The sequence below is a fragment of the Aulonocara sp. 'chitande type north' Nkhata Bay genome, linkage group LG3, assembly GCF_057382095.1.
Source record: "Aulonocara sp. 'chitande type north' Nkhata Bay isolate Kocher_YH1m ecotype deep benthic linkage group LG3, A_spYH_male_GT1.1, whole genome shotgun sequence".
Classification (NCBI taxonomy): domain Eukaryota; kingdom Metazoa; phylum Chordata; class Actinopteri; order Cichliformes; family Cichlidae; genus Aulonocara; species Aulonocara sp. 'chitande type north' Nkhata Bay.
Window position 1 is genome coordinate 11,447,148 of NC_141346.1, and position 132,009 is coordinate 11,579,156.

The window sequence follows — 132,009 nt, forward strand, 5'->3', positions numbered from 1 at the left end:
TCTGTCATGACTGATGAAGTTACTGGTTAATAAAGTTTCCAGTAAAGTGTTTAATCGCAGCCACAGATTGACGGTAAATATCCAGTTTTTCTTTAGTGCATCTGTAATAAATATGTGCAAGTTTCAGTGCTTCGTTTAAACTGTATGATACTTATACTGACCCAGGGTCAGTGTAAAATACAATCCTAGCTGTGTGAACAAAGCCTGGCTCCTTTAATCCTGCATGACAAACCTCAGGATGCAGGTTATTATTACTCTTTCCTGCTGGCACACCTGTCACACCTGAGAGTCAGCTAGAAACTTACAGTGACGTGGACATCATGCAAAGACTGCCAGACTCTGTAATACTGCAAATGATCAGTGACTCAGGTTAACAAAAAAGAAAGTAAGAGGAAATTTAATTCTATAAAACGTGAAAAATTCCACACACATGTAACTCACCACTGTGTGAAGATCACAGGGGAGAAATCGTTTCTCTGAGTCAGAGATGAGTGTCAGTAACACAGAAGTTGTCATGGTCCCCGCACCTCTCCAGCTGACAGCAGTCAGGCGCTTTGTTTTGTTTATTCTCCTCTCTCGCCTCTGCTCTCCCTTTCTCTCTCGTCCTCTCCCACTCTCTCTTTCTCCTGCCGGGGCGGAGCTCAGTATGGGCTCCTGCTCCTGGCCCACGCACCTGGAGATGATCAGCACACCTGCCGCTGATTATGAGAATTGGAGTCCTACTTAAGATGGCGAGTCTGCTCTACTCGTCGCTGGATCGTTGAGCCATCAGCGTCAGTCGTCCTGCACTCTGCAAAGTTTGTTCGTGTCTGAACCAGGAGACTAACTGTTTCTCTGTCTGTGTATAGATTTCCCCTGGACCTGTTTTCCCTGTGCACGGTGACTGAGCGTGAGCAAGAGTGATGGAGGAAAGAAGAGGAGCTGTGTGTGGTTGCGAGGGCTGTATGGAAATCTCCCCTCCCTGGACTCCTGCCCCTTTCACTCCCGGACCCTGGAACCCTTTTTCCCAGACACCGTTGTGTGTGTGTGTGTGTGTGTGTGTGTGTGTGTGTGTGTCACCGTGGAGAACACTGTAAATAAATTCACTTTTGATTTGAAGAAACTTGTGGTCTGCGCCTGAGTCCGCTCCACTAATCGTGACAGAAGTAAAACTCAGTGTCATGCAGTGACTTTTACACAACCAGATCAGATGAACCAGCTCACACTAAAACATTTTGCTGCACTCTTCACACTTATTTCTTTTCTTTCTGCTTTCTGAGATAAAAGCTCTTTATTAGTAACTTTTACAGCTTCTGGCAGGTTTATGTCTGAACTTTGGAGTGAAACACACCCTTAGTTACAGGAAATAACACCACTGTCTGTAACTAAGTGAATCCACCTTAACACCACCTGTGTGTGTGTGACTGCATTACACTCCCACTGCTGGGAACCTGAACAAGAACCAGAACAAAGTCTAAAATAGAAGCTGACAAACAGCTGCACCACCGAGTGACACTTTATTTTGTAAACTTCACAACAGGTTTCATGTTGTGACCTGTGGAGGTGAAAAGACACAAAACCTGTTTTACAGCTTTTGAGCTGCAGGCAGGATTGAAACACACCTTAGTTAAAAGTCAAACAGCAACATTTTCTCCTCCCCTCACGTCACTCAAATGTGACAAACCAGGAAACAGGAAGTTCTTCGTCCTCAGTAAAGAGAGACGCACAGACGATCAGACTGAGCTCAGACCAAACTAGCAGCTTCCTCTGAGTGAGTCCAGCTACAGGAGAGAAAAGTGGAAAACTCCAACACTGCTGCTTCAAGCTGCTGACGCTCCACACACTGAATGTGAGTTTGAGCAAAAACACGACTCAAAGCAAGTTTCAGTGAAGGTGGTAGAGGAGGGAGGGGAGCCAGGACTGACTGTACTTCCTGTCTGCTGTTTTCAGCTTCACTCACAGACTCAATGGCTTCCAGATCAGAGGAGGATCTCTGCTGTCCGGTCTGTCAGGAGGTCTTCAGAGATCCTGTTATTCTGTCATGTAGCCACAGCTTCTGTAAAGACTGTCTGAAGAGATGGTGGAGAGAGAGACCAACACACGAGTGTCCAGTTTGTAAGGAAATATCAGTGTATGATCCACCTTTAAATCTGGCTTTAAAGAACCTGTGTGAGTCGTTCTTACAGGAGAGAGATCAGAGAGCTTCAGAGGCTCTCTGCAGTCTGCACTCTGAGAAACTCAAACTCTTCTGTCTGGACCATCAGCAGCCAGTGTGTCACATCTGCAGAGACTCAGAAAAACACACCAATCACAGATTCAGACCCATCGATGAAGCTGCACAACAACACAAGAAGGAACTTCAGGAAACTCTGGAGCCCTTAAAGAAGAAGTTAAAGGTTTGTGAAGAAGTTCAAGTGAAGTTTGATCAAACAGCAGAACACATTAAGGTCCAGGCCCGACACACAGAGAGGCAGATTAAGGAGCAGTTTAAGAAGCTTCAGCAGTTTCTAGCAGAGGAAGAGGAGGCCAGGCTGGCTGCACTGAGGGAGGAAGAGGAGCAGAAGAGTGGGATGATGAAGGAGAAGATGGAGGCTCTGAGCAGAGAGATAGCAGCTCTTTCAGACACAGTCAGAGCCACAGAGGAGGAGCTGAGAGCTGAAGACGTCTCATTCCTGCACAACTACAAGGCTGCAGTGGAAAGAGTCCAGCGCTGCCCCCTGCTGGATGATCCACAGCTGCCCTCAGGAGCTCTGATAGACCAGGCCAAACACCTGGGCAACCTGACCTTCAACATCTGGAACAACATGAAGGACATGGTCTCCTACACTCCTCTCATTCTGGACCCAAACACTGCTCATCCAAACCTCATCCTGTCTGAAGATCTGACCAGTGTGAGACCAGGAGGAGAGAAGCAGCAGCTTCCTGATAATCCAGAGAGGTTTGATTGGTTCTGCTCTGTCCTGGGCTCTGAGGGCTTTAACTCAGGGACTCACAGCTGGGATGTTGATGTTGGAGACAGTACATGGTGGTTACTGGGTGTGTTAGCAGAGTCTGTGCAGAGGAAGGGACGCATCCTGTCTGGATTATGGAGAATACGGTTCTATCAAGGTAAATACTACACAGGCTCACCATCAGCTCCTCTCACTGCTCTCTCAGTACAGAAGAAGCTCCAGAGGATCAGAGTGAATCTGGACTGGAACAGAGGAAAGCTGTCGTTCTCTGATCCTGATACTAACACACACATACACACCTTCACACACACTTTCACTCACAGGATGTTTCCATACATATGGACTGTTGGTAAAGTGAAGGTGTGTCCGTTGAAGGTGTCAGTGTCAGTGCAGCAGATGAGTTGAGGATGATGATGTTTCTAATGTTGTTTCCTGTCAGTGAGTTGAAGCTGTTAAACTGCAGCTGTCCTCCTGCTGCCTCGTTGTTCCAAAGCTCTTTGTTTCTCTTTTAGTTTCACTCTTTCTTTCTGTTTCTGCTGTCCACCTTTTCACATGGAAAATCATTTCACTGTTTCTCACTGAATGACTCCCCAAACTAGATTTGAAATTCTATCAAGTTTCTAATCATTACAAGTGATTCATGTTTCTATTTGATGTGTAAATGGAGATGATTTAGTTTGCTGGGATATGGACTGACATGTGTTGAATGGGAGGAGCAGTTTGTTGTTGTCTTCTTGTCTGTTTATGACAACAATAAATATGTTGTTGAAACAATGATTCATGTTTAACTCCATATATGAAATGTTTCTGATCTTTGAATTCTGTTTGATTAAAGACTTTCTTCGTGACACAAATGAGATTTCAGTGTATTAATAGAACTAAATAAGCTCAGAGTTGAAAGGCTGGAGTATTATGTACGTGCTTCACTGTCAGGATCTTCAGGGGGATTCAAAGGGAAACATCAAACTGCTGTAATGAGATAAACTAGTTGGGCTGAACACACTTATCTGTAGTTTGTCTCCATCCAGGATCATCAGAATATAATGAACATGTGTGAAGAGCCACAAAATGCTGCTGCCCTCTCAGCATGATGAGCTCCAGCCTTTGTTAGCAGGACAACAGGAAACATGAGACAACTTTCAGAGACAGTAACCAACTGTGGCCACAAGATGGCAGCAGCTGATCTGAGATCCTTTATTGGACAGAAGGACTCTGCTCTGTGACGTCATCAGAGAGACGGCCTTCACTCTGATAGATCTGCGATGATGAAAGCTGATAAACACATTGTTATTGATCCATGAAATCACCTCTGTCCTCTCAAGTGTAGCTGTTTACAGAGCTGAAGAAGTCCTTCATCATCAAAACAGACAAACATGTATTTCCTGTATTAAGTGACGTCATCCTCACTCTGACCTCTTACATACATTCTGTTCAGTTTTCCTGCTGTAAGAAATAAACTGTGTGAAAATAGAAATGCAGGGAAACATCCATTAAGTGAACAAAGTCCAAAGAAATAAACTTGGACTGTTTTTTGAAGCCTAAATAAAATGTAAATAAACTTTATAGATACATTTGAAACCAGCTACTCTGTGACTTTACACACTCACACAGTAACAGAGCTGATTCCTGATTGGAGCAGCACAGAGTTAGACTTCTTTTCTGGCTGTGGATTGGTTCGTCAGGATTTCCTCCTTTACAGGTTTAAAAACAATCTCTGTTTTTACATTTTTTGACCTCCTTCTTGTGTCTAAAGGTGAAGCAGCACCAGCCTCCTCTGATCCTCATGTTGTAGCTCTGTGTGTCCAGCAGGGGGCAGAACACCTCCAAACTGTGCCAGCAGCTCTCACTGTGAGCTCAGACGTTTGTGGACACTCAGTTTGTTTGAACATAGTAAATAATCAGAGCTTCTCACACTGTTTATGGGGACACCACCTGCCCGAGGGTGTACTGTGTCAGAGAGGTGGTGTATGGTGCTGGGTGTAGTCTCTCTGCTGGTTCACAGTTTTTACTGAGGAGCTGTGTTCATGTCAGGAAGGTTTCGTCTGATCACTGTGGTGCAGTTTGGTTTACTCTGTTTCTGAGTGTTTGTAGGATCAGTCTCTGCAGGTCACCTGATACCTGGCAGTGAAGTGTTTATGAATCAGCTCCGTCAGATTGAATCCAACAGAATAACATGTAAAACACTCCAGGGCTTTTACTCTGAAACTTTCTCCAGAGCTGTCTGGAGTTTTCTTACATTAAAATATTCTGGGATTACCAGACTGTCCACATCATGTGTCCTACAAAACTTTCATCCACAAATATACCCTGACATTAAACCCAAATAGATCTGAGAGCGAGTCATTAGTATCAGTACTGTGTGTGTGTGTGTGTGTGTGTGTGTGTGTGTGTGTGTGTGTGTGTGTGTGTGTGTGTGTGTGTGAGAGAGAGAGATATTCAGGTAACTTACTGGGTTACTGCACATGCTCACACCTTTTCAGCACAACAGGTGCAGTTTGGTGTTTTACTGCCTCCTGCTGGAACAATGATGGCAGCTCTCAAGACTTTATTGGTTATTGTCATTTCGTGTTACACAGCCTGAAACGAAATACTGTTCCTCAGCAGCCTCTACAGTGCAATAACCAATATATTTTAAAAAGAATAAATACAGTTTAAAGGGATAAGTTTAAAAAAGAGCAGCAAAAAAGGCATAAATAGCTTAAAATCTAAGTTCTAAAAAAACCTCCAGTTTTTATTAATATTTTATTATTTATCAAATTATTATAAACTAAAAATATTTTTTACGTGATAAACGACTTCAGTGCTTCGTCCATGACCTCCTGAAGGTAAAGGGCCCAAAGAGCCAATCAGCAGCTCTGAAACAGGAAATATGACTCATGGAGAAGTTCACAACAGTTTCAGCTGCCAGTTGTACTCATCACCATGGAGACTGTCTCCATGGTGGAGGCAGAGTGACAGTGTTGTAGATGCTGCATTTTGAAGCCTCAGTGTTTATGTTGTGCCCTTAAACAGGGGAAATAGTGAGGAGAGGTGAAAGAGCGGCACAGACACGCAGCTCTCACTCTCACTCGTCTGTATTGAGTGAAGGAGGAAGCGCGCGAACCCACCTACTGGAGCCCTGAGGCATTAACAATGGATCGACGCACAATCAACCCAGGCAAAACTTTCACTACTTATCTCCCTCTATATTCCCACTGCATATTCTATTCGAAAACAGTCAAAGCAACAAATAAAACATTAATAAGGGCATGACATGAAATGTAAGGAACAGAGATGTACAACTTCAAAACTAATCAAATTTATGATCCACCACATTTATATTTTTGTTCACAGCCATGTACACATCAAACTCTCATCTTTCTGTCCAAAAACAAAACAAAAAGATTCCCTGTAAATTTGACCTTTTCCTTCAACTGTCCATTATAGCGTGGTCTTCCTACTTATCTTGACACAATACTCAGTCGCGTTGCCTGCTGCAAACTTAAAAGAAGTCTGACGAATGAAGTGACTGTGAGTGTGTCTGACGTCACGGTGTGTGTGAAAAGGTATCCAGCTGGGGCAGACATGATTCTGCAGGTCACCTGCCCAGTGGACAAAAAGAAATAAAATAGTTGTGTGGATGATATATGAATGATAATACGAAGAGCGTTTGTGTCTCTCAGCCTGAAACAACTGTAATGCCACTTTCTGTTTTGGAGAAAGGACAGTTAAAAAAAGATGTGTGTTGTTTTAAGCAGTGATGAGAATAATGAAGATGTGATGAGAGAGCAACACAAAAGTATAAGTACAGGGATGATGCTCTTTACAGGAAGGGTCAGAGCAGACTCTACCTGCTGAGGCGGCTGAGGTCATTTGGAGTCCAGGGAGCGCTTTTAAAGACCTTCTATGACTCTGTGGTGGCATCTGTCATTTTTTACAGTGTGGTATGTTGGAGCAGCAGTTTATCTCCCGCCCCATGCATGTAGATGTTGCTGAACTGCAGAGCTGCTTCAGTGACAGACTGCTGCATCCTCGATGCATGAAGGAGCGTTTCCGCAGGTCCTTCCTCCCTGCAGCTGTCAGACTGTACAATCTGAACTGCTCCCAACAAACACAGATGTTTACATCAGCGCTGTATCGTGCACTGTTTTATCAACCGATTCACACTACAACCAGGGTTGCCTCTTATCTGTATTTAATTTTATTTAATTTAACAACAGTATGGTACTCAGTTTTTGGTAACCATTGTCCTTCATGTAAATATGTAAGAATTGTGTATGTTTCTGTTCTGTGTCATGTGTACTGTTTGTTTGTATATGTGTTTTCTTGCTGCTGTTACACCCAAGTTTCCCCTTGTGGGACAATTAAATTGATATAACAACACTCGTGGTAAAGTTGTGGACTGGAAGAATACCTGACCAAGATTATCTTGCAATGTTTTGCAGCCGCCAGTCAAGCCGGTAGATAAATGTCTGTGATTGTCGCAGGTGGCTGTGTGGCTGGCAGGAGCTCTTTCCTATCAGTTTGTCCCCACCTTCACCTATGGTCACGAGCTTTGGGTAATAACCAAAAGAATCCGATTCTGGATATGAACTGCAACTCTCTTTACATTGGCCTTTCCTCCACCCTTCTCGTTAGATTGCAGACTGTCCAGAATGCGGCGGCACGCCTTTTGACAGGTAGCAGGAAGTTTTCTTCCATCACTCCTGTTCTTGCTGGCTTGCACTGGCTTCCAATTAAATACCGTATTCAATTTAAAATATTACTTTTCACCTACAAAACCATTAATAACTTTGCGCCGAGCTACCTCAATGAGCTTCTCAGGTTACACACTCCTGTCAGAGCACTTAGCTCTGCTACCCAAATTCTTCTGGAGCAACCTCGTTCTCGGCTGAAGTCTCGCAGTGACCGCGCGTTTGCTGTAGCTGCCCCGGTCTTATGGAACAACCTTCCTGTCGCTATCCGGGCGTCTGACTCTATGCCACTGTTTAAATCACGGCTTAAGACTTATTTCTTTAATCTTGCCTTTCCACCCAGTTAACACTTGTGTGCGCTGGTACATTTTTTATGCTTGTGAACTACTTTTATATCTTATGATGGTTTTTATAATTGATACGTGCCAGGTCCTTTCTCTTTTCCCTCCCATCTCCCTTTTCCTATTTTATTTTTGTCAAGCACCTTGGTATACCCTTGTTTTTTTAGTGTGCTTTATAAATAAAGTTTATTTATTTATTTATTATTTGTTGCTGTTTAAGTTTGTCAATTTCAGACCTCTGTCTCTGAAGTTCAACGTTCTGCATTTCCAGGTCTTTCAGTTTTGCGACATGGTCTGACAGAAAAGAACATAAATAAGTCAATATGAATTTTATTTATCTGCATCATTTGAATCTTTTCATTTTTAGTAGGTTAGATTATTGAATAAATAATGAATAAATAATAAAAATAAAAAGATTAATGAGAAACGTTAGTGATAGATTCATGAAGTGACATTGATATCTCTGTAACAGGGGCTCATATGAAGGTTTCCTCATGCTGCCATTTTTCTCACTACCTGACATCATACTCTACCTTTATTCTCTTGTTTTAAGGTCCTGATTTCCACTTTCTGTTCAGCCACTGAGGCAGTCAGCTCTCTGAGCACAGCATGGATTTCCTGTGGACAGGGTTGTTGGTTTGAAATCTGCTGGTCAAGAATTTCATTATCTGCCTCTGTCTGATTTGTGGAAACAGAGCAGACCAGAAGCAACAGCGAGAACTTCAGCGTGATCTCCATTCTGTCAGTGAAAACTCAACAGTATCTGTGTGTCATCTGCAAACCTGACTGACTTTTATATTACACAGTACAGAGGGGAGGTCACTGTAGCATTAGATTCAACCTTATTCTAGTGAATCAGTGACTAATGTAATCTTTATGACTTCAGATGCAGTACAAGGAGAAGAACAAGTGAGTATCAATGATTGTCAACTGATAGTAAAACATGAGCATGTGTGTTTCCACCAACTGACCAGAGCTTAGAGGACAAATATCAAAATGTGTGCTCAGATACAGATGTTTAAGCAGCTGTGAAAGAACATATCTGGAAGTTTTTGGCACTGAGGAAGTAATTGCCTTTGATTATGGAATTCCTCTAATAACTCAGAGCAAAAATACTCTAAGCGACAAAATGTATAAAGTAATCTTTACAACTTTTACAAGGTACAAGACTACAAAGAGATAAACAAGTGAATGTCAATGATTATCAGCCGTTCATAAAATTAATCAGCACGTGTTGTTTTAGAAATTCCAATGTGAATGTAGGAACCATGAAGGTCACTGACATGGTATAACTTGAAGATGAACTTCTACTCTTCATGTGTAACATGACACTTGGTTGACCACCCTTCCCACTCCAGTTCAATAAACCACAGCTGTCCTTTTTTGTTTCTTTCTTCTCTGACCACTTAGGTGAGAAAGCTAGTGTTCAATGCTTTTCAGAGAATGAATTAATCTCTGACCCTTCCACTCCAAGCACTCCTCCAGATGCAGTGAACAGTCTTATAAGCAATACAAGAGCATGCTGAAGAGTCTTGGTTGCTAAATACAGCAAAAGTATTCGGCCCCCTTGAATTTTTTCACATTTTGTCACATTACAGCCACAAACATGGATCAGTTTTATTGGAATTCCACGTGAAAGACCAACACAAAGTGGTGACCACGTGAGAAGTGGAACGGAAATCATACATGATTCCAAACATTTTTTACAAATAACTGCAAAGTGGGGTGTGCGTAATTATTCAGCCCCCTTTGGTCTGAGTGCAGTCAGTTGCCCATAGACGTTGCCTGATGAGTGCTAATGACTAAATAGAGTGCACCTGTGTGTAATCTTTTTTTTTTTTTTTTTTTTTTTTTTTTCTAAATGACATCAGAAACAGCAGTATGCGACATTACGTGATGGCAGAGCTTCAGTTCATCCTTTGTCATTTTTTTTTTTTTTTTAATAAATAGGACAGGGGGAATGAATGAGAGAGAGAGGGGGAGAGAAAGAAAGAAAACCAAAGGGGAGAAGAGACGGTGAGAAGGGGGGGGAAGAGAGACAAAAAAAAAAAAAAAACTCCTGGGTCACCTGTATGGAGAAAAACAAACAAACAAACAAACAAACAAAAACAAACAGAGGAGACAGCAAACAACAAAGAGCAACATAATAATAGAGAAAACAAAGCACCATCACAATAAACTAGCTAGTCATAGATATCAGTATTTACTAAGTAATAAACGATATTGTGCAGCACGCAAGATAGACAGCGCACAGTGTGCTTTGAGGCAGCAGCCAAGAAAGCTTTAGTCCGCGTCTGTGAATACCCATGTGTGCATACCTGTGTGGATCAGCATGCTTGCATTCCAAAGGTTTCTCCATGTAATGATCTGCTAGGGAGTGTGGGGGGGCCACAGCCCCTTCCTCCAGGGTGTGAAGCGGGTATGGAGGAGATCAAAACTCCAGACATCCAGAGGCCCCCAGAACACAAGAGACCATGGAAGACCAACAGAGGGGCAGCCGCGCCACTGTCCCAGTAAGAGCTGAGGAGAGTCCCAGATGAGGGCTCGCCCAGCAGCCGCGGAGCAGAAGTCAGGGGGAGTTGCAGTGACGCGCCCGTGAGCTCCGCCGGCCCCCAGCTGCGCCTGAGTGACCGAGCCCTAGGCCGAGAGTCCGGGGGCACCCCACCTCCAAAGGGGCCCGAGCGAGCCCCAGGCCCCAGGCCCCGACAAGCGGCCGCCAAGGAGTGAGCCGGTGTGTACCCGGACGCCCACCCCCAGACACAAAGAACCACCAACACACCGACACCTGAGGGAGTCCGCCACCGGCAGGGGAAGTGGTGGTGGGTGGAGATAGGCCTCCAAACCTTGGAGGGCCTGAGGTGTCCCCAGAGAGGTGGCGTCTGATACCCAACCTGACATATAGACACAGACATACAGGCACACACAGACACAAACATCCATTCCCACCCTCATGCTCTTATATGCACTCACTCCACACTCAACCAACGTGGAGACAGACATAAAGAGACGCTGTACACACAATCACACTCCCCAAGCGTACTCTACAAACCGGGTCTAGGTACCCTTGCCCCTGGAGGGGGGAATTGCACCCAGACCCAGGTGGTGTTACCCTTTTCCCTGCGGTGGGGAGAGGCAGACCACCCGGACTCCGCAGTAGCAGGGAGGCCCCACACCCCAGACCGCAGTCGGACGGCCAACTCCTCCTACTAGCCCTCCCGCTCCAGCAGGCCGCAGAGAATGGGGGTGGGAGAAGACTCCAAACCTCCCTCCACCCGCTCATTGTAGTGTTGATGCATATGTGTTCTAAGGTGCAATTAAAACCCAGGAGGGCATGGAGCTACCTGCCAAGGAGCAGCAGGTAAGCGCATAGTCCCTCCTGCTAACCCTCAATGACTAAGTGTATTTAAAATTGAGAGGTGGGCAACGACGTCAGGGGTGAGGTATACACCCTGATGGTGATTTGGACTCCGTGATTGTGCCCACCCCCAAGATCCTATATGTATGTGTAATGAGAGTGTGAATAATGTGAATGTCTAAGTTGTGGGATAAAATTGAGGCAGAGGCAGCCAGAAGGGGACAGGGGGGGGGGGGGGGGGGGGTAGCCTCCTCTGCACCCTGGTGACATACCCCCACTCCAAGGCCCTGCATGTGTGGGTGGTTGTGGAGGAGCGGGAAGAGGGAGGCGGCTGGAGATGGGGAGGGAAGGAAGGGAGGGGCAGGTAACCCCTCCCTGGGGCCAGCTCCCCCGCTGACCCCAGTAGGCACTCCCACCCTCCGCGACCCGCCAGGGAAGGGGGGCCCAGGCCCATCAGACCGGGGCCCAGTGCAGTAGCGCCCCCTGGCTCCACAGAGCCCTGGACAGTCCACCCAACCCCACCACAGAGAAAACTGCACCCACCCCACCAACCACACATCTTCCAGACTACATAAGACGGTAAACGCCCAGGCTGAGATCTTCCTCCACCTCTCCTGTATCTCCCCCTCCTGCAGAGAGTTCCTGAGAGAAGAAAGCTCCTGCAAGATGTGACCATCCCCCCCACCAGTTGAAGAGCCCCCCAGGCGGCTCGATGCACCGGCGGCACCCTGCTCCAGGGCCGGGCCCCCATGCACCCACCCGCCCACAACCCCGGCAACACACCAACCAGGACCCGAGCCCCCGAGGCCCGGCCCGGGCCCCAGCCCAGAGACGGAGCGCCCCCAGAACCTCACGCCCATCCCGGACCCACCCAGGGGCAGCCAGGTTGCCAGGTCAGTAACCCGCGTCCGTCAGCACAGACCCTCCCCTAACTTGAAGATGAACTTCTACTCTTCATGTGTAACATGACACTTGGTTGACCACCCTTCCCACTCCAGTTCAATAAAACCACAGCTGTCCTTTTTTGTTTCTTTCTTCTCTGACCACTTAGGTGAGAAAGCTAGTGTTCAATGCTTTTCAGAGAATGAATTAATCTCTGACCCTTCCACTCCAAGCACTCCTCCAGATGCAGTGAACAGTCTTATAAGCAATACAAGAGCATGCCGAAGAGTCTTGGTTGCTAAATACAGCAAAAGTATTCGGCCCCCTTGAATTTTTTCACATTTTGTCACATTACAGCCACAAACATGGATCAGTTTTATTGGAATTCCACGTGAAAGACCAACACAAAGTGGTGACCACGTGAGAAGTGGAACGGAAATCATACATGATTCCAAACATTTTTTACAAATAACTGCAAAGTGGGGTGTGCGTAATTATTCAGCCCCCTTTGGTCTGAGTGCAGTCAGTTGCCCATAGACGTTGCCTGATGAGTGCTAATGACTAAATAGAGTGCACCTGTGTGTAATCTAATGTCAGTACAAATACAGCTGCTCTGTGACGGCCTCAGAGGTTGTCTAAGAGAATATTGGGAGCAACAACACCATGAAGTCCAAAGAACACACCAGACAGGTCAGGGATAAAGTTATTGAGAAATTTAAAGCAGGCGTAAGCTACAAAAAGACAAGGCCGTCCACCTAAACTCACAGGCCGAACAAGGAGAGCGCTGATCAGAAATGCAGCCAAGAGGCCCATGGTGACTCTGGACGAGCTGCAGAGATCTACAGCTCAGGTGGGGGAATCTGTCCATAGGACAACTATTAGTCGTGCACTGCACAAAGTTGGCCTTTATGGAAGAGTGGCAAGAAGAAAGCCGTTGTTAACAGCAAACCATAAGAAGTCCCGTTTGCAGTTTGCTACAAGCCATGTGGGGGACACAGCAAACATGTGGGGGACACAGCAAACATGTGGGGGACACAGCAAACATGTAGGGGACACAGAAAACATGTAGGGGACACAGCAAACATGTGGGGGACACAGCAAACATGTGGAAGAAGGTGCTCTGGTCAGATGAGACCAAAATGTAACTTTTTGGCCAAAATGCAAAACGCTATGTGTGGCGGAAAACTAACACTGCACCTCACTCTGAACACACCATCCCCACTGTCAGATATGGTGGTGGCAGCATCATGCTCTGGGGGTGCTTCTCTTCAGCAGGGACAGGAAGCTGGTCAGAGTTGATGGGAAGATGGATGGAGCCAAATACAGGGCAATCTTGGAAGAAAACCTCTTGGAGTCTGCAAAAGACTTGAGACTGGGGCGGAGGTTCACCTTCCAGCAGGACAACGACCCTAAACATAAAGCCAGGGCAACAATGGAATGGTTTAAAACAAAACATATCCATGTGTTAGAATGGCCCAGTCAAAGTCCAGATCTAAATCCAATCGAGAATCTGTGGCAAGATCTGAAAACTGCTGATCACAAACGCTGTCCATCTAATCTGACTGAGCTGGAGCTGTGTTGCAAAGAAGAATGGGCAAAGATTTCAGTCTGTAGATGTGCAAAGCTGGTAGAGACAGACCCTAAAAGACTGGCAGCGGTAATTGCAACAAAAGGTGGTTCTACAAAGTATTGACTCAGGGGCTGAATAATTATGCACACCCCACTTTGCAGTTATTTATTTGTAAAAAATGTTTGGAATCATGTATGATTTTCGTTCCACTTCTCACGTGTACACCACTTTGTGTTGGTCTTTCACGTGGAATTCCAATAAAATTCTGTCTGGACAATGTCATATCATGAGTAATAATTAAAAATAATCCATATACATAAAACAAACACATGCACACACACACAGTGACATTTTAGACCTTCAGAATACTGTATATACTTTGGGCATCTCGGTGCTGATCCAGAATCCTTACATTATTATTTATTACTAGAGCTACAATAATAAAGCAATGAGGAGGGGGAAGTAATAAATATGAAATAATGTATTTATGATGATTCCATTTGTTTCACTATCCACTCTGTGCAGGGCAAAGCTTATTACATGTTTAAACTGTAGAGATACAATAATTTTACTGCTGTAAAATCCAAATTTTGTCTTATTTAAAATATAAATCTAATATAATCTGCTTCTTAATGTATGTTCTTTAAAATACAGTGTGGCGTGGGTGTGGTCTCTGGCCAGCTGCAGAGGAGGGGTGACGCAGTGAGCTCCCGGGGCGGTGCAGGGGCGGGGTGAACAGGTGTGCTGGGATCTGACAGTGATTGTGTCTCTTTATATGTTGGCAGTGACAGTCGGAGGAGGAGGGCGGACATGACAGCAGAGAGAGAGCGGGAGTGTCTGTGTCCCTGTACAAACGCACAGTATTAAATAAAAGTTCGGCTGTCGTCAAATTCGCTCCAGCTTATATTTCTTGGGTCCAACGTTACATACAGCTTGTGTTTTTTAATATATCATAATTATAATAATGCATAATTATGTGGACATGCATATTAGATCGTTTTTTAGTGGAATATAATCCCTCCAGAAAGGCAGGAAAAGCTCTGTAACTTGCTTTAAAACTAAATATGTTCCCTAAAACGGTGACAGAGCTACAGACCCATGACAGCCTTACACAGGTAGCCAGCAGCTATGACCAGCACTACTTGTGCAGTTAATAAAAGGACAGGTAATGTTTGTCGCGCTGTTGCACACACAGCACGCTCGTTTGTTTCAGTTCGTCAGTTGCAACAAGACAGCTTACCAACATGTACGTAATAAGCTGATACTCCTGGGTGCTACACACTACAGTGTACGCTGTACACCTACTTACTGGTTGTGTCGCATCAGTCTGTGTCTCTGAGTTAACTTGTGTTTCTCCTACAGCTCCGGACCGCTAAAAATGCGTGTGCTCTTTGTGAGCTCGTTCCCGGCTCGTAACCAGCGCGTTCTGCCGTCAAGGGCGATCATTGGTTAAATGTGATCATGTGACTGATGCAAGCCAGATCCTTTTATTTAGCAAAACTATGATTAATAGTTAAATATTATTGTTGAGGGGCACAGACAAGACTCCGCAAAAAATTTTAAAAGTTGCCTCAACAAAAGGGCACTCTGGGCACCCATCAGGAAAGGGGCGGGTGCTCAAGCCCCCCCCCCCCCCTGCACGTGCCTACTGTTACACCATCGTAGGTTATACAGGCACTGATCCAATAGGTGTTTTGGCAGCCATCTGCTGTGACTGGTTGGGGGTGACGGAAAAGAGACGAGGGCAGATGGCGACAGGATAAAAGACACACATCAGGAAGAGACAAAGTTTATTACTCCTACTGATTAAATATCACAAACAACAGCCAATACAAACTAAACAACAAGCTAACAGGGGTGCTGCAGTCTTGGAATAAAACTGCAGAGATGATCAGTCTATGAAACCAAAGGTGCGTTTTATATTGGGAGAAGTACCAAAAAATGTAAATAATGGGATATAAACTTGGCACTAGGACAAGCAAATGATTTTAAACTGGGCAGGAAAAATAAGATGCTTTTGAGTGGAGTCTCATGGGTCCCCCAAATATTTGTATCTTTACAAAAAATAATAATAACCAAAGCGCAAAAAAAGAGTAATATTTGGCATAATTAAAACTTGCCTACTAAGAATGACATAAAAATTACATAAAGTAGCACAAACACTTTAATATGCCACGGGTAAATTGAGCTGTGGCATTTTTCCTTTTTAAATCCGCCTTTTTTCTGAGCTAATTGAAAGCTGTTTAGAGATCCGTGGTTCTTTCACAGAAAATGATGCATTACTGTAAACTGAACACAATATAAAGTATTTAAAATGAGTTAAGCTTTACACATGTGCCGCAGTGACATTACTGCAGGTGTGATTCACTGACAATCACTTCCTCACTGAATGTTTCAGTGGTGCAGTTGCTCGGGCCTCTGAATCTCTGTTTTTTTGTATTTACCTGCTGCTGATGCTCCTCATGCTTACCTCTGGTCTTACCTTTGCTTCTTCCCCTCTGCTTGGATCTTCACCCATGTGCCTGTTGGACTGTCCTCTCCTCTGTAAACTCAGAGACCTCCTTGCCCTCCCCATTACACATTCTGGCTAAACTTGATAAAAAAAATACTGTAAAACCAATGTGTCCTGCATTTGAGTCCAATTATCATGAACATAATTTCTCTCTTTTTAGTTAATAGATCAGATTGTGTGCTTTATAACATGTTTCCTTTATTTGCCTTTTCTTTCTGTGGTCATGTTAAAAAGCAGAGTGTAGTATATTGTTAGAGAATTGAGCCTGTCCACAGTAAAATAGTCACTTCTTTAAACTTAGTCCAAAATGGTGAGAAGAACCTTAACCTCACCTCAGAGTCTGACCTTAAACAACATTCAGTGTTCTGTTCTTCTTTCTGCTTTGTCCTCTCTTGTTTTCATCCATGTTTCTAGAGTTACATTTATTTATACTTTGTGTCGGCTCAGTGATTTATTTTTCTGTCTGCAGGTAGAAAAATCATTGACGTTTGCAGATGACACAGATGCTGTTATGTTTTCAGTGACTGAATGGAGATCATTGCAGTTTTCTTTGTTCTTTTTCCACAGATCAGACCACGAGCAGACTGCACTCCAACAACCCCGTCCACACTACATTTGACTGGTACTCACACTGCCCTTGAACATAAACTAAACAACATGTTGATTCCACCATGTTAGAAGATTTATAGAACTATCATATCATCCCCTTTATGCCTCCGTACTTAAGTAAGTACTTAAGTAAGTAAGTACTCATTCACCCCTCTTTCTGTCATGGTATAAAAAGCTCAGGTTTGCACAGACACACATACTACGTCTGAAAAGAAGATCCAAGGTAAAGTGTTGGGTCGGGTAGTGAGACTATGCTTAATGGTAATTTGTGACATGACAATATTGCTGTAATTTCCAGAGAAATTGATGGCGGAAGGAAGAAGATCTTGCACAGTTCATTTTGCACTTGCATTAGAGCATGAAGCAAAGGTGGAGAGTCAGAAGACTGAAACTGACCAGTTGAAACAACAGCAGTTTTTTTTAATCACTGGACTCTAAACTAAATATATACATATATATATATATATATATATATATATATATATATATATATATATATATATATATATATATATATATATGTGTGTGTGTGTGTGTGTATATATATATATATACATATATATATATATATATATATATATATACACCCACCCACCCAGGGGCAGCCAGGTTGCCAGGTCAGTAACCCGCGTCCGTCAGCACAGACCCTCCCCTAACTTGAAGATGAACTTCTACTCTTCATGTGTAACATGACACTTGGTTGACCACCCTTCCCACTCCAGTTCAATAAAACCACAGCTGTCCTTTTTTGTTTCTTTCTTCTCTGACCACTTAGGTGAGAAAGCTAGTGTTCAATGCTTTTCAGAGAATGAATTAATCTCTGACCCTTCCACTCCAAGCACTCCTCCAGATGCAGTGAACAATCTTATAAGCAATACAAGAGCATGCTGAAGAGTCTTGGTTGCTAAATACAGCAAAAGTATTCGGCCCCCTTGAATTTTTCCACATTTTGTCACATTACAGCCACAAACATGGATCAGTTTTATTGGAATTCCACGTGAAAGACCAACACAAAGTGGTGACCACGTGAGAAGTGGAACGGAAATCATACATGATTCCAAACATTTTTTACAAATAACTGCAAAGTGGGGTGTGCGTAATTATTCAGCCCCCTTTGGTCTGAGTGCAGTCAGTTGCCCATAGACGTTGCCTGATGAGTGCTAATGACTAAATAGAGTGCACCTGTGTGTAATCTAATGTCAGTACAAATACAGCTGCTCTGTGACGGCCTCAGAGGTTGTCTAAGAGAATATTGGGAGCAACAACACCATGAAGTCCAAAGAACACACCAGACAGGTCAGGGATAAAGTTATTGAGAAATTTAAAGCAGGCGTAAGCTACAAAAAGACAAGGCCGTCCACCTAAACTCACAGGCCGAACAAGGAGAGCGCTGATCAGAAATGCAGCCAAGAGGCCCATGGTGACTCTGGACGAGCTGCAGAGATCTACAGCTCAGGTGGGGGAATCTGTCCATAGGACAACTATTAGTCGTGCACTGCACAAAGTTGGCCTTTATGGAAGAGTGGCAAGAAGAAAGCCGTTGTTAACAGCAAACCATAAGAAGTCCCGTTTGCAGTTTGCTACAAGCCATGTGGGGGACACAGCAAACATGTGGGGGACACAGCAAACATGTGGGGGACACAGCAAACATGTAGGGGACACAGCAAACATGTAGGGGACACAGCAAACATGTGGGGGACACAGCAAACATGTGGAAGAAGGTGCTCTGGTCAGATGAGACCAAAATGTAACTTTTTGGCCAAAATGCAAAACGCTATGTGTGGCGGAAAACTAACACTGCACCTCACTCTGAACACACCATCCCCACTGTCAGATATGGTGGTGGCAGCATCATGCTCTGGGGGTGCTTCTCTTCAGCAGGGACAGGAAGCTGGTCAGAGTTGATGGGAAGATGGATGGAGCCAAATACAGGGCAATCTTGGAAGAAAACCTCTTGGAGTCTGCAAAAGACTTGAGACTGGGGCGGAGGTTCACCTTCCAGCAGGACAACGACCCTAAACATAAATCCAGCGCAACAATGGAATGGTTTAAAACAAAACATATCCATGTGTTAGAATGGCCCAGTCAAAGTCCAGATCTAAATCCAATCGAGAATCTGTGGCAAGATCTGAAAACTGCTGATCACAAACGCTGTCCATCTAATCTGACTGAGCTGGAGCTGTTTTGCAAAGAAGAATGGGCAAAGATTTCAGTCTGTAGATGTGCAAAGCTGGTAGAGACAGACCCTAAAAGACTGGCAGCGGTAATTGCAGCAAAAGGTGGTTCTACAAAGTATTGACTCAGGGGGCTGAATAATTATGCACACCCCACTTTGCAGTTATTTACTTGTAAAAAATGTTTGGAATCATGTATGATTTTCGTTCCACTTCTCACGTGTGCACCACTTTGTGTTGGTCTTTCACGTGGAATTCCAATAAAATTCTGTCTGGACAATGTCATATCATGAGTAATAATTAAAAATAATCCATATACATAAAACAAACACATGCACACACACACAGTGACATTTTAGACCTTCAGAATACTGTATATACTTTGGGCATCTCGGTGCTGATCCAGAATCCTTACATTATTATTTATTACTAGAGCTACAATAATAAAGCAATGAGGAGGGGGAAGTAATAAATATGAAATAATGTATTTATGATGATTCCATTTGTTTCACTATCCACTCTGTGCAGGGCAAAGCTTATTACATGTTTAAACTGTAGAGATACAATAATTTTACTGCTGTAAAATCCAAATTTTGTCTTATTTAAAATATAAATCTAATATAATCTGCTTCTTAATGTATGTTCTTTAAAATACAGTGTGGCGTGGGTGTGGTCTCTGGCCAGCTGCAGAGGAGGGGTGACGCAGTGAGCTCCCGGGGCGGTGCAGGGGCGGGGTGAACAGGTGTGCTGGGATCTGACAGTGATTGTGTCTCTTTATATGTTGGCAGTGACAGTCGGAGGAGGAGGGCGGACATGACAGCAGAGAGAGAGCGGGAGTGTCTGTGTCCCTGTACAAACGCACAGTATTAAATAAAAGTTCGGCTGTCGTCAAATTCGCTCCAGCTTATATTTCTTGGGTCCAACGTTACATACAGCTTGTGTTTTTTAATATATCATAATTATAATAATGCATAATTATGTGGACATGCATATTAGATCGTTTTTTAGTGGAATATAATCCCTCCAGAAAGGCAGGAAAAGCTATGTAACTTGCTTTAAAACTAAATATGTTCCCTAAAACGGTGACAGAGCTACAGACACATGACAGCCTTACACAGGTAGCCAGCAGCTATGACCAGCACTACTTGTGCAGTTAATAAAAGGACAGGTAATGTTTGTCGCGCTGTTGCACACACAGCACGCTCATTTGTTTCAGTTCGTCAGTTGCAACAAGACAACTTACCAACGTGTACGTAATAAGCTAATACTCCTGGGTGCTACACACTACAGTGTACGCTGTACACCTACTTACTGGTTGTGTCGCATCAGTCTGTGTCTCTGAGTTAACTTGTGTTTCTCCTACAGCTCCGGACCACTAAAAATGCGCGTGCTCTTTGTGAGCTCGTTCCCGGCTCGTAACCAGCGCGTTCTGCCGTCAAGGGCGATCATTGGTTAAATGTGATCATGTGACTGATGCAAGCCAGATCCTTTCATTTAGCAAAACTATGATTAATAGTTAAATATTATTGTTGAGGGGCACAGACAAGACTCCGCAAAAAAATTTTAAAAGTTGCCTCAACAAAAGGGCACTCTGGGCACCCATCAGGAAAGGGGCGGGTGCTCAAGCCCCTCCAGCCCCCCCCCCCCCCTCTGCACGTGCCTGCTGTTACACCATCGTAGGTTATACAGGCACTGATCCAATAGGTGTTTTGGCAGCCATCTGCTGTGACTGGTTGGGGGTGATGGAAAAGAGACGAGGGCAGATGGCGACAGGATAAAAGACACACATCAGGAAGAGACAAAGTTTATTACTCCTACTGATTAAATATCACAAACAACAGCCAATACAAACTAAACAACAAGCTAACAGGGGTGCTGCAGTCTTGGAATAAAACTGCAGAGATGATCAGTCTATGAAACCAAAGGTGCGTTTTATATTGGGAGAAGTACCAAAAAATGTAAATAATGGGATATAAACTTGGCACTAGGACAAGCAAATGATTTTAAACTGGGCAGGAAAAATAAGATGCTTTTGAGTGGAGTCTCATGGGTCCCCCAAATATTTGTATCTTTACAAAAAATAATAATAACCAAAGCGCAAAAAAAGAGTAATATTTGGCATAATTAAAACTTGCCTACTAAGAATGACATAAAAATTACATAAAGTAGCACAAACACTTTAATATGCCACGGGTAAATTGAGCTGTGGCATTTTTCCTTTTTAAATCCGCCTTTTTTCTGAGCTAATTGAAAGCTGTTTAGAGATCCGTGGTTCTTTCACAGAAAATGATGCATTACTGTAAACTGAACACAATATAAAGTATTTAAAATGAGTTAAGCTTTACACATGTGCCGCAGTGACATTACTGCAGGTGTGATTCACTGACAATCACTTCCTCACTGAATGTTTCAGTGGTGCAGTTGCTCGGGCCTCTGAATCTCTGTTTTTTTGTATTTACCTGCTGCTGATGCTCCTCATGCTTACCTCTGGTCTTACCTTTGCTTCTTCCCCTCTGCTTGGATCTTCACCCATGTGCCTGTTGGACTGTCCTCTCCTCTGTAAACTCAGAGACCTCCTTGCCCTCCCCATTACACATTCTGGCTAAACTTGATAAAAAAAATACTGTAAACCAATGTGTCCTGCATTTGAGTCCAATTATCATGAACATAATTTCTCTCTTTTTAGTTAATAGATCAGATTGTGTGCTTTATAACATGTTTCCTTTATTTGCCTTTTCTTTCTGTGGTCATGTTAAAAAGCAGAGTGTAGTATATTGTTAGAGAATTGAGCCTGTCCACAGTAAAATAGTCACTTCTTTAAACTTAGTCCAAAATGGTGAGAAGAACCTTAACCTCACCTCAGAGTCTGACCTTAAACAACATTCAGTGTTCTGTTCTTCTTTCTGCTTTGTCCTCTCTTGTTTTCATCCATGTTTCTAGAGTTACATTTATTTATACTTTGTGTCGGCTCAGTGATTTATTTTTCTGTCTGCAGGTAGAAAAATCATTGACGTTTGCAGATGACACAGATGCTGTTATGTTTTCAGTGACTGAATGGAGATCATTGCAGTTTTCTTTGTTCTTTTTCCACAGATCAGACCACGAGCAGACTGCACTCCAACAACCCCGTCCACACTACATTTGACTGGTACTCACACTGCCCTTGAACATAAACTAAACAACATGTTGATTCCACCATGTTAGAAGATTTATAGAACTATCATATCATCCCCTTTATGCCTCCGTACTTAAGTAAGTACTTAAGTAAGTAAGTACTCATTCACCCCTCTTTCTGTCATGGTATAAAAAGCTCAGGTTTGCACAGACGGTTCGATATTTTTTCGATACAAAAAAATGTTCATGCATTTTTAATTTGTCATTTATTAAAATTATAAATATATATTTTAACTCAAAAGTACAGTTTTTAAATTTAACCCTAACCCTTGTGCGTGTTTTTTATTTTGACAGCGAATGCGCACCTGCGGACCACTTATGTGCAGCCCTGGTTATTTAGCTCATCATATTGCAGCCACAGAAATTCTTTTGTCCATGAAACCATAAAGCTGCACTTTCTTTTTGCCTTATAGTCTGATTTGTCATAACTTCTCCGTTTTGTGGTAAGCTTTTCTTTGGCTGTCACTTCTTCACCCTGACCTGTCTTATTTGGCTCAGCAGAACTGAAATGCTTTTACACACTCACTCACATAAGCTCAGCGATTCTCTGCGCGATCAACCTCTCACATGTTTAAGCTGCGGGAGATTTCACTTGTCATGTTTGCATAGTAAGCTAACGATTAATAAGACGATGTCAGAGGAATTGGTGCACAAATTATCATCACTCACAGATCAGTGCTGTCGCTCTCTATACACAGTTCGCACGATTGCAAAGTGAAAGCAAAAAAACGCGATTTCAATATGTCACATATTGACAGTGGCTCACCGATGCCAATGACATAATTACCCAGCTACATTTCTGAAAGAATGCAAAAGCATTGACATATATTTTTCCTACAATAGCCCGACGGGCAGGGAAGAGATAGATTTTGGTAGCCCGACTGAAAAAATCGCTAGCTCCGGGACGTCGGGCTAGCGATATTGCGAGCCCTGTATCTGATTGAGGAATCACTCATCTTTGGAAAAGAGAGTTTATTACAGAGAAATGGCTCTTTCCAAAATAAAAGCTATACTATCCGCTTCTTCTGGGCTATATTCTCAGCAGCATATTAAACATATCAGGTCCCCATAAGGAGAATCATGTGCTAACGGCTGTCTAAATGACTCGGGTAAAGTTTGCAGCATGCGTGCTTGTTGTTTTTGTCTGCTTCCACTTGTCTTTGCACTAGGATGATGTCGGCAGTCATATTCGTTGTGTTCTCACTAGTGCTGTCAGCGTTAATCTCGTTGAAATGACGTTAACGCCACAACACGGCAAATCTCCGTTAACGAGCTACAGCGGATCGCCCCGTGCGTGGGGCTGGACGGCGTCAACACGTTAACAAGCAAACTGCGCTTCACCTCTTCAGTTCTGAAAGCTGATGGAGAGTCTCGGGTGTTTAACTCCCAGTGAGGTTGTGATGCTGGCGGAGGTCCTGAGAGTGGATGACCCACCCTGCTGTCAACTGAGTTACTGAGGTCACATGGGTCAATGTGTGTGGGGGGGGGGGGGGGGGGGGGGGGGGCGGGGTGAATGGCCCGAAAGTGATCCCAGGACTATGTTATAGGTAGCCAACACTTTTTCCATGTTTGAACTTAATGTGACCACTAGAGGGAGGTATGTGCCTCTTAGTGCCATAAGCCAGCTGTGCAGCAGGCAGGTTGTTTGGCTTCATTTTTGCACAATGGGAGGAGGCGCTGTCGCGTCGTCCATGTTTTCTACAGTCATTGATTTGGACACAGCCAATGTGTTTAGTTTTACTCTTCCCCATGTGATGTCATTATGTCCATTTGTGTCAGCTTTTTTCCCAGGTGCCTCCACTTCCCCATCACCTCATATGTGTATGTAAGTCTTCTGTCTCCCTTTGTTCATTGTTGCTTCGTCTGTGTTCCCACCCCCATGTCCTCATAGTCACAGAGTCATAGTGTGTGTCATAGTGCCCTCATATTATCACAGTATGTCATAGTTGTTCATAGGTTTCTTAGTTCTCCTGTCACCAGCCAAATAAAGGCTCGCTTTTGGTTTCAAGTTCCATCTCTCTGCCTATGTCTGTTCGTGGGTCGTCTACATACACTCCACAACCGAGACGGGAGAGGAACCTGATAACAGCTGAACGTTCTTTTGTTCACACGGAAAATAGGTGTGAAAGGCAAAATTATAAATTGTTTCTAAAAAAAATTAAATAAAGCTGTTTTATTAAATGAATATATACATAATGCAAATGTGCTCATAAATGAGTTGACTCTGTGTTTTCAGAGTTAACAGATTCATTCAGCGATATTGTCTGGATCTGAAATATTGCAGGTACACGCAGAGTGCAGAGGATTTTTACACATACACTGATAATTGTTTTCTATAAGTCTCTGGGTCAGGAAGTCCAAACATGACGTCCTGAACTGGGCCTTAGAATAAGCTGAAGGATAACATTAGATAATCAAGGCAGGATGTGTTTTTGTGTCCATGTGTTTCTGATTCCAGGAGGAGCAGATACCAGGGGAGGTCGGATGTGGACGGGGAGGATTCGCAGCAGACTGCCACGTTGGATTTGGGAGAAGATAATAATATTTTGTCATTGTCAAAGTATAAAAGCTGTACAGCCCATTTCAGGGTTAGGGTTGGGGTCAAAGTGAAACTAGAAATATTTAGAATCACAATGAGTTCAAAGCGTGAGGAGGTCTGATGTTCCAACAGTGTTCAGGATGAGAATTATTACCTGCAATGCTCCAGTTTGACCTCATGGTGGCAGTGCCGTCTCACTGTTATAATGGCTACACTCAGACTACAGGAGAGAACAAGAGGCTGTACTAAAACTCTGATGTTTTATCGTGTGTTTATGACATCATGCTGACGTCAGCCTGATAATACCTGTTGATTCAACTAAACAGCCAAGGTTTCCAAGGTTCTTAAATGAACCACAAACTACAGGGTAAGAGTGAGCTGCTGAAAGTCAGATCTGTTCTTCAAAGCAGACTTTCAGCTTTATTACAAACTAAGAGTCGGATCAGCACAAATACTGACACAGAGATGGCTGCTGGCACTGCGCTGCTCTGCTGCACTTTGCTGTTTGTCCTTGTCTTCGTCTCTGCAGGTGAGATTGAACTAAACTGAGGTTCTCTCTGAGATAACAAGAAGTACAGGAGGATTATTTTCATCTGGATTCAGTTTGTCTGTGTGTGAAGGAGACACCAGGCTGGGTGGACACTTAACATCTGTAATCCAGCTGTGACAGAGACAAAGAAGTGTAATGTGTGTGTCAGTGTGATGTGTTGTAGTGTCAGGAGTCAGGATGCAGCTACAAAGCTTCTTGTTCAGTGTATACAAACAGCTGTAGCTCCATAAAGGCAGCATGCAGAGACTCACAGTGTCTTATAATGAGAGGCTGCTTTCTCTCACACATGTTGTTCACTTATTATCAGCACATGTTGTTGTTCTGTGGAAGCTAACATCTTGTAGTTTCTGACACTTTGCATGTTTAGCATGAGGCTAAAATTCCCCCTCAGTGGGTCACTGGTGACCTGCTGGATGTTCAGAGGTTCATTAAATCCAACATGACTAAAAACTCAAATGTCAAAGTGTTGTTTCCTCTTTCAGAGCAGAAAACCATCACAGCTGAGTCTGGACAGGACGTCACTCTGACATGTCGAGCTCCAAACAACAACATTAGAGTAATAAAGTGGGAGAGATTTGACCTGGGAGATGATTATGTGCTTTTGTACCAGGATGGTCTCCCTGATTCAACACACCAGCATCCATCTTTTAAGAACCGGGTGGATCTGCAGGACAGACAGATGAAGGATGGAGACGTGTCTTTGATTCTGAAGGATGTGACAGTTCATGACGCTGGAGCATACGAGTGTCGTTTCTTCATGGAAGAAACTCGCTCATGGAAGTCCATCAGCAGCCTCAACCTGATTGTTACAGGTGAGTGAGTAGAGTTGAGTGTGTGTGTGATCAGAGGTGAAGCTGCTTCCTGGTTGTTGATGTGTGTTTGTTGTATGGATGAGCTGGTGGATGTCAGAGGTAGACAGATGTTTCTCCAGCTGTTGTCTTTGTGGCTGGTAGTCTAGAGTTGTAGAGCAGCATTGTTTGGTTAGAGCAGAAACAAAGACATTTATGTCTCTTCTTCTCTTGCTCTCTAACTCGTCTGTAAACATGTGTGGGGAAACTCAATGTTAAAGCCTACATCTGGAGGGGGAGGGGAGGGGTGGAGCTGGTGGTTGTGAGTCTGTGAAAGTGAATCCTGCCGGTGCCATAGCTGCTGAAAACGTACTTAGTGCAGACACAAAACGTCCATCAGCTTCAAAGTGTGTCAGAAAAATGTCCACATGGTGACTGATGGATGAGAGAGGTCCCATTGTTGTTGTTGTGCACAAATCATTGAACAACACAAACACTTAGAGCTGCTTTCAGTGCTGCCTGTTTTGTTACTGCACACATTTCTGATGGTCCTACAGTCCAACGTAGCAAACGTCTCCCTGAAGCCTCTCCTTAGAGACCAAAGGTTGGATCAGAGCGAGCAGCTGAAAGGACACATCTATGAATGCAGTCAGAGACTTTCTCACAACCTCACACTTCATCTGGTCACATTTACACTCAGGTTCTCTGTTAGTCACTGAGATTACAGACTCGCACATTTAAAATAATCTGAATGTTGGATCAGATGAAGTTAATATTTTTTATTTCTTGAACATATGTTTAATTAGCATGTTGCTAAAGCTTTAAGTAATGCACTGGTGACCTGGTGTATGTTAACAGGTCAATTAATCAAATCCAGAATAACTCAAATGTAAGCTAAACAGCATAAATATTAAACATAAACAACATCATATTTCCCCCATGGCACAGTCCACTCAGCACTTCCTGGAGTTTCTCATTTGATCGTTCATCGACACTCATGACTTACAGAGACTCTGATCATCAAACACAGGAATAAAACAAGCAGTGAGCACAACAAAGGATTATTAAAGAAGGAATATTAACTCTATTCTAACTCTAGTAACTCTACACCAGGAAACCACCAAATCTTCTGCAAACGTGATTTTAACCAGTCAAAATGTTTTTGGATATTTATTCAGTGTAGAAACCTAAAAAGTCAGTTTTATTTTAGATGTTTGGTTGTTTTGAACAATTATATCAAACTGTAAGTATGATGTTTGGTATATAGTATTATATATTGCATGGTATTGATATATTGCACTGTTTGAAGTGCTTCGTATATAAAAGTAGTAAACTGTGTACACAGTGTTTGGTGTGACAGAGCTGTTGTCACTGAATCACAGGTTCAGATGTTTCAGCCTCATAATAAACAAACACGTTTTCAGAGACTCGAGGATTTGACCTTCCAAAAGTCTCAGACATGTTTTAATGAGCTCTCACAGTCTGCAGCCAAACAGGTCAAATTATAAAGAACAGCTGGATCAACCCAACATGACCTCTGACCCCGAAGCAGCTGTTAGACCTGTGTATTTGAAAAAAAATATGATTTTTTTATGGTGAAAGCAAGATTCCAGACTGCAGTTTTGGTCAGATCATGTTTTTAAATAAAAAGCAGAAAAATCAACATTAACATTTTCTCACTTTATAAATGTTATGAATGATTTTTTCATCTAATCTCCTGAACTAGAAGAGGACACCTCACAGCTGTTTCTCACCTGCAGGTCAGCCAGGAGGAGACAGAGATGAACTGTGAGTCGGACGATCTGAGGACAGACAGAAACTCTCCTGAACATCCAGCAGTCGACTCTGATGATCATCATGTTCAGACTCGGACCAACAGTGTGTGTCTGTGCTGTCAGTGACTCTGAACTACAGTTTATTCATCTTGTTCATGAGATTTACTGACACAAAGTCAAACTGTGTTACAAACACACATGAATTTCTGATCTCAGAGTCAGTGAGTGTTGGAGCTTCAGGTTAGACAAATTAACTATTTTATGTTGGTGTGATTGTTTATTAGCTTCATGTGACTTTTTCTTCTTTAAGTACAGTCCACTGGAAAACACTTTGTATAAAAATCATCTCTTTGGCTGACATTGTTTTTAGTTTGTAAACCAATCTTACCCAATTTAACAGATTGTACAAACTGTTAACGTCTCTCTCTGATCCTGCACTGAGAAGTTTGACAACCTCTTCAACTTTTCTTTAACATGACACACTGTTCAGGTCAGATTTAAACTGCTTTGACCTTTGACACCAGCAAAACATCCTGAACAACTTTGCTGGGTTGAGACCTGATTACTTTTCATAAACAGACCCATGAGACTCAAAAATATGAAACATATTTTCACATTTTATACTGTTGTATAGATGATGCAAACTTTTGTACACTGATGCTCTTTTGGGTGAAGTTTGACTCATTTGTTTAGATGGATTTTCAGATCCACCAGTTTGGCTCAAGTTAGAAACATTGTGATTTTAGGGAAAATTGCCACTCATAATGTATAAATATACACATCATGTTTGTGTGGATTTGTAATGAGACAGCAGTGAAGCAGTGAAGTCATCCTGTTGCCCACAGAAACAGACTGTGAATTAGTAAAGTAACACATGGAGCGCATGAGGAACAAAGGTCATACATGTATCTCCTGAAGTGGATTCTGGGTCTCTGACTTCCTCCCACAGTCCAAAGACATCAACGGGTGTTTTTTATTTATCCGTGTATGCTGTGTGTGAATGTGTGGTTCCTACAGAACTTAATGGTCAGTAACACTAACATGTAAACATGAGTACATCACATCAGCACATGAAAGAACAACAGTGTGGCATTAATATTACAGCAGTGAGGACAGTGTGATGAACTGATGCTCTGATCTCTGGTCTGACCAAAGCTTTAACTCCAAACATCTCTCCACTGTTAGAGCTTCTGCACTGTTTCAGGTTCAAATCATGGTTCATACTTTCATGGCCTGATGGTGTGACGCCTCCACCTACATCACTGAACTGCTCCACTTCTGTACTCTTCTCTCTGTGGCCTTCTTGAAACGTCCTCTTGGTGTTTGTGGGGTTTTTCTCAGTTCATGTGTGCCTTATAAGAGTTTGTTTTTTAAAGACAATGACAATCAGTGAATTGTGCCGCACTTGGTGGTGTTTGTAATTCAACTTGACTGAGGTTAAATTTCTTTTTTATAATGGATTTAATTTGTTGATATTCTAAAAAATTTTCTTGTTGATCCCATATTGTTCAACTAGTCTGTCAAATGGAATAAATTCTGTTCCCTCTAATATATGTTCTAAGTATTTAATTCCTTTACAACTCCATTCTGGGAATTTAATCATATTATTGTTTTGTAATATGTCAGGGTTATTCCAGATAGGAGTACGTTTGCATGGGATTAGTGAAGACTCCGTTATTTTTAGAAACTCCCACCATGCTGTCAGAGAGGAGCTGATGTTGATACTTTTAAAACATTCATGTCTTTTGATGTTTGAGCTAATAAATGGTAGGTCTGAAATCTCTAGATCCTTGCATAGTGCCTGTTCAACATCTAGCCAGGGCTCATCTAGGAAGGTATGTTTTGACCATTCTGAGATGAACTGAAGCCTGTTGGCTAAGAAGTATTGGTGAAAATTAGGCAGATCTAATCCTCCTCTATCCTTGGTTCTTTGTAGCGTTTTTAAGCTGATACGCGGGGGTTTATCTTTCCAAAGGAATTTGGAAATATATGAATCTAGAGATCTGAACCAATCTTGTGATGGTTTGTTAGGGATCATCAAAAATAAGTAATTTATTTTTGGCAAGATCATCATTTTTATAGTGGCGACCCTTCCCATGAGTGATATGGGTAAAGATTTCCATCTAGTCAGATCGCCTTCTACTTTCTTTAGAAGTGGGATGTGATTTAATTTAGTTAAGTCTGAAAGCTTAGGAGAAACATTAATACCTAAATATTTAATATTTCCTGATTGCTGTGGGGCAGAGGAAGAATTATGGAAGAAGCAGTTAATGGGGAGAACTGTAGATTTTGGCCAGTTAATTGAATAATCTGAAACTCTTGAAAACCAGTTTATTAGAGTAATTACCTCAGAGAGGTTGGTTTGTGTGTTTTGCAGAAAAAGCAACACATCATCCGCATAGAGACTGATTTTATGTTCTATGTTCTTACATTTTATGCCCTTAATTGTTGTAGCCTGTCTAAATGCTGCTGCTAGAGGTTCGATAAAAATTGCAAAAAGTGAAGGGGAGAGTGGGCATCCCTGCCTGGTGCCCACTCTATCTATCAGATTCTATCAGATTGTCAATTGTGGCCTGTGGAATGTTGGTCCACTCCACTTCAATAGCTGTGCGAGGTTGTTGGATATTCGTGGGAACTGGTACACGCTGTCGTATACGCCGGTCAAGCACATCCCGAACATGCTCAATGGGTGACATGTCCGGTGAGTATGCTGGCCATGCAAGAACTGGGACATTCTCGGCTGCCATCTGCCCTGAACAATGTGAACCATGATTCATCCGTGAAGCGCACACCTCTCCAACGTGCCAGACGCCATCGAATGTGAGCATTTGCCCACACAAGTCTGTTACGGCGACGAGCTGGAGTCAGGTCAAGACCCCGATGAGGACGACGGGCATGCAGTTGAGCGTCCCTGAGACGGTTTCTGACAGTTTGTGCAGAAATTGTTTGGTTGTGTAAACCAATTGTTCCAGCAGCTGTCTGGGTGGCTGGTCTCAGACGATCTTGGAGGTGAACCTGCTGGATGTGGAGGTCCTGGGCTGGTGTGGTTACACGAGGTCTGCGGTTGTGAGGCCGGTTGGATGTGCTGCCATATTCTCTGAAACGCCTGTGGAGACGGCTTATGGTTGAGAAATGAACATTCAATGCACGGGCGACAGATCTGGTTGACATTCCTGCTGTCAGCATGCCAATTGCACGCTCCCTCATTGCTTGTGGCATCTGTGGCATTTTGCTGTGAGACAAAACTGCACATTCCAGGGTGGCCTTTTGTTGTGGGCAGTCTGAGGTACACCTGTGCACTACTCATGATGTCAGATCAGCATCCTGATGTGGCACACCTGTGAGGTGGGATGGATTATCTCAATATGGCAGATGTGCCCACTACCACACATTTGGACTGATTTGTGACCACTGTTTGGGAGGGATGGTTATATTGTGTATCTGGGATGAATTTTAGGTCTCTACGTCCATCCCATGGGGAATGGGAGCAAAAACAAAAGTGTTGCGTTTATATTTTTGTTGAGTATATTAGGCAAATGAGTATTTTGTCCACATCATCCTCTTCATGCATGTTGTCTTACTCCAAGCTGTATAGGCTCCAAAGCCTACTACCAATTAAGCATATTAGGTGATGTGCATCTCTGTAATGAGAAGGGGTGTGGTCTAATGACATCAACACCCTATATCAGGTGTGCATAATTATTAGGCAACGTCCTTTCCTTTGGCAAAATGGGTCAAAAGAAGGACTTGACAGGCTCAGAAAAGTCAAAAATAGTGAGATATCTTGCAGAGGGATGCAGCAGTCTCAAAATTGCAAAGCTTCTGAAGCGTGATCATCGAACAATCAAGCGTTTCATTCAAAATAGTCAACAGGGTCGCAAGAAGCGTGTAGAAAAACCAAGGAGCAAAATAACTGCACATGAACTGAGAAAAGTCAAGCGTGCAGCTGCCAAGATGCCACATGCCACCAGTTTGGCCATATTTCAGAGCTGCAACATCACTGGATTGCCCAAAAGCACAAGGTGTGCAATACTCAGAGACATGGCCAAGGTAAGAAAGGCTGAAAGACGACCACCACCGAACAAGACACACAAGCTGAAACGTCAAGACTGGGCCAAGAAATATCTCAAGACTGGTTTTTCTAAGGTTTTATGGACTGATGAAATGAGAGTGAGTCTTGATGGGCCAGATGGATGGGCCCGTGGCTGGATTGGTAAAGGGCAGAGAGCTCCAGTCCGACTCAGACGCCAGCAAGGTGGAGGTGGAGTACTGGTTTGGGCTGGTATCATCAAAGATGAGCTTGTGGGGCCTTTTCGGGTTGAGGATGGAGTCAAGCTCAACTCCCAGTCCTACTGCCAGTTTCTGGAAGACACCTTCTTCAAGCAGTGGTACAGGAAGAAGTCTGCATCCTTCAAGAAAAACATGATTTTCATGCAGGACAATGCTCCATCACACGCGTCCAAGTACTCCACAGCGTGGCTGGCAAGAAAGGGTATAAAAGAAGAAAAACTAATGACATGGCCTCCTTGTTCACCTGATCTGAACCCCATTGAGAACCTGTGGTCCATCATCAAATGTGAGATTTACAAGGAGGGAAAACAGTACACCTCTCTGAACAGTGTCTGGGAGGCTGTGGTTGCTGCTGCACGCAATGTTGATGGTGAACAGATCAAAACACTGACAGAATCCATGGATGGCAGGCTTTTGAGTGTCCTTGCAAAGAAAGGTGGCTATATTGGTCGCTGATTTGTTTTTGTTTTGTTTTTGAATGTCAGAAATGTATATTTGTGAATGTGGAGATGTTATATTGGTTTCACTGGTAAAAATAAATAATTGAAATGGGTATATATTTGTTTTTGTTAAGTTGCCTAATAATTCTGCACAGTAATAGTCACCTGCACCCACAGATATCCCCCTAAAATAGCTAAAACTAACAACAAACTAAAAACTACTTCCAAAAACATTCAGCTTTGATATTAATGAGTTTTTTGGGTTCATTGAGAACATGGTTGTTGTTCAATAATAAAATTATTCCTCAAAAATACAACTTGCCTAATAATTCTGCACTCCCTATAGTTTAGTGGTAAGGAACAGCTACAGTCAAACTGTAGCTCACAAACATAAATGATTTTGAGACTCGTTGTGGTGGAAAGCACCTCCACTTCCTGCCCTAGTAGATACAAGCACCGCAGCAGGTAATGCTGTTAGGGCTGCTGTGATGAAAGACGCTGTATGAATACAGAGGAGTTCTGGGTGGCAGCAGATGTTTGGCTTTTTTTAAAGCTTTTTACTGGTTTTTGTTATTCTGACTGCCCACTTTTACAATTATATGCTGATCTAAAGTGTACATTTGAGCCCTGAAATTGATGGGGGGTTATGGTCCAAGAGCACCCGTGAATTTTGAAAAACCTTGAATTTTGGATGTGGTAAAACAAAATGATTTTATAGTTTAAACCCTGAATATATAAATCTGGGGATGCAGGACTTTAAGAACAAAATGAAAAACACTCGAGATAGCTACATGTATGATGTGGGAACGCTGGACTGCATCTGCTGGAGATGCAATTAAGAGAGATGAACAACGCTCTCGGATTGGCTACTTTCAAAACCCCGCCTCTGAGTACACTGGCATTTCAACACTCAAAGGTGCGTTTTCCTTTAAAACAACTGCGGAGTCCTTCAGTAACTTAGGTCTTGATGCCCAAACAAATAACGATTTAGTAGAACTGTTGATCACCAGACTACATGTTTGCTGTAAGTGACATGATGATCTAAGAACCACATGTTTTAGCACAAAAAGTTATAAAAAGAAGAAAAAAAAATCCACAACACTTTTTCCAGTTTAAAAAAATGAAATATAAAGTTCACAGATTAAAAAACAAAAAAAACAAACTGTATCTGTAAGTATATTATGATAAAAAAAAAAAGTTGTTGTTTTCAGTGTCGTTTAGGTTGTGGATGGACTGGGGACAGAGTTTTCCTCCACCTGGTGGCTCTTCATGTGCGTTTTCAGACAGTGGCTCTGGGTGAAGGCTTTTTCGCAGATGGTGCACTGGTACGGTCTCTCTCCGTTGTGGGTCCTCATGTGGACCCTCAGGTGTTCCTGGCGAGAGCACGCCTTCCCACAGATCGCGCACACAAACCGTTTGATGCCCAAGTGGCTCCTGATGTGGTTGGTCAGGTAAGTCTTGCGTTTGAAGAAACGGCCGCACTCAGAACAGCCGTACGGTGCCTCACCAGTGTGCACTCGCATGTGACCCTTGAGTTCGCCGTTGGACACGAAGCCTTTGCTGCACACGCCGCAGACGTGCGGCCTCTCGCTGCTGTGCGTCTTCATGTGAGTCATCAGGCTGCAGTTTGACAGGAAGGATTTGCAGCAGACATGGCAGAGAAAAGGTCGCTCCCTGGCCATGTGGATCTTCTCGTGGGACTTCAGGATGCCGGAAAGTTTGAAACGCTTCCCGCAGATTTGGCAGCCATACGGCCGCTCTCCAGAGTGAGTGAACTTGTGGCGGGTCAAAGATCGAAGGTCACAGACAGACTTTCCACAGATATTGCAGACGTATCTGTCTTTGCTGGTGTGTGTCTTGCTGTGAGCTTGGAGCTGCGCCTTCAAACCAAAGGATTTTGGGCAAATGTCACATTTGTGTGGTTTCTCTTCCACATGGACCCAATGGTGAACATTCAGACCAGACATGTAAGCAAAGGTTTTGCTGCAAATCTTACATTTGAATGGCCTGTTTCCTGTGTGCAGAGAAATGTGGCTGTTAAGACCAACGATGGAGAAGAAAGATTTCCCACAATATGAGCAGTCGTGAGTTTTCTGGTGAATTCTGATATGTCTCTTTAACTCATCCACAGATTCAAACTGCTCTCCACAAACTCCACAACCACCCTGTGGCTCCTCCAGGTGACTCCAGGTGTGTTTGATCAAGCTGCCCAGGTTCAAGTACCACACTCCACACACTTTACAGGCTATTTTACTCTTCTCTATCTCCTTCATGTCACTTTTGCGCACTTGTTTCTTCATCTTTTTTGTCACCTGGAGCTCAGAAACAGGTTTAAAGCATTTGTCTACAGCCAAGGCTTTGTGTTCATCTTTGCTGTCCACTTCCCTCTCACAGGCCTCTTCATCTGTTGGCAGGTCTTGCTTTTGTGATGTTGTGCTGCTGGCCAGCATGTCCACACTGGGACTGTCTGTATGCTGATCAGAGCTGCTGTGGAACAAAACGGTTAAAGTTAAGTTTTTAAGTACTGAGCGTCTGTAAATAAAAGCCATAGGTTTCGTCTACTTGCAATAACTAAAAACAACAAACTTATCCATTAGAGAACTTGAACCACAGAATTTTGGGTTTGGTATTCGTTAGATCAGAATTTGTTCCCTCAGTAATTTTTTAAATTTCATGTTTTTCATTGAATTATCACAATCCAGCGTCTAGATTTACATCAACATTCTAGAGTCTTGTTTTTGACATCGTTGGTCAATCAAGAGCACACAAATCCTTATACCCGTTTTTATTTTTACCTTGACTGGAGTTCAGCTTCATTGTTTTTTGTTATGTCAGCATCGCTGGATGGACAGTCATCGTTTGTTGGTGAAGCGGGAAACTCTTTCTCCCCCTCCTCACTAGTCTGTAAGAGTTCATTTCCAAATTATTATCAGCACTTATGTTAACTGAGAGTAAAATAGCTAAAATTTCTTTAACATTTTTGTAAAATCTTAAAGTGTACATTTAAATCACATCATGATTGTTACATTTTAAATCTGTTATTGTGGTATAAAGAAGCAAAATTATCAAAATCCTACCAATGTCAGAGGCAAAAGCAGCACAAACAGGTACAGCGTCTACCTTCAGGCGGATGTAGAGGGCAGAGTTTCCAGTAAACATGTGGATCTCCTCTGGAGTCACAATCTTCACTTTCAGGGGCTGGAGCCTCCGGCTTCTGTCAGTTGTGAACAAGTCAAAAGGTTCATCATCTGCCAGCTGAGGAAAGGTGGACTTCAACAGGTCCAGGAAGTCAGCTTCCTGTAGACCAAGAGGGCACTTCAGGTCGTGTGCTGGGAACTTCTTGAATACTGGAACAGAAGAAATTCATCTTAAGATCAATAGTCCTTAGGCAGTCAGTAAAACCAAACCTTGCCCTAGTATTCATTAGTTCAAGTGATTAGTTGGCCAGTCTTTGACTATTTCTGATGATAAATAATGTAATTAAATATTTTTGTAAGCATTGGAAAATGCTTTGAATTAGGAACAAAGAAAAAATGGTATTAATAGCACGGCTAACACTGTACCACATAACAGACAAATACAAAACCTTAATGACTAACATTTCATTTCATACCCGTCTTAGAGAGCACATTGGTGTGAGAGTCCTCCAGGATGCGGACTCTGAGATCTATATGGTTCTTTATGTCACTGATGCGAGGTCTGCCGGGCTTCTTCCTGATAGTCGGAACTCTGGCGAAAATGCAGGAACTAAGTCAGTGTCATAAAAGACTATAAAGCAAATGCAAATAAACTTGGGGACCATCCACATATTGTTGGCCATATCACAAACCTCTACAGTTTGTTGTTCCTTAAAGTGGTGTTTTTTCTAACCTTGACGGCATTTTATAATCTGGGTCCTTTAGATCTTCTCGTTTTTGTCGGGAACTTGTTGGTTGCACCAACTCCTGCTCCTCTTCATCGTCATCAATGTCGTCGTACCAAAGCAGGGCCAGGCTCTCAGTGTCCTTCACACCTGGATACATCAGAATTCACTTTTTGTTATGGTTTTTAATTTGAATCATATGAACGACAAAGACACAATACATGTGGTTTAGTCAGTTTGCTTTAGTAATAATTTGATTAATTGAACTCGCCTGGCGCACAGTATATAAGCACTGCACTCATGCCCTCTTTTCACTCCCACACAAGCGGCAGCTTAGGTGAGTTTGATTTGTAGTTCTCAGTTTAAATCTTTATTTAAGTTAATGACTTAAAGTCATTAACTTAAATGACTTGTTTTCTCTTTCAGAGTTTAGCAGTCCATGCGTGTCTTCCTTTAAGTTACTACTGATTACACTAAAGTAAACCGACATATACGGCAACTAATTGATAGCAGTTTTCTTTGCATTCTGACCAGATGAGGCCATGGTGATAAAAAATAAAAACTTTGAACCTCCTTATTAACACACAGTAGGAGGCAAATTGTTTCTAAACAGTCAGGCTGACTTTTGACCGACTGCTGGTGACAAATTGGTGATGTTTGCAAATAACTCGAGGCCAATTTACAAACATGGACAGACTGCCAACATGTTGCAATTAATCTTAATCAGTCTGTGCCAATAAGCGGAACTCATCTGGTTGCCAACTGGTTGTATTCTGGATATATACCTATATATGGGGTTACCCATGTTATGGGGTGCCTGTGTCATTTTGCAATATTCTTTATAAAAGCCTTGAACTACCCCCCCCCCCCAAAAAAAGAAAAACAATTAATGGTAAGACTGTTCAGACGTACCTGTCTGTTGCTTGGGCTGTTGCTCCTCTCTGTCCTCAGGCACGACTTCCACCTCATGCCTCTCCACATCAGGCTGTAGGACTTTGTGTTTTTTGGTCAAAAAGAACATTTGATCAATATATCAGCTTTGTGTGACTGTGGTGTTTGACTGCAGCTCCGAAGACCCTCCTTCCTGTTGATCATTGTTTTTATTATGTAAACCAATAAGAAAACATTAACTCTAGATTCCAAAAAGACAAAACAAAACAAAGAATGACAATCTGGGATAAGAATTAGACCAGATTCTTATGCTCTCAAGGATAACTACATTACGCCCAGTGGCATATCTTGTGAGAAGAAGGGCGTGGTTACGGGTTATATGGCCTGTTGCTACATGCTTTTAAGAGTCTGTACAACAGCCATGAGAGCGTGGATAATAAAAAGCAGTAAATCAGATTGCACGCTCAAGAAGAGTTTAGTTGGGTGGTCTCAGATGTTTTCTGTTGGCGACCTCCATCTCACTGGAACAGCCTGAAGCAGCAGAAATTCTAATTAGTCCCTCAAAGTCTGAGGTCATGGCACTAAAAAATGTATGGAATAACCACTCCAGGCTGAAGGTTCTACCTCAAGTAGAGGCTTCATACACCTCAAGGTCTAGTTCAGGGAAAAAAAAACAAAAAAAATGAATCATCAGCTCTTCTCTACATTTAAACTGAGAGAGATTTATGCCGAATTGCAAATAACGCTAATATTATTTTCCCTGCATTCACATTTTATTGTAATTACACATCTGTATGTTTAACAGCTTGTAAACGTAAAATCAGCGATTTTTAAACGAAGTTCGGCAAATTCTAAATTTACAAATCAGCTTTTTGTGGCTGCGAGCAGCTTTATTTGTCCACTCACCTCTTTTCTCCAGAGAGACGTTAGGCTGCAGAAGCTCCAGCAGTCTCCTCTGACGGCCGATCTCTCGCCTGAAGCCCGCAGCCTCCTCCTCGTAGTCGGCTACAGTCCTCTCCACCACCGCTAAGATCTCGCGGGCGGCTGTGCTCATTTTCTCGGTGACGATTCCTCTCAGTATGTCGCTCTTAGACATGTTACCGACGCTGTCGACCGGCTCGGGGCCGCCGCTGCTGCCGCTCTTCATCCAGTAAAACATGTTTGTTTGTTTTCTCAGCTGTGTTTTGATGAAGACACAGCGCAGGGTGCGTTTCCGGCGGATTCTGGTGCAGCTACAAATTGTGTCCGGAAAAGAAAATCAGGCGTTATTTAGTTCCCCTGCTGGTCTGACTTTTATCAGTAAGACTGATGTCTGCTGTACATTTAAGATGCTGGTGAAAATCATGGCATTATAGTAAAGTAAGTGAAAAGCATTTTTAATGTAGCACCTTTGAGGACAAACATCATAACAAAAATGGTTAAATGTTAGAACAAAAAGTTACCCAAAAGCAAGCTTAAAAAGATTATATTTTTAGCTGCTTTTAAAACAAATCACCAAATTCATAGATCTCAAGCTTCAAAAGCTCTATCTCCTCTTTTAGCCCTCAGCATTGGATGATGCACAGTCTGCAGTGACCTCGGAGACCTTTACATTAGGGACTTCTGTCCAATAGCACAGCACCGACAGAAGCACAGCATGTTATACAGTGGGGCAAAAAAGTATTTAGTCAGCCACCGATTGTGCAAGTTCCCCCACTTAAAATGATGACAGAGGTCAGTAATTTGCACCAGAGATACACTTCAACTGTGAGAGACAGAATGTGAAAAAAAAAAAAATCCATGAATTCACATGGTAGGATTTGTAAAGAATTTATTCGTAAATCAGGGTGGAAAATAAGTATTTGGTCACCTCAAACAAGGAAAATCTCTGGCTCTCACAGACCTGTAACGTCTTCTGTAAGAAGCTTTTCTGTTCCCCACTCGTTACCTGTATGAATGGCACCTGTTTGAACTCATCTGTATAAAAGACACCTGTCCACAGCCTCAAACAGTCAGACTCCAAACTCCGCCATGGCCAAGACCAAAGAGCTTTCGAAGGACACCAGGAAAAGTATTGTAGACCTGCACCAGACTGGGAAGAGTGAATCTACAATAGGCAAGCAGCTTGGTGTGAAAAAATCAACTGTGGGAGCGATCATCAGAAAATGGAAGACATACAAGACCACTGATAATCTCCCTCGATCTGGGGCTCCACGCAAGATCTCATCCCGTGGGTCAAAATGATCATGAGAACGGTGAGCAAAGATCCCAGAACCACACGGGGGGACCTGGTGAATGACCTGCAGAGAGCTGGGACCAAAGTAACAAAGGTCACCATCAGTAACACACTACAACGGCAGGGAATCAAATCCCGCAGTGCCAGACGTGTTCCGCTGCTGAAGCCAGTGCATGTCCAGGCCCGTCTGAAGTTTGCCAGAGAGCACATGGATGATACAGCAGAGGATTGGGAGAATGTCATGTGGTCAGATGAAACCAAAGTAGAACTTTTTGGTATAAACTCAACTCGTCGTGTTTGGAGGACGAAGAATATGTAACGGAGCGGAAAGGCTGATTTTATTTCCACAGTGTCGTTTTTTAAAGGAAGGAAACCTTCCTCCAAACGGACAGAGCCGTGGAGCCGCCAAGGGAAAGCACAAGATTAAAAAACTGTAGAATTAAAATATAATTTATTATATTTAAATAGTTAAAAGTGTAAGATAAATTAAAACAACCTTGGCCAAGGGATAACACAATAAAAATCAATAAAACACAACATTAAAAGTCCAGTGGGATCCACCACAGCATAAAAGTCCCAGGGAGTTAAGAAATCCAGCGAAGTAAAAGGGAAACCCAGCGGAGTCCTCTCCTTCCTTTCCGCATTAGCGTCTTGATATGCTAGAGAAAGGGAGGAGCGGCAGTCACTATTCTTCCGGCAGTTTTTATTCAATAAAAGGGGATAAGTCAAAGACTTACCCCGGGTGGGCAGAGCTCTCAACTCCGCCCGCCGCTTCTTTAAAACTGCAAAGCCACACAGCCGTCCCGTGCCTTCCGCTGGTGCTGTCTCCGCTCTCCCCGCTGGTACTGTCACTCTCTGCGCTGGTGCCCTGTGCGCACTGGTGCCTCTGCGCGCTGGTCCTCCATTAGCCAACTCTAGCCGCCTTATATGTCACTCTGTAAATTATCTTAAAGCCTCACGTCTCTCAGGCCCCATCTCCTAAGCCTCCGTGTCACTCCAGGCTCTCGTCGGTTCCCGTGACACTCATGGCTGCCTTCATGCTTCAGTCCTCTCTTGCCTCTCGGTCGAACTCCTTCCTGTGGTCTGTCAGGCCCTCTTATTGGCCTCTCTGGGATCTCTCGCAGGTGTGATCAGTTTACTATCAGGTAGGGGCGGAGTCTTTCCAGGACAATCTGACAGTATAACGAAAACATGCAACAACATAACCACTGCACAAAACATGACCAATACATGCAATATAAAAACTAAGTAAATACACTTCATATTAAAATATTAAAAAGGTAAAATACAACAAAACATGCAAAACTTAAATAACTTGTCCCTTTCCACCCCGTGACAAATACTGAGTTGCATCCCAAGAACACCATACCTACTGTGAAGCATGGGGGTGGAAACATCATGCTATGGGGCTGTTTTTCTGCCAAGGGGACAGGACGACTGATCCGTGTTAAGGACAGAATGAATGGGGCCATGTATCGTGAGATTTTGAGCCAAAACCTCCTTCCATCAGTGAGAACTTTGAAGATGAAACGAGGCTGGGTCTTCCAACATGACTGTTGTGATATTTTGATACCATAGTAGCATTTACAGGATATTGTTTTATTGTGATATTATACAGAAAAGAGTTACTCAATAAGGCCCATTTAATAGTTGTTTTTCTCTTTCTCTGTGACCCAAGAATTAATGTGTAAGACTCACAAGCTGGTACCAGAAGGTCGAAAACACCACAGAGATGAGACCACTTCCTTACTCCCATCCTCCCTTTTTCTTTATCTCCTGGAAAAGGCTCGTTAAAGGCTAGGTGGTTCGTTTCAGAATTCACTAATGAAAGAACTCTGTATTTTATGTCTAGGAGTGTATTTTGCTGGGATGATCATAAATTATAGCTGAACTGATAAACTACACAAGGGATACTTTGCTCAGAAGGCAGGAAGACGTTTCCTTATTTAGTCTGTACCGGTTTGAACTGGGAAAGCTGACACACGAACCTTTTTTCCTCTATATAAACTGCTGTGTATCAAATAAACCTTTGAGTCGATTGGGAAGGCAACCTAAAGCAGTCTCTGTTTTCTTGTTCTCCCAAGCTGCTCCCGAGCTCGTACTAACACGCTGAATGGCATACCTGAGTGTTACTTTAAATAATTAGGAATCTTAGAAGGAAAGGACAGAACTCTGCTTATCGCTCGTGCCTTGGAGGGAAAACCGGGATGGACATTTTTTCCTTCAATGACAATGATCCAAAACACACCGCCCGGGCAACAAAGGAGTGGCTCCGTAAGAAGCATTTGAAAGTCCTGGAGTGGCCTAGCCAGTCTCCAGACCTCAACCCCATAGAAAATCTGTGGCGGGAGTTGAAAGTCCGTGTTGCTCGGCGACAGCCCCAAAACATCACTGCTCTCGAGAAGATCTGCATGGAGGAATGGGCCAAAATACCAGCTACTGTGTGTGCAAACCTGGTAAAGACCTATAGTAAACGTTTGACCTCTGTTATTGCCAACAAAGGTTATGTTACAAAGTATTGAGTTATATTTTTGTTATTGACCAAATACTTATTTTCCACCCTGATTTACGAATAAATTCTTTACAAATCCTACCATGTGGATTCATGGATTTTTTTTTTCACATTCTGTCTCTCACAGTTGAAGTGTACCTCTGGTGCAAATTACTGACCTCTGTCATCATTTTAGGTGGGGGAACTTGCACAATCAGTGGCTGACTAAATACTTTTTTGCCCCACTGTACATACATTGTAACCACAGCGGCCCTGGGGCGCACTGACAGAGGCGGGGCAAAATGAAAACAAACTACAAACTGCTGAGCTGTTGAACAGGCTGATCCAGCCTTTAGTCTGAGCTGCAGTCAGTCACACAAACGGGTTGAACAGGGTGTGTTCTGTGCAGCACCTGCATGTAAAACAGAAGCAAAGCTGTTCCTGTGAAATGAAAGTGAAAGCCTCTCTGAGCGTCTCCCTGTAGAAAATGGAGGCTGAGCTCAGTCAGATCACTCAGCCTGCAGACAAATGGAGGTGTGTTTGAGACGTGCAGATAAACAGTCAGCTTTGTGTCGGCCTCTGAGGGCTCAGGGCCGTCCTGATTTCATGTTATCAAGTGCATGACGGCTCTCTGCAGACACTTTGAGTCCTTATGCACATTTTCACGAGTCCTCATCTCTGTGGACCTGAAGGGATTACCCACAGTTCATAGTGCTGTGATGGTGAAAGCATTAAGAACAAGGATGGAAAATAAATAAATAAATAACCAAACTGAAGGTTCAGAGGAATGTAGCTCATCACAAATGCTTCATGATGAAGTTTTCACAATGATGAATAATTTGATTATTTTACAGTTTCTTCCTGTAAAGTTAGAGCCTGAAAACAGACAAAATCAAACAGTAAATGTCAGATCACACGACGAGGTCTGAGGCACCACGACAGTTAACATCACAGCAGAGGTGACAAAGTGCTTTCTGTGGCCTGTTTATCTTCAGTTCTTTGAATTTAATTAGACATTAATTTCATTAATTAGAATTAATTTCAGTACATTAAACATTAGCAGAAGGATGGAGGGCGTGCTATATGTATTTCTTGCACTTGCACAAACACAAACAGCAGCTCTTCTTGTTTTTGCCACTCAATCTAGAAGAGAATTTAGATCAAGAAATTTCCACGATCATTATGATTTGATTTGATTTTATAGGAAATGCAGTTTGACGTGTTTCCAATACTGAGGATGAGGATACACTATAAAAAATTTAAAGCTACTGTTAGTTTTCCTGTCTTGTAAAAAGTATAGTTTTTGTTCATGCACAGAAAATGAATATTTTTCAGATTTCAATGGACTTTCTGTCATTTTTGTTTTGTTTTGTTGGGGTTAAAACGATGCCACCTTAAAATGAAACTGAAAAATAAATATTGACATTAAGACAAGAAAAAAGTTTTCACACTTACATCTTTTTTTTCTTTTTTGCTTACAGTTTTTTTTTCAGTTTCAGTTTGCTGGCACTGTTTTGGCGTCTGGGGGCACGATTGTTAATAACAAACACACAAATATTACATCTTTTGAATCTGTGATGACATGTGACAATATGATGAAGTTCACATGATGTAGCTTCTCTGCCAACAACACAAATGAAAGAATAAATAATTTAAACCAAAGTAAGAGTTTATTGTTCAAATACAGAGACACTCTCACACTGACCTTTGTTGTTTGTTCTCTGTCCTTCATACAAACATTTGGGGCTTACAGACTCTGTGAACACTGAGTTTTCAGGCTTTTCTAATGCTGTGTGAGCAGCAGGAAAATACAATCAGAGCATAAACACACATACATACAAGGTCAAAGACGAGTAGCTACACTTTTTAAACGCAATAACTGATCACTGATGTGAAGTCAGCGAGTACCGAGGTGAACTTTTCTTATCTTTGAGATCTATTGAAACAACTACATTAAATCATACTGCTGAGTGACAACAATAGCGTTATCTAAGGTTAGAGGGTTACCTAGGCAACCAGGGATGTGCATAACCATCTGTCAGCTACAAATTGATGCATGAACGATGGGATGAGTTCATACTTGGATGTAATTTTAGTGAAACAGCTGATCGAGGATTAGTGTTGTTGAGGTTTTGTGGTCCACAGCTCACACTCACATAATGAGGTCATATTTGATCTTATAAACAAAAACACTGATCCCAGGTCTGTAACACTGTTCATGGATACTGAGGGTAAACAACACACACAGCTCACAAAGATAAAGAGAAAACTGAAACCAGATCTTGATGATTGAAAGATTCAGGTGTGAAAAACTTCATAAATATGTCATCTGAGCTCAAAATGATGTAACTACAGTCAGTGGAAACAAAACCATCAAAGTGAAAAATGTTCAAGTGTTGATTTCATTTGTTTGAAGAGTTAAAAGTAGGCGTGCACAACAAAATGTCTCAGTGAGCTGTGTCACACTCAAAGTCAGAGCTTTCTGTGTCAGAAAGAGGCTAAATCACCATGGTAACTGATGGTGAAAGATCACCTGGTCAGGAGCATTTCATGTTCAGAGTTTTGTTTTTAAATCAGCTGTTAGAGCCACGTTTTCACTGTGATGTCGATTCTCTGCTGGAGGAAATGTTTCATATGTGCAGCTTGTTAAACTGTAACTTGCTGAAGCCACTGAGTGAAGCTAAACTGCACATCACACTGTTACAATGTACCTGTATTCATGTAGTGGAGACATTAGTGAAGTTATCAGTGAGTAACGTCTCTGATTGGACTGGGTGGCGCTCACAGGGACCATTTTGTGTAGAAGAAAAGTCACATGATACATGAAACGCTCCTTTTCATCTGAGCGTGCTCAGAGCCTGAAGCAGAGAAAGGTGATAATCACCAAGGTGATACCTGCTGTCTCTGACTGCAGTTTCAGGTTTAGTTGAGCCAGCTAACACAAAGAAAGCCTGACTGTGTTGAAGTTGATTTGTAGTCACAGCCCTCTGGATGTTCCAGTTACTATGAAATGTAAAGACTGTTTTTAAAGATGAAACTCGTCCACTGAGATGAGCTGTCAGCAAAAACAGAAGCAGCCATTAAAGATAAAACTGAAATAAACCTACAGTGCTGTGGGCCTGCTGTCTGTGCTCAGTTCATCTGTTTCTGCAGGATTTTAAACACTGACAACACCCAGAACTCTGAACAGCAGCGGCAGACTCAAAGCTGGAAAAACCTCTGAGACATTTTAAACCTGCTGCACTTAAACAGGAGGCTGGTTTGTTTCCACTCTCTGCTGTTGTTTATGTTTTCTGTAGATCAAAAAACCAACAACAGCAACAAGAAGCAGAGCAGAAACTGACAGACCAACAATCAGTCCAACAGATCCATCCTCCTTCTCTTTGTCTTCATCCTTCTCTTGTCCTCCTGTCTGACCTGCAGGTGAGAAACAGCTGTGAGGTGTCAGGTAGGTGATGAGTGAAGAACAGAACAGAATCCATTTGCTCTTCAAACTGCTGTCAGACATTATCTACTGCACTCTGATCACATCACTCAGACCAGCTGCTTTCTACAAAGTCTCATCAACAACATCTTTAGAAACAAACATCAACAACCAGGAAGCAGCTTCACCTCTGATCACACACACACTCAACTCTACTCACTCACCTGGAGGAACAACATGAAGGTGGATGCTGCTGATGAACTTCCATGAGCGTGTTTCTTCCATGAAGACACGACACTCATATGTTCCACTATCAGCAGTGTTCACATCCTTCAGAATCAAAGACACGTCTCCATCCTTCATCTGTCTGTCCTGCAGATCCACCCGGTTCTTAAAAGATGGATGCTGGTTGGCTGGAACAAAGTGACCGTCCCGGAACACAAGCACATATTCATCTCTCAGGTCAGCTCTGCTCCACTCTAAAATAATGATGTTGTTGTTTGCAGCTCGACATGTCAGAGTGACGTCCTGTCCAGACTCAGCTGTGATGGTTTTCTGGTCTGAAAGAGGAAACAACACAGAGCAGAGAGGTTAAAGGTCAAAGTACAATTGTTCACTTCTACAGCAGCCAATCAGAAACACACAATAAAAGATTGTCTTCTGTTATTAGATGATGATCTTTGATTGTGTTTCTTCTTGTGTCCCTTCAGGCGTCACCACAGCGAGTCTTCTCCTCCTCCTCACCTGATCCCGAGCATCTTCATCAGGGCTGATTTGTGACAGAAGGACAGCAGCAAGAGTGAAAGGGAAGGTTTGAAGATGGCAGTGAGCTGCTGTCATGTTTGCTTTGGAGACTCTGACACAAAGACAGGAGGCCGAGCTGAACATGTTCAGATTTTCATTGAGAGCAGAATGGAGGAGATTATGAACGAGTTCATCAGAGGGAAGCTCAGGCTGAGACGTTTGGAGACAAAGTTCATGAGCAAAGACTGAGACGGATGAAAAACATCATCTGAAAAACAAATCTTTGGTTTTAGAATCTGTTAGTTTGATAAAATGTTGTTGATGGACGAGTTCATTGAGACTCTGGATGTCTGTCAGACTGAGTCACTGCTTTTTATTGTAACAGCTGTACTGATGCTCCTGAATCTGGCCTCTGACACAAACCTCCAAACAGTAAGAATGAAAAAAGAATAAAACTATTAAAACTCTTCAAGCAATAAATAATCAAACCTGAAAAAGAAGAAAATCATCTGGAAACTAAACTGAACTAAACACAAAAAGTCCAAATGGAATAAAAACTCAAACTAATGAGAAAAAACTACAATAACTCTGTTCCACAAACAACAACATGTGCTGATAATAAGTGAACAACATGTGTGAGAGAAAGCAGCCTCTCATTATAAGACACTGTGAGTCTCTGCATGCTGCCTTTATGGAGCTACAGCTGTTTGTATACACTGAACAAGAAGCTTTGTAGCTGCATCCTGACTCCTGACACTACAACACATCACACTGACACACACATTACACTTCTTTGTGTCTGTGCTGCAAACTGCACCAACACACAGACTCCACCCAGCTTTGTGTCGATCGCAACACTGAATGAGTAATAAACTACTTCTTAGAGAAATATAATCAGCATGTAAACCAGACTGAGACTCTTTATCTCAGAAATAAACTCAGTTTAGTTTCTATCAGTTAAATCTCACCTGCAGAGACGAACAGGACAAACATCAGCGTGGAGCAGAGTGACGCAGTTACAGCAGACATGTCCGTGTTCTCTGTTTCTGCTGATCTGACTCTTAGTTTGTCCTAAATGTCTGAGTCTGTTGGTATTTTCACTGAACAACTGAACCTGAGTTTAAACCTGAACACATCAGATTACATTTAAGGTTTAAATAAAGTTAAAGCTGCGGTTCAAACTCTTCCGTGTCTCGTGAGGACGTGGCGTTAGAGTGACGTTTGGTAGGTTGGACTGAGGATGCGCAGAAATAAGTGCGTCACAACAAACGAGGCGAAGTAGAAAAGTTTTAGTGTTCAGTTGTTGAACGATCTCCACAGAACAAAATCAGAACCTCTCATGTGTCGTCATGTAGGAACAGTTTGTGTTTCAGTCTTTGAAGCAGAAGAACGTTTTGTTTCTGACGGCAGTTTGATTCTTGTTTCATCGTCACAAACAGAAAAACTGAAATAATATGAAAATAAGTCTCAGGGAAATATTTTTACTGTGCAGCCAAAACTTCCTGTTTTATCTCAGAGTTAAATCTCACCTGCAGAGACGAACAGGACAAACATCAGCGTGGAGCAGAGCGACGCAGTTACAGCAGACATGTCCGTGTTCTCTGTTTCTGCTCATCTGACTCTTAGTTTGTTCTAAATGTCTGAGTCTGTTGGTGTTTTCACTGAATAACTGAACCTGAGTTTAAACCTGAACACATCCGATCAGATTAAAGGTTTAAATAAATCTGAATGTCACTGAGGGTTAGAGCTGATCTGTTGTTCAGCTGCTCGTTTAAACTCAACACTTTGAAGATGCTTTGAAAGTCTGATATGTTCGACCAATATAATTTGAATTTTCTACCAATGATCTTTCAGGCTTTTCATGGTTAACATCCACTGAAAATGAAATTATATTTTAAATTTAGTTTCACTCGTTTTTGTAGTTTCTGTTCAAATATTTTTGTGGGTTGATGTTAACCAAACGTTAACCAAGAAAACTGAAACGTTTTACCTAAAAAACTGAAAATCTCTGTTCTTTATGGAGAACCAGTGAGTCCTACTTCCTGTGTCTAGTTTTACTTCGTCTGTCTCGTCCTCTGTGATTGGCCCATGAAGGTTATAGTTTCAGATGGTGATGAGTAGATGACACATGGAGTGTGTGGCACATTCACTTTGCTGTGTTGACACTGTGTTGGTGTGACACTGAAGGGCGATTAATTAATAATTGCCAACAACCTGGATAAAGAGTGTGAGACTAAACTTGGGTGATTCATTCTGACAGCTCTGTACTGTACTGTGTTACACGAGCGCTGATGGCTCACGTCTGCTTGTAGATCAGCTGATCACAGCCTGGAAACAGCTGGAGCTCACAAAACAAATGATTCCGACTTATTTCTTTATCCCTGCTGCACTCAGTCGTAGAGTTCCTCTACCTGCCACATCCACTTTAACCCCAGACTACCTTTTACTGAGTACTACGGTAGGACCTGAGTACTTTTCAGAGCCTATAGTTTTCATTTTTACTTCAGTAAAGAAGTTTAATGAGTACTTCAGCTATTACCGGAGTATTTGTACAGCTTGAGTATCTGTACTTCTTAACTACAGATTTTTTTTTTTTACTTTTCTCCCTTTGAAAGTGTCTAATTATCAGTAATTATCTATTATTTACTGAATAATATGTAGAATATAAAGCAGAAGCTGTGGATGACTTACTGTAGTCAGTTCAGGAGAATCCTCAGAGTTTCTGCTCCTCATCATGATGGAAACATGAAAACATGTTGATGCTCTTTGAGCTGGAATCAGTCCAAAGCAGCCGTGAGTGTGAACCAACAGACACCATTATAATAACTCTGACACGAATCCTGATAGAAATCCTGCTCACTGACCTCTCTAACTGTAACTCTGTCACTGACACATCTGCCAACATCTGTTCCTGTAACAGCTCAGAGGAGTTCAGCACTTTCTTTCAGATTATAATCAGAAAAATCAGAACAGGAGGAGCGTTTTTGTAAATGTGGCTGAAAGCAGCAAGGCAAGTTTATTTATATAAGTTCATTTATATAGCACAATTCAACAACAAGGTGATTCAAAGTGCTTTACAGAGACATTAAAAAACAAAAACAATAAAAAGCATGATTTAAAAAAACTGTAGATAAAATCAGAACAATAGATAAAATCAGTAGTTAAAATGTTAGTTTTGAAATTTAAGCTTAAAAGTGTGGATTTGGTGCTTTATTCAAATGCAGCTGAGAACAGGTGAGTCTTCAACCTGGATTTAAATAAACTGAGTGCTTCAGCTGATCTGAGGCTTTCTGGGAGTTTGTTCCAGATATAAGGAGCATAAAAGCTGAATGCAGCTTCTCCGTGTCTGGTTCTGACTCTGGGAACTGATAAAAGACCGGATCCAGATGACCTGAGGGATCTGGAAGGTTCATACTGGGTCAGGAGGTCACTGATGTATTTTGGTCCTAAACCATTCAGAGCTTTATAGACCAGCATCAGAACTTTAAAGTCTATCCTCTGACGGACAGGCAGCCAGTGTAAAGACCTCAGAGCTGGACTGATGTGGTCCACTTTTTTGGTCTTAGTGAGGACTCGAGCAGCAGAGTTCTGAATGAGCTGTAGTTGTCTGACTGATTTTTTAGGTAGACCTGTAAAGATGCTGTTACAGTAATCAAGCCTACTAAAGATGAATGCATGGACTAGTTTTTCCAGGTCCTGTTGAGACATCAGATCTTTTATCCTTGATATATTCTTGAGGTGATAGTAAGCTGACTTTGTTATTGTCTTAATGTGTTTTTCTAAGTTTAGGTCTGCATCCATCACTACACCCAAATTTCTCGCCTGGTTTGTGGTTTTTAGGTGTATAGATTGAAGTTCTCTGGTGACCTGTAATCGTTTTTCTTTGGCACCAAAGACTATTACTTCAGTTTTGTTTTTGTTTAGCTGGAGAAAATTGTGGCACAACCAGTCATTAATTTCCTCAATGCATTTACCAAGAGCCTGTACAGGGCCTCGGTCTCCTGGTGACATTGTGATATATATTTGTGTGTCATCTGCATAGCTGTGGTACTTTATTTTGTTGTTCTTTATAATCTGTGCCAGTGGGAGCATGTAGATGTTAAACAGAAGGGGTCCCAAGATGGAACCTTGGGGAACTCCACATGTGATACTTGTCTGCTCAGATGTGAAGTTACCTATTGATACAAAGTATTTTCTGTTTTCTAAGTATGTTTTGAACCAGTTTAGTACAGTTCCTGAAAGACCTGGCCAGTTCTCCAGTCGTTTGAGTAATATGCTGTGGTCAACTGTATCAAATGCTGCACTGAGATCCAGTAAAACTAAGACTGACATTGTTCCACTGTCTGTATTCAGACATATGTCATTAAACACTTTGGTCAGAGCGGTTTCAGTGCTGTGGTTCTGTCTAAAACCTGACTGGAAGGCATCGTAGCAGTTATTCTGTTTTAAGAAGTAATTGAGCTGTTGAGAAACTGCTTTTTCAATGATCTCACTTACAAATGGGAGATTTGAGATCGGCCTGTAGTTTTTCATTTGTGTCTTGTCAAGATTGTCCTTTTTCAGTATAGGTTTTATTACAGCAGTTTTTAGTGGTTCCGGAAACACACCTGACATTAAGGAAAAGTTGACGATCTGTAACAGGTCTGACTCCAAAGTCTTTGAGACCTTTTTGAAAAAACTTGTTGGCAGGACATCTAAACAGCAGGAGGAGGAGTTCAGTTTACCTAAGATGTCCTCCAGGTCTTTGCTGTTAATCGGGTGAAACTGTTTCATGGTGTTTAAACAGTTTTTCGGTGGACACAGTACATATCCTGGATCTGCTGTTGATGTACCAATTGCTTGTCTAATCTTTTGGATTTTTTCTGTGAAGAATTTGGCAAAGTCATTGCAGGCCATGGTCGAATGAAGTTCAAGCTCAGCTTTCCTACACTCTCTTTTTTCATTTTTCACCAGTGTGGAGTTTCTCCATGGAGACTTTTTCCTTCCAGAGATAACCTTCACCTTAATGGGAGCAATAGTGTCCATTACATTTAACATGTTAGCATTGAAGCTATTGACGAGCTCATTGACTGAACCTCTGGACAGGTCAGGTGTTAATGGGAAGACCTGGTTAAAGATCTCACTACTGTGTTCAGTTATACACCGTTTTGTGATCACGGCTGTTGATATATTTATGTGGGCTGAGATTTTACTTTCAAAGAAAACACAGTAATGATCAGACACGCCCACATCAGACACAGTAACCTTTGAAATGCTCAGGCCCTTGGAGATCAGTAGGTCAAGAGTGTGTCCTCTATTATGTGTGGCCTCTGTTACATGCTGAGTCAGCCCAAAGTTGCCCAGAGTGTTACTCAGGTCTTTAGTCCCTTTGTCCTGAGGGTTGTCCACATGGATGTTAAAATCCCCAACAATAATTACACAGTCGAAATCAACACAGATCACAGACAGCAGTTCACTGAGGTCATTAAAAAAAGTCTGTGCAGTATTTGGGAGGCCTGGAAACATTAAGAAACACAACTTTGGATGGGGCCTTCAGCTGTAAAGCCACATATTCAAAAGATAGCTGCTTACATCGAAATGATTCATAAAATAAGACAGCAAAATAATTATTCTGTCCTGATTTTAGTTTTTATAAAAAAAAGAAAAAAATCCTCAGGAATAAAAACTGAATATAAATAAATAATAAGTAAAATATATTACATATAATCAACACACCGTACTAAATGAAAGTTTATATAAATCACATTTATAACAAATAAATTCTAATCAGAAGCCTCTTTATGATTATGATTTCCCCACCATCAAATAAAACAGAAGAGATAAATGCTGATTATAGATCTTCTTTTGTTGTTGTTCCTTAAATTATTTATTTATTTAAAATATTCTGGAAACATCCAGAGGATGTGTTTTAGTTACATTTTTGGTCATGTGTTTTTTAAAACTTTATTTAAATTGAATGTTTTTCTCAATAATTACTCCAAGGTTTTTTTTTGTCCAAATGTCAGCATGTTGTTGTCATAGTAACAATGTCAGTCAGTGTACTTACTGCTTTCCTTGGGTTACTGTGTCTATAACATAGCTAGCATTGTTTTATCCTATTGAACAGAAATGAGGCATCTTTGGCACAATTTTGGTTTTAGATGCTGTGATTTGAAGCATTGGGTTTTGCATTATGTCCACTGACATTTTTACATGGTGTTCAAAATTACTGCCCAAATATCTGCCCAGAGATGTATGCAACACAAAAAATGACTTCCCCATTCAAGCACCAATGCCACAGCAAGTTTTACAGTTTCACCAAAACAAAATGTTTTATTTGTCTTTAGAGGAACATCAGAGGGACACATCTAACACAACAAACAAAGCCTTGTAGAAAGGAAACAAAAATGACGTAAAAGGCTTCCCACTCCTACAGCTACAAAAATGTATAATTAATTACAATAATAATAATTTCTACAAAAAACTAATTTAGCTCTTCTAGATGCAGAAACTTCATCACACAAGTAAGCACAGCCTGATTGGAAATGGGGCATAGGTAGGGACAACCAGTCTTGTAGTCGTCCCCATTCAATCTCCAACCGATGATCACCTTCCAGCTGGAACTTACATAACCATAAAGGAAAGGAAAGGAAAAACTCAATGCATCATGGGAATCCCCGGCAGCCTACGTCTACTGCAGCATAACTAAGGGAGGATTCAGGGTCACCTGGTCCAGCCCTAACTATATGCTTTAGCAAAAAGGAAAGTTTTAAGCCTAATCTTGAAAGTAAGATAACAAAAGTGTAAAAGTTCAAGACCAACAAAATCAAGGCACTGTTGAAATTTCCCACATGTGGGACTAATAAAGATGCTCTTATCGTTACTGTATAACCACAGGTTCACTTCACATTTGGTAGAATATAAAAGGACAAAGCTGGACAATTGTCATCACATTTCTCATTAGTTGCTGTTAGCACAGGCACACAAAGAAAGCAGAGCTTTAGCTTTAGCTCCCTACATCACTTTTAAGCCTGGATGTTGAGGCTTTTGCTTCCTCTCAGCTGTGATGACATCTCTGTCTGCTCCATCTCACCCAACATCATCCATCTGACCTGATGCTACCTGACAAACTGAAGATAAAATATTAAATTCATTTTGCATCACTTACATTTAAAATACATTTAAGGTGGATTTCTTAAAAGGGAAGGGACTGACCTGACTGTTGTGTCGAGACAGGTATGAAGGGAGTTAAATCCAGTCTTATACTACGGACGTGTTTGGTTTTGGTCTGTAATACGTTGAGTTTATTATCTATAAGTTAACATAGCAAATCCTCCATCCAGAGGCTAAAGTGATATCAGAGCTAGACTACTTTAAGTGGAAACAGATGATCGTCTGAGCCTTAAATGAAATAAGGTTAAAAAGAAATGCTGCTATCGACAGTGTTAGGCAGTGAGCTCTGTTATACCATATTTTTTAATTTTCTTTATTATTATTATATTATAGTGTTATTACCTTCCTGTTACTTCATAATAGAATGACAGTTAATGGTAAAAGTCTTGAATAGTTTTGAATTTATTTTTCCATGATCACATTTCATTCAATCACTCGTGGACTTGTGTGAATGTTACATGTATTATTTTCACCCGTGGATTTACAGACACTGTTTTATCAAGTTTTACTTGATGTCCAACTGATAAAATCACTGACAGACAACAGAAGCAGGAGCTCAGAGAGAAATTCAATTCAACTTTATTTATAAAGAGACAAATCACAACGTTTGGTTTTATTTTACAGAAACTTCAAACTAAACCAAATTCAGGACGTGTATTAAACCTCCAGCTGATCCCTGTCTGCTGTTCACTCCCTTTGATTTCTGTTACCAGCATCATCTCATGTTCCCCAGGTTCACTGACAACGCTGAAACCACCAGCGGGAGACTAAGAGTGCTGATTTAAAAAGATTCAGACATTTTATTTTGCTGCAGCTCAACATGAGGCTGGATCCTGATTCTTTGTTGTTTTTGTTTTCTCTACATCAAGAAAACAGCAGCAACAAGAAGCACAGCAGGAACTGACAGGCTGACCTTCAGTCCAACAGATCCTCCTGTGTGACCTGCAGGTGAGAAACAGCTGTGAGGTGTCAGGTAGGTGATGATGAAGAACAGAACAGAATCCATTTGCTCTTCAAACTGCTGTCAGACATTATCTGCTGCACTCTGATCACATGACTCAGACCAGCTGCTTTCTACAAAGTCTCATCAGCAACATCTTTACAAACCAACATCAGATTGTGTGTTTTGTGGTCTAAAGTTTTGTGCCTCTGGTTTCTCATTGGCTCACACTCTTGCAGAGCCGTAACACGCACATGAATGAGAGGTGGTGAGTGTAGTTCCTGTTAACAGGGTATTGCAGAGCATCCCGCTAATTGCCGAATTTACTTTTGTCTGTCATATTTATGATGAAAAACAAATGTAATCAAATTAGATATTGATATTTTCATATGGGAATTGATCCTGCAACATGAAACGCTGGGATTGGAAGTTCAGCATCGCTCCGCACATCATACCTGTGAGATGACAGACAGCAGTGTGGAGGAGAGTGCGACACAAAAACACAGAAATATGACTGACAGCTGCAAACGAAGCAGCATCTGCTGCAGGTGAAAGATATTGGGACTAGCAGAGCAGAGTGGCTTCACTGTAAAACAAAATTAGCAGTGAGTGTGAAAAGTTTCTGTGTGTGGAGTTCAACACCGTCCACTCAGAAGCTGCATCACTGGATGGTAGATTTAAAAAGCTTGCATTCAGTGACAACAGAGCTGTTGATGAGGCACTTCAGAGAATAACTGCAGCAGCAAAGTGCACTCCCACCCAGCTCCACCATTACAGGGCCAAGTGAAGGAGGAGCCACAGACGTCTGCTGTGTGGAGCCTCTTTGATGAAAGAGCTACAGGAGATGCTGCAAAGAGAAATACTACAGCTGATGTTATGATGGAGATGAAATGTTATCTTGAGGAGCCCCTCATCCAACAAGGAGAAGGCCCACAGAGCTGGTGGGAGGCCAAGGCCACAGTCTTTCCCTACCTGTTGAAGGTGATGGAGGGGAGACTGTGCATTGTGGCAACATCTGTTCCTTTGGAGGGTCTTCTCAAAAACTGGGCAGATACTAAGGAGAAACCACATCAGCCCATCCAAGCTGAGGCAGCTGGTTTTTCTGAATGTCGACCTGCACTGAGGACAAACTGTTTGGCTGCTGAGTTTGGTTCTGTTCTGTGGATTTGTTTACAGTGGGGCTTTTTGTGCTGAATTAAACTTAAAGGTTTGAGTAAAATATTAAAAAACAGTAAGAATGCCTGCTTTTGTAACAGAACAAAAACACAAAATTAGGCAATTATAAGGCTTTTCATAAAAACACTACATGCAAAAGGGTTTGTCAGCACACAAAGCATTCACATTTGCCAAGTAAAGCTAAAGTATGAGGCTACAGAGGATAATAACTTAAGAGACATTTGGGAGCCACGAGACGTGCAAGATAATCCAGAGCTTAGATCTAAATAAGGAAGTCTTAACTCAGTAATGGAGAATATCCTCACACATTAAGAAGCACCGAGGGAGGGAAGTCCTTCATTACTCTGTCAGTCAGGTAGGTGATCAGTGAAGAACAGCACAGAATCTATGTACCTGCATGTTCAGCTCAATTTGTGGATGCAATAAGAAGTAAAGTGAGAGTGATCAGCTTACCAGTGACTGTGATATTAACCAGGTTACTGATGGCACCATTACTGGACTCACACCAGTAAACTCCGGTGTCGTGAGGCACCAGCGTACTGATTGAACATGATTGATCACGTTGCTGTTGTCCCCGCCCATCTCCACACTCAGCCCTCTGCAGTTTGCTTGTGTTTCTCCTCACAGTCCAATCAGAAAAGCTTTGGTCCTCCTCACAGATTACAGTCACAACATCTCCCTCAGAGAAATCAGAGCTGTTGGGACTCACGATCAGACGAGCTGCGAGGAAGAAGAGAGGTTAGATATCACTCACGACTGAACTTCTGGGACCGCTCCGCCCCCTGGTGGCCTGATTTGATAGTGAAAAATTATTTTCTACCAGGCTGATGTAATAAAGCTGTGGAATCAGGACTGAGGTTTCGGGCATTTCCCCTCGGCTATTTGCAAGTAAGAAGAGCAAACATCTGAAGAGGCACAAGCTCCAACATTTTAGTAATATGAAGAACAACTTTGTTGCCTGACCAGCACGTTGTGGCCTGCAGCCTTCATAGGTTTAAGGTTTAAAAACATTTTTAGGATTATTTGGTTCAGTGGAAACTACTGCTACTGACAGTGAAAACATTTGCAGACCTTTTCAGAGGATGAGCATTTGTTCGAGGGTCCACTTTCTGCCCTGAGCCTGGTTCTGCCGGAGGTTTCTTCCTGTTAAAAGGGAGTTTTTCCTTCCCACTGTTGCCAAAGTGCTTGCTCATAGGGGGTCATATGATTGTTGGGTTTTTCTCTGTATCTATGAAGCGCCTTGAGGCGACTTTTGTTATGATTTGGCGCTATATAAATAAAATTGAATTGAATTGAATTCTTCCAGCTCTTCATTTCTGTGTATGCACAGGATTCTCTCCCTTTCCTCTCCTTTCACTGGTGGGTGAGAGGAAGTGGGCAAATTCTACAAATGTCATTTAAAGATTAAACGACTCACTACATGTTAGCTAGATAACACACATGTCTTAAAGATATAAAGACCTGGATGGCCGCTAACTTTCTGCTTCTTAATTCAGATAAAACTGAGGTTATTGTACTCGGCCCTGAAAATCTTAGTAATATCGTATCTAAGCAGATTCTTACTCTGACATTGTTGGGGATCACTCCTGAATTTACTTAAGCCTTAGAAAAGTAAAGTAGCCTAACAAAGTAGCTAAAATCGTGGACGTACAGCATTTGGACAGAGAGAGTGATATTAATTTTCTTTGCAAACAAACAAGAATCTTCAGGGTGCAATGTGTGCTGGGCAGCAGCCAGGAGCGAGGTCTCTGGTGAACCAATCCCTCGCTACAGATTCTAGCGAAGGGACGAGGCGTGTCACATCTCTGGTGGGGATGGAGCCTCAGTGCTTCTTTTAATATCTCTGAGCTTTCCCAATCACAACTATCTCTACTGAACTTTGGCTCCGTCTAAACAGTTCTTTGAATTACTTACTAAAACAATATATGACAGTAATGAGAAAGTGGCCACTTTCATGAGTAAATCATGTAAGCCTTATAAGATTTACTTATATGTAGTCTATGTTGTGGTTCTACTGGTGTTACTGGTTCTGCTGGTGAGACGATGTGTTCACAGGAAACTTGAAGGTTTGTACATATTCATTCTTATTCATCGTGGTATTTTGTTTCCATTCTGTCATCATAATTTGGTCCATTTAGATTCTTAAATCATAAAAGTGTTTACTTTAACTCATTTCAGCAGATGGAGAAGATGACATCACCAGTGACATCACAGTGTTGTGAAAGCATCAAATCCTCAACAACCTCCAGTCAAAGAAACCAGAGATGGAGGTTTGTGTGTTCACCCAGGTGTCATCCACATACCTGAACCAATGACTTGGTGGTGTTTCAGGGTAGGATAGCAAAGCCCTCTTTCCCACGTCTTCCATATACAAGTTGCCCACAATGGGTGAAACTGGGGAGCCCACGGCACACCCACGTTCCTGCCTGTAGAACTGACCCTTGTATGTGAAACAGGTGGAATTAAGACACAGTTTCAAAAGCAAGCACACCTGGTCCAACAGCCTTGTCTTGTTCTAACTGCTTCAGACAGTCTGTCACCCTCGTCCTGTGACCACTTCCTGGGTCTCTTTCAGTCTTCAAATATAAAGTTTTTACAGCTTATAGATTTTAAGTTCTGCTCCAATTATTTGGGTAAAGATAATAAACACTTTGATGGTCAATAAGTGAAAGTGAAAATGTGATAAACGAATAATATAATTAATAAATAATAAATAATTATATTTTTTGATAAGTGAAGTTCACTGAACTGAAAGGAAATTTTGGTTTGATGATGGTTGACATGTTTTCCAAATAGAAGTTTTTCCTCTAGTGAGGAGATGCAGGTGCAGCAGAGCATTGCTGGAAGAAATGATCCCAAGGGTGGAATCTCCTGAGAAATCTTCAGAGACCCAGCGAGAAGTAGGGACCATAGCTGACAGCCCAGGCAGGGGTTGAGGTCAAAGGTCATGCTGTTTGGGGACCTACTGGTCATCATGAGAAGATTCTGGAACCACAGCAATGACCATAAAGCTGCACTGGATGGAGAGCTGTGCCACGGGGCTTTCCAGAGGTAATCACGAGGAGATCGTGGACAACAGATGGAGATCTGAAGGATGAGGGGAGCGTTCCAAGCTCCAATCGACAGTGCAGAGAGGAAGTTCAAGGATGGCATCATGATTCTGTGAACAGAAAGCAGAAGCTATGGTGGTGACGGGGAATGACTGACAGCAGTTTCCTATGAACATCACCTAATGCTGTGTCACTGTGCTATGCATGCTTTGACACTCTGAAGAGGGTCTTCCTTTGTGTCATTGTTGTTGTCATTTGCATCATGAACAAGACTGCTGAAGTGACTCAACAGGTGGGGTTACAACAGCAGTAAAATCATTGAATCCAATACCCTTTCCAAAAAAGGTTTTCTGCAGAGACGAAAGGACAATAGAGGAGTCATAAGTATCCCCCACAGGAAGAATGCATGAAATGAGGTGATGAGGGTTGATAGAGGCCATAAAACAGGAGTGCTGACAAAGGCCTGCAGCCTTGAAGATAACTGAAAGCCACATTGACAAACAGCAAAACTAACTGGTGTGTTTGTTATACCCATGTCTGCATACATTTGGACTCTGGTCATATGGACAGTGATAGAAACAACTGGAAGAGACATTTATGAAGCTCTGAGGAACTCAAACCACTCTGCATGTGTGATTTACACACCTGGAGGAGATGCACCACAAAGCTGGAACGATTTTGCAAATGTTAATTTCTATGTTTGACTGTTAGCATTCATTTGCTTACTTGGAGGGTGTCAATGGAAAATTGTATTTAGTAGTCAGTATAATCTTTTAGTGATATAAGTTTGCATATGGTAGAATGCTGCATGTAACATTCTAGGGTGTTCACCCCACATCCTAGGAGCATGAGAGAGGTCGTACCTTGTCTTATTGTTTTATGGTAGGATTAACGTAGCTATGTCTGTTTTAGTCTAAGTGCCTTTTGGTTTGATGAACTGCTGGACTTTGAGACCAGCAGGTTTAGCGAAGATCTTATGGGGCCACACTCTGACACCCCCCCCCCCCCCCCCCCCCCCCACACACACACACACACAATGAAGTATAAAATAAAGACCGGGGCAGTTTCTCAGGCGCGAGTCTCTCAGTCCGGAGACTGCCCTTGCTTGCAAGAAATTCTGTGTGTTTCTCTTCTCTGAGTCTTTGCTGAAGAAGTATTTTAGAATATATTCCTTAACAGAGAGAACGATGCTCGTCACAGTTCTCTCCCTCATGCACGAGCAACACAAAGAGCTCTGGTGACTTGCGTCTTGTCTTTGCCATTGTAGTAGAATTGTCTTGGCGTTCCAGCAATAGGTTTGTGCTAGATGAACGTATCAGCAACCTTCAAACATGTGTGGAGAATTCATTATTTCTTTGACAGATTCTTTAGTAAATAACAGAAAAAAGAAAGTAAGAGAAAAATCACCTGCACAAGTGCCGAGGTAGGTCTCCCTGCAGAATTGGTTTTCCCTTCATCAGGAGCAGCGCTGGGCTGTTTAAATCACGGACAAACAGGATCCTACAGTTGTTTATGTTTTTAAACCCATTTTGCACAGAGAAGCATTTTTGGAAAATGCATTGATAGTAATGTTGAATATTATTACACATCAAAAAAAATAACTACAGTAAAATAATCACATCGTGACGCCTCTGCCTTTCTAAATGGAGGGACAGTAACTGTGTGTGTATGTAAGCGTGTAAAACCTGAAGATGGTAAGATTAACAGTATTTTGTCTCTATCTGCCATTCTGCTATTCATCTCAACAATAACGTGGCGCACAGCGTGGCGTGAAAATAGCCACATGCAATGGAGCAAATTATGGGTGTGTGTGGTTGGAGGATGTGTTCATGCGCACAAAGGGGGGGTGGAAATTTTTCTTGTAAAACAAAGTTTGGGAACCACTGGTTTAAACGATGTTAGCTCAGAAATATTAGCTTCTGTCATGACTGATGAAGTTACTGGTTAATAAAGTTTCCAGTAAAGTGTTTAATCGCAGCCACAGATTGACGGTAAATATCCCGTTTTTCTTTAGTGCATCTGTAATAAATATGTGCAAGTTTCAGTGCTTCGTTTGAACTGTATGATACTTATACTGACCCAGGGTCAGTGTAAAATACAATCCTAGCTGTGTGAACAAAGCCTGGCTCCTTTAATCCTGCATGACAAACCTCAGGATGCAGGTTATTATTACTCTTTCCTGCTGGCACACCTGTCACACCTGAGAGTCAGCTAGAAACGTACAGTGACGTGGACATCATGCAAAGACTGCCAGACTCTGTAATACTGCAAATGATCAGTGACTCAGGTTAACAAAAAAGAAAGTAAGAGGAAATTTAATTCTATAAAACGTGAAAAATTCCACACACATGTAACTCACCACTGTGTGAACATCACAGGGGAGAAATCGTTTCTCTGAGTCAGAGATGAGTGTCAGTAACACAGAAGTTGTCATGGTCCCCGCACCTCTCCAGCTGACAGCAGTCAGGCGCTTTGTTTTGTTTATTCTCCTCTCTCGCCTCTGCTCTCCCTTTCTCTCTCGTCCTCTCCCACTCTCTCTTTCTCCTGCCGGGGCGGAGCTCAGTATGGGCTCCTGCTCCTGGCCCACGCACCTGGAGATGATCAGCACACCTGCCGCTGATTATGAGAATTGGAGTCCTACTTAAGATGGCGAGTCTGCTCTACTCGTTGCTGGATCGTTGAGCCGTCAGCGTCAGTCGTCCTGCACTCTGCAAAGTTTGTTCGTGTCTGAACCAGGAGACTAACTGTTTCTCTGTCTGTGTATAGATTTCCCCTGGACCTGTTTTCCCTGTGCACGGTGACTGAGCGTGAGCAAGAGTGATGGAGGAAAGAAGAGGAGCTGTGTGTGGTTGCGAGGGCTGTATGGAAATCTCCCCTCCCTGGACTCCTGCCCCTTTCACTCCCGGACCCTGGAACCCTTTTTCCCAGACACCGTTGTGTGTGTGTGTGTGTGTGTGTGTGTGTGTGTGTGTGTGTGTGTGTGTGTCACCGTGGAGAACACTGTAAATAAATTCACTTTTGATTTGAAGAAACTTGTGGTCTGCGCCTGAGTCCGCTCCACTAATCGTGACAGAAGTAAAACTCAGTGTCATGCAGTGACTTTTACACAACCAGATCAGATGAACCAGCTCACACTAAAACATTTTGCTGCACTCTTTACACTTATTTCTTTTCTTTCTGCTTTCTGAGATAAACGCTCTTTATCAGTAACTTTTACAACTTCTGGCAGGTTAATGTCTGAACTTTGGAGTGAAACACACCCTTAGTTACAGGAAATAACACCACTGTCTGTAACTAAGTGAATCCACCTTAACACCACCTGTGTGTGTGTGACTGCATTACACTCCCACTGCTGGGAACCTGAACAAGAACCAGAACAAAGTCTAAAATAGAAGCTGACAAACAGCTGCACCACCGAGTGACACTTTATTTTATAAACTTCACAACAGGTTTCATGTTGTGACCTGTGGAGGTGAAAAGACACAAAACCTGTTTTACAGCTTTTGAGCTGCAGGCAGGATTGAAACACACCTTAGTTAAAAGTCAAACAGCAACATTTTCTCCTCCCCTCACGTCACTCAAATGTGACAAACCAGGAAACAGGAAGTTCTTCGTCCTCAGTAAAGAGAGACGCACAGACGATCAGACTGAGCTCAGACCAAACTAGCAGCTTCCTCTGAGTGAGTCCAGCTACAGGAGAGAAAAGTGGAAAACTCCAACACTGCTGCTTCAAGCTGCTGACGCTCCACACACTGAATGTGAGTTTGAGCAAAAACACGACTCAAAGGAAGTTTCAGTGAAGGTGGTAGAGGAGGGAGGGGAGCCAGGACTGACTGTACTTCCTGTCTGCTGTTTTCAGCTTCACTCACAGACTCAATGGCTTCCAGATCAGAGGAGGATCTCTGCTGTCCGGTCTGTCAGGAGGTCTTCAGAGATCCTGTTCTTCTGTCATGTAGCCACAGCTTCTGTAAAGACTGTCTGAAGAGATGGTGGAGAGAGAGACCAACACACGAGTGTCCAGTTTGTAAGGAAATATCAGTTTATGATCCACCTTTAAACCGAGCTTTAAAGAACCTGTGTGAGTCGTTCTTACAGGAGAGAGATCAGAGAGCTTCAGAGGCTCTCTGCAGTCTGCACTCTGAGAAACTCAAACTCTTCTGTCTGGACCATCAGCAGCCAGTGTGTGTCGTCTGCTGTGCCTCAGAAAAACACACCAATCACAGATTCAGACCCATCGATGAAGCTGCACAACAACACAAGAAGGAACTTCAGGAAACTCTGGAGCCCTTAAAGAAGAAGTTAAAGGTTTGTGAAGAAGTTCAAGTGAAGTTTGATCAAACAGCAGAACACATTAAGGTCCAGGCCCGACACACAGAGAGGCAGATTAAGGAGCAGTTTAAGAAGCTTCACCAGTTTCTAGCAGAGGAAGAGGAGGCCAGGCTGGCTGCACTGAGGGAGGAAGAGGAGCAGAAGAGTGGGATGATGAAGGAGAAGATGGAGGCTCTGAGCAGAGAGATAGCAGCTCTTTCAGACACAGTCAGAGCCACAGAGGAGGAGCTGAGAGCTGAAGACGTCTCATTCCTGCACAACTACAAGGCTGCAGTGGAAAGAGTCCAGCGCTGCCCCCTGCTGGATGATCCACAGCTGCCCTCAGGAGCTCTGATAGACCAGGCCAAACACCTGGGCAACCTGACCTTCAACATCTGGAACAACATGAAGGACATGGTCTCCTACACTCCTCTCATTCTGGACCCAAACACTGCTCATCCAGAACTCATCCTGTCTGAAGATCTGACCAGTGTGAGAGGAGGAGAGAAGCAGCAGCTTCCTGATAATCCAGAGAGGATTGATGATTACAGCTCTGTCCTGGGCTCTGAGGGCTTTAACTCAGGGACTCACAGCTGGGATGTTGAAGTTGGAGACAGTACATGGTGGGCACTGGGTGTGTTAGCAGAGTCTGTGCAGAGGAAGGGACGCATACAGTCTGGATTATGGAGAATAGGGTTCTGTTTAGGTAAATACTACACAGGCTCACCATCAGCTCCTGTCACTGATCTCTCAGTCCAGAAGAAGCTCCAGAGGATCAGAGTGAATCTGGACTGGAACAGAGGAAAGCTGTCGTTCTCTGATCCTGATACTAACACACACATACACACCTTCACACACACTTTCACTCACAGGATGTTTCCATACATTAGCACTGTTGATGCTGTTAAACTGAAGGTGTGTCCGTTGAAGGTGTCAGTGTCAGTGCAGCAGATGAGTTGAGGATGATGATGTTTCTAATGTTGTTTCCTGTCAGTGAGTTGAAGCTGTTAAACTGCAGCTGTCCTCCTGCTGCCTCGTTGTTCCAAAGCTCTTTGTTTCTCTTTTAGTTTCACTGTTTCTTTCTGTTTCTGCTGTCCACCTTTTCACATGGAAAATCATTTCACTGTTTCTCACTGAATGACTCCCCAAACTAGATTTGAAATTCTATCAAGTTTCTAATCATTACAAGTGATTCATGTTTCTATTTGATGTGTAAATGGAGATGATTTAGTTTGCTGGGATATGGACTGACATGTGTTGAATGGGAGGAGCAGTTTGTTGTTGTCTTCTTGTCTGTTTATGACAACAATAAATATGTTGTTGAAACAATGATTCATGTTTAACTCCATATATGAAATGTTTCTGATCTTTGAATTCTGTTTGATTAAAGACTTTCTTCATGACACAAATGAGATTTCAGTGTATTAATAGAACTAAATAAGCTCAGAGTTGAAAGGCTGGAGTATTATGTACGTGCTTCACTGTCAGGATCTTCAGGGGGATTCAAAGGGAAACATCAAACTGCTGTAATGAGATAAACTAGTTGGGCTGAACACACTTATCTGTAGTTTGTCTCCATCCAGGATCATCAGAATATAATGAACATGTGTGAAGAGCCACAAAATGCTGCTGCCCTCTCAGCATGATGAGCTCCAGCCTTTGTTAGCAGGACAACAGGAAACATGAGACAACTTTCAGAGACAGTAACCAACTGTGGCCACAAGATGGCAGCAGCTGATCTGAGATCCTTTATTGGACAGAAGGACTCTGCTCTGTGACGTCATCAGAGAGACGGCCTTCACTCTGATAGATCTGACGTCATGTCTGCACTGCGATGATGAAAGCTGATAAACACATTGTTATTGATCCATGAAATCACCTCTGTCCTCTCAAGTGTAGCTGTTTACAGAGCTGAAGAAGTCCTTCATCATCAAAACAGACAAACATGTATTTCCTGTATTAAGTGACGTCATCCTCACTCTGACCTCTTACATACATTCTGTTCAGTTTTCCTGCTGTAAGAAATAAACTGTGTGAAAATAGAAATGCAGGGAAACATCCATTAAGTGAACAAAGTCCAAAGAAATAAACTTGGACTGTTTTTTGAAGCCTAAATAAAATGTAAATAAACTTTATAGATACATTTGAAACCAGCTACTCTGTGACTTTACACACTCACACAGTAACAGAGCTGATTCCTGATTGGAGCAGCACAGAGTTAGACTTCTTTTCTGGCTGTGGATTGGTTCGTCAGGATTTCCTCCTTTACAGGTTTAAAAACAATCTCTGTTTCTACATTTTTTGACCTCCTTCTTGTGTCTAAAGGTGAAGCAGCACCAGCCTCCTCTGATCCTCATGTTGTAGCTCTGTGTGTCCAGCAGGGGGCAGAACACCTCCAAACTGTGCCAGCAGCTCTCACTGTGAGCTCAGACGTTTGTGGACACTCAGTTTGTTTGAACATAGTAAATAATCAGAGCTTCTCACACTGTTTATGGGGACACCACCTGCCCGAGGGTGTACTGTGTCAGAGAGGTGGTGTATGGTGCTGGGTGTAGTCTCTCTGCTGGTTCACAGTTTTTACTGAGGAGCTGTGTTCATGTCAGGAAGGTTTCGTCTGATCACTGTGGTGCAGTTTGGTTTACTCTGTTTCTGAGTGTTTGTAGGATCAGTCTCTGCAGGTCACCTGATACCTGGCAGTGAAGTGTTTATAAATCAGCTCCGTCAGATTTAATCCAACAGAATAACATGTAAAACACTCCAGGGCTTTTACTCTGAAACTTTCTCCAGAGCTGTCTGGAGTTTTCTTACATTAAAATATTCTGGGATTACCAGACTGTCCACATCATGTGTCCTACAAAACTTTCATCCACAAATATACCCTGACATTAAACCCAAATAGATCTGAGAGCGAGTCATTAGTATCAGTACTGTGTGTGTGTGTGTGTGTGTGTGTGTGTGTGTGTGTGTGTGTGTGTGAGAGAGAGAGATATTCAGGTAACTTACTGGGTTACTGCACATGCTCACACCTTTTCAGCACAACAGGTGCAGTTTGGTGTTTTACTGCCTCCTGCTGGAACAATGATGGCAGCTCTCAAGACTTTATTGGTTATTGTCATTTCGTGTTACACAGCCTGAAACGAAATACTGTTCCTCAGCAGCCTCTACAGTGCAATAACCAATATATTTTAAAAAGAATAAATACAGTTTAAAGGGATAAGTTTAAAAAAGAGCAGCAAAAAAGGCATAAATAGCTTAAAATCTAAGTTCTAAAAAAACCTCCAGTTTTTATTAATATTTTATTATTTATCAAATTATTATAAACTAAAAATATTTTTTACGTGATAAACGACTTCAGTGCTTCGTCCATGACCTCCTGAAGGTAAAGGGCCCAAAGAGCCAATCAGCAGCTCTGAAACAGGAAATATGACTCATGGAGAAGTTCACAACAGTTTCAGCTGCCAGTTGTACTCATCACCATGGAGACGGTCTCCATGGTGGAGGCAGAGTGACAGTGTTGTAGATGCTGCATTTTGAAGCCTCAGTGTTTATGTTGTGCCCTTAAACAGGGGAAATAGTGAGGAGAGGTGAAAGAGCGGCACAGACACGCAGCTCTCACTCTCACTCGTCTGTATTGAGTGAAGGAGGAAGCGCGCGAACCCACCTACTGGAGCCCTGAGGCATTAACAATGGATCGACGCACAATCAACCCAGGCAAAACTTTCACTACTTATCTCCCTCTATATTCCCACTGCATATTCTATTCGAAAACAGTCAAAGCAACAAATAAAACATTAATAAGGGCATGACATGAAATGTAAGGAACAGAGATGTACAACTTCAAAACTAATCAAATTTATGATCCACCACATTTATATTTTTGTTCACAGCCATGTACACATCAAACTCTCATCTTTCTGTCCAAAAACAAAACAAAAAGATTCCCTGTAAATTTGACCTTTTCCTTCAACTGTCCATTATAGCGTGGTCTTCCTACTTATCTTGACACAATACTCAGTCGCGTTGCCTGCTGCAAACTTAAAAGAAGTCTAACGAATGAAGTGACTGTGAGTGTGTCTGACGTCACGGTGTGTGTGAAAAGGTATCCAGCTGGGGCAGACATGATTCTGCAGGTCACCTGCCCAGTGGACAAAAAGAAATAAAATAGTTGTGTGGATGATATATGAATGATAATACGAAGAGCGTTTTGTGTCTCTCAGCCTGAAACAACTGTAATGCCACTTTCTGTTTTGGAGAAAGGACAGTTAAAAAAAGATGTGTGTTGTTTTAAGCAGTGATGAGAATAATGAAGATGTGATTAGAGAGCAACACAAAAGTATAAGTACAGGGATGATGCTCTTTACAGGAAGGGTCAGAGCAGACTCTACCTGCTGAGGCGGCTGAGGTCATTTGGAGTCCAGGGAGCGCTTTTAAAGACCTTCTATGACTCTGTGGTGGCATCTGTCATTTTTTACAGTGTGGTATGTTGGAGCAGCAGTTTATCTCCCGCCCCATGCATGTAGATGTTGCTGAACTGCAGAGCTGCTTCAGTGACAGACTGCTGCATCCTCGATGCATGAAGGAGCGTTTCCGCAGGTCCTTCCTCCCTGCAGCTGTCAGACTGTACAATCTGAACTGCTCCCAACAAACACAGATGTTTACATCAGCGCTGTATCGTGCACTGTTTTATCAACCGATTCACACTACAACCAGGGTTGCCTCTTATCTGTATTTAATTTTATTTAATTTAACAACAGTATGGTACTCAGTTTTTGGTAACCATTGTCCTTCATGTAAATATGTAAGAATTGTGTATGTTTCTGTTCTGTGTCTTGTGTACTGTTTGTTTGTATATGTGTTTTCTTGCTGCTGTTACACCCAAGTTTCCCCTTGTGGGACAATTAAATTGATATAACAACACTCGTGGTAAAGTTGTGGACTGGAAGAATACCTGACCAAGATTATCTTGCAATGTTTTGCAGCCGCCAGTCAAGCCGGTAGATAAATGTCTGTGATTGTCGCAGGTGGCTGTGTGGCTGGCAGGAGCTCTTTCCTATCAGTTTGTCCCCACCTTCACCTATGGTCACGAGCTTTGGGTAATAACCAAAAGAATCCGATTCTGGATATGAACTGCAACTCTCTTTACATTGGCCTTTCCTCCACCCTTCTCGTTAGATTGCAGACTGTCCAGAATGCGGCGGCACGCCTTTTGACAGGTAGCAGGAAGTTTTCTTCCATCACTCCTGTTCTTGCTGGCTTGCACTGGCTTCCAATTAAATACCGTATTCAATTTAAAATATTACTTTTCACCTACAAAACCATTAATAACTTTGCGCCGAGCTACCTCAATGAGCTTCTCAGGTTACACACTCCTGTCAGAGCACTTAGCTCTGCTACCCAAATTCTTCTGGAGCAACCTCGTTCTCGGCTGAAGTCTCGCAGTGACCGCGCGTTTGCTGTAGCTGCCCCGGTCTTATGGAACAACCTTCCTGTCGCTATCCGGGCGTCTGACTCTATGCCACTGTTTAAATCACGGCTTAAGACTTATTTCTTTAATCTTGCCTTTCCACCCAGTTAACACTTGTGTGCGCTGGTACATTTTTTATGCTTGTGAACTACTTTTATATCTTATGATGGTTTTTATAATTGATACGTGCCAGGTCCTTTCTCTTTTCCCTCCCATCTCCCTTTTCCTATTTTATTTTTGTCAAGCACCTTGGTATACCCTTGTTTTTTTAGTGTGCTTTATAAATAAAGTTTATTTATTTATTTATTATTTGTTGCTGTTTAAGTTTGTCAATTTCAGACCTCTGTCTCTGAAGTTCAACGTTCTGCATTTCCAGGTCTTTCAGTTTTGCGACATGGTCTGACAGAAAAGAACATAAATAAGTCAATATGAATTTTATTTATCTGCATCATTTGAATCTTTTCATTTTTAGTAGGTTAGATTATTGAATAAATAATGAATAAATAATAAAAATAAAAAAATTAATGAGAAACGTTAGTGATAGATTCATGAAGTGACATTGATATCTCTGTAACAGGGGCTCATATGAAGGTTTCCTCATGCTGTCATTTTTCTCACTACCTGACATCATACTCTACCTTTATTCTCTTGTTTTAAGGTCCTGATTTCCACTTTCTGTTCAGCCACTGAGGCAGTCAGCTCTCTGAGCACAGCATGGATTTCCTGTGGACAGGGTTGTTGGTTTGAAATCTGCTGGTCAAGAATTTCATCATCTGCCTCTGTCTGATTTGTGGAAACAGAGCAGACCAGAAGCAACAGCGAGAAAAACAGCGTGATCTCCATTCTGTCAGTGAAAACTCAACAGTATCTGTGTGTCATCTGCAAACCTGACTGACTTTTATATTACACAGTACAGAGGGGAGGTCACTGTAGCATTAGATTCAACCTTATTCTAGTGAATCAGTGACTAATGTAATCTTTATGACTTCAGATGCAGTACAAGGAGAAGAACAAGTGAGTATCAATGATTGTCAACTGATAGTAAAACATGAGCATGTGTGTTTCCACCAACTGACCAGAGCTTAGAGGACAAATATCAAAATGTGTGCTCAGATACAGATGTTTAAGCAGCTGTGAAAGAACATATCTGGAAGTTTTTGGCACTGAGGAAGTAATTGCCTTTGATTATGGAATTCCTCTAATAACTCAGAGCAAAAATACTCTAAGCGACAAAATGCATAAAGTAATCTTTACAACTTTTACAAGGTACAAGACTACAAAGAGATAAACAAGTGAATGTCAATGATTATCAGCCGTTCATAAAATTAATCAGCACGTGTTGTTTTAGAAAATCCAATGTGAATGTAGGAACCATGAAGGTCACTGACATGGTATAACTTGAAGATGAACTTCTACTCTTCATGTGTAACATGACACTTGGTTGACCACCCTTCCCACTCCAGTTCAATAAACCACAGCTGTCCTTTTTTGTTTCTTTCTTCTCTGACCACTTAGGTGAGAAAGCTAGTGTTCAATGCTTTTCAGAGAATGAATTAATCTCTGACCCTTCCACTCCAAGCACTCCTCCAGATGCAGTGAACAGTCTTATAAGCAATACAAGAGCATGCCGAAGAGTCTTGGTTGCTAAATACAGCAAAAGTATTCGGCCCCCTTGAATTTTTCCACATTTTGTCACATTACAGCCACAAACATGAATCAATTTTATTGGAATTCCACGTGAAAGACCAACACAAAGTGGTGACCACGTGAGAAGTGGAACGGAAATCATACATGATTCCAAACATTTTTTACAAATAACTGCAAAGTGGGGTGTGCGTAATTATTCAGCCCCCTTTGGTCTGAGTGCAGTCAGTTGCCCATAGACGTTGCCTGATGAGTGCAAATGACTAAATAGAGTGCACCTGTGTGTAATCTAATGTCAGTACAAATACAGCTGCTCTGTGACGGCCTGTGTTCACACCGAACGCGATAGAGGCGGCCAGAGCGTCAGGTTTATGGTATTTTTTTTATTTTTTCACTCTTCCCAGTCTGGTGCAGGTCTACAATACTTTTCCTGGTGTCCTTCGAAAGCTCTTTGGTCTTGGCCATGGCGGAGTTTGGAGTCTGACTGTTTGAGGCTGTGGACAGGTGTCTTTTATACAGATGAGTTCAAACAGGTGCCATTCATACAGGTAACGAGTGGGGGACAGAAAAGCGTCTTACAGAAGACGTTACAGGTCTGTGAGAGCCAGAGATTTTCCATGTTTGAGGTAGTGATGGCCAAATGAAGCTTTCCGAAGCACTGAAGCTTGTATTGAAAAACGGTTCATTACTCGAAGCTTTTCAACACAGTCCTCTCCGGTGACATCTGGTGGCGAATATTTTGAAGAGCAGCTTGAATCTGCAAAATAAAACGGACTGCTCAATTATCACTGCTCACTCAAGAGTGGAGTTCTCTCTGATATTGGGCCACCGTTCCGTTGCTTTGAACATGTAATTGGTTTTGTTTCTCGATTGGGGGCTGAAAAAAATGTAATGCGTATCTGCGTAATACATTTTGATCAATAAATTTTCCCTATTTAAACATGCACTATGGTGGCCTTTCTTTGCTCATAACTCCTTGATGTTGGTAAATACAATAAGTGAGCAATATATATAATATACATATGAGAATGCACAGCACATTATGGAGTATGCCCCTGCTGTGAAGTCCTGCCTCCATCTACTTGTCGTTTAATCACAGCTGGACATGTTCATACAAAATATTAGATGAGGCCAATTGTCCTATACATATTTTTGACCTAGGGGTGGGATTGATTGTGAACTGGAAAGGGAAAATGCTTAGGAAGCTGAGTACGGCTGCATCGTTACTGATTTGTAGAATCATTTTGATTCGATACAGGATCCGATTCAATTTGATTGGAATCTGGAAAGTTTTGCCTCAGTCAGAAATATTACAATTCTGGTCATTTAACAGTATATATCCATAATTTCGTATCTATTAAAAGAAAGCTGACACATGTGAGCCTTAATTAGAGATGTAAACAGAGAGTTATGAAACCTGCAGCTGCAGAAGCCAGCGAAGAAAAAAGAGGCAAACAGCGCGGACCTGACGACACATCAAAATCTGACTCTGACGCGTCGGGTCCGCGCTCTGTGTTCACGCTTGTATGCAGAATCCGTAAACCTGCTCCCAGTTACTGTTTTACTGTATGGTGTTTGACGACATGTTGTGAGGTTTAACCTGATATGCTGGCGTTTCAGGCATAATAACGTTAATTTACAAATCGACACGAGATTGTAATGAATCAATATCACTTTATTCAATTTAGCATGGATTGTAATCAGAAAGGCGATAATCAAAACCCACCTCTAATCAAGAACTTGCAAAGTAAAAACATGATCTATGTCAGGTAGCCCTTTTGTTATTTACAGTTAACAAGAGGATTAGTGTTACTGTGCACAGGCTGAGTCTGTTTCTTTTCTTAGAAATAGTTTCTCCTGCCCTGGAGAAAATCCACTTGCATGGAACAGAAGAGGCTGTGGAGTGCAGGAACCACACTGCAAGCTGGTAGATATGCAGGTACACTCAAAAAAATAAGTCATTGGATGAACTCAATTGGACTGATGGCAGGTTTTCCACGTAATACATCTATTTTGGTCCAACCTAATCTACATACATCATGACAATTCAATTAAATTGAGTCAGTAGAACACAATTTCGTAAATACTGCTAAAATGAAAAAAAGTACATTAAAATGATGTGAAAGGTTTTGGTTGGTCCAACTCAATACAATGTCATTCACTTGAGCTAGATTTTCATTGCATTGAAATCATTATTTTGAGTTCAACTAAATCATAATTTTCATTACCAGAAAACTAATTTAATTATTAAAATAATGACAAAATGAATTTGTTTTTACAACTCAGGTTTATTCACTTGAATTAAAAGCAGAAACAGAATATTTTGTAAATAAACATACATGTCACATGGTCAAATCAACCTTAACAAAAATCAAAGTGCTCACAAAAAAGTGCTGACGTACATTTGTAATGAATGTCAAATCTGAATAGCACACACCTCTGTACTACTAGGCAATACTGAAAACAAACTGGAATCTGTAAAATCAGATTTCACTTCAGAATCATTGTATATATTTATAGTGACACTTGCAAATTCACAATGATAACCTACTAAACATTGCAATTCACACCATAGTATGGCAGTCACTGAAGATTTGAAACAACCCAACAATACATAAATACACACACATATACATAAATACACACACACACACACACACACACACACACACACACACACACATATGTGTGTGTGTGTGTTTTCATGAAGAACATTTTTCTGTTACCAAGGGGGAGGTATTTTAATAAAAAAAAAATCTTTCAACTTTACTTCTCCAAAACCAATTACATGTAAATATTTACAAGCTTATAAGAACGGGAAGACCAACTTTAAAACACTGGAAGACACAAAACTTGTCAACATTTTTCTATTACCTTTGCAAATCCCAAAAGCAATCAAAAAGAAAATGGTGGTTACAACCATGAAACTTTTTCTGAGCTAAATCCCCAGTCCTTTCATCCATCTATAGTAGTACAGATTAAAGGTCACATCACTCACAACATAACAGCAGACAAAAATGGACAACTTCCATTTGGCCAAAAAAAAGAAAGAAAAAAAGGTCACAGTTTGAACAAAAGATATAAAAAGGCCAAAATCAACTTTTGTGCTGGGTCTTGTTTGCCTAAGCAAACATATTCATTTTCATTTGCTGCATGTACTGAGCCTTTGTCCATCCAGATTCATCAAAATCTTCTGACAGAACTCAAACGTATACTTGTGGTCATTTGGATAGCTCAGATCAAGTGCATAAATCAGTCCAAAGAGGACGATGAATGCCATGATGACACTACCGAGGTTGTTCATAACTGTAGTACCTTCAATGACAACTCCAACATCCTCTGGCTCCTGAATCCCTTCTCTTCTGATGGTGTAAATACAGTGACAGTTGCTGCAGTGGACCTCAACCGTTCATCCTCAGTGGAGGAGGTCTGAAAAACAGGTTGTTTCAGGTTTAAGGGCTCTGTCACTTGGAAGGGGACATATTATGCAAAACTCAGCTTTTGTATCATTTTGTGCTGAAACATAGGTCTCTACCGCCTCTATAAACACTCCAAACATAAATAAAACCCGTCAATCTGTTTCCTATCAATAGTTTGGGTTCAGGTATTATGTACCTCCCTTTGGGAGGGGCTTGATATAGAGCAGGAGCTCCTCCAGTGTCTATCAGTGTGTGTGTGTGTGTGTGTGTGTGTGTGTGTGTGGGCTGGGTCAATTTCCCTTATTCCATCACAATTGGGAACCTTTTGAAACAGCTTGTTTTATGCACATTATTCCTGAAACCAGGAGATTGCTGTAATGGCAGTGACACTAGTTAGTGTCTTGATGCAATCTGCTGTGTTCCTTATAATGAAGACTTTTTACTAATTGGCATAATAAACTGAACTCCATTGGAGTGTTTACTTTCTGAAGTGCCTTGAGATGACTGTTGTTGTGATATACCGCTATATAAATAAACTGAATTGAAACACTGACAGAAAATGGATGAATGTTTTGTCCACATTTACTGTGTTTATAGAGGCAGTAGATACCTACATGGCAGCACCAAAAGAATGAACAATTGAATTTTTGCTGAAACTGTCCCCTTAAAAAGTGCTCTCCAGTGCAAGTTTCAACAATGACTATTAAGAATAATACTATTTCACAATTATATTGTCTCTTTTGAATATATGAGGATTTTGTGTGCGATGAACCTAACTCAAATTGAATCTAGAAAAGAAAGTGTGATAAGCGTACCAGATACTCCTTGAACAGTAGGTCTGGATCTTCATTAAAGTAGATCACCAGGCTTTTAAGAGTATGCTCCCTCTTTATGTCGATGTCATCACACTAATGCAAGGGTGGAAAAAAAATGGTGAAAAAAATGGAATTGATTGATTGCATTTAATTGATGGGTTTATCATTAGTACTGACCAAACTACTGATCGCCATGATATCCTTGATCTTTTGGCCCTTTGCTCCTTTGCTCCCCTGAAAATTTTGCATCAGCTTGTCTGTTAAATTGTCCAGCTGAGCCAAGAACTTCGCCTGCAGGGGTTTTGTAGTGATCTGCAGGAACTCTGCATTCACCTGGAAATAAAACATACATAAATATAGTAAACTAGAAGTTTAAATACAGACTGCTGAATCAACACACTGAAAGTTGCTAAACATTTGAACCATCAGTGAAGTTTGTCAAGACCTAAACTGTTTTTAGCTGAGTTTAGGAATATATCGCCACCTGTTGCTTTGGCATGTTCCTAGCAGCGTTTTCCTTCATTTTTGCGTTTACCTGTGGACGGGATTATTTTTTAAAACGAAAACGGAAAATCTCCGTTTTCAAAAATACCTGTGTAAGTGTGGACGTAGCCGAAATCTTTTATAATAATAAATAGGTTTGAACGTCATGGGAGTGCGCATTGTGCTGCCTGCAGTTACTCTTCCGGCCACATGGTTCGCTTTTGGTAGCACCCTCAGTAAACTATAGTGCTTTTAAAGACACCTCAAAACGATACTTTCTACTAGAAAATGGCATATAATAATAAACACAGAATACATAATTTTTAGATTATAAAAAGAAAACAGTAAGAAAGAAGTTAGCTATAGGACATCATCTTTCATTGAGCACAATGGCTAGCTGCTAATAAGCTAGCACACGCTCCGACTTAAAAGTTGGCAGCTACACAATTTCTCCTCTAAAACAAGGCACTTTTGAAAAGACCTGGCTATATTGTCAAAAAAAAATAATATTCAAGCAGAGAAGAGAATGGTAGCACCACCAAAAGTTCAAAAAACAACTGTTACAAGCTTCTATGATAAATAGCATTATAGATTTAGCTGATAAAGAAATACACAATTGGATATATGGAAAAATAATATGTTACCTTACCTGAAGGTGTAGTTTTATCCAAAAAGTACAGAGAGGCCAAGAGCAGCTGGATTCATTTAGGTGATCCTGAAAGAGCGCAAAATTTTCAAAGAAGGCGGACCATTGTGTAACTCAATAACTTTGTGTTCTTGTGACAAAGACTGCTTTGAGAGAAAATAATTTAGGTTCACCACACGAATAATAATTGCAGTAATGCTGGAGTGCTACATTTGCGTTGAATGAGATTAAAAATAATGTTTAAGCTTAAAGAGGGGCTTGAATTTATTTCTTTGAGTTTACAAATACTTAAGTGCAAAAATGTACTCCTCCTACCCCCAGTGCCCCAACAAACTCATTCATTTTGTGTTCAGAATCAGCCTCTGCTGGTTTTGAATAATTTTAGGTTTACACAAAGAAAATCAAATTAATTTGGTATTTTTTAATTGCATTTGTGAACAACTAACATAATTTGCATGTGTTCTTTGAAAGGAGGACCTGAATCTGTTTTTTGAGTGTATTCCTGGGTCCTGCAGACTATCACCTAACAACAATGAACAAAATGATTTTCTAAACTGTAGCAATGTCATGTACGTATAGTGTCAAATACATTTTTGTAGTCTTCATCAGCTTTAATTCACATGGAAGTGTTCCTAAAGTCATATGCTGTAATGGCATTTCCATTATGAAAACATGATTTTGGACATTTCAAGTTTTTCACTTCGGCAGATAAAATGAATTGAGCAAAATCAACTCAAAATATTCCCACACGCCAGAACGTCCTCTCTTCCTCGCTGGCTCCATATCTGTCAGTGGAATGATCACCTCGTCGCTATCTGTCACCATCAACACACTCCACGAATCCCGTGGATGATTCACTTCCTTATATCCGTTTGAATCAGGTACCGAAGCAGTTACGTGCGAAATGAAGCTTCGGACGTCACTGGTCACGTGACTTTTGCCAAACGAAGCAAGCCTCGACACAGTGCTTCTGAACCAGTGTGTTGTTTTTTTCGACACACGCTCCGGAGCGCCAGCTTCAAGCGGGCCATCACTAGTTTGAGGTGACCAAATACTTATTTTCCACCCTGATTTACGAATAAATTCTTTACAAATCCTACCATGTGAATTCATGGATTTTTTTTTTTCACATTCTGTCTCTCACAGTTGAAGTGTACCTCTGGTGCAAATTACTGACCTCTGTCATCATTTTAAGTGGGGGAACTTGCACAATCGGTGGCTGACTAAATACTTTTTTTCCCCACTGTATGTGCACATCTTTACTTTTAATAAGACGTTTCAACATGCAGACGTGAATCTAACACAGTAACAGCTGCCTTTGTTTCAGATCCAGCTCATTCCAGTTCACTGACAGAGACAAAGTTTTGGTGCTGCGATAACGACTCTGAGCCGATGAAGCTCTGATGACTCTGATAACATCTCCCTCCCAGTAATAACCTCCCAGCAGCAACTATGACAGACACGTCTCCTGACAGTGACACTCTTACAGATACACGTTCAAGATTCAAGAGCTTTATTGTCAATACAGCAGTAGACACAGTATACAGCTTACCACATGGTGCATTTATAAGTATGCAAAAGATATCTCTCTCCAAGAGATGTAAAACTCAAAATTACAAATACATAACATACTAAACTTTGTGATGCGGCTGCTGCTGCTCCACATGTTAGTAAATCTGACCCTAAATCTTCCTGCTTCTCTTAGAGCACACAGGTAACGGCTGCCCTGAGCATGAAGGTGTGTCTGCAACACGATGAAGCTCGTCTAGAGCAATGATTACAATCTGCTCCGGGGCAGCTGGAGAGTCCTGTTTGCTGTTTGCCTCCTTTAGAAAATAGAATAAGAGCCAGAAACTTCTTCTCAACACAAAATAGTCTTTGAATGTGTTTTATCTTATTTTCTAGGGTCCATTAGAGTGACCGTGGATACAAAGTGATGTTAGTGGAGAATTAAAGGTTTTAGTAAAAAGTGTGAAGGTTGACAGTTTGATTACAGCTGCTCAAACTGATTTCCTGTTCTTTGTATGTTTGTCACACTTATTAAATGTTTCAGATCAGGATGATGTAGCTTTGGATTTGTTCCCTTAATAACAAACATCTTCATTTACAAACTTCAGTTTGTGTTTTCTTTGTTTAATATTTTAATGTGTTTGATCTGAAACATTTAAGTGTGACAAACATACGAAAACCAGGAAACCAGGAAGGAAACAAACTCTGTTTCACTCTGTTTGTTTCCATCTTATGTTCTTATATGTTGTTTGACTGCAGGTTTCCTCAATCTTATAAACAGAACATTTGCATAATGACTGAAAGCAGCCCACTGAAGGAAGAATGGGCTGGGAGGTCAGAGATCAGTGGGCTTTGGTCAGTGGTTGTTGATCATGACCTGACAGATCTGTATCCTGTGTGTGCACCCACTGTGGGCCTTTTCTGTGCTTAGTGTCAGCCTGAGCTCCATGCAGGCCTCAAAGGCCAAGCAATTCAAAAGCTTCACCAAAACAAGGCACCACTCAAATAGCTGGACCCAGGCTCGCCGCCCTTATGGAGGAAAACATAGAAGATGATCTCTGTGAGTTATTTTTACTGTCATATTATAAAATGTGATGTTCTAGCATCATGTTATTCTTCTTAAGCCTTTGAAAAGCTTCCTCTGTGTCCATTAAACTGATGACTTTAGTGCTGCTGTCTACTTGTTACATTTAGTACTGTTTAATTTTCAACCTAGGAAGATCTGTAAGAAGGACTCACAATATAACATAATACTGTAAGATTACTTACAGGTAAAATACTCAGATTGTACTTAGATAAAAGTATGTAATCACAGACTCGCCCAGCCTGACTGCCTTGAAGCTCAGGTGTCTTCACTGCCTCCTCTGATAAGAGCTGGAGACCTGAGTAGGTTCGTCACCCATCAGCAGCAGATCACCTCTCGATCGGGCACGTTTTCATCTGGGAGGCTTTTAGAGCTCACTGCCCTCGGCGTCGCTGCTGGAACAACCAAGTTTTGCTATTGAATCTTTGACCTGCTGATCTCACAGAGGCAGGAGACCCAGAACATCCATGCCAGCTTCAGTTTATGCTCTGTCCTGTCATCCAATCAGATTTGCATGTACTACACTGATATTCAGCCCCAGCCTGGTGTTCTCTCCATCTCTGACCTTTCACACAATTTAAACTAACAAACTTTCTCTTTAAAACTGTTTGTCAATCACAATTTACTCGATTTATTATTCTTCTATCACATATTTATATCAGTCATAATGAACTCAGTATGATCTGAGCTGTAAACCTGTATTGATCATCACAAACCTTTATAGCGCTTCAGAGCAGCTCCTTCAGTGGCTGCAGCACCCACGATGTGGGACGGAGAGATTTCCTCCCCTCTGCTGTCAGACTCCACCACAAAGACTTTGCAGCTGATCAAACACACACATGTGCAATAGGACTAAGTGTAACACTCTTTTTCTGACAACGTATTTGTACTCAGTTGTATATAGCATGTGTATTCTATTTTTATCCTATCATTCTATTCTATTCTATTGGGTACAGTTGTGTACAGTTTCTTATTCTATTCCAGGGTTCTCTCATGTTTGCTATGTAACTGCACTGTCCACTTCCTGCTGTAACAAAACAAATTTCCCACATGTGGGACTAATAAAGATGCTCTTATCGTTACTGTATAACCACAGGTTCACTTCACATTTGGTAGAATATAAAAGGACAAAGCTGGACAATTGTCATCACATTTCTCATTAGTTGCTGTTAGCACAAGCACACAAAGAAAGCAGAGCTTTAGCTTTAGCTCCCTACATCACTTTTAAGCCTGGATGTTGAGGCTTTTGCTTCCTCTCAGCTGTGATGACATCTCTGTCTGCTCCATCTCACCCAACATCATCCATCTGACCTGATGCTACCTGACAAACTAAAGATAAAATATTAAATTCATTTTGCATCACTTACATTTAAAATACATTTAAGGTGGATTTCTTAAAAGGGAAGGGACTGACCTGACTGTTGTGTCGAGACAGGTGTGAAGGGAGTTAAATCCAGTCTTATACTACGGACGTGTTTGGTTTTGGTCTGTAATACGTTGAGTTTATTATCTATAAGTTAACATAGCAAATCCTCCATCCAGAGGCTAAAGTGATATCAGAGCTAGACTACTTTAAGTGAAAACAGATGATCGTCTGAGCCTTAAATGAAATAAGGTTAAAAAGAAATGCTGCTATCGACAGTGTGAGGCAGTGAGCTCTGTTATACCATATTTTTTAATTTTCTTTATTATTATTATATTATAGTGTTATTACCTTCCTGTTACTTCATAATAGAATGACAGTTAATGGTAAAAGTCTTGAATAGTTTTGAATTTATTTTTCCATGATCACATTTCATTCAATCACTCGTGGACTTGTGTGAATGTTACATGTATTATTTTCACCCGTGGATTTACAGACACTGTGTGAACAGTTTTCATTTTATCCAAAGTTTTACTTGATGTCCAACTGATAAAATCACTGACAGACAACAGAAGCAGGAGCTCAGAGAGAAATTCAATTCAACTTTATTCATAAAGAGACAAATCACAACGTTTGGTTTTATTTTACAGAAACTTCAAACTAAACCAAATTCAGGACGTGTATTAAACCTGCAGCTGATCCCTGTCTGCTGTTCACTCCCTTTGATTTCTGTTACCAGCATCATCTCATGTTCCCCAGGTTCACTGACAACGCTGAAACCACCAGCGGGAGACTAAGAGTGCTGATTTAAAAAGATTCAGACATTTTATTTTGCTGCAGCTCAACATGAGGCTGGATCCTGATTCTTTGTTGTTTTTGTTTTCTCTACATGAAGAAAACAGCAGCAACAAGAAGCACAGCAGGAACTGACAGGCTGACCTTCAGTCCAACAGATCCTCCTGTGTGACCTGCAGGTGAGAAACAGGTGTGAGGTGTCAGGTAGGTGATGATGAAGAACAGAACAGAATCCATTTGCTCTTCAAACTGCTGTCAGACATTATCTGCTGCACTCTGATCACATGACTCAGACCAGCTGCTTTCTACAAAGTCTCATCAGCAACATCTTTACAAACCAACATCAACAACCAGGAAGCAGCTTCACCTCTGATCACACACACACTCAACTCTACTCACTCACCTGGAGGAACAACCAGTTTGATGAAGCTGAGCTCCCATGACCTTGTTTCTTCCATGAAAACACGACACTCGTATCTTCCACGGTCATTAATCGTCACGTTCTTCAGAATCAAAGACACGTTTCCATCCTTCATCTCTTTGTCCTGCAGATCCACCCGGTTCATAAAAGATGGATGCTGGTACTCTGGAACAACCTGCCCATCCCGGTACAAAAGCACATATTCATCTCCCAGGTCAGCTCTGCTCCACTCCACACCTATGATCTTGTTGTTTGGAGCTCGACATGTCAGAGTGACGTCCTGTCCAGACTCAGCTGTGATGGTTTTGGGGTCTGAAAGAGGAAACAACACAGAGCAGAGAGGTTAAAGGTCAAAGTACAACGGCTCATTTCTGCAGCAGCCAATCAGAGTCACTTGTGTCAAACCTCATTTGTCACTGACACTGTTTTAAAAGTAGGTTCTATATGAAGGGTGTCTAATAAATAAGGAGCTAATTTTTAATATTAAATGCTTTAATAAAGTGTTTTGTCGCTCTGGAGTTCTCAGAAATGCTTCAATATCAGCGCCAGATCATTTTCAAAAGACTCCACAGTTTCTGCAGCTTCCACAGAACAACAACATGTGCTGATAATAAGTGAACATAATGTGTGAGAGAAAGCAGCCTCTCATTATAAGACACTGTGAGTCTCTGCATGCTGCCTTTATGGAGCTACAGCTGTTTGTATACACTGAACAAACAGCTTTGTAGCTGCATCCTGACTCCTGACACTACAACACATCACACTGACACACACATAAAGCGTCAAAGTCTTCTTTTATGTTTTTGTTTTGACAGTAGAGAGAGAGAGACAGGTTTTCACCCAGATGCTCTCTCCTGCAGACCTCCAAAGTGGATGACACAGGAATCTGTGTCTGCAGTGACTCGTGATGTGTCATGCACAAATTAGCCGATGCTTTCACTTTGTAGTGAATCAGAAGAGTGAGAGCCAGCTGCAAACGTTTTTAAAATGAGTCTTGTTATGTTGCCACAGTATTTAACTGTCGTCCCACATACATCGCACACAGAATAATTTCTGTGCTGAACGTAAACACAGTTGTGATCAGTGAACAAAGTCCAGATTTTGTGTTTTGGTCTAATGTTTTCTGCCTTCTTATTGGCTCACACTCTTGCAGAGCCGTATTACGACTATCCCGCTAATTGCTGAATTTACTGTTGTCTGTATTTCTTATTTACAATTAAAAACAAATTTAATCAATTTAGATATTGATATTTTCATATGGGAATTGATCCTGCAACATGAGACACTGGTATGGAAGTATCGATATTTCAGGATCGATCCATACATCACTACCTGTGACATGGTAGACAGCGGTGTGGAGGAGAGTGCATCGCAAAAACACATAAATATGACTGACACCTGTAAACGAAGCAGCATCTGGCTGCAGGTTAAAGATATTGGGAACGGCAGAGCAGAGTGGCTTCACTGTAAAATAAAACTAGCAGTGAGTGCAGGCTCCGCCGCCACAAACCTGGTCACAGTGCAGTTGGAGGAGAGAGGGCAAGCCGGCTCAACGTCTATTGACCCTGGGGTGTCTGGTCCTAAACCATCAACAACTGCTGCAGCAGCTACTAGTAGTGCAACTATAACCCATCTAAGTGCAACTCAAATCAAAATAAGTCAGTTTATACCAAAGCAGATGACCCCAGCCAAACAGCACAGCATTGATGAGGAGCTCGCTAAAACAATAGTCACTGATTTCCAGCCTTTTTCCACTGTGGAGGGAAAAGGTTTTAAAAGTTTTGTCCAAATCCCACGTACACACTCGACCAGTGCACGTGGGAGACAGTCAAAAATTACTGTCCATAACAATGATCCTAAAACTATATATTACCGCAGAAGCACTAGCTGGTAGTCTGGCCGTACGTGTGTCTTAGTGCAGTTGAACATAATCCACAAAGTCCGCTTGTAGTCGAAAAACAAACAGGCAAACATTTATTTCCACAGTTTTGAAATACAGTCATCCGTTTGACTGTTCCAGTACACTGCAAACACGGTAAGAAACTGTTTTTCTCCACAGCTAGTTAAAGCCCCCGTAGCTCCACACTGCCTGTCGCGAACGCTCCCCCCGTGCACAGTTACAGGAACAGTGTTAAAGGAACAGTACGTAAAAATTAAATAAGGCAAGAAAAAATACAATTTAACTGTAAATCTTACGCTAAACAAATTATAAAGTAAAAACTGAAATTCCCCATTATCTTACACTTATCCTTATCCAAAATGATTCAAATTATTAACAAATATACACTCTGTGCAATCTGAGTAAACTAAGAGATGATTAGACCTTTATCCATCATCCTTTATACACTATATGACACAGAATGTGAATTATGGCAAGACAGGGTGAAAAAAACTCCACCAGTGTGTCTGACAACTGACCGCTGGATCTCTACAACCAGTGGCGTGTCCAGCGGGGTGGCCTGGGGGGCCACAGGAGAAATACTTTTCTTTCTTATTCTCATTTAAAATATCTTGCTTTTATTAAATAATTATCTAAATCTTGCGAACAAAGTTTTTATCTGACGTAAAATGTATAGAAATCATACATATACCAACAAGACAGTGTACATCACTGCAAGGCTGGACTGGGACAAAAAATCGGCCCGGGCATTTTGACTAGAGACCGGCCCACCAGGATAAAGATTGAAAATGTGACGTCATTCAGGGGTAAAACCGCAAAGGATTCTGGGAACTTGTGGCAAGAGGTACTAGCGCACGCAGGCTTTCAATTGAACTCAGTCACACAGTGATAAAAAGAAACACAAAAATGGCAAGAAGCTGTTGTATTATTAACTGCAATAGCCGGTCGCATGACAGCCACGGGAAGCCGACGGGTAAAGAGATCGTTTTTTTTTTATCGGATTACGTCGTTGAAGAGAAATTTTTTAAGCCATGTTTCCGAAGTAAGAGCCGACGGATGGTCTGGATATACCAAATATAACGTCCCAGAACACTCCAGCTCACATGTTAGTCTGCTCCAAGCATTCCCACAAAGGTCAGAGTTTTGTTGTAGTTAATGCGTCATTTTTCTTAACATAATTGGTGATATAGGTTACAAGCAAGTCTGGCGCTGAACAGAAATTGTCGCGCTATGCTCCTTTGTTTATTGTGCATAAATAGTAAATTGTCCTGACACAATATTGCGTTTCGCTTCTGTTATTATGGTACATTGACAAAAACATACTTTTATTCACAGGAGAAAACAGTTGTTTTGTATCACTAATTGTCCAGTGCGATTACAACATACAATATTATTGTCACTGCTACATTTCTGTAATGAACCAGAAATTATTTCCACTACTAATTAATTACCGTTGAGCTCAAAGGTTATATTAATAAACGGTTAACGAATGTGTATTTATGACGACGATTTGTGAGACTGGTAAACTTACCTTTGTTCGTACGATGGTCTTTCGTTCTACACGGTGCGTTTCAAGGTCCTGCACCCATCCGTCGGTAAACTGTACCTGGGCTTGTTGCAGTGACCTGAAGTTACTAAACTTCATGAGTGTATGCACTCACTCCAAGAACCGTATGATTATAAATATGAGCGTGGTGAAAGTTGGGCAGCACGCTGACGTCTTTTGTCCACTCTGTGTGCTCGTAAGGGTCTGACCCTTTCACTCCTTTGATTTTTTTCCTCGTATCTTTTCTTTGTCTTTTCGTCGAGTCTGTCTTTGTAGGGACTGGCATTGTTCTCCTTTTGTTTTGTACATTCCTTTTTTGTGCAGCAAAGAAAAAACAAGAAGGTATTGGAACCGGAGAATGAACGTTTTGCGGTGCAGCGGTACTTGGTTTGTTTTGCCACTAGTTCCCGGCATGCAATGCGCGAAAATCACGTGATTGCTAAACAAGGGGGAGGGTGCATCCGGCCTCCTCGGCTGTAATTGGTCCAGCCCAGAGTCGATCATAACCAATTGGCCAATCCAACACCTTTCATTACATATACCCTTCCTAAAAAAATAAAAAAAATAAAAAAAAATCCATCGGCCCATAAAAACAAAAAATCGCCAGCGGCCCACCGGGCAAATGCCCGGTATGCCCGATGGCCAGTCCAGCTATGCATCACTGTCACAACAGCATTTGTTTTCATTCAAAGGCTTTATGGCTTTAATACCTGGTGGGCCGGTCTGTAGTCAAAATGCCCGATTTTTTGTCCCAGTCCAGCCCTGCAGCTTAATACTGGCAGTGTCACCATGCCAGCTGACTGTATTTCATCATCAGCCAGTGTTGTTCTTTATCAATATTACCAAAGTTTACCATAAGGCAGCATAGAAAGTATTTACTTGCTTTCAGGTTTCATTCAAATGTTAGTCTTTTCATTTGTTTCCCCACTTTTTTCCTGTTTCAAAATCAAACACCAGTTTGTGAGAAGATTATCTTCTTTTTTTATTAGGCAGATAAAGTTTTGCATTGGCATTGGCTAATTTGTCAATTGTTTGTTACAAGTGTTCGTATTTTAATATTCAAAAATGATTTTGCCCAAAACATATGTGCACTACATGTCAGTAAAAATACTATGCAAATATTGATGTCCTTGACTGCTGAATAAACACTGGCTGATTGTATCTCTTGTACTTTATCAACGCAGTATCTAAAAACTTTGCACCGTAGTGGTTAAAATCTCATTCTAATAAGAGTTAAAAGCGCATTCGGTTATTAGGTTTACAGGGTTATTGAATTATGGTTAACGGTTGGTAGAATTGTTTTTAACATTATCTGCCAATTACATCTGCCACCCTTCTCCAAATCTGTGCCCCTACCTGGCCCCCCCAACAAAAATTTTCTAGACACGCCACTGTCTACAACCACCTGCTCTTTCATGTCTGTCACTTCATCGAAAATTACAAGATGACATTTTGCCTGCTGGACTGCTTTCATATCACTGACAGACACACTGCAGAAATCTTGGTAGAGGAGCTATTAAGAGTGGCAAGTACAGGACAAAGTGCTGTGTGAGTGATAATGCTGCAAACATCACCAAACCAATTCTGAAGTGGACCCACCACCCATGTCTGGCTCATACATTAAACCTAATGAAGGTGGTGAAAACAACCGTGGAAAGGGTAATTTTGAAGTTTATCCACAGAAGCACAGTAGCTGCAGAGAGGCTGAAGTCCACACAGCGGCAGACAGAGTTGCCTGAACTGAGGCCCAAACAAGAATGTGCCACCAGGTGGAACCCAACATTTCATATGTTGAAACACATTCTTGAAACAAACTATGTCTTCATCTCTACCCCGGCCCTGATCAATGCACCTGTTGATACGTTAAGTCAAGAGGAATGGGAGCTGAGGTCTGCACCATCCTGCAACCATAGGAGGTGACCGTGGAGATAAATGCAGACAGGTAGCTAGGACAGTTGTTTTTTCTCTACTACTATTCAGTCACTAATAGCGAAAACAACATATATGATTGACAAAACTAAATTGCAAAAAGCTGTACGCCACATAATAATAAAGAAAATAACAAATTCTAAAAGTTGCAGTTTTCTCTCCTTCAGCTGTGTCACAGCCTCCAAAGTGCTCCTGCTTTGCAAAGGTCTTCAGTGAGCGACAGCCCAACACCAACTGGCAGTAACCGTGCAGAAAGTGAAGGAAGTGGTTGCAGCTCTTTGTTCATGGGCCGGAAATTTCTGTGTGTGGAGTTCAACACCGTCCACTCAGAAGCTGCATCACTGGATGGTAGATTTAAAAAGCTTGCATTCAGTGACAACAGAGCTGTTGATGAGGCACTTCAGAGAATAACTGCAGCAGCAAAGTGCACTCCCACCCAGCTCCACCATTACAGGGCCAAGTGAAGGAGGAGCCACAGACGTCTGCTGTGTGGAGCCTCTTTGATGAAAGAGCTACAGGAGATGCTGCAAAGAGAAATACTACAGCTGATGTTATGATGGAGATGAAATGTTATCTTGAGGAGCCCCTCATCCAACAAGGAGAAGGCCCACAGAGCTGGTGGGAGGCCAAGGCCACAGTCTTTCCCTACCTGTTGAAGGTGATGGAGGGGAGACTGTGCATTGTGGCAACATCTGTTCCTTTGGAGGGTCTTCTCAAAAACTGGGCAGATACTAAGGAGAAACCACATCAGCCCATCCAAGCTGAGGCAGCTGGTTTTTCTGAATGTCAACCTGCACTGAGGACAAACTGTTTGGCTGCTGAGTTTGGTTCTGTTCTGTGGATTTGTTTACAGTGGGGCTTTTTGTGCTGAATTAAACTTAAAGGTTTGAGTAAAATATTAAACAACAGTAAGAATGCCTGCTTTTGTAACAGAACAAAAACACAGAATTAGGCAATTATAAGGCTTTTCATAAAAACACTACATGCAAAAGGGTTTGTCAGCACACAAAGCATTCACATTTGCCAAGTAAAGCTAAAGTATGAGGCTACAGATGATAATAACTTAAGAGACATTTGGGAGCCACGAGACGTGCAAGATAATCCAGAGCTTAGATCTAAATAAGGAAGTCTTAACTCAGTAATGGAGAATATCCTCACACATTAAGAAGCACCGAGGGAGGGAAGTCCTTCATTACTCTGTCAGTCAGGTAGGTGATCAGTGAAGAACAGCACAGAATCTATGTACCTGCATGTTCAGCTCAATTTGTGGATGCAATTGTGATAGATTGATTATTTGTTGAAGTTCATAATGGAGTAAAAAGTTGTGGTTAAAAGTTACCCAATATATTATTCAATTTATTTCAAATATGTAAATGTATAAACAAGGGTAAAAGAAGTCCCATTAAGAGACGTAATGTAACACAGGCTAAAATAGTTAAAAGAGTTCATGACTATGTTCAACCGGATAATAATCCTTAATGTGACTACAACCTGTGTAAAATGCAATCTGTGATCCACTTGTCGAGCCTGGGGAATAATCCATGTGATTTAGTGATCATGATTGATTAGTTATGCCTGCCGTTGCCAGAAGGGGGAGCTCAGATGCCTCATTCGCAATGAAGCTGCTGAAAGAGAAGCATCGTGTCTGAGCGTCGTCATTGACTTATCCCCTTTTCAGCCCCTTTTCAGGGTGTAACATTTTGGAGGCACCGCTGGGATGAATGTGATGAGGGCCCGCTGTCCCAGATAGACGCCCCAGTCATCATTCAACCTCTCACATCAAATACCACGGTGGGAGATACAGTGTGCTGGTTTCGACAGTTACGCAGAGGGACCTGCATGCAACCTGAGGTTAACTACTGGTGCCAGGGAAGCTGCACTGACTCTTCTGCAAAGAGGTCTTACATCACACTAATCTTTTCCACAAGCCACAGACTGAAATGGAGTCTTCAGGGCTAGAGGACCTGAAGTTAGAAGTTGCTGGTGCATTGTATACAGTGACAAGAGACATTTTGATAGAAGTTTGTGATTTCCTAAATATTGCTGGTTCAAAACTTGAAAGGGTATCGGGTAAAAGTCGTTCCTCTCTCATTTCCTATATAATACAGCACTTAGAAAGAGAGGAGCTGGGTGAGCTTGAAGATGAGGGAATGTCTGAGCTACTGATTTTGAAAGACAAAATTTTTGAGTTGCAACAGGCTGCTCAGAACGGTACATCGGGACACAAAACCTCAGATACTAACCAGACAGATGAGGTGCAGGAACAGGTTGGTGAGGCCTCAGTAGAAGAACAACTGATAAAGGAAATAGAGACGCTTCAGTTGGCTCTTGCATTATCACGACAGAACAAGGCGAAGCAACCTAGTACAGTCAAACTGTCGATGAGTGTGGGGGACAATAGTGCTAAACAAACCACTCCACCTTTTCTGACACTACCGTGGGGCAGAGAATTCAAAATATCAGGTCAGATTGGTGAGCCCGGCCAAAAGGATAAACTAACTTTCTCCAGCCTAGCTCATCAGATTGAACAAGGCATCAGCAAAGGAGTCCCTGAAATAGAAATAGTTGATGCAGTAATTAGGGCAATAGCACCAGGCTTACAATTGCGTAGCTACCTAGAGGGCAAAACCAACCTTACATTGCCTACCCTGAGGAGGATTCTAAGGTCCCACTACCAAGAACGAGGTGCAACAGAACTTTACAAAAAACTCACGTCAGAGGTCCAAAGCATTAAAGAAACCCCACAAACTTTCTTAATCCGTTCCCTAGACTTAAGACAGAAAATTCTGTTTGCATCGCAAGAAGCTGAATCTGGCTTAAGATATGATCCTGTGCTTGTACAGAGCATGTTCCTTCATACAGTTCTGACAGGCCTGCAAAATGATAACATTAAGAGTGACCTCCAGCCCTATCTACAGGAAACCGCAACCAGTGATGAGCTCCTCCTTGAGAAACTCAATGTTGCCTGTGCAAATGAAGCAGAGAGACAAAATAAAAAGAAGTTACTCTCCCAGCAGCGGCCAACCACTGTGCATTCACTTCAGTCTGACACCCCTGCAGATAAAAAAGGGAAAAACCTAAAACCTGAATCCATCAGCAAAGCTCAGCCTGACCTACTAAATGAACTTAAATAAATCCGTTCTGACATGGCATTATTGAAAAATCTTGGTGCTGAAGTCGCACAAATCAAAGAAATAATTCAACAGCCTAGTCCGGCACAAACACAGTATTCTGCCTCACTTGCAGCACCAGAATGTGTTCCCTTTTCTCATCTTGAGCATCTGCCACAAAACTACTGGCCTCCTGTGGGACCTGGACGGAGAGGTGATACAGCCCAGTATCAACAGAGGTTTGCACCACAACGTCAATATCCTGCTGTAAACCGAGCACGCCTAAGGAAATGCTTTGGCTGCCAGCAAAGTGGGACTGAGTACTGCAACCATAGCTATCGATGTGGTAGTAGTGAACACTTTCTTGCAGGCTGCAGGGCGAAACTAACTAGACCAGACAAAGATCAACCTTTAAACGGACAGTGGTTGCCCCCACGGGACAGGGAGTAACCAATAATAGTGTAACGTCCCAACAGCTTTGCTCTTACTGTGGTGTTCTGGGAAAATTCAAAAGTCCCATCTTGTTGCTCTTGTTGGGAAACAGTGTATAGTTGACTGTTATATACAAGGCCACCAAATTCAAGCCTTATGGGATACAGGCTCCCAAGTGTGTATTGTTGATGAAGAGTGGAAAAAGAAGTATTTACCACATGAGAAATTAAGAGATGTTTCTCAGTTACTTGATGCACCTGACAATTTAAAAATCTCAGCTGCTAATGGTCAAAACATCCCTTACAAGGGTTTCATTGAAGTCATTTTTGGTCTAGCTGCTGAGGGAGCAAACCCTAAAGAGCTGGTAGTCCCCATGTTAGTGATGAAAGGCGGAAGTCTTTCGCAGCCCATTCTAGGCTTTAATGTCATTGAGCAAATACTGAAAACTAGTACTATAGAGCAAATGGATGCTGAAAGAACTGAGCAGCTGCACGAGGCATTAAGAGGGGCTTTCCCTTGCCTTAAAAGAGAAAATGTCACAACCTTTATTGATTTAGTGACTGCTAAACAATCACATGATTTTGTTGTGAGAACAACAAAAGAGAAAGTCATTGTACCCAAACACACTTCTGTTCAGATCGACTGTAAGGTGCAGACCCGCCCGCTGAAGAAAGACACTACACTTCTCTTTGAGCCTGACATAAACCCTCAGTGGGCTGAAGGTCTGGAGTTTTGTGAGACACTAGTAGAACTCAGAAGGGGGGTCCCCCCCTATATTGTTCTTGATGTGCAAAATCCCACTGATCACGATATTGAGCTGTCAGGAAAAACTGTTGTGGGCACCTTAGAGCAAATTCAAGCTGTGTACCCAGCGACGGTTTTAGAGAAATCTGACCAGTGCTCCCCATTATTGGTGAATCAAGTGAATGCAGAGAGTGAGCAAATTCCTGACACCTCATGGGACCCACCAATTGACCTTACGCACCTGAGTGAATCTGAAAGGGGGGTGGTACGAAAGATGCTCCGTGAGGAATGCTCTTCCTTCCTTCCTTCCTTCCTTCCTTCCTTCCTTCCTTCCTTCCTTCCTTCCTTCCTTCCTTCCAAAGCAGATGATGATATTGGATGTATCGACAAGTTGAAACTGAAGATATCATTGAAGGATATGGATCCTGTAGCACGCACTTACCTGTCGGTACCAAAGCCGCTATACAAAGAGATGAAAGAGTATCTGCACAACCTTATTGCACAAGGATGGGTCAAGAAATCCAACTCATCTTATGCCTCACCAGTTGTCTGCGTGAGAAAGAAGGACGGCAGCTTACGTCTTTGTATAGATTACAGAGAACTAAACAAAAAGACTCATCCAGACAGACAACCAATCCCTCGAGTGCAGGACATTCTCGACAGTCTTGGTGGCAACTCATGGTTTTCATTGTTAGACCAAGGCAAGGCCTACCATCAGGGCTTTATGGATGAAGGCAGCCGACCTTTAACTGCTTTTGTGACACCATGGGGCCTGTACGAATGGATAAGGATTCCATTCGGGCTGATGAATGCACCTGCAGCCTTCCAACGCTGCATGGAAGAGTGTCTGGAAGAGGTGCGAGACAACATCTGTGTACCCTACCTTGATGACACTCTAGTGTACAGTCATTCATTTGATGACCATATCAATCATGTCAGAAAAGTGCTTCAACTACTGAGGAAGTATGGAATCAAGCTTAAACCCAGTAAATGTGAATTATTCAAACACGAGGTTCGCTATCTAGGGAGAATTGTTTCAGCCGAAGGTAGCAAAATTGATCCAGCTGACACCAATGCAGTGACAGCCTTGAAGGACAGGAGACCAAGCAATGTGGGAGAGCTGCGAACTGTCTTGGGTTTGTTAAGTTACTATAGGCAGTACATACGGGACTTCTCCCGTATTGCAGGTCCACTGTATAGCTTGTTGAAGGGCACAACAGAAGATAACAATGTATCCCAAAACCAGACAAACACAAAACAAGTCACAAGAAAGAGTAAAGGGGTTCCATCACACAAGTCAATTGTGTGGACTGAAGAACATCAGCGCATATTGGAACGACTAATAGACTGCCTAGTTGAGCCACCAGTCCTCGGGTTCCCAGATTTTTCTAAACCATTCATCCTCCATACCGATGCCTCAGCTCAAGGCCTCGGAGCAGTTCTATACCAACAACAAGATAATAAACTCCGTGTGATTGCTTATGGCTCCCGGACATTGACTGCAGCTGAACGAAACTAACTGGAGTTTCTCGCACTGAAGTGGGCCGTCACAGAGAAATTCAGAGATTATCTTTATTATGCGCCTACTTTCACTGTGTTCACTGACAATAACCCCCTCACCTACATCCTTTCAAGTGCCAAGCTAAATGCAACTGGATGTAGATGGGTGGCAGAGCTTGCAGACTTCCATTTCACCATCCGATATCGCCCAGGTAGAGAGAATGTGGATGCTGACAGTCTTTCAAGAATGCCTGTTGAGATAGAGGAAATGATGGAACAGTGTACAGAGGAAGTGGGTTCAGATTGTGTGGCAGCAATAACCCAAGTTGTGGAGACTCCAGATTTCAACTCACCAATGGTCTGCCCCATACTCACCCGTCTCCAGTGTACATCAGTGAGTGAAGAACCACACAACCAATTTTCGGTTACAGAGATCAAACAAGCACAGCAAGACGATGGAAATATTGGCCCAATAATGCAGTGCAAAATGAGGAATGAAAAGCCAACAAGGCATGAACTTAATACACTAACTGCCCAAAGCAAGTGTCTCCATGTTTATTTTGTGTGAAGGGACAAATGCCTATTAGTATTTTTATATGAATATTTTGTTTATTTTCTGTACATTTCAATTTAATGATCTAAGTTTGTTTATTGATTCATAAGCTGTTTTTGTAAATTCTTACATCCAATTTAATCTGTAACTTATAGAAAAGGAAAGGAAACAGTCTTGAGATATATTGTCTTACAACTAACAGAGACTGTACATCGTTGTTAAGATGTTTAATACTTTTGTATGTATGTTTATATTTCTGAATCATTCGCAATGAAGCTGCTGAAAGAGAAGCATCGTGTCTGAGCGTCGTCATTGACTTATCCCCTTTTCAGCCCCTTTTCAGGGTGTAACACAATAAGAAGTAAAGTGAGAGTCATCAGCTTACCTGTGACTGTGATATTAACCAGGTTACTGATGACACCATTACTGGACTCACACCAGTAAACTCCGGTGTCGTGAGGCACCAGCATAGTGATTGAACATGATTGATCATGTTTCTTTTTCACCCTCCCATCTCCACACTCAGCCCTCTGCAGTTTGCTTGTGTTTCTCCTCACAGTCCAATCAGAAGAGCTTTGGTCCTCCTCACAGATTAGAGTAACAACATCTCCCTCAGAGAAATCAGAGCTGTTGGGACTCACGATCAGACGAGCTGTGAGGAAGAAGAGAGGTTGGATATCACTCACGACTGAACTTCTGGGACCGCTCCGCCCCCTGGTGGCCTGATTTGATAGTGAAAAATTATTTTCTACCAGGCTGATGTAATAAAGCTGTGGAATCAGGACTGAGGTTTCGGGCATTTCCCCTCGGCTATTTGCACAGAGAAGAGCAAACATCTGAAGAGGCACAAGCTCCAACATTTTAGTAATATGAAGAACAACTTTGTTGCTTGACCAGCACGTTGTGGCCTGCAGCCTTCATAGGTTTAAGGTTTAAAAACATTTTTAGGATTATTTGGTTCAGTGGAAATTACTGCTACTGACAGTGAAAACATTTGCAGACCTCAAAGTTTTCAGAGGATGAGCATTTGTTCGAGGGTCCACTTTCTGCCAGCTCTTCATTTCTGTGTATGCACAGGATTCTCTCCCTTTCCTCTCCTTCCACTGGTGGGTGAGAGGAAGTGGGCAAATTCTACAAATGTCATTTAAAGATTAAACGACTCACTACATGTGAGTTCATGTTAGCTAGATAACACACATGTCTTAAAGACATAAAGACCTGGATGGCCACTAACTTTCTGCTTCTTAATTCAGATCAAACTGAGGTTATTGTACTCGGCCCTGAAAATCTTAGTAATGTCGTATCTAAGCAGATTCTTACTCTGGATGGCATTACCTTGGCCTCCAGTAACACTGTGATGAACCTTGGAGTCATTTTTGACCAGGACATGTCCTTCAACGCACATATTAAACAAATATGTAAGACTGCGTTCTTCCATTTGTGCAACATCTCTAAAATTAGAAATATCCTGTCTCAGAGTGACGCTGAAAAACTAGTTCATGCATTTATTACTTCCAGGCTGGACTACTGTAATTCATTATTATCAGGGAACTTTCTTTTCAACTTATTTATTTTCACTTCCTGTTTGTTTACACTATATACCACTAATACACGAGAGAGGTGACCAGACACAATGTGTCAAAAGTGATCATTGATTTATGACAGTGGAAGTAATAAAAATGTATGACAGTCAAAATAAATTATGACATATCATAAAACTATTATATTTTATAACTGTTTGAGATATGTACAGTAATTAAAATTATGTATGGAACAATAATTCATAATGGTGTGCTTTTGTCATTTTAAGCAAAAATAATAAATAAATAAATAAAAATAATCTTACTTTTAAGACAAAATGTGTTTGTTTGTTTTTTCTCTTTTTAAGACACTTGTGTTTGTGTGTGTGAGTATATGAGAAAACGATAATATTTGTAATTAAACCGGTGATTTTTGTGATAACACAGGGCAGTGATGATGGGGGAGCTGGAGGCTGCATGCCCTGTTGGAAGGCTTTGATTCGTTTTATTTGCGTTTGTTTAACAGGAATTAAATAATCACAATAAAAGTGAAACTTACAGTGAGGAACATAAGTATTTGAACTCCCAGCAATTTTGCAAGTTCTCCCACTTAGAAATCATGGTAGGCACACATTGTAGATGCATTCCCACTGTGATAGACAGCTTTGAAGAAACAATTCTGGAAATCACATTGTATGGCTTTTAAAGAATGTATTTGTGTAGCACTGCTGCAATACAAATATAGCAGCAGTGCTACACAAATGCTATATACAGTGAGGACAATAAGTATTTGATCACCCTGTGATTTTGCAACTTCTCTTACTTAGAGATCATGGAAGGGTCTACAATTTTCAGCATAGGTGCATTTCCACAGTGAGAGACGGAATCTAAAAAGAAAAATCTGGAAATCACATTGCATGATTTCTGAACAATTTATCTGTGAATTACTGTGTCAAATAAGTATTTGATCACTTGAGTCAAAACATTTAAATATTTGGTACAGAAGCCTTTGTTAACAATTACAGAGGTCAAACGGTTCCTGTAGTTCTTCACCAGGTTTGCACACACTGCAGGAGGGATTTTGGCCCACTCCTCCATACAGATCTTCTCTAGATCTGTCAGGTTTCAGAGCTGTCACTGAGAAACGCGGAGTTTCAGCTCCCTCCAAAGATTTTCTATTGGATTTAGGTCATTTAGATTTAGGAGCATTTGGACAGACAGTGATATTAATTTTGTTTGCAAACAAACAAGAGTCTTCAGGGTGTACGTCAGATGTCTTAAATGAGGAAGACTTTAATGCTTTACATTAAGGAGGAGGAGAAATTGATGTTTTCTGAAAAATATAAAGTGAAATATTTCTCTTGTCAGCGATGAAGTAGGTGGTGGTCGGCCCTTAGTCCACGGCTGGGCGCAACCTGAAAAAGTTACATGAGCCCTCCACCCACAGTAGGTGCCGTAGCAGTTGGGTGCAATGTGTGCTGGGCGGCAGCCAGGGGCGAAGACCCTGGCGGACCAGTCCCTTGCTACAGAGACTAGCGACTGGGACGAGGCATGTCGCATCTCTGGTGGGAACGGAACCTGAGATAGTGCATGAGGTTGAAAAGTACCTGCTGGGGGTTAGCATAACCTTCTTTTAAAAAGAAGTGTAGAGTTGGGAGGGGGGCATGGGGGTGCTGAGAGGCAGTGCTTCGTTTAACATCTCTGAGCTTTCCCAATCACAACTATCTCTACTGAATTTTGGCTCCGTCTAAACAGTTCTTTGAATTTTGTGGCTTTTTCGCTCATCATTTTTAACCAATCCTGAGTAGGGATTCAGAGCACCGTATGAAACAGGGCTGCTGATGAACTCGTCTGCATTAGCGCTGTCCTCTGTAATCTGATGGAGACTCTGCAGTCCCATTTGCACAAGGCAGCACTTCTATTTCCCAGGGCCATAGGTTATAACTCTCTTAATTAGATTTAGAGGCTGATGTTGATCTTCCTCTTTCACAGAGGGATAGTGAGTCTGTGTAAGTGGATTTCTCATCCTGGTGTCTCCATGCTGACGTGTCTCTTGCAGGCTTCTGTGCAGCTTGCAGGTGACGATTAGACTCAGAACTGCCCAATCAGATGCAGTCAATGTGATCCTTGTTGTTAACAGCCCAAAAACTTCACTGACTTTCAGCTGGTAAAAACAGAGCTCAGTAGCTCAGTAATTAAATGCATAACCCCAGACTCTGGAGGAATTTCATTGCTCCTCCAGAGTTTCTTCATCAGGTCTCTGCACTCTACATATACGCATCTGATGCCTCTTGGGTGTCACTGCAGACACCCTGTAGCATCTGACAGCTGTCTGACTGAACACGGAGAGGTTATAGGATCTCATGGTCATGTTAATGGAAAAAAGGTTCTTGTTTTTTCTCAGCTGATTTCTCAAATGAATTTTCAGGCTATTTTATTGTGCTGTTTATTTGGGCTCTATCTGCACCTCTAACCCGTAACACCTCAGAAGGCAATAAACGGCTGATTAGTGTTTCTAATCGGCTGTGCCCCCCGCTGTCTGATTGGTAAATGTTAGGGGTAGGGCAACCTCAAGGAGGAGCCCCACCTCATGGCTCAAACTGTCAGCTAAGGGTGTTGGGCTTTAGCTGAAATTCAGGCAGTCGAGAGCTTCTGGTTTCTCACCGTTGGCTGACTTTGGGAGAGGAGGAGCCGTTTCACATGGATCAGGTTAAAGTCAGCGTCATTCTCATTGGTCAAAGCGAGAGCTTGCCTGAAATGTCTTTATTGATGTTTCCTGCTTTATTAACGGGTTGGTGAGGATCCCCATGCTGAGATTTTGAAATGTCAGTCTAAAAGCTTCTCAGTGCAGACTGGTTGTTGTGTGGAGAAGCACCTGACTCTCTCGGAGAGTCTTGCTCCAGTACGGCTGTGGAGCTGACTTTTATTGTGATTATTTATTATTCCGGTTAAACAAACGCAAATAAAATGAATTAAGGCATGCAGCCTCCAGCTCCCCCGTTGTCACTGCCCTGTGTTGTCACCGGTTTAAATACAAATAACCTTTTTGATATCATTTTCTAATACACTCACAAACACACACACACACCCTGTCTTAAAAAGTTAACATTTTTGGTCATCTCTCTTACATGTCATTCATCCCCCACAGTGTTTTCCTCACCCCCAGCTGGTCACTGCAGATGGCCGTCCCTCCCTTAACCTGGTTCTGTTGCAGGTTTCTTAATGTTATAAAGGAGTTTTCTTTACCCACTGTCACCAGTGTTTACTTATAGATGATTGTGTGATTGTCAGAAATTTCTCCTGAAAGCTATGGGGCCGTTATCCTGCATTTCTCATGAAATGAAACGAGTGACATCTTTGAGCTGCATCAAAGCTGGACCAGCAGTACAGTTTTGCACTATTAAATCGTAATTATATTCATACAGTCCTTTTGTTGCATTGAAATTTCATAAGTTTCAAAGTTTGACAGAAGAAAGTTACTGACCTTGATATCCTGTGCAGCTCAGCAGTAAAGTGGGAACTGAAAGGAGGCAACAGTCACGTTATTTAGATTTTTCACACTTGGAAAAAGCAGAAGTTCTGAACTTCCACAACACTACCACCCACTCTTTTCTCTTCACTCTTTCTCTGTGAGACTGTTGCTGATCTACTTCAGATCATCAATCCCATCCTAATATTAAAGCTAAATGATTCATACTCACCTGGTCTCAGGGGACCCATTTATGGTCAGGGTTACTTTCATCCACTTGCTTTCTTTCTTTTTTTTTTTTTTTTTTTTAAATCTATCAATGTGTACATCTAGGTCCTGCTCTCCTAAGGTTTTCCACTGGTGAATGCCAGAAATAGGCCACAAAAATACAGTACAGTAAAAATACAGTAAAATGTATGAAGGTGAAGGAATTTTCCGTATTAGTCATTTACAGGTATTTTTCTGTATTTTTCAACTACTGCAATGCATTGTGGGAAAAAGAACCCGAAAAGGAGGGAAAAGTAAGAGCAAGAGCAGCCATTAGGCTTCTTTTAGGCTTCATCTGGATTTTGGAGTTGGAGAAACTGCCTTCAAATTTCTGTGGTAAATATTAAAACTCATATTTTCTTTTATTAAAATAAAATTTTTCAAAAGACCTCTCATTTTTATTTAGAAAGAATTGTTAATTGTTATTTGTTAACTGCTTCACGCTGTCTCCAGATAAGTCAGGCATATTTTGCTGACTCATTTTTAAAATAATCGTTGTTTAAGTTTAACATGACTTAAGCTTTCCATTTTAGTTAATGTTAAAATCATTTTTGCTAAGATACCACCAGTATTGCCCTCCAGTGGCAGGCAGTTTTCATAAATACTATAGTTAGCTGTCTGCGTCTCTCTGGGTATTACACAGCTGTGACAGCTAAGGTCAGCGATGTAGGTAACTGGGAAAAGTGAAAAACTTCATGGTTCTACTAATGTATAGAGAGGAAGAAATTATTTTAGGACTCTAATAAGTAATATAATAATACCTATGTTTTACAGCTGGCTCTACTGTACACTTTAAAGGGTTTCAGGCAAATTTACACTAACCCTAATTTAAGTCTCAGAACTTCCTGGCTGACGCTAACAAATGCTAATGTTAGCCTCTGATTTGGGACTTTAGCTAGCTGACCAGCATAGATTAATTTGGTGGTTAACAGACTGTAGTGGTAATATTATTTAGTTTCACCTCAGCACATTTACAATTATGTCTATTTTATATGCCTTGTTGGGGATGGTGACATACTATAAACTGTAATGTCTATATCAAGCTTTTAGCCTTATATAAGCAGAGACATTTGTGTCTTTCTTAAAAATTCAGATCCTTAGATTATTTGAGAAGCCATCACTAATTGAAGCACTCTAAACCCTGCAGAGGAAAATTTTTACTTATTTCACATGTGATCACACATTTTGGTTTTCCAGGGCAGAGCAATGAAAAGGAAAGTGAAAACGAGTGAAAAAAATGATGAAGATACAAGCTGGTGATGATCCAGAGCAGCTGCTCTCAGGAAATGAGAAAAAACCTGATCACCTTCTCTACAGAAACAAGGTGAGTTTAATGTTGTGGTTGATTTAGTTTTTCAAGGTATGTATGTTTCTTTAATTACAAACTGCTTATGTTGATACAGAATGCTGTTATGTGTATACAGCTCTACATGTATTATAATCCTCTGTAGGGCTGTTTGATATGATAGATATCGGATGATGAAATGAAAACATCTATCGTTTCATATTATATGCTATTTTTTGTTTCGTGATGTCACAAAATACACTGTTATGGCAATATTTTTTCATCATTAGATGGTCACCATGTGGATGCATGCACAGAAAATAGCAGCATGACCAGTAAACTTCCAGGCTGGACGACTGTAATTCATTATTATCAGGATGTCTTAAAAACTCACTGAAAAACCTTCGGTTAATCCAAAATGCTGAAGGAAGAGTCCTGACAGGGACTAGAAAGAGAGAGCATATTTCTCCTGTATTGGCTTCCCTTCATTGGCTTCCTGTTAAATCCAGAATTGAATTCAAAATCCTGCTTCTTGCCTACAAGGTCTTAAATAATCAGGCCCCATCTTATCTTAATGACCTTGTAGTACTCTAAGGAGCTTGCAAAGAAAAGCATCTGGACTTCTTTGAGTTGCTTGAAGACGTTTCACCTCTCATCCGAGAAGCTTCTTCAGTTCTAAGGTCAATTGGTGGGGAGTCACAGATTTAAACCTAGTGGGAGTATCCCCCCAAAGAGGGACAAAGGACCCCCTGATGATCCTCTAATCACATGAGCCAAAGTGTGAAAGCAGGTGTGGGTCCCAATCAGCCAGGATTTCTGGTGAGCTCATTGTGAAACCTGGCCCCACCCTATCATGCGAATTCCTGAGGTCAGATGGCCCAGGGTGTGAGTGGGCGTTAAGGCGTCTGGGAATTGATCTCAAAACTGGATTATAGATGGCAGACAGTTGGTGTCTTAAACCACCACCTCTGTTCAAAGATGGTCGCTCACAGTGGACATAGATGCTTCTTTCAGTCCTCTTTCAAACCATCTGTCCTCTCTGTCCAAAATGTGAACATTGGCATCCTCGGAAGAGTGTCCTTTATCCTTAAGATGCAGATGGACTGCTGAGTCTTGTCCTGTGGAGGTGGCTCTTCTATGTTGTGCCATGTGCTTGTGAAGTGGCTGTTTGGTCTCTCCAATGTAGAGGTCTGGGCATTCCTCGCTGCACTGTACAGCATACACCACATTGTTAAGTTTGTGTTTAGGAGTTTTGTCTTTCGGGTGAACCAGTTTTTGTCTGAGCGTGTTGCTGGGTCTGAAATACACTGGGATGTCATGCTTGGAGAAAACTCTCCTGAGTTTCTCTGATACACCGGCTACATAGGGGATGACAATGTTGTTGCGTCTGTCCTTCTTATCCTCCCTCGCTGGTGTCTGATCTTCTTTTCTGTGCATTTTTGCTGACTTTATAAACGCCCAATTAGGATAGCCATAAAGACCTGGATGGCCGCTAACTTTCTGCTTCTTAATTCAGATAAAACCGAGGTTATTGTACTCGGCCCTGAAAAGCTTAGAAATATGGTATCTAACCAGATTCTTACTCTGGATGGCATTACCTTGGCCTCCAGTAACGCTGTGAGGAACCTTGGAGTCATTTTTGACCAGAACATGTCCTTCAATGCACATATTAAACAAATATGTAAGACTGCGTTCTTCCATTTGCGCAACATCTCTAAAATTAGAAATATCCTGTCTCAGAGTGACGCTGAAAAACTAGTTCATGCATTTATTACTTCCAGGCTGGACTACTGTAATTCATTATTATCAGGATGTCCAAAAAACTCACTGAAAAGCCTTCAACTAATCCAAAATGCTGCAGCAAGAGTCCTGACAGGGACTAGAAAGAGAGAGCAGATTTCTCCTGTTTTGGCTTCCCTTCATTGGCTTCCTGTTAAATCCAGAATTGAATTCAAAATGCTGCTCCTCACATACAAGGTCGTAAATAATCATCTTATCTTAATGACCTTGTAGTACCATATCACCCTATTAGAGCACTTCGCTCTCGCTCTGCAAGCCTACTTGTTGTTCCTAGAGTATTTAAAAGTAGAATGGGAGGCAGAGCCTTCAGTTTTCAGGCCCCTCTTCTGTTGAACCAGCTTCCAGTTTGGATTCAGGAGACAGACACTATCTCTACTTTTAAGATTAGGCTTAAAACTTTCCTTTTTGCTAAAGCATATAGTTAGGGCTGGACCAGGTGACCCTGAATCCTCCCTTAATTATGCTGCAATAGACGTAGGCTGCCGGGGAGTTTTTCCTTTCCAGTCACCTTTCTCACTCACTATGTATTAATAGACCTCTCTGCATTGAATCATATCTGTTATTAACCTCTGTCTCTCTTCCACAGCATGTCTTTATCTTGTCTTCCTTCTCTCACCCCAACCGGTCGCAGCAGATGGCCCCGCCCCTCCCTGAGCCTGGTTCTGCCGGAGGTTTCTTCCTGTTAAAAGGGAGTTTTTCCTTCCCACTGTTGCCAAAGTGCTTGCTCATAGGGGTCATATGATTGTTGGGTTTTTCTCTGTATGTATTATTGTACGATCTACTGTACAATATAAAGTGCCTTGAGGTGACTGTTGTTTTGATCTGGTGCTATATAAATAAAATTGAATTGAATTAAAGATGAGGCAGAACCAGGTAGCTTCAAACAGAAGGACCTCTGTAGCATGGACATGGTTTGGTTCTGAAAAGTTTGACACAAACCAGAAAACTGTACTGCGCAAATTATGCTGCAAACTGTTCCCCACCACAGATTCAAACACGACAAACCTCTTCTACCACCTATGCAAGAATCACATGAAAGAGTCTGGAGAGAGTTTATGAATGAGAAGCAAAAAAGAGTCGTCAGGTGATCAAAATAAACCTTAGACTAAAACATTAGAACAGGTTTTTCTCCGCAGCACACCATGTAATAAATACAAAGAAAATGGCGGCTGTTACAACTTATGTCTAAAAATATACAGTTTCGTGCATCAGTCAAAACACTCAACTCCAGGTACACAACGCCCAGCTGAAAACACTTTACACAGGTCGAGTTGCCCGAGATTCACAGAGTTTAAAGAAAATGCACTATCTGGTGATATTTAATCTCCAGAGACCCAGGAAAAATGTGTTTTGAATTTGACTTTTTTTTTCATATAAATCAAGTATTGGGTTGGTAAAAAACACATTGCAAAAACAATTTTCTTTTTAACTAATTTTATTAACATTTTACAACATGTGCACTTCAGTGCACAACGGGAGTTCATTGATCACGAATGTGAAACTAACAAAATTCAAGAGCTATTTAAGAAAATTAAATGCTCCACGGAACTCTTTGTAAGAAGGATATTAAAACATATTTAAATGACAATATCATAAAAAAGTAGATCACGGGTCAACTTCATTGACACTTTCCCAAATTTCAGGAACACCTTCTTTATATCTGTTCAGTTTTATTCATGTAGCACCACTTAAACAGTCAACAAATCTTGACTCAAAGTACAGTAAGTATTGTAAGCTTTGTGACCCTTCAAAAATGTTCACACCAATGTGAGTTGCATTTCAGTACTCAAAGTGAGTGGCTATAACTGACTACGTGTGTACTGTATCATGAGTGGACAGACATGGATGTAAACCACACCTTAACTGTTTGGCTGAGGCAAAACTACCACGAGGCAGTGATTCTAACTTAATATTCTGGATATTATTAAATGTGAACATATCGTTAAATATTAAATTTTTTGTTTGTCAGGTAGCCACTTGAATGAATTTAAATGAACACATTTACATGAAGGTAACCTGGTTTCAAGGAAATAAAAATGCTCAAATTTGAAAGTTTGTGCATTATTTTGTCTGTGTATTAGCTGTTTAGTCATTTTATGATGAGATGGATGCTGTCATCATATTTTAGTATAGTTTTTGAGTTGAGAGAATAAAATAATATTTAACATTAATTGTACCAATGTTGTTGTGTGCTAAGCACTACATTTAATGAACTACAGTGAAAAGATGTGCCTGTAAATGGTAATATAAAAAGAACTTTCAATTTTTCTATTACGGAAAATATCAGTTAATGATACAGAAAATATGCTGTGAATAAACCGAATTTTCCGTTTTATAACTGAAGGAAATGTCCATAAATAATAGAGAGTACACTGTAAATCGACAGAATTTTCCGTTTTATCATTTACAGAAAGGTCCGTCAACTTCCGTAAAAAAACAGAAAATTTACTGGCAAAAAAATTACCAGAAAATTTTCAGTTTTTCTACAGATTTTTTTTTTTTTTACAGTAATCTTCGTCACTACCTTGTGGAGATTAACAGGTCAAAGTTCTTTTGAAACTGGAAACATTGCTGCTATCAAAAGAGTCTTAGGGCGGAAGATGTGTTTGAACTTCCTTCTCCCTAGGACTAGTTGAGAGGGAAACATTTATTCATTTATCCATTTATATAATTAAAGCATCCATTCAGTGCAGATACAATTCTTTGTTTTCTTATCATGAAGTTGACTTAAAGGAAAATCATGTTTTGAAAACTCTTCAACATTAATTTATTTATTTTAGACAAAGAAAAGTCAAAACATCACTGAACAATTTTAGAAATACTGCTGGTACTGAAGCTTCAGACCAGCTAAAGCTGGGCAGACACTGTGCAATTTTTTTTTCAGTCAAGTTATTCAGCTCCTGCTCAAACTGTACGACTGAATCGCAGGGGTTAGAAGTTCATACGTCAAGATGCAGGGTCTCACACTATACGGCCCGATCCTCTGATGCGACCTGAGTGCTCACACTGTGCATCCAAATTTTAGCTTGTTAACATAAAGTGGTAGAAGTTCTACAAGTTCTGCCTTCATTGTTTGTGTCCAGATCACATGCTGCACTGCCATGCTGATTCATCTTTTTCACTTCTGCTTCTGTGTTACATGCGCAGTGTGAGACGTTGCGTTAAATCGGCTTGTGGCCTCGCATCAACAGTGTAATACCCTCACAAGTGGCAACCAGGATTTCAAACAGGTTTGATTTTCTTGTGAACATACGATCTCTAATCGGGAGCTGGTCGTGAGGTGTTAATTGCTTCTCAGTACCCCATGTATACTACACAATGCACAACACATGATTAAGGCGGAACTCGGGCTCATCCCCAAAATGGTCGCACAACTGAAAAATCATCTCAAAATGGGCCAAAAATCGCACAGGGTATGCCCAGCTTAAGCTGGAGAAGACAACAGAACTGCAGCCATGTTTTCTGTTAAAATGTTTAAGGTAATTATTACGTCTTGTACATACAGATAAAGGAACATATTGTACTTACAGAGAAGTGACAGCAGATGTATTTCCTTCATGGTTTTTCTTGGTAATGGTATCGAAACCTCAGCTCAGCTTTAAAGCCCTTCTCTTTCCTGTGACAGACTCCGTTGTGGTTTCATCATATTTCCTGGTTTTTTCCTTTGTTTGGTGGCAGTAAAAAATGATAAAAAAAAAAAAACAGAGAATAGAAAACAATAATACAAATATATGAAAACGTTTATGATGCACTCGCTGATGGGGAAAATAGCGTGAAGGAAACAGCCTGAAGTTTCTATTTAGATCAGAAAGATTCTGTACTAATTGTTTTTACTTTTTAAAACTATTTGTCCTAAAATTCTCACGCCTGTGGCAGCAGTCATGTGGCGTAGGTCACTGGACTGTCCTCTTCTTGTGTTTAGATGTTGCACTGTCACGTGACGTGACTTAGACACTTTGAGGGTTGTTAAGTTGTTTACATAATATTTATATTTGCACCAGTTGTTGTTTTTGTTGTTGAGAAATTTAATTGTAATGTATGTATTATAGTTTCTCAACAGCATTTGTTTGTTTTAATTTGTTTACTGGCTTGCGTCCACTTTAAGATTTTTCGTTAAAAAAAAAAAAAAAAAAAAAAGATAACTAAACCACCACGGCAGATCCGATGGTATTTTCATCCTTCGCAGCATCATTTATTCTTACAATAATCACACGGTTTCTGTAACAGTACATTCAACGGCTGCAGCTCTCCAGCTGCCAGCCATACACATCACCACCAACAACAACACAAGCAGAGCACAAGTTTTAAGCCAGCAAGGCTTGATTGTAGATGCCATGCACGGCCGGCTGCTGGGCAGGCGGCTGTCATGCAGGAGCACACAGAGAAGAGAGGCTAGAGAGAACAGCACGCCGGCCTCCTGCTTGACCTTCCGGATGAGGCAGGTGCAGTAGATCTCCTGGGGAGGGGAGGCAAGAGAGGTCCCCACAATCCTCTCTGCTGCTCTCACTACCCATTGTCATTTTTTTCCCGCAGGACCCAGTGCAGGAGTCATACCACACAGTGATGCAGTTGGTGAGGATACTCTCAATGGTGCCTCTGTAGAAGGTGCTTATAATGGGGGTTGAATCTCTTGCGCTTCTCAGTTTCCAGAGTCGCTGTTGGTCTTCTCCACATTCAGGTTGTTGTAGCTGCACCACCCTGCCAGATGGTTAACTTCACCCTTGTAGTAGATCTCATCATTGTTGCTGATGTGACCTACCACAGTTGTTTTGTCAGCAACTTGATGAAAAGGTTGGAGCTGTGTGATGGTGTGCAGTCGTGGGTCAGCAGAGTGAAGAGAAGCCAGCTCAACACACATCCTTGAGGAGCCCCCGTATTCAGTGTTATTGGGCTCGAGGTGTTGCTGCCGACCCGTACTGTCTGCTGTCTTCATGTCAAGAAATCTAGCAGCCTGTTACAGTGGCTTCCAAAAGTATTTGCCCCCCTTGAACTTTTCCACATTTTGTCACATTACAGCCACAAACATGAATCAATTTTATTGGAATTCCACGTGAAAGACCAACACAAAGTGGTGCACACGTGAGAAGTGGAACGAAAATCATACATGACTCCAAACATTTTTTACAAATAAATAACTGAAAAGTGGGGTGTGCGTAATTATTCAGCCCCCTGAGTCAATACTTTGTAGAACCACCTTTTGCTGCAATTACAGCTGCCAGTCTTTTAGGGTATGACTCTACCAGCTTTGCACATCTACAGACTGAAATCTTTGCCCATTCTTCTTTACAAACCAGCTCCAGCTCATGGTGTTTTCAGAGTGATGTGCAGTGTTAGTTTTCCACCACACATGGCATTTTGCATTTTGGCCAGAAAGTTCCATTTTGGTCCCATCTGACCAGAGCACCTTCTTCTTCTGGTTTTCTTTAAACAATGGCTTTCTTCTTGCCACTCTTCTATAAAGGCCAACTTTGTTCAAAGTCACCGTGGGCCTCTTGGCTGCATTTCTGATCAGCGCTCTCCTTGTTCGGCCTGTGAGTTTAGGTGGACGGCCTTGTCTTGGTAGGTTTACAGTTTTGCCATACTCCTTTCATTTCTGAATGATGGCTTGAACAGTGCTCCGTGGGATGTTCAAGGCTTGGGAAATATTTTTGTAGCCTAAGCCTGCTTTAAATTTCTCAGTAACTTTATCCCTGACCTGACTGGTTTGTTCTTTTTTCAGTTTTGTTTGATTCCATTAATGTGGGGGGGCTGGTTGACCTCTGATGACCTCTAGAATTTTCTTGAATATCTTTAAAATGATAGCAGCACAAATGAAAATTTTTGCAGCACAAACCAGCACAAACGTTTGATACCGCTTTTGTTGGATTTGAAGAAGGTCTAACTGGTTAACGTAGAAAACAGTTAAGCTGGAAAACCGGGGCTGTGAGCTCGCAACATTTCAGCTGACTGTTAGCAGAGCTAGCGACATCTCTGAAAACCTTGGAGCACTTTTGCAAATATGTTCTTTGTTGACAACCTGACCAGACATGTGGAGATTATGTCATTACATTTGCAGATAAAACATTATTAAAAGCATAGATTGTTACAGAAAATGGGGTATTTTAAAACTTTAATTACAGTTTAGCCATCACCATTGCTGCTTGTGATTTGAAATGCATTCTGGAATACTTGGCTGCACCAAGTGAACACTACCAGCAGGTCATAGCAATCGATTATCTAGGATCAACCTGTCTTGACTTACTGTGCACGGCAACCAAGAAAAGCTCAAGGCTGGGTATTGTCACTGATTTCTGTAACTGATTCGATACCTGTTTGGTTCAGTTTGAACTAAGACAATTAGAAATATTATAATTCTGATCATTTATCAGTACATATCAATATGTTATATCTGTGTATAAAAACAAAGCTGACACTTCGCATCTCTTGTGTTTCTCTCGAGTCATTTCCCAAGCAATTCTGTGCTATGTTTAAAGTAACCGGCTTCCTTGCTGACCTTCCACACTCTCTCCGTGCTCACCTGGTTAGCTCCATTGCTGCTGCACTCATTTCTCCTGGCTGCTCACCAGTAAGCAGTGTTGGGGAGTAACGGAATACATGTACCGCCGTTACGTATTTAAAATACAAAATATGAGTAACTGTATTCCGTTACAGTTACCGTTTAAAAAGGTGGTATTCAGAATACAGTTACTTTGTTGAAATAAATGGATTACACTGCGGTACTTTCCTGTTTCATGTTGTCGCGGGTCAGGACTGTTTGGGTTTTGTTTGACAGCTACGTTCTGTTGTTCCAGGCGGCAGCGTTACGGTTGCCATGGTTACAGGGCGACGCTCTCTCTCTCTCTCTGCGACTGTGTGTTTCCTGGGTGAGAGAGCTCCTTTTCGTTGTTGTTGTTGTTGTTGTGCTAAGCTAACAGGCAGAATGCTACAAGCATAGCTCTAAAGAATGTAGCATCATGGGCAGTGTAGTCCGTGTTGCAGGGAGAATGCACTGCCATACACGTTAGGTGTCTGTGAGCGCGAGGAGGGAGAAAAAGGGGAGTGGAAAGGTACGAGCAGTCATCGAGGAAAAACGGGAGCTGGAAGCATCTAAATATAATAATAACCACTTCAGCCAAGAAGAGAGCCTGACGAGCCCAGTTGTAAGTAAGCTATTAAGACTCGACTGTACACCGTGTTCGTGTTTTCCTCCGAAAACAATAAGTTCCGTTGGAGCAGCCTTTCAACGCCTCTCTCTGTCTCTCGCAATAAAAGTTGACCCACACAACAAAGTAAAGCTATTTTTCGGCTACGAGCCGACAGGGACCCCGCCGTATTAGTCAGAGGTCCCTTTACTACAGTTCGGAGTCGCGGACCTTCAGTAATAGTAATAAATCACACAGCAATAGTACATTCACGTTGTTGTAAAAAACATGATAATATATTAAGTAATCCAAAGTATTCAGAATACGTTACTGTCATTGAGTAACGTAACGGAATACGTTACAGAATACATTTTGGGGCATGTATTCTGAAGGATGAGAAGTTGGGGAGAGAGGGATAGAGAGAGAGAGAAAAAACCCCCAGAGAATCTGCTTCAAAACCTGGCGACAAAAACCAAAACCACACAGCAGAGAAACAACAGCAACAACTAACTTATGCATAAATAACAGTAAATAATAAATATTAAATATTAATGAACAGTACACACTAATTGAGACCCAAGCTCCCCTCCACTCCCCAGCAACAGAGGTCCAACAGAGCCAGAGGGGCCAGGCTCTGCCAAGCACCCCCAGAGGAGCAATCTGCCACCAGACCCAGGTAATGGTTCCCTGTACTCTGGGATTGGGACAAGCAAACTCCCCCTGAAATGTCCTCCGCCTCCAGCGCCTTGCTAGGGTTGATATTCAGACTAAACTCCTCTTCAAAATTACCACGCAGACAAGGGGGATTGACTTTGCCGCCTTTACTTAGGCCAGTTGAAGAAGGGTAAAACTGAGAAAACAGCATGAAATCCTCTTAGAAACCATAAACAAGGACAAATAAACAATAGCAGTACAAATAACTTGATTGGCCAAAAGCGTTAGCTAATTCTTTCTTTACAAATGCTTCTATTAAGTAAACACTCAATCACACTTGTTCAAATAGATTTTTGTTCATTAGCAGTGTTGGGTAAGTTACTTTAAATTAGTAACTTAGTTACATTACTAGTTACTTCCATCAAAAGTAATTCAGTTATGTCAAGTTACTTGTTACTTTCAAAGTAACTAGTTACTAGGGAAAGTAACTTTGATTTTACTCAGACTTCTCTTGTTAATGTGTTGCTTCCCTAACTGGATGCCCAGCCAGACTGCCAGTCTTCTAGCTTGCTTACTTGCCACAAGTGCACTGTGCCACCTACCAATAGAAAGGAAAAGATAATGTGCATATTTCCACGAGAGAGATCCCACGCCTGGACCGTCATTGACTGCTGCCATGATTCTAGCCTACATCACAGCGTCATGTGCGCCTTTTACATCCAACACAAAAACTGCAGTCGTGGTGCTTTGATTGTACTCAGAACTCGGAAATTCTGCCTTCTGAATAGGAAGATGCAGGTAACACCAGACTGCAGAACAAGAGAGAAACAAGAGAGTGTCAGTTAACTTGACACTCGGACGGGCGGCCACTTCGGGTCTCTCCTCTTGCCTCCACTTTCCCTCATTTTGTTGTATTTATCCGCGACACCTTAAAGGCCGGTCCGTGAAAATATTGTCTGACATTAAACTGGTCCGTGGTGCAAAAAAGCATGGGGACCACTGCTGTACAATACAGAATGCGTTTAGCCTGTCGAATTTACATAAATCTTCGATCGCTAGCAGTGTTACTCTGAAGTGCAGGTGTGCCTTTGAAACCCACACCTGCACTTGGTTTCAAGGTTCAAGGTTCAAGGTTCAAGGTTCTTTATTTGTCACATGCATAGTTATACAAGTATAACACACAGTGAAATGAAGCCTGACACGCTCCTCGACATGTGCAAAAATTTGGGGGGGGGTGTAGAGGAAGACTGGGTGAATGTGCAGTAGTAGCAGCAAGCAGGTGAATTCTGTACATTAGTATGAATAGACATCTGACTATTTTACAGGATAGACAATATAAATATATTTAAAATTAAAGGAATTGAAGTGTACATTGTGCCTTGGTTTAGAGTGTCTGGAAGAGAGTCCTGTCTCAGTCAATTATAGATGATGTGAGAGGGCGGGTGTGTGTGTTTAGGGCACGGATGGCTTGGGGATAGAAGCTCCTCTTGAGTCTCTCTGTCCTTGCCCGGATGATGCGGAACCTTCTACCAGATTGCAGAAGTTGGAACAGTTTGTTGCCAGGATGGGACGGGTCCTTCAGTATCTGCGCTGCTCTAGTCCGGCATCTCCTGGTGTAGGTGTCCTGAAGCGGGGGGAGAGCAATCCTGCAGCAGCGTTCTGCTGTACGGATCACTCTCTGGAGAGCTTTTTGGTCCTTCACACAGCTGTTCCCAAACCACGATGTCATGTTCTGTGTGAGGATGCTCTCCACAGCGCCTGTACAGAAAATCCTGAGGATCTTTGGAGAGACCCTGAACTTCCTCAGTTGTCGTAGGTGATACCGGCGCTGCCTAGCCTTTTTGGTCTGGACCTGAATGTGGGCAGACCACGTCAGGTCTGAGGAGATGTGGACACCAAGATACTTGAAGGACTGCACCCTCTCCACTGGAGCTCCATTGATGATAATGGGCTTGTAGTCTCTGTGCTGACCCCTTCTGAAGTCCACCACCAGCTCCTTGGTCTTGCTGACGTTCAGCTGGAGGTGGTTGTCCTGGCACCACGATGCCAGATTCTTCACTTCATCCATGTAGGCCGCCTCATCGTTGTTGGAGATGGCACCCAACACCACTGTGTCGACTGCAAACTTCACAATGGTGTTGGAGCCATGGGTGGCCACACAGTCTGAAGTGTAGAGGGAGTAGAGCAGTGGCGAGAGGACACATCCCTGAGGTGCTCCTGTGTTGATGGTGATGCTGTTGGAGAAGCACCTGCCCACCCTCACCACCTGAGTTCTGCCAGTGAGGAAGTCCAACACCCATGCACACAGACAGCTGTTAAGTCCCAGATCCCTGAGCTTTGTGAACAGTCTGCAGGGCACTATTGTGTTCATTCTATAATACTGGACTTATGTTTCTACGAAGGTTTGAACTCTAAGAGTGTTTAAACAAAAGAGAAAAGTGTGAAAATGTTCATGCCTGTCTGAGAAAAGTTTATAAAGCATGTAGTGAGGGGTTTTACAGTCTTAAAACATCTATAATAATTGTAAAAAGTAAAGCTGGCTGCTTTGCGGATTTCACCTACTGCGGGTTATTTTTAGAACGTAACTCCCACGATAAACGAGGGACTGCTGTATTATTAATAGCAGTGTCTGGGACATCTAATTGATTAACATCAACATTGATTATTATGCACTGTTATCTTTGTTCAAGGAGAGCAAAAAATATAAAACTATCTCTCAGCTTGTTTGTTGCCAAAAATGGCCACCTTCTGTGTATGTTCACAAAATGCTATAAAATGTGTATTTCTTAAAACATTTATCTACTTTTACCGACTTGACTCTTTAAATTAGCACCAGTCCTTTTCATCAAAAACCAAAATTTTATCTAAATTCTTTTTTTTTACTCTTTAAATGCCAGTTAGGTTATGTATTACCAGTAACTTTTCAGATAAAAAGGTGATAAAGTCCTAATGTTTTCATGAAGCTTCCTATTTATTTATTTTTTCATCTGAGCATCGGGGACAAGGCTGTCTTCCAATTGTTGAGGTCAGTGTGCGCCCCATTTCTTCCAGGATCACTCTTCATTTGTCTGTTTAAGAGGACTCCTACTACTGTGAACTGGTTTTTATGGGACAAAGGCATTGTATTCCAAGACATCTGGGAGATTGTAAAAATGAGTAGTGATGCCCTTCTTGCCATCTTTCCAGAAAAATAAATGATCTGGAAGCTGTTAGGCTTACTTACAGCAGTAGCACTTTCTGCACCTGCATAAACTCCAGGACACATTTCCTAACAGTTTGTTGCTGTATGTGCTGCAGCTTTAATATTTGCAGTTAATATTTTGGCTATGGTGTCTTGTTCTGAAATCTACAAGAGTAAAAGTGTTTTTAGCAGGTGCTTCAAAGCTAAGTTTGACTGGGAAACTCAAAGCTCAATAGTCTGTATCAACAGAAATTCACTGCAGCCTGTGTAATATTTGATGCATCATAATTTATTTCAGTCTATCTTGCAAATACATATTTGCGTTGCAATGTCATGCACAAACACACACAACTATTAGATCCTTAAGATCAAACCTGTGTCATTCTTTTGGTCCATTGCAGTTATAGTAAGCCATCAAACGCCACTATTTGAAACTAATTTTGAAAAATATTACATGAAATTGGTTGTTTGGCCAAAAATGGGTAAATGATGTAATTTGGTAAAAAAACAAACAAAACAACAGCCATAATTTTTATGTGTTGCGTTTAGAATGAAAGCAATTTTACCTACATTGCATGATTTACAACTGTCAATACCAAGGAATTTAAAAATGTCATAATAATGGGTTTTAAGTGGCCAAAAGCTGAAAAAAATCTACACATTTTCATTCCATTTGCATTAACACAGCAAAAATGGTCAAATAAAAAAAAGAAGTGAAGTGGCCATATGGCCAGCACAGGGCCCAGAGGGTTAATGCGTAAAATATATAAAAATATTATTGATTACTGGGTAATACATTATTGTTAATAGCAACTGTAAGCTTTTTATTTTGAAGTTACAAGTATAAAAAATGCTGTTACATTTACACTGTAATTTTTTACTATAAGTATGGACATTTTGTAATAAGTTTAATTGGAATTCTGTACACTGGAAAAAAACAACAACCCAACAACACATAAACAAACCAAACAAACAGCCAGTGCCTTCATCTGTCCATTAAATGTCAAACATCGCATTGACCTGTAGTCCCTGCTCATCACCACATGCTTTTAAAAAGAGCTCCATGTACCCTGCAAACTGAAAAACAAAGAAGAAGAAGTCCCTCTACACAAACACAATGCAGATGACAGGCCAGGCGCAAACATCTATTGATCTGTTTGAATGCCTCTTCATCATGTTAGCCTTGAAGTTTTTTTTGTAAGAAGACTAAGACCACAGAGAGGGCATTTCATTTTCATGGACTTTCCACAAGCCACAGTTTCATTGAGCACAGAGGGTAGAGCACATGAATGTTCTACCCAAGATCCAGAAAATGGTTTAGATGCTGGAGACAAGACATCAAGAGGGAGATGGGGCTCCACGGAGAGTTCAGTGGGGAGCAGTCCTGATAGTGGTGGCTGACTTGGCATTGAAGAATGCTGATATGACAATAAATGCCTTGCCATATCCCCACACTGCATGATTGTCATGTTACAGACACGGCAGTGAAAGTCCACCGGCATATCATTTTGTCTGTAAGAGAGAAAAAAAAAACCCATATGTAATTTAAATGTAGTTATATAGAATGCAATCAGTTTATCTAACAATCAGATTGCACATGTTAAAAAACATCCAAGCCATCCTCAATAATGAAAGCAAAATGGTGTGGATCACAAGAGCTGTCAAGACATGCGGTGAACAGGAAAACATATTTAATGAAAACACACTTTTTTCTCTTGCTGATGAATGCACTGAACTGTACAATGTGAAAAGCAACTTTTAAGTCAACAAAGAGACTGCAGAAGTGCTGAAAAGAAGTGCATATTTATAACTTTAACTATGAGATATATTTAGTACCAACATACCTTTGAAGGCAAAGCATTTTTAATGTGTCCATTTATATGCTCCTCGATCTTTGCCCTGACAGCAGGGCTGAAAGTGGGGCACAGAGGGCAGTGAAGGAGTCTTCGGCAACACGTGGTGCATTCCTGCAATTCTGGCTTTGAGGCAAGATTTCAAATTTATACGTGCATCTAAAACAGAGAGAAAAACAGATAAACATCATATACACATTTAAGTTCAGGTTTCAGCAGAAATAACACGTTACAGTTAGCATGTAAGAGATTTGGGGAGAAAATTCTTTACAAAAACATAAGTCAAAGTCAAAGTCAAAGTCAACTTTATTTGTCGATTCTGCCACATGTACAGGACATACGGAGAATAGAAATTGCGTTACTCTTCACTCCCTAGATAAATAGCAAATGAACATTTAAATATATTTAAATATAAAAGTGATTAAAAAATGCAAGTAAAATAATTAAAAAGTAAAAATTTAAATAAATACAATTTTACATATAACAAGAAAGCTATATAATATACAATATAATGGGTAAGTGACATTGAGTGTAAACCAGGCAGAGTAGTGCAAATAGGCAAATAGTGCAAATGGAGATTTGGTAATGTACGGTAAGAGAAAGTGTAACAACAAAGTCTTATGAGGTAATGGCAGTCCAATGCTCCACAAAGTGACTGGTAACTGGTGCAGGCCAGTGAGTGAGTCAGAGAGTGTGTGTGTTTGTGTGTGTGTGACAGAGTTCAGTGAGACCGTGGAGGAGAGAGGGGAGAGGGGGCAGAATCGGGAGGGAGTTAAGCTTCCTGACAGCCTGATGGATGAAGCTGTCCTTCAGCCTGCTGGTCCTGGCCTGGAGACTCCGCAGTCTCCTCCCCGACGGCAGCAGCTTGAAGAAGCTTTGCATTGGGTGTGTGGGATCAGCCGCTATGCAAAGGGCTTTTTTAGTGAGACGGGTGCTGTAAATGTCCTGGAGGGAGGGGAGAGAGACACCAATGATCCTCTCTGCAGCTCTCACTATGCGTTGGAGGGTTCTATGACAGGACGCATTGCAGGCTCCAAACCACACAGTGATGCAGCTCGACAGGATGCTCTCGATGGTGCCTCTGTAGAAAGTGTACATGATGGGGGCTGGAGCTCCTGCTCTTCTTAGTTTGCGGAGAAAGAAGAGACGCTGCTGTGATTTCTTGGCCAGTGCTGTGGTGTTGTACGTCCAGGAGAGATCCTCTGTGATGTGCACACCCAAGAACTTGGTGCTGCTCACTCTCTCCACAGACGCTCCGTCAATGGTCAGAGGAGCATGTTGGGTGTGCATTCTCCTGAAGTCCACAACAATCTCCTTCGTCTTCTCCACATTCAGAGAGAGATTGTTGTCAGCACACCACGTGGCCAGGCGTCTCACCTCACTTCTGTAGTCGGTCTCATCCCTGTTGCTAATGAGACCCACCACCGTTGTGTCGTCCGCAAACTTGATGAAGAGGTTGGAGCTGTATGATGGGGTGCAGTCATGGGTCAGCAGAGTGAAGAGGAGGGGGCTCAGCACACATCCCTGCGGGGCCCCCGTGTTTAAAATGATGGTGCTGGATGTATTACTGCCAACCCGTACTGCTTGAGGTCTTCCGGTGAGGAAATCCAACAGCCAGTTGCACAGTGAGGTGTTGAGCCCCAGCTGGACCAGTTTTTGAATGAGCTGTTGGGGGATTATGGTGTTGAATGCTGAACTGAAATCTATGAACAGCATTCGAACATATGAGTCATTTTTGTCCAGGTGTGTGAGTGCCGAGTGGAGTGCAGTGGAGATGGCATCATCGGTTGAGCGGTTGGGCCGATAGGCAAACTGGAAGGGATCCAGGGAGGGGGGCAGGACAGTCTTGATGTGTTGCATGACTAGTCGTTCGAAGCACTTCATCAGGATGGGAGTAAGTGCAACAGGACGGTAGTCATTAAAGCAGGAGGGAGATGACTTTTTTGGAACCGGAATGATTGTGGTGGCTTTAAAACATGTGGGGACGACAGCCTGGATGAGTGATATGTTGAAGATGTCTGTGAAGACATCAGTGAGTTCCACTGCACAGTCTCTCAGTGCACGACCAGGAATGTTGTCAGGACCCGGAGCTTTATGTGCATTGATCCTGCTGAGGGATCTCCTCATGCTGTCCGGTGACAGAGTCATCACCTGGTCACCAGGAGGGGGTGGGGTCTTCTGTGCAGTGGTGCTGTTTTGGGCTTCAAAGCGAGCAAAGAAAGTGTTCAGCTCGTTCAGCAGGGGGATAGTGCTATCACAGGTCTGTGGTGGGGGCTTGTAATCTGTGATGGTCTGAATGCCCCGCCACAGGCTCCGTGAGTCTCTGCTGTCTTTGAAGTGATGAGATATTTTCCTGGAGTACTGTCTCTTAGCCTCTCTGATGCCACGGGAAAGGTTGGCCCTAGCTGTCCTCAGGCTTGCCTCGTCTCCAACTCTGAAGGCAACATAATTTACAAGACACTTTTATTTGTGACATACGTATCTATTGACATATAACAGACAATTTAACAAAGGCTAACTAACATCTGGGCAATGAAAAAGCAGAACAGAATGGAATAGAGAGTATTAGTATTTATAAATATATAAATCTCTTTGTGACAAACTTTACAATGTTGATGCAGGTGGAATGAGAGACATGAATAAAGCACAATATGCAGTAAATGAAAAAATGTGCGGAGGGCTTTCGCTTTGGTGGCCTCAGAATCTCATCTATGATTTTTGCAGATGATGTGGTTCTGTTGGCTTCATCGGGTGAGGGCCTCCAGCTCGCACTGGAACGGTTCGCAGCCGAGTGTGAAGCAGCGGGAATGAGGATCAGCACCTCCAAATCTGAGGCCATGGTTCTCAGCCGGAAAAGGGTGGAGTGCCCACTCCGGGTCGGGGATGAGTTCCTGCCCCAAGTGGAGGAGTTCAAGTATCTCGGGGTCTTGTTCGCGAGTGATGGGAGAAGGGAGCCGGAGATCGACAGACGGATTGGGGCTGCAGCTGCAGTAATGCGGACGCTGCACCTGTCCGTCGTGGTGAAGAGGGAGCTGAGTGTAAAAGCGAAGCTCTCAATTTACCGGTCGATCTACGTTCCTACCCTCAACTATGGCCACGAGCTGTGGGTAGTGACCGAAAGAACGAGATCGCGGATACAAGCGGCAGAAATGAGCTTCCTCCGAAGGGTGGCTGGCCTCTCCCTTAGAGATAGGGTGAGAAGTTCGGCCATCCGGGAGGGGCTCAGAGTAGAGCAGCTGCTGCTCCACATCGAAAGGAGCCAGCTGAGGTGGTTCGGGCATCTGACAAGGATGCCCCCTGGGCGCCTCCTGGGTGAGGTGTTCCAGGCATGTCCCACTGGGAGGAGGCCCCGGGGCAGACCCAGGACACGCTGGAGAGATTATATCTCTCGGCTGGCCTGGGAACGCCTTGGTATTCCCCCGGATAAGCTGGAGGAGGTGGCTGGGGAGAGGGAGGTCTGGGCCTCTTTGCTTAGGCTGCTGCCCCCGCGACCCGGCTCCGGATAAAGTGGATGAAGATGGATGGATGGAAAAATGTGCATTGATGTCAGATAGTGAAAAGTAGTGAAGTGAATTTGTTAACGACCCTGATTTGAAAATGTAGGGCGTACAAAGTACAGATACTAAAACTAAAATGTAAGATGTAGAAGTATAAAGTAGGCACAAAAAAGTACAGCAGTAAAGTAAAGATACCAGAAACTTCTACTTAAGTACAGTAATGAAGTATTTGTACTTTGTTACTTTCCGTCTCTGATTCCAACAATAAATCATATTCTAATGCAAAATGTGTATTTTTTGTCATGTCGCCCACAGAAGGCCTTAATCCAGCTCTCTTACTTAACCCAGGGCCAGTAAACAGATATCTGTGTGTTTCTCTGCCATGAAGCACGATAAAAAAAAACAACCCAAAATTTAAAAATGACCATTGTTGTAACGCTAACAAAGTGCCAACATAATCAGTGTAAGCAAACTAGATGATTCCTAGAATTATGAAATTACTAACAGCAAATTTATATATGATAGACTCTCACAAAATTTAAGATCCGCTTGCAAGGTTTTCCACTGTATCCATGCAGGGAACGTATTTCCTCCTACTGTGGCGGTCACATGTTTCCGGTTACTGTGGAGGTCGCAATATGGCGCTCCCCAGTGGCTGCAGCCAGACCCTTCTCCGAGAAAATGCTAACTTCCTGTTTTAAGACCGGATGTGGGGTTGTACATTTCCGCTAGCTTTACTTTGCGATCAATCGCTACTGTGAAGATTTACTCCAAAATCATGTCCAAAACTCGAAAACGGAAAGATCGCGTTAAGTTACAAAGAGCAGAAGGTGGGAACACTCACCACTGTTGTGTCATAAAAAATCTAATGATCAATTTTGACGTTTAAAGCGTTTAGATCGATCAGTTGTTTACATCACTCAACACAAGCAGAACTGCATTACTGCAGCAGAAGACACATCGTCCACATTCAGAAGCACATCTCAGTATAGTGACTGGTCTCATGATTTAAACAGGCAAATGTTCAGCATTCAAACTACAGGTGAAGAATAGTCAAACCAGATGTTTCCCCTGTTATGTCGAGATCAGCTAGTCAAGTACACACCTACACAGCATGTTAACAAACCGTGAAAAAATAGCCACAAAAAAATAAATAAATGAATGATTGCTGGGAAGGGTTTCTATACATTAGTATTTACGAAGGCTATGTTGTGACTTACCTTTAAAATTGTTGTGGTCCCTCGCTATAATGCTGTTCACCTGCGCTGTTTCGCAGATTTCTTTAGTGCAGTTTTGCATGCTTTTTTTTTTTCTTTTTTACAGCGCATTGCGTTCTGCATCCTGATCGGCTGCAGACCACTGTCAATCTCCTCCGTGCCGTCTCTTCTGTACAGTACAGAATCGCTACATCGATCGCTGATTCATTGATTCATTAATGATTCATTGATGAGGAATTCTCTCGAAGCTGCTCTATTCCCATGTTCTGGACCTGAAACTAGGGTTTGATCTTTGGTTTCATTCTATAATACTGGACTTTCTACAAAGGTTTCAACTTTGAGAGTGTTTAAACAAGAGAGAAACGTGTGAAAACATTCATGCCTGTCTGAGAAAAGTGTATAAAGCATGTAGTGAGGGGTTTTACAGCCTTAAAACATCTATAATAATTGTAAAAAATAAAGTTGGCTACTTCGTGGATTTTACCTATCGCTGGTTATTTTTAGAACATAACACCCGTGATAAACGAGGGACTGCTGTATTACTGTACTGAGAAATATAGAATTTGAATCCTTTCTCTCTTTTGCTCTGAGGCGTGGGGGGAAAATATCGACAAGTCGATGAACATCATCTGATATATTCGGTAAATGCCCAAGACATCTTGAGAAATACAAATCACCATTTGATTCAGCCATTTGGTTGACTTGTTTTGGAAAACCCAACCGTAAACAAGGAGCGAATATCACACTGGAAACGAAGCGCTGTACAGGAGTTTCCCCACCGGAAGTAGCATATGCTAAGCTGCACAGGGTCTATTCAGGGGATTACATTATCAGGTGGATTACCGGGAGGAGGAAAACCCTCTAAAAAAACGGACGGAGCAGTGGAGCAGAATGATATAAAAAAACTGTATTACTAAGATATAATTTATTATACAAAAAGGGTCTAAAAGTTTAAAAGCAATTAAAACAACCCTGGCCAGGGAGAACACACAATAAAAACAAATAAAACATAACACACTAAAAGTTCAGTGGCGTACAGCCACAGAATTAAAATCCAGTCAATCGGAGCGGGGCAAGGAAAACCCGGCGGCGTCCCCGGCTGTCCTGTCAGTCTCTCCGCTCCGAAGTGCCCGGATGGGCAGAGCTCCTAACTCTGCCCGCTGCTTTTCTGTGGCACACCAGTACTATGGTCTCGCCGTAGGAGGTAGGTCGCTGTCCTGCTGCCAACTAATCCTCCACCGCAGTGTCCTGTTGAATTCTCCCAATTCTTTGAATCTTTGGGCTGAAGGAAGGACAATACTCGGTGTATAAATGCTCAATCAACAATCATTTATTTCCATACAATTCAACAGTAAGAGCATTACAACGTCCGGACGGGAGAGATGCCTGCAGAGGTTCGACAGCATGTCTCAAAATGGTGGCAACTTTCACAGACTTTTATAGCTAGTCACAGCCCCCCTCTTTGTCATAAAAGCTGCATCTTCACATGTTTTTCTAATTCTTAGCGAGCCTGGCTCCTGACCTTGCCTCCCTGTCTTTCTGTGTGAAATTGGAAGGGGGGTAAAGAATGTGGTTTTATCTCTTCTGCCCAGACACCTAGTCTCCCTCTTACAGCCTTCTTCACATGATTCAGCAATAAAACATCTCAAGAAAACAGTGTCAGACATTCACAGCTGATCAAGGATACAGAGTAATGCACACTTTGTCTAATGAACTACAAATGATTATGTTTCTTTTATTCAAGAGTATAATAGAGACTAAACTACATACATAGCACACCATTAGAACTAAAGGATAATATATGGCCTACAGCTGTTAAGCTAATTTACTACATTGACTACTGGTCATAAAATGGCATATGTTTAACTACTAGTCTTTAACAGTCCTCTGGACTCAAGCTATTCCAACAGCAGCACAGCTCTCACTACCTCTCCACACACCGGCCGTTCTATGTCCTCACCATGTACTGGTAGACCAACCCGCACCAACGCCGCGCCACACTTGTGGTGGCCGCGGCGGCCACCATCTACTCCGCTGCTGCTCCCCTTCTCCTGTCCGTCCAGGCCCTCTTATTGGGCCTCTGTGACCTCCCAGGTGTGCCCAGTTAGTAATCAGGGAGGGGTGGAGTCTCTCCAGGACAAGTCAAAAATAAATACAATAAAAGCATGCAATAAAACAAGAATAAAACACTATAGAATATTAAAACATTAACAATAATAAAACACAGCAACTCATGCGAGATAAAAACCTAGTTAACTTGTCCATTTCCACCCCGTGACAGAAGGATGCTTCAAATGCCATAGTTGGAGGCAATGACGTCACTGCGACGCGATGAAGGCTGTCCAAATTCGAAGAGCCTCCAAATGTGGCGACAAATGCGTTCTTCATTTCCCCGAATTTGAAGGATGGGTTGGGTGTATCCTTTGTGTCCTACCATATCCCAGGATTCATTGCAGGCCATACAGGAGATTTTTTTCTGACAACGATGGCGGTTGAAGCGGGAGAGGAAAACACTGTCAAATGTAAGCTCAAATGTTTTTCATGTATTGCCGCTTTCACACAGCCAATTTTGATTTTTTCAAATTAACCTTTTTGTGATATGTTTACGGGAATAAAGACCAAACGGCTCAATTTACTAAAATGAGGAGATAACGATCATCTCCTCAGTGGGGTGAAGAATTCGGCAACTGTGGCATGGCGGTAGGAGAATAAATCAATTTAGACATCATATGCATATGAGTATGGTTTTATTAACCCTCATGCTTTCCAGAACGTGTGGAGTCCAGACGGTATTCCTCGTGTGTTCTGCTGTGAAAACTCTTGGATTTAGGGATTAACATAGTTGCCATGGTTTCCTCTCTTCTCTTTTTTTGTGATCGGGACATTTCTGGAGAAGATGGGCCAGGGGAAATCATCTCTTTACAGAAAAAAAAAAAGAAATGGGATAACTTTTAAAAAATACAAATTATGTATGTGTGTTATTAAGAAGGCAATTATTAAATAAACAAGTTAATAAATGTGCAATTACTAAGAGTTGTTGTGTTGTTTTTATTTGTCTACTGTCATTTTTGATTTCCTCTGCCTTTAGGATTGCAAGTATCCAGGCTCAGAAGAGGGGGTCAGTGGGAATCCCAATGCTGCTACTTGGCCCTGGTTTGCCCTCATGGATGAGGTGATAGGACTGAGGCCTTCCATTAAGCCTCCTGTCCTAATTTCCTCACTCCCTGAGGACACTCCAGGGCCAAGCACAGCAGTGGGTGACCAAAACGAAAGCAATGAGGAAGCTGATCAGACACCCACAACAAGGAGAGAGAGGAAAAGAAACAGGGATGATGAGCTGCTAGACCTCATCAGAGAGGACATGAGGCAGCAAAGAGAGGCTGAGGAGAGAGCAGGGAGAGGATGGACAGACTGTTTTCCACTTGAAAGACTAGTTCCAAAATAAGTCATGTATTAAGACATTTATTTATTTGGATATATTTGTTATGTTGTTATATGTGTTGCATTAGTTTAAAAGTTTTATGTTATTAATACATTGATTAAAACAAACAGTAATTGTCACTGAACTCATTTTATTTACATGTATTTGTAACATGCACAAACATAAAGTTACCTTCGAACAATTTTACATGGATATTTATTTGATGGCAGTAAATAAATAACAATAACAATTAAACAAGAATATTTCTAATACACCAAGAATATTAAAAAAAAGGAAAAACAATATTTACAGTTGTTCACACAGGATTAACCTGATTGACCTGTTCCTGGACCATTTCTTTAACAACTGTAATAGATTACAGGAAGCCTCTGGCAGTGTTGCTGAATCTGCCCGAGCAAGATCAGACATGGATGGAGTGCTTCAACTGAGACCTGCGGTTTTTCTTTTCTGGTCGGCGAGTGGAGAATCACACAGGGTGGTCTGCAAAGAAAGCATCAGGATGCTTCCTCCTGCTGTCCACTGCATCGTCCATTCACTGGGTTTGCAGGGCTGGCTCACTCGACAGCTGCTACACCACTAAGATGTTTTCAGAAATATGTAAGCAGGAGATGGTGGATGCTATATTACTACTAGTATAATACTTGTAACTCTGTAGCAGACAACAGTTTGATAAGTGTAAAAAAAGAAACTAAAAGATTAGATTGTATAAGTTTCAAAGATATTTAGTTTATATATTTGATATAATACAGCACATGTTTATGACTGACCAGCCATAATGCAGTTACTGAAATTATCCATGAAATTAGCTAAGTAATTCCTAAATGTGTGTAGATTAAAGAAAATTATTTTAGCTGGATATGATTGTCTCTGATGAGCCTAAGGTACAAAACATGCCAGTGATGATGATAAAGTTTTTTTCTGGCTCATCGAGAATTAAAAATGTACAAATAAACTGAGCGACATTTCTGGGTCCATTTTAAAGTTGTCGCGCTGTGGCGCTAGCGACCGGAAAAACACGGAAGTAAGGGCAGACTTGAACAAAGGCTAAAAGGCTGTCCAATTTCACAGCCGCTCACTTCTGTCCTACCCGACCGTCGAATTCAGAGCATCCTTCCCCTGAATTTGGACACAGCCATGGATACAAGCAGATCATCAGTGATGCTGCCTCACAGTGATGACTCCTTCCACCTGCTTGCGTCTTCCTTCCTCCTTTCTTATTTCCTATCTGGCATCCTTGATCCTTGATTCCTCTCCCCAGCTCTTGTCCTCATGTTTTTGAGGATTTTCTCATTTCTCTAATTTGTCTCCTCTCTGTTGTCTCCTCTGTTTCCTGCCTTTGACCTGATTGCCTTTCATTTAAAAAAGTACAACATCTTGACATCCTCATATTTTAAACCTTCTTTTAAAGTTGACAAAACTCCATCATGAACAGTTTTGTTAAAGTCCACATACAGGAGCATCTTATGATGTCAGGTGTAACAGAGATAATGACGTGTTTCATATTTAGAGACATTTTTAAATCATTTCACAGCATAAATCAGTGTGACAGATGTCAGAGCTCACTCACAGGAGTCCTCCCTCCATGGTCTGTATATTCCAGCTGTGGCCACGCCTCTCTTCTAAGGTAAAAGGACTCATAAAGGATCCACCTTTGCATGATTCCAGCTCTTCCTGCAGCCTCCTCTCTCCTTCTGCCAGGAAGTCTGAAGGAACAAGTCTCAACAAACACACTGATATAAACTGAACTGGTGTTATTGTAAATAAAGTTGACTTGAATTAAAGGTCAGATGTAAAACCATCCAGTGATGTTGGATTTCTTATTTTCCCCCCAGTGTTCACACTGAGTTTCAGCTTTACATCTGTATAAAGACCTGAGGGCTGAACTATGAAGTGAGATTAATGTGTGAGTGAGAATCACACTGTATTAACCTGGCTAAATCACCATGGTAACTGATGCTAAATACAGAACCTGGGCAGGAGCAGGTTATTGTTAGGATCTGGGCTGGCTGGGTTTACTTTTCTTTATTGCTTTCCTATTCAGGAACAAGAGGACGGATGGGCGTGGCCATGGTGTGCTGGGTTTTCTTGACACACCTGAGGATGCTTTGGCTCAATCAGGCTGGTGTACTTGGGGAGCGGTGTGGCAGCTCTTCTTCTGTGTTTAGTGGTAAACAGTCATTTCTGTGTTTAGCTTAAAGATTAACTTTGTCGAGGCTGTAATCTGCACAAAGCCTGGAGCATAAACAGTGAAAGATAATACTCAAAGTCATGATACCTGTTATCTCTTACTGGGGTTTAGAGTTTATTGAGCCGGCTAACATACAGGAAAATCTGACCTTTGACCTTCCTTTGTATGCCTCTCTGGTTAAAAGTGCATCTTTGTTGATACTACTCAAGGAAAAGGACTGTGGTTGCAAATTTTGAAGCCAATATGATAACCTTATTAAGCCAATGATGTGGAGGTCCAGCTTTTCAGATCCATTTGAGATCAAATCACTCAAAAAGATCTGCTGGAAAAGAGTAGGATTTGTGAAACAGAGTTTAATACACAAAATCACATGAACAGCAAAGTCTTACATTTTACAGCAAAATAATAGCAGAAAATTAAAGTGAAGCGAGCCCCGGGGTGAAGAGCCTTTAAGCACAAACAGCTCCGACACACAAAATGACAGACAGGGAAAAAAAGCACCAGTATCCCCGGGCATCTCGACCCTCCTCTTTATATAGGGTAAGTGACCCCTCCTCGTGCTGTTGGGTATTTTCCATTCCTTGCTTTTTCCCTAATCTGTATTAAAAGGTCAACCAGCCCCTTTCTTTACTGTGAAAAGGTTGTGAAACCGGATTGGATTTTTTAAAATCATGATCACACTCTTTAAAAGTAAAAAAAACAAAAACTAGGTTAACTTATAGTAATAGTTTATAATATAAACTTATAATAGTTAAAATAAACTCTGCATTCTGTCGGAGAAAAAAAAAACTTTATTTGGAAAATACACAACTATCAGTAGGCATGTTTTCTTTTAGAAAAAATAAATACACTGAACTGTCGAGCCTCTCAAGTTTAATACAAGAACTCCAAAAATAATAGCTAGTTCATCACAAACCAGCAAAAACGTCTGACATCAATTTTGTTTGGTTTGAAGAAGGTGTATGTTAGCCTCTAATCTGAGGCTAACATACACAGGAAGTTTTGACTATATTTATGAGTACGTGCACTGAGTGAGATTTCCACACATTTTTTGCCATCAAATATCAGTACCAAATCATGAACTAATTTCACAAGTCTTAGACAGGCTTTTTGAAGTTCCAGTAAATGGATTACATTGAATTAGACTTGCATACATTTACCTGCCTGTCAAAGGACTTGAGACACTTACTCATGTTGGTTGTATAAGTGGATCTTGAGAAAACTATAATGCCATAATCTGCTCATTCTTCTTTAATCTCTGACATTTCTGTCACATAACCTTCTGGCACTGCTCTGTAACTCTCAGAGCGCTGTTTCCAACATTAATCACTTTAATTGGGTCCTATTTGAAATTTTTATGACGCAAACTCCGGAAAACTACAGGTATCAAACATACTGCTAAGAGAAAACAATGAATCTTCCTGACAGCTTTGTCGGGTTCGCTGCCAGGGTTGGGCTGCTATACCCGTTACCCAAACTGGAGACGGGAAAAAGTGTCCCAGGTGGGCAAACTTTATTTACTCCTATAGATTAGAGATGGGAGCGGAGAGGAGAGGCTCCCAGGTGCCGCTCAGCAGGGCCGAGTTTATTTAACCCTTTGTTTAGACTAGTTACCTTTGGTCATAATACAGTCAAAGGTTACTTATTGATCCTTATCACTACATTTTAGACAGTATTGATCACATATGCTCATTCAACAAGTGGCACCAACTTTATTAATATACATGTGAATAATATTTGATCTAAAGGTGTGGGTCTTGTGATTTTAAACATGCAGGTTAAATGATAATCACAGTGATTCCATTATATAAACACTCCAGTGCAGATATTTATAGAGAGTACACAGATATATGTCATAAAAAATGCACAACAGGACCTCCCTCTTCCCTCTTCAGTGTAAGGTTAAAAAATTTCCCACGTGGGACTAATAAAGGTTTATCTTATCTTATCTGCTTCCACCGATGCACCTTCAGCATCATGGAGCACTGCATGGGAGCACATGTTGGGTGGATGAACCAACACAAAAACACTCACTGACTCTGAGATCAGAAATTCATGTATGTTTGTAACACAGTTTGACTTTGTGTCAGTAAATCTCATGAACAGCCTGAAGATGAATAAACTGTAGTTCAGAGTCACTGACAGACAGCACAGACACACACTGTTGGTCTGAGTCTGAACATGATGATCATCAGAGAAATAACATCAGACTCTGAACATCCAGCTTTCTACAGCGTCTGCTGGATGTTCACCATCATTTATTTATGTTTGTGTCTGTCATCTGACTCACATTCAGGCTGTGGAGGCTGAAGACACAGAGCACAATACTGTCTCCTTTTTCTGTAGATGAAGACACAACCAACAACAACAGTCAGTCCAACAGATCCTCCTGTGTGACCTGCAGGTGAGAAACAGGTGTGAGGTGTCAGCTGTCAGGTAGGTGATGAGTGAAGAACAGAACAGAATCCATTTGCTCTTCAAACTGCTGTCAGACATTATCTGCTGCACTCTGATCACATGACTCAGACCAGCTGCTTTCTACAAAGTCTCATCAACAACCAGGAAGCAGCTTCACCTCTGATCACACACACACTCAACTCTACTCACTCACCTGGAGGAACAACTGTCAGGTTGGTGCTGATGATTAGAGTCACAGGTCCTCTCACTCGCTGGACAACATGACACTTGTATGTTCCAGCATCATTAACCGTCACATCCTTCAGAATCAAAGACACGTCTCCATCCTTCATCTCTTTGTCCTGCAGATCCACCCGGTTCTTAAAAGATGGATGCTGGTTGTCTGGGACAAAGTGACCATCCTGGTACAAAAGCACATATTCATCTCCCAGGTCAGCTCTGCTCCACTCCACACCTATGATGTTGTTGTTTGGAGCTCGACATGTCAGAGTGGCGTTCTGTCCAGACTCAGCTGTGATGGTTTTGGGGCCTGAAAGAGGAAACAACACAGAGCAGAGAGGTTAAAGGTCAAAGTACAACTGCTCATTTCTGCAGCAGCCAATCAGAGTCACTTGTGTCAAACCTCATTTTTCACTGACACTGTTTTAAAAGTAGGTTCTATATGAAGGGTGTCTAATAAATAAGGAGCTAATTTTTAATATTAAATGCTTTAATAAAGTGTTTTGTCGCTCTGGAGTTCTCAGAAATGCTTCAATATCAGCGCCAGATCATTTTCAAAAGATTCCACAGTTTCTGCAGCTTCCACAGAACAACAACATGTGCTGATAATAAGTGAACATAATGTGTGAGAGAAAGCAGCCTCTCATTATAAGACACTGTGAGTCTCTGCATGCTGCCTTTATGGAGCTACAGCTGTTTGTATACACTGAACAAAACAGCCTCAGGGGGCGGGGTTAACGCTGATCGAGTCAAAACCATTGCTTTGGCCTGGTGGCCATGGTTTTAGTGGGCGCTCCCAGTGAAAATGCTTTTTTCCTCTTTCCTCCTTGCATAAAAAGATTTTAAATGTTAGTTTTAGTTTAAAATTAATGCTTAACAAAGTCTAACATGAACACCAGATAATAAAGAAAAGCGAATGGTTCAGTCTAACATTCGCTCCAGTGAGACATTAAACTTCAATAAAACTATGCAGTTATGAAACTTAACTTTAATCTGATCCAAACTGATTTGCTCAGTTGTAAATAAAACAGTGACGTAAACGTGACCCGACAGACAGAACCTGAGTGAATTAAGTCTAGTGTTTAATCACTGAGAGCTAAAACTCAGCAGAGGTTTTAAAGCTGTGTGCCAGTGACTGGTGATTGGACATCAGCTGCTGATAAAGTTGGTCCGTGGTTCGAGTGCTCTGTAGTTTTCTCAGTGTCCATCACCTCCTTTTAAATCCCGTTTGTCATCTTTAACACCGGTCAGTCACTCTGAATGAAACACAAGCTCCAGCAGCTCTGCGCTCAGGAAACAAAGTAGGTTTACTCATCTTGTGCAGAATATTGCACCGACATTGCGTTATATCAAGCTGCAGCTGCCCACTTTAAACTGTGACTATCACCAGGTAACGTGGGCGCTTCCTGAATCTGCAGCAGGTGTTAAACAGCTGAGAGGTGAGCAGGATGCATGCAGGTAAACTGAGGGTCTGTCGAGCTGATCGCCGGTGTCATGAGGTGACACGAGACCAGGCAGAAAGAGACGACTGTCCGGAGAATCTGCAGATCAAACATCTGGAACACACAAATCTAACTGGTTAACGTAAAAAACAGTTAACCTGGAACACCAGGGTTGTGAGCTCGGTACACTCTGTCAGCTGACTGTTAGCAGAGCTACAGACATCTCCGAAAACCTTGGAGCACTTTTGCAAACATGTTCTATGTTCACAACCTGACCAGACATGTGAAGATTACGCCAGCTAAAACATTATTAAAAGTATAGTTTGTGACAGAAAAACGGGGTATTTTAAAACTTGCACGGTAACCAATAAGATTATAGACAAGCTTAGGGCTGGGTATCGTCACTGATTTCTGTAACTGATTTGATTCCAATTCAGTTCAATTTGAACTCAAACAGCCAGAAATATTATAATTCTGATAATTTATCAGTACATATCAATATTTTATATCTGTGTATAAAAACAAAGCTGGCACTTGTGAGACTTCATCAGAGGTGTAATCATCACAGCAGATGCCTTTGTGTCAAAGTAACTGAGATTAAAACAGAAGAACATGAAGGAGATTTTCCTGTCTATATATTTGCAGGTAAGCAGATACAAAATAGTACATAACTTGACCTTGATCTAAGGATAAGTCCTGTGGGATTATTATATTATCTTATGCCATGTTAGACCCCTAATTAAAGATTGTGAATTATTATATAGTTTTAGTTTGCATTATTCTCCTGAATTAGAAGAAGGTGATAACTATTATATTTGTTAAACTGATTTGCATTACATTAGACTGCTGATTTATTGTGAATGAATATTGTTTTATGATGCATTATACTGCTGAGGTATAAGAAATACTGTTTGCAGAGAGTCATCGCCTTATTTGTCTGATTAGAAGAGAACAGAACATGCTGCACAGGGAGCCGAGGTCATAACTTAGGCTCACTGAGAGAGAAAGAATGTGAATGTTTAGGCTTTTACGACTAGGTGGGGGCCACTAGAGGCTATAAGAGCTTGAGTAACCCTCCACCAGTTTGAGATTTACTGTGTCCATCTCCATGAATGTCTCCCCATCTGGATGGTTTATGCTCAAAATTGTTGAATTGTATGTAATAAAGAAATTGTTGATTGAACATTTATACACTGAGTATTGTCCTTCCTTCAGCCCAAAGATTGAAAGAATTGGGAGGATTTAACAACTTGGTGCCGTGTGACCCGGATCTTTGGCGTGCTGAGGAGGGGCAGATTTGACCTGTGGTGAGATCGTGAGGCGAGGCGAACAGAGGACCGGTCCAAATATAAAAAGGTAAGCACAGCCTGTTGTATTATAAATACCAAATGTGCATATTGGGTATTCCAAATTAATCTGTTCGCTGAGTTACACGTATTTTTCACATTAAATTTGTCGGTGTCTGGTTTTCGGTGCGAGATACTAACATCATAAGTTGAGGCTGAATTCCAGTGGGTCATAGGAACTGCCTCTAGCAAGAAACTAATAACATACTACGTTGAGTCTAGTTGCAGCCCACGTTACCTTCCACATTTAACTTTGTTTAAGACTGGCTTCTGTGGCAATAAGATAGTAGAAAATTTCTAAGTTGCGGCCAAAAGGTCAGCATATGAAATATAGGTGAAATAGAGGCTGGCTTGTGGTGCGGTTACGCTTTGAATTATTTCTAAGTTGAGCTCAGAGGGTGTGTGTGTTTCTGCTCGTGAGACATGCTTTTTGTGTGTTTCATTGTATGAAATGACCATGGTGACAGTGACTGGTTAATGTGTGAATTGGAGGACACTAGTGTGAAGACGATATTTTGTGATCTAAGGTTGACGCCTAGTGGACCTGTGGAAATTAATTTTGTTCATGGTGTGGCAACCCCCCTGTCTGTGGACGCACAGGCCGGTCCAGCAGCGTCTGGTTAGCTGAGGTGGCGTCTTGGGAACTGAGGACTCCCGCATAGCTACAGAATAACACTGAAACTGCCGTGTAACCACGAGTTTACATTTATTCTGGAATAGAACAAGAGGATATTTTGACATCTAAGGTTGAGTTCTATATTAGGTAAAAAGGTTGTATTTCCTCATTTCAGTGGTTGAGATTGTTGATTGCTTTGTGCCTGTCCCCTGACGAGTGTGTGAAATTAAAGAGGAAAAGAGGGTAATTTGGAGCCACATAGAGATAGACGGGTGTAATTGGGTGTAATACTCTGTGGTGTAAAAAACGTGAGAGGTAAGTAGTTGGGTGAAACATGTTGGATTCTAATGCTGACATAGAGAAAGGAGAAATAAAGCGAGAGTGGAGAATTATTGAGAAGCAGAGAGAGGAATGTGTTGTGAGACTGGTGTGCAGTTTGCGCTGTAAAGGTGAGCATGTTGCCTGCTTGTCTATTTCACAGTGATGAAAACGATATTAAATAAATCTCTTAGTGTGTTAATACAGGGGGCTACGGACCTGGACCAACCGCCCACCACAAGCACAGCGGCCAGAGCAAAACGGTAGATTGACATAATGGGACCCATATGGGCAGAAATCTGTGCCATCAGAAACTGAATTTGAATAAGTTCAATTTGAATTTGAATTGCTCAGATTGAATCTGAATTGTAACTTGAATAAATGCTTTTGAAAACTGAATTTGAATTAGTCTAATTTGAAATTGAATTTATGGTTTGAAAATGAATTGATTTGCTTTGAAACTGCATTTTATCCTTTAAAAATTCAGCTCTCGAATAATTTCAGATTCACTTCTCACCATTCAATTTCAGTTCTACAATTCAATTTCAGTTCCAAAATTCAGTTTTTTGGAACTTACATCCGGTTCCGGTTCAAGCGCAGATTAATAGAACTACGTTTTACTAGCGGACCGATAGTGTTACTGACGGGAATCTACAGCGTCTTGAGCTGAATTAAGACTTCAGAAGTCATTCGTCATGTCGAATGACCAGCGGATAAACTCTCAGGTTGGTAATAAATGTATTACATGTATAAGAACAAGCATCATGTTAACAAATGATAGCCGTACAGTAACTGTTACGCTTATTGTAGCTGTTAGCTAAAAACGCTAATTTAGCGTAGTTTGCCCTGAATTCAGCTTTGACAAACAAATATGATCGACTGTTTCTAGTAGAATTCCAAAGTTGTCATCTTGGACCCTCTCAGAGTGCCCCTCTGTATGCTTGCAGAGACCCCTACAGTAGGGAAACATGCAAAACAGTGTCCAAACCTTTGTGTTTGAGCTTTATTTATGTCTTACACAGCATCCCAACTCTTTAGCTGACTTAATAACTTTAGCTAAAGTGAATAGTTAGTCTAATTCATTAGTGCAGCATTACTGGATCATCTCTGTTTGAAGTGATATAATATGATATACAGCTATCACTGTGTTTAACTACCATAATAATTCTTAGGGTACTGAGTGCATGCTTAATTAGATTATATATTTTTTTTAAACACACTGCTCCATTAATATGTTTGACAGGCTGAAGTTGTCGGGTCACCTCCTAAATCGACCATCTTTTACAGGTGTTTTGTGCCAGAAATGGAGTGTCCACTGAAGACTGAAGATACTGAATCTCTACACCTTGCCATTGATCCCTCTTGTGCCTTCATCTAGACAAGAGACAAACTTCACCACTCTCATATGCTCTGTACCTACATCACCTTCCCTGACAGTCGTAGCGTGGCTCATCTGAGGGTGAAATTATAAGAATGTGTTATTTTGCAAAGTGCTCTCTAGGGTTCCTAAATAAAATATGGCATTGAGGTCATTTCTTTTGAATTAATCCCTTCTTCTGAAATATAAGAACCTCTCCTGGTTTTGATGACACTTTGGATTTCCTTTCTGTTCCACTCCCAACCCCAAATAGATGCTGACAAGCTGACACAGTAACATGGAAGAGGGAAAGAAGTTGGAAAGGACTACTACAAATAAACCTAATGCCTAACAATGAAAAATGTAAAATAAGAACAATAATAATAATAAAGATAAAAGATAAAGTAACAAGTTTTTAGTTTCTTTTTTATTCCAAATGATCATCCAGATGTCTGTGACACAAACACCATAATGGAAGGCCTTAGTCATCACATGCTTAAACTCATATTTTTGCATATGCTGAACAGGCAGTCAGACATGCTGTAACTGTGGGGTAGAAAACAGCATGAACTCCATACAGCAGGGGT

General features: G+C 41.7%; 5 protein-coding genes across 10 annotated transcripts; 2 read left to right on the forward strand and 3 right to left on the reverse strand.

Annotated features, from left to right (window-relative positions):
- The first annotated feature begins 1,934 nt into the window (after positions 1-1,934).
- On the forward strand, positions 1,935-3,549 carry LOC147333953 (nuclear factor 7, ovary-like). 2 transcript variants are annotated; one of them, XM_086286572.1, is made up of 3 exons: positions 1,947-2,180; positions 2,367-2,633; positions 2,667-3,549. In XM_086286572.1, exons 1-3 carry the CDS (start codon positions 1,947-1,949, stop codon positions 3,333-3,335), a joined length of 1,170 nt encoding a protein of 389 aa, XP_086142698.1. In that variant the 3' UTR covers positions 3,336-3,549. The 2 variants fall into 2 exon arrangements, with proteins under 2 accessions (XP_086142699.1, XP_086142698.1); XM_086286573.1 differs by having other exon boundaries at positions 1,935-3,549.
- A 28,942-nt stretch (positions 3,550-32,491) lies between these two features.
- On the reverse strand, positions 32,492-38,546 carry LOC147333954 (uncharacterized). 3 transcript variants are annotated; one of them, XM_086286471.1, is made up of 7 exons: positions 38,262-38,546; positions 37,377-37,457; positions 36,473-36,614; positions 36,216-36,331; positions 35,723-35,949; positions 35,398-35,504; positions 32,492-35,086 (listed from the first exon to the last, which is right to left on the reverse strand). In XM_086286471.1, the coding sequence occupies exons 1-7, from the start codon at positions 38,512-38,514 to the stop codon at positions 33,820-33,822; spliced, it is 2,193 nt and encodes a 730-aa protein (XP_086142597.1). In that variant the 5' UTR covers positions 38,515-38,546; the 3' UTR covers positions 32,492-33,819. The 3 variants fall into 3 exon arrangements, with proteins under 3 accessions (XP_086142597.1, XP_086142596.1, XP_086142598.1); XM_086286470.1 differs by having other exon boundaries at positions 32,492-35,089; XM_086286472.1 differs by having other exon boundaries at positions 32,492-35,089; positions 37,377-37,548; positions 38,262-38,364.
- Positions 38,547-43,569: 5,023 nt separating this feature from the next.
- Positions 43,570-58,470, reverse strand: LOC147333955 (uncharacterized). Its single transcript, XM_086285856.1, has 5 exons — positions 58,416-58,470; positions 55,951-56,217; positions 47,759-47,836; positions 45,710-46,057; positions 43,570-45,478 (listed from the first exon to the last, which is right to left on the reverse strand). Exons 1-5 carry the CDS (start codon positions 58,468-58,470, stop codon positions 45,306-45,308), a joined length of 921 nt encoding a protein of 306 aa, XP_086141982.1. The 3' UTR covers positions 43,570-45,305.
- A 3,941-nt stretch (positions 58,471-62,411) lies between these two features.
- On the forward strand, positions 62,412-68,815 carry LOC147333956 (nuclear factor 7, brain-like). Of its 3 annotated transcripts, XM_086286537.1 has the most exons (3): positions 62,424-62,657; positions 62,844-63,110; positions 63,144-64,117. In XM_086286537.1, exons 1-3 carry the CDS (start codon positions 62,424-62,426, stop codon positions 63,813-63,815), a joined length of 1,173 nt encoding a protein of 390 aa, XP_086142663.1. In that variant the 3' UTR covers positions 63,816-64,117. The 3 variants fall into 3 exon arrangements, with proteins under 3 accessions (XP_086142664.1, XP_086142663.1, XP_086142662.1); XM_086286536.1 differs by adding an exon at positions 68,795-68,815 and having other exon boundaries at positions 62,424-63,797; XM_086286538.1 differs by having other exon boundaries at positions 62,412-64,117.
- An 11,049-nt stretch (positions 68,816-79,864) lies between these two features.
- On the reverse strand, positions 79,865-104,181 carry LOC147333957 (uncharacterized). Its single transcript, XM_086286686.1, has 5 exons — positions 104,082-104,181; positions 97,217-97,252; positions 92,598-92,864; positions 80,481-80,810; positions 79,865-80,250 (listed from the first exon to the last, which is right to left on the reverse strand). The coding sequence occupies exons 1-5, from the start codon at positions 104,110-104,112 to the stop codon at positions 80,168-80,170; spliced, it is 747 nt and encodes a 248-aa protein (XP_086142812.1). The 5' UTR covers positions 104,113-104,181; the 3' UTR covers positions 79,865-80,167.
- Between the last annotated feature and the right edge of the window lie 27,828 nt (positions 104,182-132,009).

Bases quoted from the DNA above. Each gene is read 5' to 3' on its own strand.
- LOC147333954 (XM_086286470.1), bottom strand. From the start codon at position 38,514: ATGTTTTACTGGATGAAGAGCGGCAGCAGCGGCGGCCCCGAGCCGGTC. The intron at 37,458-38,261 runs GTGAGTGGACAA...AAAAACACAAAG, and splicing joins CGTCTCTCTGGAGAAAAGAG to TCCTACAGCCTGATGTGGAG. The intron at 36,332-36,472 runs GTTAGAAAAAAC...CATTTTCGCCAG, and splicing joins GATTATAAAATGCCGTCAAG to AGTTCCGACTATCAGGAAGA.
- LOC147333956 (XM_086286536.1), top strand. From the start codon at position 62,424: ATGGCTTCCAGATCAGAGGAGGATCTCTGCTGTCCGGTCTGTCAGGAG. The intron at 63,798-68,794 runs GTGCAGCAGATG...CATTTTTAGTAG, and splicing joins CGTTGAAGGTGTCAGTGTCA to GTTAGATTATTGAATAAATA.
- LOC147333955 (XM_086285856.1), bottom strand. From the start codon at position 58,470: ATGACCAGTAGGTCCCCAAACAGCATGACCTTTGACCTCAACCCCTGC. The intron at 47,837-55,950 runs GTAAGCTGATCA...TCAGATGAGCAG, and splicing joins GGTTAATATCACAGTCACTG to AAACAGAGAACACGGACATG. The intron at 45,479-45,709 runs GTGAGTGAGTAG...TCTCACCTGCAG, and splicing joins CCTTCATGTTGTTCCTCCAG to GTCAGACAGGAGGACAAGAG.
- LOC147333957 (XM_086286686.1), bottom strand. From the start codon at position 104,112: ATGAAGGAAATACATCTGCTGTCACTTCTCT. The intron at 92,865-97,216 runs GTCAGTAACTTT...TCTTCCTCACAG, and splicing joins GAGCTGCACAGGATATCAAG to CTCGTCTGATCGTGAGTCCC. The intron at 80,811-92,597 runs GTAAGCTGATGA...TTCCTCTTTCAG, and splicing joins GGTTAATATCACAGTCACAG to ACCCCAAAACCATCACAGCT.
- LOC147333953 (XM_086286573.1), top strand. From the start codon at position 1,947: ATGGCTTCCAGATCAGAGGAGGATCTCTGCTGTCCGGTCTGTCAGGAG.